The sequence below is a fragment of the Nothobranchius furzeri genome, chromosome 11 (genome assembly GCF_043380555.1).
Source record: "Nothobranchius furzeri strain GRZ-AD chromosome 11, NfurGRZ-RIMD1, whole genome shotgun sequence".
NCBI classification, from domain to species: Eukaryota; Metazoa; Chordata; class Actinopteri; order Cyprinodontiformes; family Nothobranchiidae; genus Nothobranchius; species Nothobranchius furzeri.
Window position 1 is genome coordinate 55,593,456 of NC_091751.1, and position 133,204 is coordinate 55,726,659.

The window sequence follows — 133,204 nt, forward strand, 5'->3', positions numbered from 1 at the left end:
AAGGTGTTGCCTGGAGGACTGAGAGAGTGCCACAGAAGAAGAAGAAGAAGAAGAAGAAGAAGAAGAAGAAGAAGAAGAAGAAGAAGAAGAAGAAGAAGAAGAAGAAGAAGAAGAAGAAGAAGAAGAAGTCATTTCTGTAGCGCCTCTCAAGATAAAAATCACGAGGCGCTTCACAAAAACAAAAAATGTAAAAATATAAAAAATAATTTAGAAAATGTTTAAAAATATGTTTTAAATGAGCAAAAATAGGCAATTGTGATAAAAAGATGTTAAGAAAGAGAGAGAGTGAATAGGAAAGAGGGAAATCAGTGGATCCTGAGGAAGGTGGAATAGGTGGGGAGAGCAGAATAAAGAGAGAGTGGTGAAGAAGGTCATACAAAAGCCGGCTTGAACAAGTGAGTCTTCAGCTGCTTTTTAAAGGAGACCACTGAGTCCACTGATCTCAGGCTCAGGGAGAGAGAGTTCCAGAGTCTGGGGGCCACAGCAGCAAATGATCTGTCACCTTTGGTCTTTAGCCTGGTGCTGCACAACCAGTAGGCTTTGATCACTGGACCTCAGGGAGGTCCTGAGGCAATGATCGGCAGTGTGCCTATCAATGAACGCACTCGCACATGCACACGAGAACACACAAACAGCCGATTCGCTGCTCAGGAGAAGAACAGACACAGAAACTGACTGCAGGAAGGAGGATTTCCTGTTCAAATGGGAGGAGGATGTTTTTCTTAAGGAGGTGAGCGGCTCCGAGCGCCAACCTGTCATAACAGCAGGTGAGTGGTTGAGCCAGGTGGAAGTGCAGCGAGACTCAGCAGGAGTCCAATGCAGTGCATCCATTGCTGTTTAGGGCTGAAATATGAAATTTAAAGTAAATTGCACTTAACTGCCAAAATAATGATTACACATGTGTACAGCACTGTCAGACACTCAACAGGTTATCAGCAAAAAAAAAGTTAATTTAGGTGTTACTCGTTCCGATTTTGCAGACATGTCCCTGCTTGTGCAGGCATTTCTGGGCTTTTTGCCTAGAGAACAGCTGGAAAGGCATTCATTCCTACCAGAGACAACTGCAAATGTATTGATTAAAACTGTAATGAGGTCAGGTTGAAACATATGTAATTAACTCTATCTGACAATGTTACTTGATCTTTTATATTTACAGCCTATATAGTTGCTTTTATTTTGTGAACATAACAAAAGTGTATCCCTGCAACACATGATCACACATCCACCCGTTTACTTCACCTGCTTGTTCTTGTTCAAGGTCATGTGGAGTAAGTGAGGGATTGGGTTCACTCAAGAGGGGACACCCAGCTGGGAGTTGAACCTGAGACCTTTTTGTTCTAAGATCATGTCTCAAAAAAAAAGTTACTGGGGGTAAGAAAAAGAAAAGTTATTTTACCTCCTGTGACTCAAGAGTGTGACAAGCAGATTGTAACTGCTCCACCAAAACAAAACAAAATAAAAATCAATGGTAGATACAGCAGAGGATACTTTTTTCCTCCACTTTTTGGTGCTACATGGTTGGTAATGTTGTAATACTGCCACCTGCTGGATAAAAAGTACATTACAGTATTTATCAAATGGGTTATGATTTACCTATCTTTTTAAGAATAATAGTTTAACAAGAAAATAGTAAATTAAGAGACTGAATCAATGCAAACTCTAAGTACTGTATATGCTACCTTTTATTTCTATCTTTGGAGGCTAAATTAAACATTTCACTGCAAAAATTGATCATTTCAGTCAGTTTTTTTGCAGCTAACTTTGATTTCCAACACTTAGGAATGCTGGGCAGCCCATCACAAAGCAAGATGTTTCCTGGGATGCAGATTTATTTACAAAAATTATACTCAAACTGTGGAGTGAGAACTTAAAAGAGGACGGACAAAAGGTATTAAAACTAAAACTGACGTGAGGAACGAGTGATCAGCACAGACTCGTCTCTTGCTAACCTTGGTGCTACAACTGAGGACACCACCAAAGACTCAAAAGTCATCTGAGGAACATTTGTAAATGACAGTGGCCTGTTTGTAGAGGAAATGCTGCCTCGTGGATTGATTTCTTTTTCTGGTAGAGGTGACCTTTGGAACATGTTGGATAAATTTGAACTCTGGCAAAAGGATCAAGGAAGTGCTTGAATTTATAGTTTCTGAAACTGAAGGACAAACGGTTTCCCAAGGATCAAAAAATCTGTGAACATAAAATATTGTGCAAAAGTTTTAAACCACCTCCAGTTTCTGATCGTTTTGTTTCCAGTTTGAGTTTGGCCACGACAGCATGCTACTTAAAGGTGTGGATCACTGAAAAAACAATTTTTAAATCTTATTTCTGCTTATAATCTGTTACTGTGAGTTTTTTGTGTAGGATTAGAAAAGCCTGCTGTCTGTCATGGACTCACCTATCTTGACTCACGATAAGGAGGGCTGATGTTGGTGTATCATCCAGTACACAGCAGAGAATGTCTCGGCTAATAGAAGCTAACTGTTAGCATTAGCGACTCTACCACACAGCAGAACTCCTCCAGGTTTGTGTTATTTGTGGAGATAAAACATCAACGTTGTAAGTCAGTGGTAGAGTTGCATTGCTGTTACCCAATCCGAGGCAAGATGTCCACATATCAGGAAATAAGACCCCAAATCCTGTCATCTGAAGCTCAGCATTGATGTGGCTTACTTCTGCCCAATCCCAATACTTCCACCCTTGCACCCTTCAATTGCACATTCCAGTCCAGGGGGGCGAGTGTGTGAACTCCTTAGGTGCAGAAGTTGACAACACCCCTTTTGCACCCTTGGGCACACTTTGCCCAAGTCCTCATGGATGTGAAATTGGGCACACATCACTCCTACTCTAATGTCTCTGCACTGGTTACCCGTTAAATTTAGAGTTCATTTTAGAATCGTGACTATAACTTTCAGGGCTCTACATGGTCAGGCACCTCCCTATATTACTGAACCGTTAAAGCCTTATGCTCCAACCCGAGCCCTCAGGTCCACACGCCAGAACCTTCTAGAAATTCCAAAGACCAGATATAAAAGTTGAGGCCATCGCTCCTTCCAGACTGTTGCACCCCAGCTTTGGAATCTTCCTATATCCTTAAGCCGGGTGTACACTGTGCGACTTTTTCACTTTTTTGAGCCGATTTTCCAGTCGTGCGAGAAGCCACGACACCGGGGCGAGTTTTGCGCCGAGCGGTCGTGTAGTGTACAGGGGGTTACGAGAGGCGATTAACACCACGTGACCAGCTGCCGATCAGCAGTCGTGAGGTCGCAGGGACTTCTGGTGTGTTTAATATTTCGCTCGTCCCTCGTGAGGGTATCGCACTGTTGAAGCGGCGCTGCGAGCAGCTGCGAGCAGCTACGATCCAAAAAGTATCAGAACCGCTCACGGCGCATGCGCGCGCAATCCTGCATCAACGCCGGCCGGTCGCTCGCTATTTCCCTAATAACACACGCTGTTCGTTTTTGTTTCTACACGTTTTTTTTACTCACAAAGATTGTCAAGAAAGCGTGTTTGTCGTGTTCATGTCAAATTAAACTGATCACAAAACACAGATTCACTTTCTTTATTTCGTTTTCCTCATCCAACCCCCATAAATCCCTGTGTGTCCTCCTGCAGCACTCCCGAAGGACAACAGGCAAGACAAAAAAGTCTGACGTGTTGAGTAAAAACTGCTATTTTTAGCACATTTTTAGGGCCGACGTGTTGCTACCAGACGTACAGTGTGAGCAGTCAGGTCGCATCCGAGAACTGGGTCGTGCAGTGTGAGCACACGACTCGTGAGATCTGCCCTGCGAGGAAGTCGTACAGTTTGAGCTGAAGCTGAACGCTGCGAGTGAAAAAGTCGCACAGTGTACGCCCAGCTTTACGCAGCACTGACAGTCTGGACACTTTTAAAAAACAGCTGAAGACCTTTTTATTTGAAGCTGCTTTTACCTAAATCTTTAATTTTCTTGATTTTAACTCAAATTTGTAATCATCGTTCATTTGTTTTGTGGTATTTTATCATTTTATGACTTTGTTTTCTGATTTTAATTTATTTCAGTTTTATGATTATTATGACTTTATGACTTCATGGTTTTATTTTGCTATATGTGAAGCACTTTGCGATTTTCTGTCTGTACTGAGTGCAATATAAATAAAATTGACTTACTTACTTAAAGGATATTACCCAAAATGCATTGGAAATTTTGAGAAGAAGGCAGAACAATGGCAATGCATCGATGCAGACTTGAGTGAAGTGCGGATGAAGGGTGCAAAAGAGGCGTTATCAACTTCCGCACTTGAGAATCGGGACACCCTATGCACTCGCACCCATTCGGTAGGGATCGCACGATTGAGGGGTGCAAGTGTGGAAGTGCGAGTATTGGGATTGGGCCTTCTAGTTCTGGAAAATGGTGCACCCGTGTTTTTCTTCCCCAGAGTGCAACTTAAAAGGCTTTCATTCCTGCTAGAGATCACTGGAAATGTATGTCATTAAACAAGTGTTCAACACCTTTAAAATGTAATAGAAGTGGAGGGCAAAAGAAGAGCCAGATCTAAAAAGACAGACTAGCAGATGAAAAAGTCTAAAAGTCTAATCATTAAGGAACAGCGAAGAATATCAAGCAAGATGTGCGTCAGCCTTCAGCTAATCATGTCAACATCCCAGCTCTCTCCTGTTGTTGTTGCTGACGTTTATGTTGTTTAAATTGTGTCTTGTTTGGTATTTTTAGTAGATTCAACAAAAGAGAGAGGAGAAAAAAGTTTACCGACTGCCAGCAGGTACAATTGTTTTGCTGGTTTGTCTCTTGAGGTTTGGAGCCTTTATTATACCTGGATGATTTATAGACCAATGGCTTGAAAAATAAATGCATGTCCTCTGAAAACAGGGTAGAACAAATGAGAGAAGAAGCTTTCAGAATCCAGGAAGGATAAACGTGATGAAGTCTTAGGAAGTCATGCGGACACGTTCATAAAATCTGACTAGGTGTGATAAATTGTAATTATTAAATTAAAATTTATGTTTTTACAATGTGAAAGGAAACAGTCTGAGTTCCTTATTCTCATTAGTGTCTCTAATAAACCCCAAAATCACTAACTTCATCATCAGCTCTACTTGTTTGAAGATTTTCAGAAAACTTGAGGACATCACAATCAAAAACTCCAAAACTTCATTAGCTGGAGAAGCTCTCAGTCTACGCAAAATGCTGTAAAAGTTGTTTGAAGAATAATAATAAAGATTGACAGTGTTATTAAAACCTCACAGAGGAAAAGAAAGCACATAACTAACCCTAACTGTTGATGGATTGTTATTTATAGCTGGAAAGGAAGCACGCTGACCTCTCGACCGCAGGCTCCAACTTTCTCTCTGAAACTATCAGCACAAACGTATTTGATCTGAGATATTAGAGCCGGCTGATGCGTTTACTGACTGAAGTCAGTCTTCTGAGACTTTCTTACTCAACACATGCAACATTTAGGCCTATTCCACAAGTAGCCGGGTTTTTTTTTAACGAATATCCGCCCCTCCAAAAACATGCATCCACACCACCTTGTTTTAAAAAAAACTCTGTCCACACGTACCCGGATAAATAAGTTGTTAAGGACATGCCAGACCTGTAGGCGGCAGTACTTCCCCCGTTCTTAACCTCGTCCTTCGTCTGTGGTCTTCCGCAAGGAGCAGTAATTCTGCTTGAAAAACAAACAAGCAAAAAGCGCTTGGACAATTGATAAAGCGAGCGCAGCTCTGAGGGCATCCATGATGCCGGCTAGTGTAAACACAGGTCGCACACGTGATGTCAGCATTTTCTTGTAGCAGAAATTGACGTTGTGGACCTTAAAACTCCGGTTTTGTCTGTCCACACGCAGACACCCAAAACGGAGAAAACACAGATCTTCACTTTGGCCTGAGTTTTTAAAAAGATCCGTTTTCGTGTGAACAAACTCCGTTTTCGTGTGGATGACAGGCCAAAACGTAGAAAAATATCTACGTTTTGGCAGATCCCCGGCTACGTGTGGACAGGGCCTTAATGAAACACTCACTGCCTTAAAGAGAATACTGAGATTTTGTAATATATAAATATATATATATTGCCCTGTTTTGCTTCAGCCTAACACAGCCCGCTATCTTTACACACCATGCAAATAAGGGGAAAAAATAGAAAGCATGGGTTAATTAACTGTCTCAGATCAGGGCATGTCCCTCTAGTAACCCTTAGAAAATAATTCTTTTTTACATGCTTGCAGACCCTTGTTGCTCTGTCTCCTGCTTTCCGTTGGTAAGGTTTATAATTAATGAAGCCTAGCAGAGGTGAAGAGGACAGGTGCAGCTTTATGGATTTATACGGCTGGCTGGAATTCTCTAGTGTCATAATTCAAAACTCGGCGTGATTACAAGATAAACTGATATGGTTACTATGTGGTGAATTGTATTTTGTTCCGCTGCGAGGATCAGCAAGGTTTCCACGTTGACAGCTGTCTTGCTTAATGATCAGATCAAACACGGTGCTCTGATCAGAAGTTTAAATAAGCCTCCAAATAAATGACCCCAAAGCGTTAGACTGCAAGATAAGCCTCATCAGACAGACAGACACAGACTAACAGCTCTCTTTCATTTGCCGTCAAATATAAAAGCCAGTTTTTATTGCCTTTTTTAAAATAATTGCCAATTAAGTGAGGACAGGATTTAAAAAAATGATTGAAGTCTCAAAAAAAAAAACCATTAAATTCAGATTTTCGAGGACACGCTTTCCTGCTAAATGAACCATCATAAACACCTGAGATTCTTTAAGATTTTACATGCTTTGTAGTTTTTAAACTAAACAAACATTGCACTAGTCGAAACTATGGACATTATTCTAACTTGAGACCATTTACTTCTGCAGCAGCTTTAGAAAACATCATTTCAGTTGTAAAGTTGAGATCTGATCAAACGTGTGCTCTTCCCATATCTTTGAAAATCTGGTATCTTTTAGATAACCTTATATTATCTCTGTTGTTAAGATCATAATCCTTGCTTTTGCACTGAAAGTCTCACAATGCTTCAGATTTTTAGATGTTTCAGGTTTTGAATCTAGTGAAGCCCGCATTTGAGCTTTCTAATAAAGACCTGTGTCTTGGTTTAAAGGTATTCATACTTGTTGTGGGTCACCCTTTTTATTGGCGCATGCGATCAAAGCTTCAGAAATGTCACAATAAATGGTGATTCCTGACAACGATCTTTTCTTATCATTGTTTCAACCCTTGTTCTCAAAGTGCTAGAGGCTATCCGATAGGCATATACCAAATATCCTCGTGCAAATCTATCTAAGCTGCTCCTTTTCTTACAAACATTGTCCAATCACAATGTACACGTGCTTTCGCGTACCTACTTACAAATAAGGAGCGCACATGTTACACCTAGACTTACGTTTATGCTTATCTTAAAAGCAATGGTGCACTTAGTGCTTACTGGAAAGGAAAACATGACGTAAATCATGCAGTAGTTTTAGCTTTGACAGGTCATACAATAAAACTCTGATTTATTTGTTTGTTTTCTGAAGGAAAAAGAGAAGCTTTTTTTCTTGTTTTCCATCATGCAAACTTTATTTTTAAAACTTGTCAGCTTACAGAAATAAAGCCTACTGTATTTTAAGCTTTTTTTTTATTTTATTCTATTCTATATATCGTTTTAATTTTAGTTGTGGAGATTGAGCACCCTGAATATTTTTGCTGCTTCCCTGATTTAAAACAGCTGATTTGAATGAATGCTCAGCAGAAGCCTGATGACAAGAAGCTTATATATATCAGGTGAGCTGCAGGTGTGAAATCAAAATCCTACAGAGCAGCCATCTGTCTCAGTAGGGGTAAGTACTTCTCCCACCAAAAAGTCACTATGACCCCAGAGATTATGCTCATGTTTGACCTGTACCAAATTTACATGAAGCTGCTTGTTGGAGACAAAAAAATGTCCTATCAGACTTTTGACAGCTACCTCTTTTCAGACTAAATTTATTAACAATGTTAAATCGGTTCTTGTTTAGATGCTAATTAAATTGTATTCTGTTTAAGAAAAGAGGTAGTTTCGAAGCCTTTTTTTGTTTAGGTTTTATGAGTTTACTTCGGTTCAATGCTTTATGACCCAGCAATCCTTAACTCTGACCTCATCCGTCACCGTTCTCTGAAACAGTTGGCTGTGCGTTTGGACTCTAAGAGCTTTGTCATGCCGGGTCCAGCCCTTTGCGTTTGTTAGTCACTGTCTTTTCTCCAGCTCCTGAGGTGTTTACCTGCTTGTGTGGACATATATGTGCTAAAGCTCATGTTCACAGGACAGGGTTGCTTGGCTGAAATGTTGCAATAATTTTCTTCTGCAGTGTGGTTTTGTGACTGATGCTTCTCCTCATCGTGCACTTTAACGAGTGTAGGAGCAGCTGAAAAGCTGCCATTGAAGGATCAGCCATGCTTGGGTGCATCCAGGCAGAGTTGTTGGTGACTTTGGCTCTGGTCATTCTGGCCCACACTGGAATTAAATGCAGGTAAATTTTAATTAAGCTGATTTTCATGTCACAGTTAATTTTGATCAAAAAAATGTTTATATGGTTTATTTATAATTATGTGGCTCTTTAAATTCACTGGTATTGTTTCATTTCAGAGCTGAAGGTGACTTACTATCAATTACTTTACCAGCATGGAGTGGCACATCAGGTAGAGTATTCAGTTACTAAACAAAACTGAGTGAAAATGACACACGAGACAACATTTGATTAATCCCTTTCCTCCTCTAGCCCATGTTGTGCAGTGTTTCTCTAACAAACATGAGACTTGTGACTGGACAAGCAGCCAAAGAACAGGTATTAAACATGTTTTAATGAATTTCTGTTAAGCTCTAAATCATTGAAATGTCTCATTGGGCTGTGATTCTGTCAGGAGTACCCTGATTGTGAACGGCTTTTGTTAATTTTAGGTGGTGCAAAACAATATTTGACATCATTTACATCCACCTTAAGGATGAGATCAGACTTTCTAGGAGTGGGTAATTATGTTTGAGCATGCAATTGTGTTTTTCCTTCCTCTTCTCAGCTCTAGGGGATGTAAAACTTGACACTCTGGAGAGCCATCCATTGGAATTTGTGGGTGAGGCCTGTTTGGAGTTCTGGTATCTGGCCCCGGTTGCATCGCGTGGCTCTGAGCTTCGTGCTCTACTCAAAAGCAGCACTGGTCTTGTGGAAATCTGGACATCCCCTGCACTCCCCCGAAATTCATGGAAACAATCATTTATATCCTTGACTATCTCTGACCCAGGCTCACAGGTAAAACAAGCATAGTATAAAAATATTGAATGCACTTGATGTATAAAAATGTTTAACTTTTATTGCCAGATTGTTTTTGAAGCTGTCCAAACAGTGTCCCTAGACTGGACTACACTGAGATGGGTTGGTGTAAAAGGAGGCCCATGTGGTGAGTTTGTCTTGTCACGCTACCCAGGGATTTTTGATAAATACATGAATGTTTAATTTGTCTGTGATCCAGTAAAATGTAATAAATTCACTCATGCATATGAAGTGAAACTTGTTTCTCTCTCTCAGGAAACCCGTGTGACTCTGCCACTGACTTGTGGACAGACTCCTCCACACGCTGCCTCTGTTCTGCTGGCCAGCTCTCTTGCTTTCCTTCTCCGTGCCCTACAAAGCAAACATGTGGTCCTCAAAGGGGAGACTCGAATGGAGTTGCAACCTCTGGGGTTTGCACTGTACACAATCACATTCACTACACCACCTTTGATGGAGTAATGTTTGGCTTCATGTCGCCCTGCTCTTACGTGTTGGCCAAGACTTGCTCACCCACTGAAGTCCTGCCCAGGTTTACTGTAGAGGTGATCAACAAGCAGAAAGAAAATGCAGATCTACCAACTATTCAACAAGTGGTTGTGGAGCTGGGGAATGTGAGACTGTCCATTCTTAAAAGCCAGTCAGACTTTATTGTGGTGAGTTGAGGTTGTGTGGGTGTGTGTGTGGTTATCAGATAATAGAGATCCCTAACTTTAATATCTCTGAGCCTGTAAAGTCAGATTTGGGTTCTTGAATAAACAATTTTCTAAATGTTATTTTATTCCAAAGATTGATGCTTACTGGTTCTCTAAAGGGTGTCTCCTGAAACAGTTAGATTCTGACTTGAATAAGAATCACAAGTATCTATTTTTCTTACATTTCAGGTTAATGGTGTCTCGAGGAAGCTTCCACTTAACCTTGACCATGGCACTATCAACGTTCGAAGCAACACTGAAGCTGTAGTACTGGAAACTAGCTTTGGTCTGTCTGTTTCATACAACCATGCCGGAAATGTTCATGTCACTGTGCCACGTCAGTATTCCGACAGAGTCTGTGGATTGTGTGGAAACTTTAACTTCCTGAGAGGAGATGAGTTCACAAAGTCCGATGGTACAACTGCTGAAGATACTTCAGCTTTTGCTGAAAGTTGGAAGACTGTGGATACTGCTTCCTGTGAAATCCTTCTGGTGCCTCAGCTGTGTGACCCATTGCTGGAGGCTAACTATGGCAGTGAGCTGTATTGTGGACGCTTACATTCTGGTTCTGGGCCCTTTCCTAGTTGTCTATCAGTTATTGAGGCAGAGAGCTACTTTAGAGCTTGTGTCTCAGGAATGTGTTCTGGTGATCAAGCAGTTCTTTGTGAGACCTTTAAAGCTTATGAAGATGTCTGCAGACGGGCAGGAGTTGTTGTAGACATGTGGAGGAACTCGACAGTCTGTCGTAAGTCACTATGTTGTTTGAACTATTGGAAGTTGTGACCATCTTTGTGTGTAACACTTTGTTTTGCACTCTAGCCCTTCAGTGCAACGAGAACAGCCACTATAAATCATGTGCTGAAGGCTGTCCTGAAGTGTGCTCCATTCTAGACCTACCCAGTCCCTGTGGAAGCTGTGAAGAAAGATGCGAGTGTGATTCTGGCTTTAAGCTCAGTGGGGACAACTGTGTCTCAAAAGAACACTGCGGATGCTGGCATAAAGAAAAGCACTATGCGGTAAGTGAATACAATGCAGGATGGAGGAAAACATATTTCTGAATGCCAACATCAAACTTCTTTCTTTCTCTGCAGCACGATGAAACATTTGTGGAGGGAAACTGTGTGCAGCAGTGCCACTGCATGGGTAATGCTGTGCAGTGCACTGCAATGCAGTGTGGAGATGATGAAATTTGTAAAGATAAGGATGGTGTCAAAGGCTGTTTCCCTTTAAAACCTGCCACCTGCAGTGTTTATGGAGATCCCCATTATATCACCTTTGACAACTCTGTCTATGACTTTCAAGGAGGTTGCAGTTACACACTAACCACTACCTGTGGTGAACAGAGCTCTATCCAGTTCACTGTAACTGGATTCAACATGCATCCTACCACTCGATCTTTCACCAGGTCCAAGCTTCAGGCTGTCTCTCTACAGGTGGCTGACCTGCACCTCACTCTGAATCAGACCAGGGATGTCTATGTAAGTTATACACAAGGTACTTGAAAGTGTATTTTCTCATGTCAATAATAGTTAGAGATTTCATGAATTGGCAATCCATTATTGGTTATGACTAAAATATTATGAAGCCTGATTTATACTTCTGTCTGCATCGGTATGGAGACACTCAATGCCATTGTGCATCGGCACAAGGGCTCTGACAGGCTCGCAGAGGGTGACTGAGACATGCCCAACTTTTTAACTGTGGAAAGTGATGGACTGCAAGCTTGTGATTAGTCGGAATGCGGCTTTCTTTAAATTTGTCACCAGCATCACCATTGCCCCCTCAAAACATAAAGCTATTTAGCAGCAGACATGGAACATTGTCTTGTAGAAAAGGTCCAAAAGTATTAACGTTCATTTACCTGTGACAGAAAGAAATATAAGACACACAACAAGCACGTGGGTAGAGGTGGCGATTGTATGACGAGGTGGAGGTGGATTGGGAACAAATTTGTCTGCATTAAATGCTCTCAAATGCATAAACGTAATGGTAAATACACTATCTTGGACTGGATACGTGACTTTAATGGTGGCAGGACACCCCGGAAAAGCGCTATGCCCTCTGTTGTCCTGGCGGAGTCACTTTGCAACACTGCCAAGCTAACGAATATGTCTGGAGGGACAACGTCTTCATCAGTGCGTGTACGCGACATAGAACCTGAGCTGATGGTATAAATCAGACTTAAGTTGATTGCAGTTATTTTGAAACTTGCAACAAATTCTGACCTTACACTTTTTTAGTTGTCAAAGGCCATCTGGCTTACCATGAAAATCTGAAATGTTTGAATTTTTTTTTTTAGGTAGAAGATGGCCTGGTCAGACTCCCTTATTCAACAAATGGTACATTTGGCACAATGTGGATCTACAAGAGAAGAAATTCTGTTGTTTTGAAGACTACTTTTGGATTGAAAATGGAAATAGATGGACACAACAGATTGTTCCTGCAGGTAGATGAGAGCTATAAATATGAGCTCTGTGGACTGTGCGGCACCTACTCTGAATATCAGGGAGATGACTTTTTAATGCCAAATGGTCTAATTGCTGCTGAGGCATTTGAGTTTGCTGACAGCTGGAGAGTGAACAACAATTATGTGTGAGTTACTTGTTTTACTCTTAATTCCAATTCTGTGCAGATTTTGGTACAATGTTATCAAAGCTGTTAAAGTTTTTAGAATTTGAATATTAGTTGGAAAAGCTAAAAAGCATGTTATACATTCAGTTGCACCAGTTCAGTCAGAATGTTACTATTGACATGAGAATGGTCCGTAGGGATGGGTACCGAATTCGGTACTTTTTAAGGTACCGACAGAGTTCCATAGTACCGACCGAGCACCGATTCACGTCATTTGAAACGGTGCCTCGTTTCAGTACTCGTCCTTCATAACGAAAACTTGCCAAGACGGTTGCGCATGCGCAAGAGCGTTATGCAGTCGTTCGCTGCGAGTTGTAAACAGGGCAGCATGGTAGAAAGAACACACGCTCAAGATTGGGTCCACTTCACTAATGTGATGGGTAACTGGGTGATGAAACCAGCGACAATGATCTAAGTGAGACATCCTCATCTTAATCTGCGCCCGTAGGTAAATAAAATGTTCAAAATAACGTTACCTTGATATGTTAGCTTTCGTTTTGCTAATGGTGCGTTCGCTTTCTCCTCGGAACTCCGAATTTCCGACTAGAAGAAAATGAACGCGCTCTAAAGTTTGGCTTCACTTTACTAAATGCGACGGGTGATTGGGTGAAGATGAAACCAGTGACAATGATCCAAGTGTGAGGCATCATCGTTTTAATCTGCTCTGGTAGTTAAATAAACTGTTAAAGATAACGTTAGCTTGATATGTTAGCTTCCATTGCCACCGTTATCGGCTAATGGTGCACTTGCTTTCTCCTCCGAAATTCTAACTTCCCAGTAGGAAAAATCAAATGAAAAGACTGCAAACGGAATGAAGATACACAGTAAATTTAGTTCACAGTAAAGATGTTTGCTTCAGTTAAATTATCAGCTTATAAAACTACAAGGACGATGTTAAAATACAAACAGTTGTATGTTATTTGTGATATTTATCAAATATTGTTATATATTGAGAAAAATATATATTTAATTATAAAAGATAATTAAAATAATATACACTCAAAAGTATCAAATTGGTACCGTTAAGTACCGATTCCAAGGTACTGGGAATTGGTACAGAATCTATTCAAATGTCAAAGGTACCCATCCCTAATGGTCAGTTTCATGATTTCTGCTACTTATTCTCATATAAAGTAGGACTGCAGTAGAAAGAATAAGCTAATGTCTCCAAAGGAAACTAAAACAAAATCAAAGTCTAGCCTGTCTTTGTAAAGTGAGTACATAGAAGACCAATTTTAATTTGAGGTCTAGAGCAAGGGGGATTCAAGTCCTGGCCTGGAGGGATGGTATCCAGCATGTTTTAGATTTAACTCTGTTAACACACCCGATTTCCATCAGCAGGTAATTAACAGGCTTCCGTAGAGCCTGATGAGCTGCTAGACGGGTGATTCAATGACTGACTCAAGTGTTTGATACCGGCCATCCGGGCCTGTAATTGAATGCCCCTGGTCTAGAGAAATGAAAGCCAATTTGGAAGCTTGAATCAAAATAATTTTTTATAACAGTCATGTTTGGGTAAATCTTACTGAAAGGCAATGTGACATCTTTTAGCCCTCTTTTCCACAGGTGCATTGCCCATCCCAGTAAACCCAGAGAATGTGTTGGTGAGGAGAATTATGAGGCTGACAGGGAATGTTCAGTAGTTCTGGGAGATGCTTTCCAGGCCTGCCATGAACACATTCACCCAACAATCTACCTGTCAAGCTGTGTATATGACTACTGTGACACAAGTGGTGACAGAAGCACACTTTGTGAATCAATTAAGTCATATGTGGCTGCATGCCAGGTTGTAGGAGTGGAGCTTTCCAACTGGTGGATTGGTACAGCTTGTGGTGAGTATTTAACCAGTGTAAGCACATTTGAAATGTAGAAGGGAAAACCCCGTGCAACTGCGCATCTGATGCACACTGCCAAGTGAATTGGAAAAGTTTTTTTTTTTTTTTTTTTTTTTTGCAAGCTAGTCAGTAATTACTTGAACCTTTCAAAAATGGTAAATTATTTTTATTTCCCTCCATCTTTGAAATGCAGCTGACTCTTTAACCACGGGAGCTCCAACAACCCCCCATCCAGATCAGACTTGTAAGGATATGTTTGATGGTATTTTGTTGCTAATATGTACTTAATGGTTCATGCCATTTTTGTCTTTGTACTCTTAGTGTGTCCACTCGACTGCAATTTTGACATGAATATTTGTGGATGGGAGCAACTAATTCAGGATAGTTTTGATTGGACAAGACATTCAGGGCCCACCTCATCAAATCTGACTGGACCAAACAATGACCACACCACTGGAGGTAATCTTTATTTTAATATTCACATTTCCGTTCTATTTCTAAATGACTTAATACTTTCTTCTCTAGAGGGATTTTACATGTACATTGAGGGAGATGGCGTTACCCATGGAGACTCTGCTCGCTTGATGAGCTCGGTGTGCCATTTTGGTGGTGCACTGTGCTTGAACTTCTGGTACTACATGCATGGTTCAGCCACAAGCATGGCTCTCAATATTTACCTGCTTAAGAATAATAGAGCAACAAAACTATGGTCTGTAAGAAATAACCAAGGACCAGAATGGCGTTTGGCCAGTGTTGATGTCATGGTCTTCAGTCCATTTCAAGTGAGATGAAAATATGATCAACCATCACTGCATTGTTATTTAAATGTTAATGATTGAAATTATCATTTCCCAGATCATAGTAGAGGGCATAAGAGGCTCTGATGCTCTATCAGATATTGCCATCGATGACATTTCCATCAGTTTAGGCTCTTGTTCAGGTGAGGCTCTTATTTAGTGGGCAGTGTAGTCATTTGTATACTGTACATCTATGTTTAAAGTTAACTGAATCCTTAATTCAAATTTGTGCCAATTCAGAATTTCTTAAAGAAAAAACCAGCCAGGCTGCAGCTATACGTCCATTGGCCATTGCAGAAGTGCAATCTTCACAGCAAAGTAAGTAAATTAGTCTTTCAGAAGTTCAAATGCAAACTAAAGTGATTAAAGAAAAGTGGTTATGGCTAGATGTTATTTTTTTTTTAGAAAAATGCACAAGTGCCCTAATTGCTTTAACACAATGCATTCTTTAGTGTGCAGTCTTGACTGTAGCTTCAACAACAATCTGTGTACCTGGAGTCAGATGACTACTGATGCTTTTGACTGGACCAGAAGCAGTGGTTCTACCACTACACTGGCTTGTCCTGTTGACCACTCTGGTAGCAATACACTATAGAATTTATATAAGATGATGGATTATATTTTAACTGTTGTTTCCTTCTCTTTCAAGGGGATTACATTCATGTTGAGGCCAGTAGTGTCACATGGGGTGGTACAGCTCGCCTAATCAGCTCAGAATGTTCAAATACTGGTCCTCAATGTTTGCAGTTCTGGTACCATATGTATAGCTCCAGTAATACAGTAGGCCTATACATTTACCTGCTTCAGAACAATGTGGCTGATGCCATTTGGTGGAAAAGCAACAACCAAGGCATTTTATGGCGCTTGGCCCAAGTCAACTTTAACACGGCACAAAATTTTCAGGTGAGTGATCCTCGATGGTGTCTGGCCATATTTGACAAACTGAACCAACTTATGAGATATTTTCCATTAAGGTAATAATTGAAGGACACAAAGGTTCCAATGACCAGTCAGATGTTGCGATTGATGAAGTAAAGCTCTATTCTGGACCTTGCTCAGGTAAGAACCATGAATAAGAAAAAATTCCAATATGAAGTTTACAGTTTACAATTTTTCTACCAAGTTCTTATCTATTGCAGGTCTAAGTGAAGTTATTGAACCACATAAAACTCAAATAGATGTAAGGAAAACTGTTTCGCCAAGTGTCCAAGCACCTACAGTGGTTCCTGAGCCTCCTGTGCTGACAGTTGTCACTGGAACACCAATTCTACCCATACTCAGTACCACCACTGTGGCTCCGGTGGTCCACCCCGTGCTCAGCGAATCCACGGCAGTCTTTGTGATCCACCCCGGTATAGCAATGACTCATAAGTACTCAAGTACCTGTTAAATTTGCGATACCCCTAGTGAATAGCTTTACTTTGGACTCTTCAGGATGCCAACTTGGCTGTGATTTTGATACTGACTTTTGTCAATGGAGTCAGCTGCTCACTGATGTGTTTGACTGGAAGAGGCATAGTGGTCCCAGTCGCACAACTGGTCCTTCAGATTACGCAACAGGAAGTAATTCAGCTGCACAATCGTCTTGTACTTATTTCAATTCACTTAGGCTCAATGGTCATGATTATAACTTTGTTTGGTCTCCAAAACCCTCTAGGAGGTCATTACCTATACATTGAAGCAAACAAAACAACAATGGGGGACACTGCTCGTCTCATCAGCTCGCGATGTTCAAATACTGGCCCACAATGTCTGCAGTTCTGGTACCATATATATGGTTCAGCAAACACTATGGGCTTACACGTTTACCTGCTCCAGAACGGTGTGACCAATGCTATATGGTGGATGAGAAACAACCAAGGGAATCAGTGGCACCTGGCTCAAATAGATTTCAATACAACACAAGACTTTCAGGTGCGTAATTGTTGATGTAAACAGAAGTTTGCCATTTCTGATATTTCAGACTTAAAGGAATTTCTATTCAGGTAATAATAGAAGGACACAAAGGCTCAAATGAAGAGTCGGATGTTTCAATTGATGATGTAAAGCTTGACTCTGGACATTGTTCAGGTGAGAATCGTGTTCCAAAATGTATCCAATATAGTGTAACAGTTCCTAATCAAAGTACTAACTGGTTGCAGGTTTAATTGGAGGTACTGAACCACATCCAGCCCCAGTTCTCAATGCCACGACGAGGGCCCCAGTTCTCAATGCCACGACGAGGGCCCCAGTTCTCAATGCCACGACGAGGGCCCCAGTTCTCAATGCCACGACGAGGGCCCCAGTTCTCAATGCCACGACGAGGGCCCCAGTTCTCAATGCCACGACGAGGGCCCCAGTTCTCAATGCCACGACGCGGGCCCCAGTTCTCAATGCCACGACGCGGGCCCCAGCTCTCAATGCCACGACGCGGGCCCCAGCTCTCAATGCCACGACGCGGGCCCCAGCTCTCAATGCCACGACGCGGGCCCCAGCTCTCAATGCCACGACGCGGGCCCCAGCGCTCAATGCCACGACGCGGGCCCCAGCGCTCAATGCCACGACGCGGGCCCCAGCGCTCAATGCCACGACGCGGGCCCCAGCGCTCAATGCCACGACGCGGGCCCCAGCGCTCAATGCCACGACGCGGGCCCCAGCGCTCAATGCCACGACGCGGGCCCCAGCGCTCAATGCCACGACGCGGGCCCCAGCGCTCAATGCCACGACGCGGGCCCCAGCGCTCAATGCCACGACGCGGGCCCCAGCGCACTCCCCAGGTATTATTTTGACTCATGGATTGCTCTTACCTTGTTTGATGCTGCCCCAAGTGATTTAATTTTTTCTCAAACTCAAGGATGCCAACTTGACTGTGATTTTGACATTGGCTTTTGTCAATGGAGCCAACTGCTCACTGATGTATTTGACTGGACGAGGCATAGTGGACCCACTTCTACCCCTCAGACTGGTCCCCCTCTGGATCATACATCAGGAGGTAATAGTTAGGAAATTTATAATTTTCTTGTACAGAATTCATTTAAGCTCACCTGTTTTGATGATGATGATGATAATAATATTAATATTAATAATAATAATAATGCATTTAATTTAAAGGTGCCTTTCAAAACCCAAGGTCACCTCTCAAAACATGATAAAACTTGCACAAAAATAAGAATAGGATAATTATAGTATAATAACTTTGTCCCCCTCCCTTCCCCAAGGAGGTCACTACCTTTACATTGAAGCTGAAAAAGCAACACTTGGGGACACAGCTCGTCTCATCAGCTCAAGATGTTCAAATACTGGTCCTCAATGTCTACAGTTCTGGTACCATATGTATGGTTCAGCAAATACTATGGGTCTTCACGTTTACCTGCTTCAGAACAGTGAGTCTAAAGCCATTTGGTGGAAGAGTAACAACCAAGGAAATCAGTGGCACTTGGCTCAAGTAGGCTTTAACACAACACAAGATTTTCAGGTAAGTAATGCACAAAGTGGCTCGCTATTAAGATTCTTCAAACTTACAGACATTTTATTTAAAGCTAATAGTTGAAGGACGCAGAGGTTCGAATGAGCAGTCGGATGTTGCAATTGACGACATAAAGCTTCATTCTGGACTATGCTCAGGTGAGAAACTATTCACATTTTGTGCATTTACAGTTTTATAAGTGCTTAATTGTTGCAGGTCAAAGTGGCGTTACTGCACAACCAACTCAAACGGATCAAAGGACAACCGTTTCTTCAAGTTACCAGGCACCTACCACAGTTGTCCCTGGACCCCCTTTGCTCCATGTTACAAATAAAACTCCTAATTCCCCTGTGCTGCAAGTTTCAAAAGGAACCTCAGCGGCGCCGGTGGTGAGCGCCTCCACGGCGGCGACGGTCCAGCCAGGTATATTACTGACTCATTACAAGCACTTCGGTTCCCATTAAATTGCACTGCCTGTGGTTTTGATTTCTTGTTTGAACTTTGTCTAGAATGCCAACTTGATTGTGATTTTGACACTGACTTTTGTCAGTGGAGTCAACTCTTCACTGATGCGTTTGACTGGGAAAGACATAGTGGGCCTGCTCAAATTCTAAGTGGCCCCACTTCAGATCACACAACAGGAGGTGATTCAAACAATTTAATTTCATTTATACTACCCAGTATCTGTCCTATTGGTCTTAACTTGACCTGTTTTTTTTTCTTCCCCCACTGAAAGGAGGTCACTACCTTTACATTGATGCTAAAAAAGCAACACTTGGAGGCACTGCTCGTCTCATAAGTTCCAAATGTTCCAGCTCTGGGCCACAATGTCTTCAGTTCTGGTACCATATGTATGGCTCTGCTGACACAATGGGTCTTCATGTGTACCTTCTTCAGGACAAAGCAATGTCAATATGGAGAAAAAAGAATGACCAAGGAAACATGTGGCATTTTGCTCAAATTCACTTGATAACAACTGCAGCATTCCAGGTGAGCAGTTTGAATTTTTTTTTTGTCCTTTCCAATGTTTTTTTAAAAGGACAGAATAGTCTCGAGTGACCTGAAGAATGGAATGTCATGTGAGATTAATCAAAACACCTATGGCATATTTTAGGTCATTGTTGAAGGACGACTAGGTTCGACTGAATTGTCTAACATTGCGATAGATGACATTATACTTCACGAAGGATTCTGTGAAGGTATGTTTCTTGAATCAGTTTTTAGTTATACTTCCAACATCTTAACAATAATTCCATTTTACAGACTCTGTCGAACCATCAACTACCAGTCCAGTTAAGTTGAGTCCTGTAATTAATTCAATACAGTCTCAAATAAGTGGTTCTCAACCTGGATCGTCTTCAACCACTGCTAAACCAGAGTTGACAACACTAGCTCTAACCAATTCAACACCTAGGCCAAATCTCTCAACGGCTAACCCTACAACTCTGCAACCAGGAGCACTTGATACAAGTAAGCTGGATTCTTAATCATAAAGGGGATGTAGAACTATTCTGCAGAGACTGTCTTATTGAATTCTTGAGATAATTGACTAAACATTTGCCTCTTAGCACCCTCTTGTGCAGAGAATAGCCATTACACCACCTGCATTCCTAAATGCAGCCCAACATGTGCCTTCATGCATGGCCCACCAAACTGCAATGTCAACAAAACTTGCACTGCAGGTTGTGCATGTAATGATGGCTCTGTACAAAAAGGGAAGTATTGTGTGCCTATACAAGAGTGTGGCTGTGTGGACCGGAATGGCTTCAAACATAATGTGAGTGGTCAAAATGGACAATGACTTAAAATCATTAAGTACTTGCATTGTTTACATGTAATTTTTGACTTCTTCCAGTTCAATGAAGTGTGGTACACCAATCACTGCAGTCAGAAATGTGAGTGTAATGGTGATCGCGGCCGTGGGGCAGTTAACTGTCATGATGAGGGGTGTGGTGATGACGAAGTCTGTCTGCAAAGTGAAATGGGCCAGTATTACTGCGCATCTACAGGTACTGTAACAACCCAAGTACATGATCAAAATCTAAATTTTATGTCTTAATTAAAACCTCCTCCCACAGACTTCAGCGAGTGCACAATCGAGGGGGACCCAGAGTACAAAACGTTTGATAAAATGAAGCATGACTTTAAAGGGATGCACTTGTATGTGCTGGTCAGGACCAAAAACCTGCCAAGTAACCTTCCTGAAATCTACATAGAGGGTACCAATGCATGTGAGGAACAAAGCGGCCAATCCAATGAAGAGGATGACGGCAGTCAGTCTGAAATGGAACGATTTCAGGAGCTTAAAGTCACAGTGTACAATCTTACGGTGGTGCTCAAGCAGAAACACAAGGTGTTTGTAAGTATTGAAACTTTTAGAACCTGTTTATACCTTGGTGTGAATCTATTTAAAGGGATACTATGCAACTTTTTCATATTTTAAATCATTTTCTTGAACCAGCATGTGCTAAAATGACCCTTTATAGGGTTAATGAAATATTACTCAGACCCCACCGCTCCAAGTTGCCAGAATATTGCGCTAGCAACTTAAGTTACCGGGCCGCTCCCCAATGATGGGAGGAGCTATGGAGTGGAGCTGACATTGTGAAGCTGGGGTCTGCTTCATGCATGTTAACTGCATGTTACAAATGGTGAACAAAGTTCATTTGATTTTTCTGATTGAACGCTCTTTGAGAAACTGATGAAAGCTGGAGACTTTTCTGCAGTTAGATTAAGGTGTTAAAAGACAACCTCACAGCAAGGAGAAGTGTAACATTTGGTTTAGTGGATTTATAACTGACACTAAAACATGCTAAAATAAAGAAAAATGCATATAGTATCCCTTTAACTTGAGACGTTCATGAATTTTTCAGCTGATTGCACTGCCTACTACTTCTCTTCCTCCAGGTGGATGGACAACAAATTAAAATTCCAGTCTCTCCAGCTCCTGGCCTTAACATCCATGAGCATTCCTCTCGTATCTACCTGAGAACTGACTTTGGTTTTTCTGTGGAGTTCAGTTCAGACTGCAAAGCCGGTAAGTGCTTTGGACAAAATATCAAAATGAGTACAGTTTCATCTTAATGTAGCGATGTGGATTAGTTACATTTATTAAAAGATCAATAAGATTTAATGTTCCATATAAATATGAATCATCAATCTGGTCTTTTAATATTTGGTTTAAACTATTCAGGGAACACAATTCATATTAAGACAAAGCAAAGTCTAGTTTATAAGGATGTAGCTATGCTACAAACGTCTAGCTTACATTCCATTTCATTATCTGTTATCTTGTGCAACCATTTCACCCATAATTTGTAATTTATAATTTAGAAATATAGAATTAGATTAATTTTTATAAACTATATCCTTGACTCTATCTTAACATGAAGTGTGTTCCCTGAATAATAAAACAACCTAAGGTAATATTAAATCTAATATTAAAAGACTAGATTGATATTTATATGGAATATCACATCTTATTGATCATTTGATAAATGTAGCTAATCCACATCGTTAAGCATCAACTTTTCTGTGTTCTTGCAGAGATCATTCTACCGCATTTCTACAAGAGAAGGGTGGAGGGCTTGTGCGGAAACTTTGATGGCCGAAAAATAAATGACAATGTGAAACCAGATGGCACTACGGCGAAAAGCATTCAAGAGTTGGGGGAAAGCTGGAGAGTTTAATGTGATGCGTTTTAGAATCGTTACAAAATAGTTTTCATTTAGTCTATTTGAATTATTGTTCACATGAAGCACTACACGTTTATCTGGACTAACAAATTAACCTGAAGGGCAGGGGTGGTTGGGTGCTGCTTTTATGCCTTGCTTGTGCAACTGCAAGATTGCCAGATTTATGTTTTCATCGTACAAGTCTCTGGAAAGCCTTGTCAGTAATTTGTTTTGATGCATTCAGATGTTGTGAAACCTTTGTACTGTATTTATTTGAAAATCATACTAAAGTCTTTAAATTGAATTGGTATCCCTTGAGTATTTTTGTAAACTGCATGCAATAAATGGTGTAAATTATTTTAATGTTTTGAAACCTGCTGGCTTTTTTCAGGTGAAATTTTGAATAAAATAAAATAAACTCAAAAGGCCTGAAACTTTTTTGAGCCACTTGGCTAACCCTGAGCCCACTTTCTCGTGTTGCTCATCATTCTAAACCAGCCTTGTACTTGGTAACTGTTGCAGTACTGCATTCAATAAAGTCAAATCATCTTTCAGACTTCTGCAGAATATGTAACAGATTAATTTAATTTGTCATTGATCAAGTGAATAAAAATTAATTGAAAATGGAACAGGTTTGCCTGTCAGGTGTCAGAAATGCGGATGTTTTATGATGTAATAAGTGACCAAAGGTGGTTTCAAAACCAGTAGAACTGGAAAGTTGAAAGATCTTAGAGGAAAAGCTGTCCTAGGACCTGAGCATTGACACTTAGTTGCTCAACAGCCGTAACCATGGGTTTCTTTGTGCGTTACCTTTTGATTATAATAGGGATACTGCATTCCTGTGAGGGTGAGTAAAATATACATCTCTAACATGATTCTTTTGGTCAAATTTAAAATTTTCTCATAAAATAACAGCTATTTCAATGATCAATGCAAATTATGATTTAAGGAATGATTTCAAGGCATCGGGAAGGGGATATGAGCAGTGTACATCATTATGTAGATCAATCTTTATATTTTCTAATGCAACAAATATATAAACACAATGAAATGTACGTGACATCCTGCTGGTAAAACCCGATTCCATTTGTAGCGTCACGAAATGGCCTGGTTTTAAGACTCAGGGCAGATCCACAGCCTGGGTCACCTTGCCCTGGCCACTGCTCCAATCTCCGATAGTCCTTCACAGGAGACTTAAAGTCCGCTACCACTCCTTCAATCTGCAGCTGTCTTCTTATCTGACTGCTATTCCATCCACAGCAAGGCGAGGGCATTTCAAGATTTAAAAGAATCATTTAATCTCTTTACTACTAATCATCAAGGTTAATTATAACTGTGTTTAATTACTGAAATGAATTATTATTCTTTGGTTAATTATTTATGATAATCAGTTATGTTAATGACAAGTAATCATGTGCACTTATACACAGAAACACAGGTCACAGTAACTAAGTTAAAGGTAACTTGCGCTCACATGGTCTTTTCCCATAACACCAGAACTTTTTATCTTCAGGAGGGCGTGTTTCTGAGGGTTTGTTAAACTTTCCTTCTACATGTCAAAACCTGATTCGTTAGAAATGATAATAGCCATCTTTTAAAACTGAACTCTCGTCATTTGCGAATGAGTTCTAGAGAAGTTGGGACGGCCGCCCAACGCTCTTTAACCAACAAAGCAATTTCTGTCATGCTGGCAGAAATTGCTCCGACACAACCAAACGACACCTGCAGAACAGCCTGATGCTTCGAGATTCCTTAAGAATCTGCAGACGCAACCCAATTCCACCTGAAATTCACATGCATACATGTATATATATACACACACATACACATACACATATATATATACACATACATATATGTATACATATATACACACATACACATACACATATATATACACATACATATTTGTATACATATATATATATATATATATATATATATATATATATATATATATATATATATATATATACACACACATGTATACATATATATATATGCATGTGAATTTCATTCGTCAATTAGTTTGATCTTCTTAGGGATTAAAACATAAGCTGACAGCAACAGCCTTTAATTCCTAGATATGTGGTTTATTAACCCTACACATTTGACATGCGATCCCGGATGAAACTTTATGAATTACTCAGTTGTACTTCATACTTTAAAGTTTGGGGATAGAGAAAGGATTTATTTTAAGAGACATCACATGATAGTGAGATTAAATTAACTACATAGAGGCCAAGATGCAACACAGTTCCTGTTCCTAATTACATGAAACTGACTAATTGTCATGTCCGAACAGCTCTCATTTCAATATTCCGTCATGAATAAGCTTGGTTATGTTTTGTGTTTGAAATGACTAAGTCATAACTTTATGAGCCATTTTTCACTGTTTTACCAGTAAATAAATGTCATTTCCCTGAATACCAGTGAGTTAAGGATTTTGTCATTTAGGTCAAACAATATCAGCAGATGCATCAACAGGTAATTTCCACAATGTAACTATTGTAATGCCTGTTAGTTATTGCAACATATTGATGAGCTGCATTTAACTTTAGCACTGTTTCCTCAAGTTAACGTTTTATTTCAATTGTTTCAAGCAGTGGCGGATCCATAATTTTTTTCTGCAGGTGCTATGAAGGAGCAAGTCTTTTTAAATCTCGTTTAAAGACCCACTTTTACACTTTGGCTTTTAGACAGTGACTCGTTTTAGTGTTTTATTGTGTCATTGTTTTAATGTGCTCTTATTATTCATGTTTTCTCTGCTTTTAATTGAGATTTTTATCCTTTGTTTTAGCTCCTTGTAATGGGTGTGTTTTGTTTTAGCCTGTGCAGCACTTTGGGCAGCTCCCATGCTGCATTTTAAATGTGCTATATAAATGCTATGCTATGTTATGCTATGCTTTATTGAGGGTGCTATGAAGGAAGTGGTCATGCGTACATATACTGTTCTCTAAAACTTGAACTTGAAATTGCTTAGTTAAACAGGTAAAATGAAACCAACCACATAAACACGTCGTTCTGTTTCCATTATCTGCTATATAAACATATCTAATTTATTGAAACAAAATGGGCATTTAATACACAATGATTGTTTAATTTTTTAATGATGATAAATAAAATCTAGATAAGACAAAGTTACATTTCAAGACTTGAGTTGAAACACCAGTTGCATTCACGCTTCAGGGGATTTCTTTAACACGAACACATTACTTCCTGCTTCAAGCGATCTACTGCATCATCTTTATCTGTTATCAGTGTTCTGTTACTGCTTGTTCTAGCATTCTTAACCCTTTAATGTTCTCACTATAGTTTATTTTTACAGGTATTTTTTGCACTTCTAATCATTTGGTGCTCTTGTGGGAGCAGATTTTCAGAGACGTTCAGCACACGATCCACAAAGAGTGTGAATGAACGTCCATTTGGAGCTGTACAAAATCTGTACCGCAAAGAGGCTTGAGTCAGCACGACCATTAGCAGGACCTTTTTTTATTTTTATTTATTTTATTTTTTTTAGTATTTCCATAACAAATCAGAGAGAAAACTTGTTCTTGAAATAATTTTTTTTCTGGAAACTTTAGATATGCATTCAATTTTTTTTCTTAGAATCTAAAAATTCACTGTTTATTTTATTATTTGCAAAGTTCTAGCTCAAGAACCAGATTCAACTACTAATACAGGCAATATCGTCATCCCAACTACATAACTTCTACTTTCTGTGTCTGTTAATTTATTGAAACTGACTGAATTAATTTACTAATTTCTGTCAAGCAATACTGATTATGGTTACACATCTAAACCTAGTTTAAGACAAATTGAGCTTTAATAAATGAAACACACAATCACTTTCAAGTATTTTTTCAAAGGTTGACATAAAATTCTAAACTTTGAGAAGTTCAAACCTAAAATACAACTTCAAAGTGTATCTCAACATGAGCTCAATTTCGTTTCTGATCCCCATATGTTTTATTTTTCACAAAAGCCTCTAAAAGCTGATGGTTTGAAGCTTTATTAGGATTATTGAATATTTTCTGTTGTTGTTGTTTGAAAGACAGCTTTGTCGTGACAGACTGAAAAGCAACATTCCTTAGTTACACTGTACTTCAGAGGAATTTTTTGTCACTTTTCCAAAACTCAGAAATGAAGTTTATCTTGTGATATTTTTCTTCTTCCTGAATGCCATTGAGTTGATGTGCTATTGTACTATGGCGACTGTGCTAAATGCCAGTTGTACTTACTACTAGTGCAGCATAGCTCAGGAGGTAGAGCGGGTTGTCCAGTAATCAGAGGGTTGCAGGATCCCCTGCAGGGAATTTTGCTGTTGTGTCTTTGAGCGAGACATTTCACCCTCCTACCAGTCAACCCCATGAATGCGTTTGGCCTTTGGGAAGACGCCTGAGTGCCAAGAGAAAACCCACACTGGCATAAGAAGAACATGCAATCTTTGTGCAGAAAGGCTGCTAAACAATTACTGAAAAATCTTCTCTTTTGTATTCCAACAGTTTTAAAAATTACAGCTACATCATGACAAACATGATGTAGCTGTAATCATATACAGAATCACATACATGTGATACAGAACAATACGTTCTGTATCACAGATCGTACTTCTTCATCCCTAAAACCAATAAAAATGCTGACAGAATCTTCATCTCATCTGTTCCTATTTTAACAGCAACTACTGAACCTCCCGTGATTCCTTTGCCTATGACTACCACACAGACCACCAGCGATGCCACATCACCTTCTGGTGGTTTTCAAATACCAGACTCAACGTCTGAAGGTTGGTCATGTTCAGTGTTGGGAGTAACGCGGTACAAAAGTAATTAATTACTGTAATGCATTGCTTTTTGCTATAATGTGGTAATGTAAGGCATTACAGGGAAAGAAAATGGTAATATTTACTCGGTACAATTGTCAGTAACGCGGTAATTACAATGCATTTTTAAACCCAGAATCAAGCTGTGTTTCTTAAAAATTCAATCTGCGGGAAACCCGAAAAAAGTTCCAGTATCTGCATATATTACGTCATTTATGGACTCAGCTTGCAGGCAGAGAGGACGCAGTGGTAACGGCTCAACTACTCCAGCTGCATCCTGCATGCGGCCGCTATAACATTCACAAAATCGCTCCACTAAAACAAAATAATTCACCTGCGATCGTTCATATCAGCGCATGTTCTCTGGTATTCTGTACTTTTCTGACATGCTTTGCCTCAGCTGAGTTAATCTGGGCTCCGGTGATTTCAACTCATTGCTGCTGGAGCGCCGCACATGTGAAGATCCCTTTGGCTGATTAGTTGGAAAGTGGGAAATCTAGGAAACGGGTTTTCTGGAAGACGGAGAACACATGCAGCATGCAGGAAGGTTAGAGAGAGAAAGGGCAGGAAATTATTCAAATAAAATCAAGAAAACAAAACAAAGTGCTTGAAAAGAAAAAATGTAGGTAGATTTATCCCCAATACTCATTTTTACCAGTGAAAAGCAATAATATATAAGCATTTAATATTTATACATGTGATAGAATCAGATCACCCCAGAAGTCAGTCCCACATCCAGGGCCGTATCAAGGCATTTGGGGACCAAGGTAAATATAGGCTTGGAGCCCCCACCACCTCACTCGCCGCTCAATCTAAGATGGCAGCGTGCTGAGAGTACAGTTTGTTGTTGCATTTATTACATAAACAATTCTTCTAAAGAACAGTTTTAACAGCAATCCTAGCTCAGACACCACATCACCTTCCACCGGATGTGTCATGAGTTCACCAGGCATCAGATTACCAAACTCATACTGAAGTTGTTTTCTTGAAAGTAACAGAGTAATGCAAAAGTAGTGTAATGCCTTACATTTTAAAATCAGTAATATTGTAATGTAATGAATTACTTTAAAATGACAGTAACAAGTAATAAATAATGCATTACAGTTTTGAAGTAACTTGCCCAACACTGGTCATGTTAATGTTAAAACTAACAAAGTGAGTCAGAAGAAAACTGGTGCTTTAGCACGGCTCTTCCTTACTGTGTACTACCGCTCCAACAATGACCAATGCAGCAACTGGGTCAAATACCGGTTGCACTTACAACCAGAGCGGCAGTAGTTTAGAAGGTAGAGTGGGTTATCCAGGTATCACAGGGTTGCAGGATCAATCCCACCTCCCTGAAGGGAATCCTGCTGTTGTGTCTTTGAGGGAGACATTTTACCCTCCTTACAGTCAACCTTACATGAATGCTTTTGGCCAATTGGAGGAAGCCTGAAAACCCAGAGAGAACCCACACTGGCATAGGGAGAGCATGCAACCTTTGTGCAGAAAGGCTGCAGCCAATATTCAAATATGTGACCTTCTAGCTGAAAGACCTTAGTGCTACCAACTGAGCCAACATGCAGCCCCAGTAACAAAATTAACAAATTAACATAAGTGGAAGAGTTGGCTAAACAGTTACTGAAAAAAATCTTATTTTTTTATATTCTAGCAGTTTTAGAAATTATAGCTACATCATGACAAACATTATTACATTTTAAAATCGTTAGCTGACTCTGTTATAACCAAAATCTTGTACTCTTCCAACGTCAGACACCAGCTCACGTACGTTCTGTATCACAGATCGTACTTCTTCATCCCTAAAACCAATAAAAATGCTGACAGAATCTTCATCTCATCTGTTCCTATTTTAACAGCAACTACTGAACCTCCCGTGATTCCTTTGCCTATGACTACCACACAGACCACCAGCGATGGCACATCACCTTCTGGTGGCTTTCAACTATCAAACTCAACATCTGAAGGTTGGTCATGTTAATGTTAAAACTAAAACTCATGTTTTAGCGTGGCTCTTCCTTACTGTGTACTACCACTCCAACAATGGCCAGCGCAAAGACTACCCATTCACCAGGTAGCAGCGACATTCGACTGCATCGTTCTACCTGTAATTTACAGTGACAGAGGATATCAGAGAAAATCATCTACTTCTATTCTACCCACTCTGCTTTCATTTCTTGTAACCCTCCCAAACCCATGTTTGCCTTCAGATAGTTCTAAATATGCCTCTGAAGTATGACGACATACTTACACATCTATCAGAATATTTTTCTAACTTGTGTGTGTGTGTGTGTGTGTGTGTGTGTGTGTGTGTGTGTGTGTGTGTGTGTGTGTGTGTGTGTGTGTGTGTGTGTGTGTGTGTGTGTGTGTGTGTGTGTAACTATGTAATGTTAATAATAGTTACTAATGTAACTATTGCACTTTCTATTTCCAGTAGTTACTGCAACATATTGATCAGCTGCATTCATTGTTAGCACTGTTTCCTCATGTTATCCTTTCTTTAACTGTGTATTCCCATTGTTAAATTTTTTTCCTTAAAGATTTAAAATACAAAGATCCCTTGTGATTTTTTTAGTTAATATTTATACAACTTAGTTCTACAGGTAACACTCTTTTCCCTGTTCCCATCAACTGCATCCATGTTCACCAGTGTGTTTCAGATTATTACATGTCTAAATGCATCTAGGAACAAACTGGGCATTTACATCATAATGATTTTCATTTAAAAATAACAAAAACTACAATCTAAATAAAGCTCTGTTAAATAAAAATGATAGAAAACAACTTCAGATGAACCACTTTTGTTATTTTTCTGATCTCTGCATGCATAATTAAAAAAAACTCGTGGCTTTGACTTTGACACTAACTGGCCATGACAGTTTGAAAACCAGCTTTCCCTTGATATTCTGAAGAACAGCATTCCTGGTTATGTTGTACAAAACTGTTCAGAGTTGCAGATCCACCCCTTTTAATTTTCCCATGACTTGATTTGAAACACCAGTTGCATTTACGCCTCAAGCAGGGGATTTCTTCAACACAAACACATTACTTCCTGCTTCAAGCAATCTACTGCAACACATTTATCAGCTGTTTCTGTTATCAGCCTTCTGTGTCTACATAACATTCTTAACCCTGAAATGTACTCAGCTTATTTTTACAGGTATGTCTTTAAATGAAAAATGTCAAACTTCCAATCATTTGGTGCTCTTGTGGGAGCACCAAATAACCGCTTTTCTTTCAGACCGCACAGATTATTGTTACATTTAAACCAAGTTTAAAACAAATTAAGCTTTAATAAAATGAAACACAAGATCACTTTCAATCTTTTTTTCCAACGGCTGACATAAAATTCTAAACTTGTGAAGTTTAAACCTAAAATACAACTTCAAAATGTATCTCAACATGAGCTCAAAGTTGCTTCTGATCCCTATATGTGGTATATTTCACAAAAACCTCTAAAAGCTGATGGTTTGAAGCGTCATTAGGATTATTGGATATATTCTGTTGTTGTTTGAAAGCCAGCTTTGTCGTGACAGACAGAACAGCAACATTCCTTAGTTAAGCTGTACTTCAGATCAACGGGGTTTGTTGGGACTTTTTCAAAATTTAGCAATGAAGATTTTTTTTGTCATATTTTCCTCTTCCTGAATGCCATAGAGTTGATGAATAGCACTTTGGCAACTGAATCAAATACCAGTTGCACTTACTAGAGCTGCAGTAGCTCAGGAGGTAGAGTACGTTGTCCAGTGAATGAAGGGTTGCAGGATCAATCACCATTCCCTGTAGGGAATCCTGTCGTCGAGTCCTTGGACAAGATACTTCACCCTCCTTGCTTGCTGGTGGTGGTCAGAGTGACTGGTGACCTCTGTGTACAGCAGCCTTATCCAAGCTGTGGCTACGGTGTAGCTCATCACCATCAGAGTGTGAATGTTTGTGTGAAGTGCTTTGAAGTCCTCTGACTCAGAAAGGTGCTATACAAGCACAGGTCATTTATCACTACTCCAGCTGGCACTTCCTATTTCCATTTAATGTAATCGTTTTAAATCTTCCTCTGGAGTCAAATAGTTCTTACATTTCTCAAATCCATTCACTCACACCAAATATGAATGTGGCTCAGGAGGTAGGAGTTCTCTAACTGGTGGATTACTGGTTCAAACTCCCCTCCATCCATCTCAATCACTGTGTCCTTGAGCAAGACCCTTGAACTGATCAGGTGGTGGTAGTCATTGCATCCTGCGGCAGCTTCACTTCTGCCAGTGTGCCCATGGGCAGTTGTAGCTACGCTGTAGTTTAACACTTTCAGCATGTGACAAGGTGAATCAGTAGGGACCGACTGATTGTATTGTGAAGTGATTTGGAGTCCTTGGACTTGATAAAACATGAACAAATACAGACCATTGACTATTTATTTTCAGGAAAAATATATGATTACAGTCAACATGTCATTCTCAGTCATCCAGGTCACCATCCTCATTATCAACTTTGTTTATTAAGCACTTTCCATTTGTCAGGAGACAAGCCAAAGTACAGTACACGTATAAAAGAATTAAAATATTTCTGACCCATGGAAGGACCGACAAAGTATACATGAGTCTGATGGTCTAAATCCCACTGTTGCTTTATGCACAGAGCTACAGAGCTTTTTCCTCAACAAGATCCTTGGTATTAGGCTTAGCCTCCAGCCTCAAATACACACTATCCATGTGGAACCGCCGGATCCACCTGCCTTCTCAGACTTTGCTCCAGTTCAGCTTGCTGACTTGATGAAACTGATTAGCTCCATGAAGCCAGCTGGCTCTTCGGTGGACTGCCTCCCAGCTAAATTGGTACGTGACTCGGTGTCTGCGCTGAGCCCGGCACTCATGAACATTTTTAACATTAGCCTCAGCACTGGAGTGTTCCCTAAGGTTTTTAAAGATGCGGTTGTTCAGCCGATATTGAAAAAACCTGGTTTGGATCCCTCCACTTATGAGAACTTTCGCCCGATATCGAAAGTCCCGTTTCTCTCGAAGGTCCTTGAGAAAATTGTGCATGGCCAGATCTCTGCCCATATGAATAGCAACTCGTTGCTGGATGTATTTCAGTCAGCTTTTAGACCAAACCATAGCACAGAGTCTGCTTTGATTAGGGTGCTAAATGACATTCTGGTGGCATCTGACTCTGGGTCTAGGGTACTGCTGCTCCAGCTGGACCTTTCAGCGGCTTTTGATACGGTCGATCACCAAATTTTACTGAATCGGCTTGGGTCTTGGGTTGGGGTGACGGGGGTGGCGCTTAAATGGTTCCGCTCCTACCTATCAAACCGTACCATCTCTGTACAGATTGGTGACTGTGCATCCTCCAGTCTTCCACTGCCTTGGGGGGTGCCGCAAGGTTCCGTTCTTGGGCCATTGCTGTTTTCAATCTACCTTCTGCCTCTGGGCAATATCCTGAATCAGCATGGCCTGAGCTACCACATCTACGCAGATGACTGTCAGCTATACGTGGAAATGGACGAGAAAAATGCGGGCTCGAAATTGGCTGCATGTATGGATGACGTGAAGGGCTGGCTGGCATCCAACTTCTTAAAACTGAATGAAAAGAAGTCTGAGTTTATTGTTTTTGACCCCCGCAACCACCATGGCTCTCACCCTGTTTGTGACCTTTTAACCCTTAACCCCAAACAGTGTGTGACGAGTCTCGGGGTCAAGCTGGATGCTGGACTCACAATGGCCCCACAGATAAACTCTGTAGTGAGGTCGTGTTTTTATCAGCTTCGCCGCCTTACTCACCTCAGACGAATCCTGAAACGGAGGCATTTGGAGTCAGTCATTCATGCATTCATTACCTCTCGCCTGGACTATGCAAACGCCCTCCTCGTTGGTGTTCCGGACTCTGCCCTGAATCGGCTGCAGGTTGTTCAGAATGCTGCTGCCAGGTTCTTGACGGGTACACACCGACGTAGCCACATTACACCTGTCCTGGCACATCTTCACTGGCTCCCTGTCATTTTCAGAGTGCAGTTTAAGTTACTGACTTTTGTTTTTAAAGCGCTCAGTGACCTGGCACCTTCCTACCTCTCTGCCCTTCTCACTCCATATGTGCCCACTCGCTCGTTGAGGTCGGCTGACCTATTGCTGCTGCACACGCCGCGGATGAGGCTCAAATCGCGGGGTGAACGAGCATTTGTCCATGCTGCCCCAAAGCTATGGAACTCATTGCCCATTGGAGTTCGGCAGGCTCCATCTCTGGCGGTTTTTAAATCTCGTTTAAAGACCCACTTTTATACTTTGGCTTTTAGACAGTGACTCGTTTTAGTGTTTTATTGTGTCATTGTTTTAATGTGTTCTTATTATTCATGTTTTCTCTGCTTTTAATTGAGATTTTATCCTTAGTTTTAGCTCCTTGTAATGGGTGTGTTTTGTTTTAGCCTGTGCAGCACTTTGGGCAGCTCCCATGCTGCATTTTAAATGTGCTATATAAATAAACTATGCTATGCTATGCTATGCTATGCTATGCTATGAAAACAAATAAAACCGGGGGATAAAAGCAAAAGGTGCAAAATATGGCTAACTCACATGCTGGCGGAGCACCACAGTAGAATAGTGAGTCTTCATCTGACTCTTAAAAACTGGCAGTGAGGTCACGGTAATCCAAAGAGGTTTGGATGAAGGCAACTTGGCTTCTTTGGTTTCTTGTAGACATTTTGCTTCTCATGGGAGCTTTGTCAATTTGGACTGAAATTTGGGAGGGTCAAGCTCGTAAACTGTAGCTGTCTATTATTTCTTGATGAGCTGAAACTACATGTGAATACCCCTTCTCCCTCCCCCCTCTGGAGTCATTGGGGTTGTTAGGCTCTATTGTGTGGGGATGGTTGTTGAAATTAGATGCAGGATGGTGTGATAACTGTTTAGGTTTTTCCCATTTGACATAGACAGGTTCCTTGACTCCTCTCTCACACCATCTAGCTACTCTGTCCAGAATGTGTACTTTGTCATCTTCAAAAGTGTGTCCCTTGTCCTTTAGGTGTAAGTAGATTCCAGAGACTTGACCTAAAAATGTGGCTCTCCTTTGTTGTGCCATGTGCTTGTGTTTGGTTTCCCCTGCGTACAAGTCTGGACAGTCTTCATTGCAATGGATGGCGTAAACGACACCACAAGGCTTCTGTTGGGGTGTTTTGTCTTTTTGGATAAACCAATTTCTGTCTGAGGGTGTTGTTGGGTTTAAGGTTTACCGGGATGCTGTGTTGGGAGAAGATTCTTCTTCTCTGAGAACCCTGTTACGTATGGGATGATGGTGCTTTGCGCCTTTTAGCTACAGTTTATAAGCTTTACTATCCCATATTCCAGTCAGAATTAACTAAACTCCTTGGATGAGAAGCAAAATGTCTTCAAGAAACCCAAAATGTCCAGTTGTCTTCATTCTAAACCCTTTGGATTACCAGTCAACCTTACATGAATGCTTTTGGCCAATGGGAGGAAGTCTGAGAACCCAGAGAAAACCCACTCTGGCATAGGGAGAACATGCCAACTCTGTGTAGAATGGCCTGAGCCAATATTCAAACATGTGACCTTCTAGCTGCGAGACCATAGTGCTACCAACTGAGCCAACATACAGCCCCAGTAACAAAATTAACAAATTAACATTAGTAGCACAGTCAGCTAAACAGTTACTAATAAATATTTTAGTCTAAAACTCATTTCTAACTTGTTGCAGCTACAAGCATCATAAGGTTTTAAATCATTAGCTGACTCTGTGATAAACAAAATCTTTATTTGTTAAATGAGTAAAATGTCAGACACTAGCTCAAGTTCTATATATGTCAAATTGTACTTCATCTCAATAAAATACTGGTAGACTCTTCCTCTCATCTGTTCTTTTTTAACAGAAATCCCTACATCTCCTATGATTCCTTCCAACACAACGACACATTCTGATAATATATAAATATATATATATATATATATATATATATATATATATATATATATATATATATATATATATATATATATATATATATATATAACAAACTCAACATCTGGAGGTTGGTCATGTTAATGTTAAAACAAAGTAAGTCAGAAAAAGCTCATTTTTGGCACGGCTCCCCTTTACTGTGTACTACAGCTCCAGCACTGGGCAACACAACAGCTCCTATTTCACCAGGTAACAACGGCATACACTCTGCTTCCTTCTACCTGTAATTTACACTGACAGATGATATCATCTACTGTACTTCTATTCTACCCACTCTGCTTCCATTTCTTGTAACCCACCCAAACCCATGTTTGCCCTCAGACAGTTCTTTTAAAACCCTCTGAAATATACGAGGGCTTTTCTATTGAGATTTTTATAATATTTCTTTTTGTCTGTCTGTCTTTCTTAGTCCCAAGCTGTGCTCTTCCATTTCCAATGTGTTGCCCTGGACGCAATGATGCCTGTCGCAGAGTCTCGTGCTACTGTGACCAATATTGCTTGCAAAACAACGACTGCTGTTCTGACTATGTGTCAACCTGCAGTGAGAATAAATATGGAATATACAAACTGATAATAGCTCCATACTGCCGCACAGATAGAGAGCACCCACAAATATTTTCTATCTTTATGTTCTTAATCAGCAGCCACCATCACTTCTGCACCCACCGTGACTCTCCCTGAGGGATCGACATGGCAATCAGACAACACCACCACTTCTTCTACAGGTTGGTTTTTGTCAAGTAAACGTTTTTCATGATTATGCAAAGCTGGAATTATTAACAATAAAGGTATATCAATAACCATTTCAAAAGTACATGACATACAGCTACATCATGACAAGCATTATTATATTTAAAAGTCATTAGCTGACTCTGTTATAACCAATACCTTGTATTTTTAAATGAGTAAAACGTCAGACACCAGCTCACATAAGTTTTGTATCACGGATCGTACTTCTTCATCCCTAAAACCAATAAAAGTACTGACATGTCCTTCCTCACATCTGCTCCTTTTTTAAGCAAGTACCACACGAACCACCAGCGATGCCACACCACCTTCTGGTGGCTTTCGTATATCAAACTCAACATCTGAAGGTTGGTCATGTTAATGTTAAAACTAACAAAATGAGTCAGAAGAAAACTCATGGTTTAGCATGGCTCCTCTTTACTGTGTACTACAGCTCCAAGAATGACCAGCGCTGCAACCACCTACTCACCAGGTAACTGTAACCGATAACTTGTATTTTTTAAATGAGTAAAAGGTCGGTGGTCAGCTCTAAGTTCTGTATGTCAGATCGTACTTTGTCATCTCAATAAAGTACTAGCATATTATTCCTCTCATCTTCATGTACATCTTCATCTCTGCAGCTTTCAATACAAAAAACACCTACACCTCCCACATCCCATGGTATTCCAGTGATACACCCCCACTTATTCTACTGTTTTTTTTTGTCATGTAAACATTTTCCATGATTGTGCAAATCTGAAATTATTTACAAAAAAGGTTTATCACTAACCATTTTAAAAGTACATGACCAGGTTAGCAAGACCTCAAAAACCCTGTTTTCATATTAACAATATCTGAACGTTGCATTTAATGGTGGATCCATATTTACCATATGCTACAGCACATCATGAATGATAAAAGCAAAAGCAATGAGGATGTTTTCATTTAATCTGTACTGAATCTAATTCTGGGTTTCACACTTTTAACACTTTATAAAAAAAATGATTTACCTACACAGATCTACAAGAAAATGTTCCTTAATGCTTCATCACACACTGTGATTCCTGTTTGTCTTTTCTTTTTTTAACTCAGAGACAAAAAAACGTCTGATTTGTGTGTACTGGTGCAGACATGTGTATCACTGATCAAGATGTACAGTGTGACATCTCTGCTTGCTTCCATTGCTTGAAACCCCAGAAGGTGTATCTTAAATCCCAGAGCAATGCATGCATACTTGCATTATATTTCACTTTTAAAGGTGTTTAATCCCTTTCCACTAACTTGCTGGGTTTAAACACAGGCTTTGCACTTTTCCGTTTGATCAACATTTTGACATTTGTAATAAATGGCAGGGTGGAGATGAAAGCAGCTTAGGATGTGTGTAGGTGGGTGGCAAATGAGCAACAACTTTAGTTTTCCACAAGTACTTGTTTAAAATTTTTGAAAAATAGAATGCCAGATTCACAGCGAATTATTAAATAATACTCTAGTCCACAAACATAAAGAAGTAAAATGGTGACCTACTGATCACAAGAGAAGTGGCGCCATCATGTGGCGACGCACTCCGTCACATCAACAGCAGCGACAATGACACATTCCCAGTATTGACAAAGCTCATCAACCACTTTCAGCTCAGAAAAAAATTATTTGTGGTGTGTGATTTTCGAGAGATATCATATCAAAGAGTTTTTGTTTTTTGTTTTTTTTCTGTTTCAGATACCCGACCTGTAAGAGTTTTCTTAAATGCTCATATTTTATCAAGTTATAATGAGGATGAAGTTTTTAAGGCTTTTTCTGATGTAAGTACACATTTTCAAAACATGCATTTCACAGTCTTCATCTCAAAGTGTTTGAGTTAATAATACATGTATTTCTATTTTCTCACAGTATGTATCCCGGGTGCTCCAGCAGAGCTGCAGAGGCTGCACCGTGTCACTCGGGCTCATCCGTACCCCTTAACAAGTGCCTACTCTCAGCCACAGACTGCACCAGCTGTGGTGCGTCAAGCTGCAAAACAATCTGTCAAATCTAAACTTTAAATCATCACTTGGTGAAGACACAAAAATTGTATCAGTCAAGTGGTCTTTGTAGTTTGGCTTTTTGTAAAACCTGTAATGCAAATCAGAGTCGCCAGTCACAAACCTTCTAGCTAGTTTTACGTCCTCTGAAAAATGGCAAATAAAACATGTTTTATATTGAGATGAAGCACAAGCCATTAAAATACAGTTTATTGGTAGGTGTTGAGTAAACAAATGTACAGGGTTCAGTAAAAATGTGTCTAACTGTGTTGTTTTCTTTTAGTTTTTCATTATCTCTGTTTCTTTTGTGGGTACTGGTAAAAATATTTTATTTTTGTGTTAATGTTTTCAAATCCTCAGTTTTACATATTTGATTTTGTTCTGTATTTTTCAGCTTCCTGTGATCAAGTTGCTTTCTTTATGGTTTTTGGTTAAGTTGCCGAGCAAAATCCATTTGCTTCGGCAAATGAAGGTCTAGATTCCAGGCTAGAAAATGCATGAAGCCAAAAACTGCTTTGGGTGTGTTTATTCATGAGGACATAACAATAAAACATGATCAAAAGCTCCAAAAGTTGATTTTTGCATGATAAAGTCCCTTTCACATAAAAATGTTCACCATCCTCCCCACTTAAAACAATCTGCTGCAGCATGTTGATCATTGATCAGCTCCACTCTATTGTTCTAACATTCTCAACACTTATGTATACTGAGTTATACATTTTTAATGCGAAGGTCAGCAAATCAGAGTCCACAGCAAAGGATTTTGCCTTAGAAACTGGAGCTGACATGCATTGCAGTCTGCTTCCAGCATGTTTCATGCATGTTTTAGATCATGAAAACAACTGAATTGTTTAATCTGGTTATGAATCACCTCTGTGGACACTAAGGAAGGCTGGGGAGATATTTCAGCTTTTAGATTAAGGTGCAAGAAAATAATTCACGGCATTTTTGCGTTTGATTTCTACTAAACTGACACCAGGGGGGTGCTATAAGCAAGTCAAAACTGCCCAGTCTCCCATCAAAGAAGCTATCTGGATTGTGTATTTTATCTGATGGCACCATCTAGTGGCTGGCAAGTGTGTAACATTAAGACGTTTTCACTTCCGTGTTCATGGCCTAAGCAATGCCTCTCATATAAGTGCACTCCTCTAACTGACAAAACAGAGCTAAAACACATTAGTTATTGTGCTCATGCTATGTTGTTTATTCATATATTTATATTTTAAAAGCTTCATTCGAATTTGAATTTATTCATAAATTCGTATTTTAAAAGCTTCATTATCCATGAGGAATGTTGCCAACTCTTCATCAAAAGCGATATGTCCTTAACCTCTTGAACCCTAGGCCATTTTTCTGAGATTTTCTTGAAAAAGACGTGCCCAAAGTGAATTGAGTATATCTCATAAACTACAAAGTTTATTTGAGCTGCTTTGGTGTCAAAATAAAGGTAAGACTCTAAAGTTTACTCTAAAATTCTAAAAAGCAATACTTATGTCACTGATTGAGAGTAACAGGATCTGGAACACAGCATAAATGAGAAAAAAAGCTGTTCCACCTAAAATAAAATTCGTATTTATGATGTTAACAGTCCTTCTAAAATACCTAGCCTAAAACATCTAGAAATCCACAGAATAGAGTGTGAACATTTTCTTACCCAAAACTAATAAAAAATAAAGGAAGTATAGAAAAGTTAGAGAGGTTTAGTTGATAGAAATACAGGCGGACCTCATATGGGCCATTCCCATCTGTACCGGGTCGGCCCGGGCCGGGTAGCGTAGGTTGTTTACATATCTGGGTGGCCTGGTATTTTTCCGGGCCAACCAAGGCTCATTCTCAGCCCTCTTCTCGAGGGGGTCTGCTTCAGGCCGACCAGGGCCAACACACCCACTGCTGACAGCAAATTCACACCTTCCATTAGAGCAAGCCTCTGATTGGTGGGTAGAATCAGCCCACATGGGCTTAAGACAAGGATGTGTGGAATCAACCGGGCCAGGCTGGGGCCGACTGGAGCTACCCGGCCCGGGCCGACCCGGTACAGATGGGAATGGCCCAATATTGGACCAATTTGGGCACCTTTTGGCACAGTTTGTGCCACTGGGAAATTATCAGTTTTTTTTTTCTTAGATTCTTTTTTCCCTCATTTTTATCTTATCTTAGAATGTCTTTCCATCTAAAAAAAATATGTTTTTGAGGGTTTTTGGGAAAAATCCACCCAACATTTATTTATCCATTCAAAATAAGGGAAAATCCTACAGATGAATTAATTTGACTCCTAATGGAGCAAATTTATTAACAACAAAATGGAAAATAGAATTTCACAACAAGGAAACCAAGAAAACTGAACAATTATCATACGTAAAAAATCAGGTTGGCCATGAAAATGTAAAAATCACTCACTGTCAGAGCTGCACAAACACATTTGAGGTAACATACATATAGTTATTTGTCTACATAATCTTCTCTACATAAGCATTTTAGCTTATTTTCTCTTAGCTTATTTAAAAAAGATAAGGAGTACCACTTCACTACAATTATGTCCCAAAATTAAATAGATGAGATAACCAGAATGACTAATGGAAGTGTATTGTAAAAAGCTGGAGAGTTAGCATTTTAAGAATCTGTTGGGGTGAGATTCCTCTTTACCCTCCGGTAAATTCCTCTCTCGCTCCACTCCCGGTTCTTTTGAGGTCTACACCTTAAGCCCCAAATAATACGTGCACACGCAATATCTGCGTTGGCCTGAGATGAGTCATATACGAGCAGTTATCTGCTAATGTGTTCTGACCCCTGAGTCTGCTCCTCAGCTTTTTATTTTCAAAGTTACACAAGCGCACACACATCAGAAAGAGTGGTCCTGTCGGTGAATTCAAACATCAAATGTCGTTCTTTACACAAAGATGGGTGTTCCTGCTGTGAGTTCACAGTCTAAAGCCCATTTCAGCTTCATCTGCCCAACGACAGCCAATACATTTCTAATAACAGAACTTCTCTTTTACCCAGCAACAGGTCAGTTTTCACCAAATAAAGACACGTCCTCTAATCTGCATTGGGACATTTTAGTTGCGTTATATCTATCTTCTGCTTGTCATTTACATGTACTTCACTTTCCTGTTATTTATTATGAACTTTAACTTTATCACAAGTGCTGCTCAAGTCAGGCTGGAACTGTGGCAACCAGCGTCCGGCACCCTTGCTGTCTGGAGAGCTATTCCGGCTGTACTACAACATTTGTATAAAGTATCACAAGTCGCATTTCCTGTAAAGCAAATAACACAGTAAGCAATAAAATCATTTGATGATTATATTAAATAAAACGTGAAAATCGCCCACAGCAAAACACAACACACCAGCAATTACAGTTTTACTTTAACCCAGGCCAGCACTGGAAGCTACCGTTCTTCTATCTGCTCCACTGAAAACCAGCACAGCTTCAGCAGCCTATGGAGGTTAGTAACTGAGATTGTTTTAGATTTGCTCTCAATGTCCAAATGATTGTTCATCCACCAGTCATGAACATGATCATCTGCTACTGGCCCAGCGGCCATGTTAGGATTGGCGTGCAAGACTATCTGACACAGTGATCAGTTTGGACATCAGCACATGATCAGGCTCTTCTCAGATCAGGTTTGTTGGCGCACAATAGAAAGAAAAGCTACTACTTAGCATGTTAGAGAACCTCAATTGTGTTTGTGTGTCCCTGTGTAACCCCGTGATGGACTCACAGACATGCTCTGTTTAAACTCAGGCTTTCAATCATCTACTCATAATCAGATTTTAGATTCATTTGTGTTTTGACAATCAAACTAATAAAAACTCAGAAACTACACCCAACTTATTTTTTCAGATACCCAATATGTAAAGGTTTTCCCAAATACCCACATTTGACTTAGTTATAAAACCAACAATGACATTTTTTTGTCATTGATGTAAGCACAAATTTTTAATTTATACATCCCACAAAATCAGTGTCTGCCTGCAGTGGAAAGTGCTTTGGAGTCGACTAACATGCATCCCAAGTTAGCTGAATACTGCAGAGGGGTGTCACTCAGGCTCATAAAGAAATGCCATCGGTTTTATGAAGTTGTAGTTTCAGCTTTGACAAGGCATATAGTATGATGTTTTTTAAAAGATTTTATTTCAAGAAAGATGCTTTATAGCGTGCCACAGTTTATGTTTCTTTTTATTATGTAAACTACTTGTGTCAGCTTAGAGAAACAAAGCCTGTTGTACTTTAGTCTTTTTATTTATTTTTATTTTTTACTTTTAACCTTAGTCATGGGGACTTTGTACCCCGCGTGTTTGAATTATTTCCCTGATTTGAAACACCTGATTCAAATGAATGCTCAACAGAAGCCTGACGACAAGCTTATTTATACCAGGCACCATTGTTGGAAAACCATATCCTACAGAGTGGTCATCTGTTTTTGTAGGGGTAAGAAGTAGTTTGTGCCCTCTTTAAATAATAAGCAACATTAGAGGCTTGGATACGTTTTTGGTTGGCTATATTGGTAAAACATTTTGATTTGGGTTGTTGATGAGAATAAAGCTATTGGTATGTTTACAGCTTCCTTAGTTTAGGCCCTATCTTTCTCTGATGGCTTTCTTTTGCATGGCAGTTCATTTATTTACTTTACTCATCTTTCCCCATTTACTGAAACTGTCAGCTGTGTGTTTGGGCCTTAAGAGCATTCTCATGCTAAGTTTAGCCCTTTGAAGTTGCTAGTCAGTGTGGAAATGTGTGGAAATGAATGCCTAAAAGCTTACATTCATAGAAAATGTTAAGTTGTAATATTTGTCTTTTATAGTTCTGTTTTGTGGCTGGTACTTCTCATCATTGCACAACTTTTTGAGCGATCAGCCATCTTGAAGGATCAGCCATGCTTGGATCCATCCATGCAGAGCTGTTGATCACAGTGGCTCTGGTTTTCCTGGCTCACTTGGGGACTAAATGCAGGCAAGTTTAAATTAGCTGTTTTTCAAGTATGGTCATGTTTTTGTATTTTTCATATATTTTGGTAATGTTATGTTTTTGGAATATTGACTTTATATTGTATTTTTCCCCAGAGCTGCAGGTGACATATCAAGTACTCTACATGAATGGAGTGGAAAGTCAGGTACAACTGGGCATGGTGTACAGTATTCAGTTACTACAAGAACTGGGTGTAAATTAAAATACGAATTTGATCTTTATTTCTCATCTCCCCCTCACCCCCTTCTAGCCTATGTTGTGCAGTGTTTCTCAAACCAACAAATGACTTGTGATTGGACAAGCAGCCAAAGAACGGGTAAAAAAAATTTACAGTAAAGATGCATTGCCATTTATTCAAAGCCTTGGATCAATGATGTGACCTTTAGTCCACACCTTGGCTGTAACTGTCATTTACTGAACTTAAATGTACATTAAGGACAACCTGACTTGGTAGTATGCAACTATAGATTTGCGCTTGTTAGTACCGATTGTGTTGACTTCATATCTTCCAGTTCTGGGGGGTGTAATTAACACTTTGGAGAGTCATCCATTGGACTTAAAGGGCGAGTACTGTCTGGAATTCTGGTATCTGATACCAGTTGCATCTCAGGGTTCTGAGCTCCGTGCTCTAATCAAAAGCAGCACTGGTTTTGTAGAAATCTGGACATCCCCTGCCCTTCCAAGAGATGCATGGAAACAAGTGTCAGTATCCCTGACTGCCTCTGAACCAGGCATTCAGGTAAACGTGCATCCATTCAGATACTGAATACTCCGGACTCATGTGGATTAATAACTATACTTGTCTTATCAGATTGTGTTTGAAGCTGTTCCACCAATGTTTCTAGACTGGACTACAATGAGACAGATGACTGTCAGAAGCGGTTTATGTGGTGAGTCTGGGTTGCAAGTTAAAACACATTGTGCACATGATTTATTTGTTGGCAGCTTCTAAAGTTATGAACTTTATTCTCCCCCCAGTAAATGCAGTTGAGGTCTTAACAACACCAACTCCAAAAATTCAACAACCAGATCAGACATGCAAGTACATATTTGATGCCAATTCCATGAATGTATTATAAGTTAATCCCTTGTGTCTTTGTGCCCTTTAGTGTGTCCACTTAACTGTGATTTTGATGTTAACATTTGTGGATGGGAGCAGCTAATTGAGAACAATTTTGATTGGACAAGACATTCTGGACCCACTAATCCAAATCTAGCGGGACTAAATAATGACCACACCACTGGAGGTAGTGTTTGTAGTATTCTAGTCTTGTTGTTTCATTTCCATTCTAATTTGACGTTCTTCTCTAGCTGGTTTTTACATGCATATTGAGGGTGATGGCATTACCCATGGAGACTCTGCTCGATTGAGGAGTTCAGTGTGCCATTATAATGGTCCCCTCTGCTTGCATTTCTGGTACTACGTGTACAGTTCAACTTCAAGTGTAGCTCTAAGTAGCTACCTGCTTCAGAATGATAGAGCAATGAAGCTTTGGTCTGTGACAAACAACCAGGGATCCGAATGGCATTTGGCTAATGTTGATGTCAAAGTCTCAAGTCCATTTCAAGTAAGAGGAAAAATATGAACTACCAGAAGTGTTCCATGTTGGACAAAGTGAAATGTTTTATCTTTGTTTCCCAGATAATCATTGAGGGAATAAAAGGCTCTGATGCCCTCTCTGACATTGCTGTAGATGACATATCAATCACTTTAGGCTCATGTTCAGGTGAGTCCTGTATAATAAAAAATATATCAGTTAACTAAAATGAGTGAACAAGTGCCAATTACAATTTTTCTATTAAAGAAGATGCCAACCAAGCTGCAAATAGTTATCCATTAACTACTGCAGAAGTGCACTATTCACACTCAAGTAAGTTTGAATGTTAGAAGTACAAACTCATCTTTCTATGAGAGCTAGAAATTTCAAATAATGAAAACTGTATTTTAACACTATGCATTCTTTAGTTTGCAGTCTTGACTGTAGCTTTACCAACGATCTATGTACCTGGAGTCAAATGACCACAGATGCTTTTGAATGGACAAGAAGCAATGGTTCATCAACAGCACTGGCTTTTCCTGCTGACACTGGTAGGAATACTAAAATAATTTAACTACATTTACAGTAAGTTAAATTAACTGTAACTTTCTTTAAAGGAGATGATCATTTTCTCCATATTGAGTCCATTAGTGCAACATGGGGTGATGCGGCTCGTCTAATAAGCTCGGAGTGTTCAGATACTGGCACTCACTGTCTTCAGTTTTGGTACAACATGCATGGTTCAGCAAGCACTGTGGGCCTATACATTTACCTACTTCAGAATGGTGCCGCTGATCTTGTTTGGAAAAGCAACATCCAAGACAATATGTGGCACTTGACTCAAGTGGACTTGGACACCACACAAGTGTTTAAGGTAAATCCTTGATTTACACCATCTACTAAAATCAGAACATGTCTGACACCCCTACTACCAAACCTTTACCCACACCCTCACTAACTGCCTTACTTGTATTACTAGATTTAGTTTCTCTCCCAACAATGTAACAAATCTGTCCAAACTGAGGAATTGTTGTCCCTTGCCAAAAGATGTTAGAATACCTATAAGACTGGCATTAGCTCAAAGCATTTCCTGCGTAAGCCACGACAAAGATTAAATTCCAACTGTATTCACATAAAATCAAAAGGCTATGAAGGTGTATCTGCTGTCTTGTAACTTATTCTAGAAACCTTGCCTCTGCCGTTTCTTGTCATGTTGAAATGTTCGGTTTATTTTATCCCCCAAAAGTACATGACCAACTGAAAGGCAACGATGTGAATAAAGTGACTATTTAAAAAGAACACCAACTTACCAAGTGTCTCCATAAAGGTAATGATCGAGGGACTCAAAGGTTCTGATGAGCAGTCTGATGTTGCAATTGATGAAGTAAAGCTCAAGTCTGGACCATGCTCGGGTGAGAATAAGAACCTTGTGGGAAAACTGTCATTTACTATAAACATTTAAAACTTTTTCTATTATAGGTTTAAGTGAACATACTGAAAACACGGCGACAACAATTCTCCCAACAGTGGAACGACCAACAGCTCCAGAAGTAACCCCAGTGTCTACCACCTCCATGGTCTCCCCCATTGCCCACGTAACAAATAAAATTCCAGAGCCCCCTGTGCTCCAAGCTGTTACTGAGAAACCGTTAATAACTGTGCCAAACAGCACCACAACAGTCCCAGTGGTCCATCCCATTTTCAACACAACTGTGGAATCTCTGAACAAAACTGACGGTGCAATAGAAATTAAAAAGAAGCTTAGTAACTGTTAAAAAAATTTTTTTTAATTTCCCCCCTTTAACTCTTTCTAGGATGCAATCTGGACTGTGATTTTGACACCAACTTGTGTCAGTGGAGTCAGCTGCTCACTGATGTGTTTGATTGGAAGAGGCATAGTGGACCCACTTCTACTTCTAAAACTGGTCCAACTTCAGATCACACAACAGGAGGTAGTTATGACTTGGTCTTTAATGCTCTTTGATGTATTGTAGCCTCATCTGTCTTAATCAAAACTTTTGTTCCACACCTTTTTTTTTTTTTTCCAAGGAGGCCATTACCTTTACATTGAATCCCAGAATACCACACTGGGTGACACTGCTCGTCTCATCAGCTCAGAATGTTCAATTGCTGGCCCTCATTGTCTGCAGTTCTGGTACCATATGTATGGTTCAGCAAATACTATGGGCCTACATGTTTACCTGCTCCAGAACAGTGTTGCCAATACCATTTGGCGGAAAAGGAACAACCAAGGTGATCTTTGGCGTTTGGCTCAAGTAGACTTAAACACACCACAACAATTTCAGGTGAGTAATGTTTGGTGTAAATTGTGGAATGTCTAAAAAAAAATGGCTTGCTAACTCTGAGCAAACTTCTATTAAGTTGATCATTGAAGGACGAAGAGGTTCTAATGAGCAGTCGGATGTGGCCATTGATGATGTGAAGCTTTATTCTAGAAGTTGCTCAGGTGAGAAAGGTGTAAATTTGACAAATATAAATCTTGTGTCAATCTATAAAACAATTTGATATTGTTTTAGGTCCAGGTGGACATTTGTCACCACATCCAACTCGACCTGATTTAATGACATCAGCTCCCCTGACTGTATCTACCACAATGGTCCCCAAAACCCCTTTGATCCCTGTAACAAATAAAGCACCAGAGCCCACTGTGCTCAAAGTTGTAACTGAAACAATGATGCCTGTGCTCAACGCCACCACGCAGGCGCCTCCGGCGGTCCAGCCTGTGCTCAACGCCACCACGCAGGCGCCTCCGGCGGTCCAGCCTGTGCTCAACGCCACCACGCAGGCGCCTCCGGCGGTCCAGCCTGTGCTCAACGCCACCACGCAGGCGCCTCCGGCGGTCCAGCCTGTGCTCAACGCCACCACGCAGGCGCCTCCGGCGGTCCAGCCTGTGCTCAACGCCACCACGCAGGCGCCTCCGGCGGTCCAGCCTGTGCTCAACGCCACCACGCAGGCGCCTCCGGCGGTCCAGCCTGTGCTCAACGCCACCACGCAGGCGCCTCCGGCGGTCCAGCCTGTGCTCAACGCCACCACGCAGGCGCCTCCGGCGGTCCAGCCTGTGCTCAACGCCACCACGCAGGCGCCTCCGGCGGTCCAGCCTGTGCTCAACGCCACCACGCAGGCGCCTCCGGCGGTCCAGCCTGTGCTCAACGCCACCACGCAGGCGCCTCCGGCGGTCCAGCCTGTGCTCAACGCCACCACGCAGGCGCCTCCGGCGGTCCAGCCTGTGCTCAACGCCACCACGCAGGCGCCTCCGGCGGTCCAGCCTGTGCTCAACGCCACCACGCAGGCGCCTCCGGCGGTCCAGCCTGTGCTCAACGCCACCACGCAGGCGCCTCCGGCGGTCCAGCCTGTGCTCAACGCCACCACGCAGGCGCCTCCGGCGGTCCAGCCTGTGCTCAACGCCACCACGCAGGCGCCTCCGGCGGTCCAGCCTGTGCTCAACGCCACCACAATGTTGCCAGTTCAAAACTATGGTAAAAAAGAATTTAAAAAGCAGTATTTTGGCAATTTAACATTTTTTTTTCCTACCCAACACTTGCTAGGATGCAATCTGGACTGTGATTTTGACACCAACTTCTGTCAGTGGAGTCAGCTGCTCACTGTGTTTGATTGGAAGAGGCATAGTGGGCCCATTTCTACAACTGGTCCAACTTCAGATCACACAACAGGAGGTATTTATGACTATTTAATGCTCCTTGATGTATTGTAGCACTCATCTGTCTTAACACTTTTGTTCCACACGCCTTTTTTTCAAGGAGGCCATTACCTTTACATTGAATCCCAGAATACCACACTGGGTGACACTGCTCGTCTCATCAGCTCAGAATGTTCAATTACTGGCCCTCATTGTCTGCAGTTCTGGTACTATATGTATGGTTCAGCAAATACTATGGGCCTACATGTTTACCTGCTCCACAACGGTGTTGCAAATGCCATTTGGGAAAAAGGGAGCAACCAAGGCAATCTTTGGCTTTTGGCTCAAGTAGACTTAAACACACCACAACAATTTCAGGTGAGTAATGTTTGGTGTAAATTGTGGAATGTCTAAAAACAAATGGCTTGCTAACTCTTAGAAAACTTCTATTTAGTTGATCATCGAAGGACGAAGAGGTTCTAATGAGCAGTCGGATGTGGCCATTGATGATGTGAAGCTTTATTCTAGAAGTTGCTCAGGTGAGAAAGGTGCAAGTTTGACCAAAATATAAATCTTGTGTCAATCTATAAAACACTTTGATATTGTTTTAGGTCCAAATGGAAATTTGTCATCACATCCAACGCGACCTGATTTAATGACATCAGCTCCCCTGACTGTATCAACCACAGTGGTCCCCAAAACCCCTTTGCTCCCTGTAACAAATAAAGCACCAGAGCCCACTGTGCTCAAAGTTGTAACTGAAACACTGATGCCTGTGCTCAACGCCACCACGCAGGCGCCTCCGGCGGTCCAGCCTGTGCTCAACGCCACCACGCAGGCGCCTCCGGCGGTCCAGCCTGTGCTCAACGCCACAACGCAGGCGCCTCCGGCGGTCCAGCCTGTGCTCAACGCCACCACGCAGGCGCCTCCGGCGGTCCAGCCTGTGCTCAACGCCACCACGCAGGCGCCGGAAAGCTATGGTGCAGTAGATTTAAAAAAAAAAATGGCCTTTTTTTTTTCTTGAACTGTTAATGTTTTTTCCTGTAACTCTTTCTAGGATGCAATCTGGACTGTGATTTTGACACAAACTTGTGTCAGTGGAGTCAGCTGCTCACTGATGTGTTTGATTGGAAGAGGCGTAGTGGACCCACTACTTCTAAAACTGGTCCAACTTCAGATCACGCAACAGGAGGTAGTTAGGACTTGGTCTTTAATGCTCCTTGATGTATTGCCTCATCTGTCTTAATCAAAACTTTTGTTCCACACCTTTTTTTTTTTTCCAAGGAGGCCATTACCTTTACATTGAATCACAGAATACCACACTGGGTAACACTGCTCGTCTCATCAGCTCAGAATGTTCAATTACTGGCCCTCATTGTCTGCAGTTCTGGTACCATATGTATGGTTCAGCAAATACTATGGGCCTACAAGTTTACCTGCTCCAGAACAGTGTTGCCAATACCATTTGGCGGAAAAGGAACAACCAAGGTGATCTTTGGCGTTTGGCTCATGTAGACTTAAACATGAGAGGGCAATTTCAAGTGAGTGATCCTTAATGCAAAATGTGGAATTTCTAAATTTTGGCTAGCCACTAACTTGTAGCAACCTTCTCTTAAGTTAATCATTGAAGGACGAAGAGGTTCCAGTGAGCAGTCGGATGTGGCCATTGATGACTTGAAGCTTTCTATTGGAAGTTGCTCAGGTAAGAAGTCATCAAAATTTTATCAAATAGGAAGTTTGTTTGAATATCAAGTACACTTTATTTTATATTTTTTTTAGGTCAAAATTTTGCACCAAGTCCAACTCAACCTGAGCTACCAACCTCCGCTTCCCTGACTGTGCTAGTACCTACAACAGTGGACGCTAAACCCCCTATGCTCACTGAGGCAAATGAGGCACCAAAGCCCACTGCACTCCAAGTTGTAACAGAAACTCCATGGATAACTGTGGGCACCACCACCACTCAGGTGCCGGTGGGCCACCCGGGGCTCAATGCCTCCACGGCGACTCCAGCGGGCCACCCGGGGCTCAATGCCTCCACGGCGACTCCAGCGGGCCACCCGGGGCTCAATGCCTCCACGGCGACTCCAGCGGGCCACCCGGGGCTCAATGCCTCCACGGCGACTCCAGCGGGCCACCCGGGGCTCAATGCCTCCACGGCGACTCCAGCGGGCCACCCGGGGCTCAATGCCTCCACGGCGACTCCAGCGGGCCACCCGGGGCTCAATGCCTCCACGGCGACTCCAGCGGGCCACCCGGGGCTCAATGCCTCCACGGCGACTCCAGCGGGCCACCCGGGGCTCAATGCCTCCACGGCGACTCCAGCGGGCCACCCGGGGCTCAATGCCTCCACGGCGACTCCAGCGGGCCACCCGGGGCTCAATGCCTCCACGGCGACTCCAGCGGGCCACCCGGGGCTCAATGCCTCCACGGCGACTCCAGCGGGCCACCCGGGGCTCAATGCCTCCACGGCGACTCCAGCGGGCCACCCGGGGCTCAATGCCTCCACGGCGACTCCAGCGGGCCACCCGGGGCTCAATGCCTCCACGGCGACTCCAGCGGGCCACCCGGGGCTCAATGCCTCCACGGCGACTCCAGCGGGCCACCCGGGGCTCAATGCCTCCACGGCGACTCCAGCGGGCCACCCGGGGCTCAATGCCTCCACGGCGACTCCATCAGAGCTTCCAGGTATGAAAAGCTTGATATGTTTGTAGTTGCAATGTTCTCTGGTTTATTTTTTTTTTCTTTAGGATGCCTACTTGACTGCAATTTTGACATAAACTTTTGTCAATGGAGTCAGCTGCTGAATGTATTTGACTGGGAAAGGTATACTGGATCTCCTACTAAAAACTTTAGTCCCCTTTCAGATCACAGAACAGAAGGTAATTCTGTTAAACAAATTTACCAAATGTTCCAATTTTATTCTGTTACGATAAACTGGTGTGGTGTTGCCCCCTCTCCCCCAGGTCATATCTACATTAAAACAAACAAAACGACAGTGGGTGAAACTTCTCGTCTCATCAGCACAAAGTGTTCAAATACTGGCCCTCAGTGTCTTCAATTTTTGTACCATATGCATGGCTCTTCTGACACAATGGGTCTCCAAGTATATCTTCTTCAGGACAGCAAAGCAATCACTGTGTGGGGGAAAACAAATGATCAAGGCAACATGTGGCACCAAGCTCAAGTAAACCTAGTAACAACTAAGACATTCCAGGTAGTGTGTTCTCAACTTGCCCTTGCAGGGCAACTTTTTTTTTTTACATGTACAGTTTTTCTAATAACTTGTAGAAATGTTTTACAGATCATTATTGAGGGACAAAGAGGTTCGCATGAACAGACTGAAATTGCCGTCGATGACATTTTCCTTCGTTATGGGTTCTGTGAAGGTAGGTCTTTTTTCAAAATTTGAAATGGTTTAATTTTCAAATGCTCAGTGTTAACACTGATTTTACAGACCTGCTTGAAATGACAACTAATGCTCCAGTTACCTTGAACTATCAACAACACTCTATATGGCCACAAATAAGTGGCTCTCTACCTCCAACCCCTCAAAGTAAAGTGACTAGGGGTCAGTGGGTTTTGACTGCAACTAAATTATCTCCAGAGGACATCTGGCCACAAATGACAAATCCATCTCAAACCAGTGCTAAACCAAAGGTTAAAGCACAATCTCAAAATCAAGCCTCAGCCTTTTTGACATCCAGACCACGTTTCTCAACTTTGCAACCAGCAACACTTAAAAGTAAGTTGATTCTGATACTTGGTAAAATGTGATGTAGACTGAACTATCATTGACTCCTTTAGAGTTCCTGAGATGAATACATTTTCCTTTCAGCACCATCTTGTGCAGAGAACAGCCATTTCACTACTTGCATTCCTGAATGCAGTCCAACTTGTGCCTACCTTCATGGCTCACCACACTGCAGTGGCAACATCTGCACTGCAGGATGTGTATGTAATGATGGCTTTGTACAAAAAGGGAAGTATTGTGTGCCTATACAAGAGTGTGGCTGTGTGGACAGTGATGGCTTCAAACATAATGTGAGTGAAGGGAGCATTCTGTACAACTGTGTTTAAATGTAGCTTTTTCTTTGGTAAGAATGTTTTCTCTTCCAGTTCAATGAAGTGTGGTACACCAATCACTGCAGTCAGAAATGTGAGTGTAATGGTGATCGTGGCAGTGGGGCTGTTAACTGTCATGATGAGGGATGTGATGACGACGAAGTTTGTCTGCAAAGTGAAATGGGCCAGTATTACTGCACATCTACAGGTACTGTAACAACCCAAGTACATGATCAAGATCTGAATGTTATGTCTTAATTAAAACTTCCTCCCACAGACTTCAGTGAGTGCACAATCGAGGGGGACCCAGAGTACAAAACGTTTGATAAAATGAAGCATGACTTTAAAGGGAAGCACTTGTATGTGCTGGTCAGGACCAAAAACCTGCCAAGTAACCTTCCAGAAATCTACATAGAGGGTACCAATGCATGTGGTGACAATGACCGTGAAACAATTAAGGGTGAAGGCAGCCAGTCCGGTGAAGAGGATGATGAAAGCAGTCAACATCAAATGGAACAATTTCAAGAGCTTAAAGTTAAAGTGTACAACCACACTGTGGCACTCAAGCCCAAACGCAAGGTGTTTGTAAGTATCAACTTTTGGGACATTTTTGTTGCAAGTCAATTCAACATGAGGTAATTTTATTAATCAAAATGTGTATTCTTCACTGGATTACTCTACCTCCAGGTGGATGGACAACAAATTAATATTCCAGTCTCTCCAGCTCCTGGCCTGAACATCAATGAGCAATCCTCTCGTATTTTCCTGAGAACTGACTTTGGTTTTGGTGTGGACTTAAGTTCACGCTGCAAAGCAGGTAATCATTGAATCAAACTAATCGGTAGGACACTCAGTCTGCTGAAGTAACTACCTTTTTGGTTTCCTTGCAGAAATCATTTTACCACATTTCTACAAGAGCAGGGTGGAGGGCTTGTGCGGAAACTTTGACGGCCGAAAAAGGAATGACAGAGTGAAGTCTGATGGAACTATGGCAAAGAGCATTGACGAATTTGGAGAAAGCTGGAGAGTTTGAATCGGAAATGGTGTCAATAAATGTTTTTAACATACATCCTATTGCCTCGCTTGTTTTACACGAAAGCCCCACTTACCGTAATTTCCGGACTATAGAGCGCATCTCATAAGCTGCACCAGCAAGTTTTCTACACACGCCACACTCTAATGCAAGCCGTGGCGCAGCACCCACATGCACGTCTCCGGCGCACAGCACATGTATGGCTATAACATAAGATAATTGGACAGAAAGACACTATATGGAGGTTTTTTAATTAAACAAAAGTAATTTTAAACACGGGTGAATGTGCCCGCAAGTTTAGAAAACGGCACTGATAGCATTCATATTTCTGGATAGTTGGAAAATAAAAACGGAACTGACACGTTATTACCAGTAATTTGCATGCATGTTTAGAAGAAAACAGTGCTGACACAGCATTAATAAGCTCTGGATAATTAGAAAATAAAAACTGCACACAACATGCCTGGTTACTAAATAAAACACACTTGCCTACCAGAAAAAGTCATTCGCTCTCATCTTGCGCACTAAAGCCATTAAAGTCCTCTTCAGTGTCTGAGTTGAACAGCCTCAGAACTGTCACATACCTTTTCCTGTGTCATTCTCGCTGTCCGTGTTGCTGTCATCATCCCCGGGTGAAGCTGACTTGAATGAGTTCTGCCCGCTGCCGTCTCCAGCACCGAACCATGGATTCATTCATGCCAAGCTTACGTGCGGCAGCACTGTTTCCCTCCTTTACTGCCAGATCAATGGCCTTCAACTTAAATGCAGCATCATATGAACTCATACTTGTAGTTACCATGTTGACGGGTTATGGATTTGAAATTATTCTTCGTGCCGGCTGCTTGAATGTGCTAAATTAAAATGAGCACTTTCTTTGATTTCCACTTTTGACTTTAATCTGTTTCACTTTCTGCTAAAGCGCCCCCTGGCAGGTGAAGGAAAATCTTCAGTAAAGCCGCACCTCATAAGCCACATGATTCAAAGTGTGAGGGGAAAAGTAGCGGCTTATAGTCCGAAAAATACGGTAGTCATTGTGCAACCTCAACCGAAAAGGGTCTTGTGAGCTTTACCTGAATATGCTGACTCTAAAACCCTAAAGTCTCTAAAGCCTTGTCTACCTAGTGTGCACCCTAAAGTTAATTAAAAAGCCACTCAACCTAAAATGTCGAAATAATCACTTTTTGGGTTTTTTTAAATTTCATGGGCATGTGCTGGTCAAAATTGAAATGACTGGGATAAACTACCAAATGATGAAACGTGTAGATTAGATTAATTTGTTACACAGACCAATATATTTCAACTGTATTTCCTAAATTTTGATTCACCAAAAATGAAAATCCCAAATTCAGTAATTTAGAATATTGTAAAAAGGTTCAATATTGAAGACCTCCTGGTGCAACATGCCTACTGACTGAAAACACCTGCAAAAGCCTTTAAATTAGTCTAATTCTGCAGGCCACATAATCATGGTTGAACACTGACTTGTCAGTTATCCAAAAGTTGACCAGTAACTCCTTGGACAAGGAGGGCAAGACACAGGCCATTGCTAAAGAGGCTTAGCCTAGTGAACTAGACCAAATTCTTGCTTTGCAAAGAATGGTCTAGGCATGCTCCATTGGAACCTCAGCAGCTCCTACCAGGACTCTGGCTAGCCAATCACAGCTCTCTAGAGGGAGTTCAAACACAAAGAGCTGTGATTGGTCCATAATGGTGGGCCAATCATAGTGCTCTATCTGCTTAGTGAACAAATCAGAGTTTTATCCGCTTTGTGGGCCAATCAGGGCACTCCATATGCCTGGTGGGTGGGATGATGCAACAGAGTGAAACAAGAGTATGTCACATTCATTGTCCAGTGGAATGCGGAGATCATTTGAAAGACAACAGTAGAACCCGTCCCACAACCGAGAGCCGTCAATGGAGCGTGGCCAGACTAAATAATACATTTATTTAGTCTGGCTTGCCAGGCTAAAAGAGGCTGGCTGTTCACAGAGCTCTGTTAAAGCACATCCTTAGAGGTGATGAGATGTGGTTGAGGATTGTGAAACAAAACTCATTCAAAAATGGGGAGATCACTAAAAGTGGACTGCAGCTGGAGTCTGTGCTTAAAGAACCAACACACAGACATATGCGAGACATGGGTTTCAGCTTCCTGTATCAAGCCACTCTTGAACAAGAGACAGCATCAGAAGCTTCTCATCTAGGCTAGACATAAATGGACTGCTGAGTGGTCCAAAGTTATGTTCTCTAAAAGTAAATGTTGCATTTCCTTTGGAAATCAAGGTCTAGAGGAAAGGCACATGTTCCACATTGCTTGAGGTCCAGTGTAAAGTTCCCACAGTCAGTGATGGTTTGGGGTGCCATGTCATTTGCTGGTGTTGGTCCATTTTGTCTTCTGAGGTCCGAGGTCAATGCTGCCGTCTACAAGGAAGTTTTAGAGCACTTCATGTTTCCTGCTGCTGACCTACTTTATTGAGATGCAGGCTTCATTTTCCAACAGGAATTGGCACCTGCACACAGTGCCAAAGCTACTAGTACCTGGTTCAAGGACTCGTAGAATATCTATGGGGTATTATGAAGTGGAAGATGCAGTACACTAGACCCAACATTTCAGAAGAGGTGAAGGCCACTATCAGAGCAACATAGGCTTTCATATCACCTGAGCAGTGCCACAGACTGATCCACTCCATGCCACTTTGCATTGCTACAGTAATCCAGGCTAAAGGAGCCCCAACTAAATGAGTGCTGTACATGTGTATACTTTTCATCTTCGTACTTTTCAATTGGTCAGCATTTCTAAAATTCCTTTTTTTGCATTTATCTTGAAGTTCTAATATTCTGATTGACAGAATTTGGGTTTTTTATTGGCTGTTTATAATCATCAAAATAAAAAAATAAAATGTTTAATTATATCCGTGTGTAATTAATGAATCTAATATACAAGTTTCAATTATTTAATGAAATTAAGGAAATTAATCTTATGATTTGTCATTTGTGATGATATTCTAATTTTATGGCCACCACCTATGGGTGTGACTAGGCTCCTTATGTATCACATAATCCTTCAAATCTGGTTCTGCTCAATCAAAACTTTGAAATGAGGTACGTTGTTTTAGTCTATCTTTGTATATGCTCATATTGAACAAAAAATAAATACAAATATGACAATTATATTTAGTAATTTTGCTTTTAACCCAGAACAACACTGGAAGTTGCTCTCCATCTATTCCAGCAAATGCCTTCATAGCTTTAGCAGCCAAAGCCTGTGGTAGTTGGCATCAGAGATTGACTGTGATTTGCTCTTTATGTCCAATTGATTGTTCATCCGGAAGACAGGAACATGAGCTCTGAAGAAGACAATGCTCAAAGCTCAGTGATCCTCTTCTGTTGGCACAGTGGCCAAATCAGGCTCGTAAAGCATAAATTGGAAAACACAATCTGACACAGTAGTCAGTTTGGGCATCAGCACACAATTGGCCTCATCTCAGATCTGTTATATCAGCAGAAAAGCTGAAAAAATGCTGTTGCTGCTGGGAGGCTTTTGGCTGTGCAGATCTGCCCAGTCTGAGACGGAATGGTCAGAGTCCAAGACTGGGTGGTTTTCCATCCATCTCTCTGCCAATGGTTAAGTTGCTGTGAGGCTATTTAACCCCCCCCCCCCCCCCCCCCCTTCTGTCTCTTTAAAAGGCTATTAATCTGACATTAGCTAAATCATTTTTACTGTTAAGCTAGATTGTTTAAAAAAGTTAAGTCAGAGTCACATGGTGCGGCAGTTGGTAGTTTGTCCTCTCCATGTGTGTCAAAGGGTGTTTGTCTCTATGTGACCCCTCGCAACCTGTCCATGAAGTCCCCCGCCTCTCGCCCAGTAACTGCTGGAGTTAGACACCAGCTGAGAAATAAGTGGCTGAGAAATAAGAGGTAGCTCGATTTTGCTTTTGTACTGCTTTGAGCTCTGTATCGTTTATTGCAGCCATTCTTCTTATGTATTTATTTTTGGTTTTTCACAAGCAAGTTGTTGTAATGCCACATTTCACCAGCAGATGACAGAATATTCACAATTTATTCAGTACAAGACTTTCCTTGCCCAAAAATGATCACTAACCTACTGTTGTCTGTTTTAGCATTTTGGGCAGGTGTGTAATGCTAATATGGTGAATATTAGTTATTAAAGCAACAAACAAAATATAATACATATCCAAGCATTTTAGCAGTGTTGAAATTTTATTATAACACATTTCCTAAAACAATAAAGATTAGATTGGTGAGATAGGATGTGCACTTCAAAGGAGGAGAAGGCAAAAATTTAATGAAGAGGGATGAAGCAGAAACAGGCCTGCATGGCCTCAGGGGCCGGCAGAAGCGGATAGTTCAAATTAGAGCTGCATTGTCCATCCAGACCAACCTTTGACCCCCAAGATTTAATTGTGCAAAAGGCGGTTATTGATGTGTTTTACATCTGTGACCGCCCAACCTTTACCTGTCTGTGCAGCCAACACACTGCTAATCTGAAGCATCCCCTGTCCCTCTCCACCTCTCTGTGAAAGTTCTAGCGTTGGGATGTATGGCACAAATAAGAAGCGTGTGTTCTCTCCAGAATCCTTTCCACAGCATCCCATCGTCCAATTGAAGTCAAATCTGCAGAGTCCAGGGTTCGTGTTTCGCCACAGCTTTGTAAACTTGGCTCATGTGGGGTCACCCGGAGGTTGACGCGGGCCTGTAGCTGTGCATCGACTCACCGGCAGATCGGTTACAATGTAATGGCAAAGGAATGTTGCTCGGCCCTGACTACTGGACTGGGCTTTGGCTCTAATTAGAACCAATTCTGGGCTGGGATGTCACTTTATTTTAGTGAGAAACGTGTCGGTGAAAAGTGACAGAAAATAGCTTGTTTATCATAATTTTCTCATTTCTATATTTTTTTATGATTTCTTGTTTCATAACTGAGACTAAATTTATGCACCGGGAAACAAACGGACAGGTTCAAACTCACACGTTTCCCAGCACGCACACCCACGGTGTCCATGATGTCTCCTTACTCGCTTTTTGCGGTTAGCCCTCACTCCCTGTGGTGTGTGTGTATGTTGAGGGCTCCAGTGTTATTGATCCTGATTAGGCCGCACGGGAGAAGATTCCGGCCTGCCATTGACCCACACTTTCCGCATGTTTCCATCTTTCTCTTAGATCACCAGAGGCAGCCGTCTCCTCCTGCCAGCCGAGGGGGGGAGTAGAAAAATAAAGTTACTGCATGATTTACAAAATTAATAGCAGGTCTTGCTTGACGTTTTTCTGGCTTGGTGACTGTCAAAACATTCTCCATTTGCATCCATACCACTCCTCCATTTTCCCTTCAGAAAGCTTGTGACTCACAGGCTGCTCTCCTCTTCAAAGTAAAACGTCTCTGCTGCCATGTGGCCTGTGTTGAATGTCTCTGTTGTGGAGCTCCCGGTGCCTGTGAACTCCTCAGGATCCTTTTTGCCTTCATCGCCGCCCATGAAGCACTTAAAAAGTGTCATGGCGAGGAACGAATAGAACAGCATTACAAAAAGTATGTAGAAGAAGGCGTTGTCATAGGTCTCCCTGGAGGTGGAGAAGGTGGAATTAGTGTTGGGGAGAGGACTCGCTGTGGTGTTGGAGACACTCCTGTTCCGGTCGACGCCCGTTTCCTCAAAAATGTGCCGGCACTGTTCGAGAAACGAAAGGACGGTCCGGTTCATGTTCTTTGGATTAAAGCCAGCGTCCGTCTTTGTAGATTATTGTTTTAATTAAAAGAGAAAAGGAATAAGAAATGCGTTAAAAGGAGCAGGCCGTTAAGAGGAAGGCGCTGTTCGCTTTAGGAAAGGCATGCAGTGAGTCACCCCCCTTCAAGAGACGTGATAAGGTAGTATTCAGAGATAGAGCCCACCTCTTTCCCATCCTGCTGCAGACAACATTTGTAAAATAAAATCACAAATTTAACAGAATTTCTGTTTTATCACAGAAATAAACAAATGAGCCATCCTCCCAAAATATCCTCATCCAAACAACTTTTATTTTCTCTCCATTGAAACTTTTATTGTATACACCCTCTTCTCTTCACTTGTTGTTCACGGGTTGAAAGCTGCTGAGACACTTGGATTGTTGTCAGCTCCGGTCAAGTAGTCTACTCATTTCAAAGAGTGCTAGGGGTCAGAGGTTAAGTTGTCTCCAGTGTGTTGCAGATTGACTGACACTTTGATTCAAAGCAACCCCTTTGGCTTTTTGCTCAGTGTATCTAATAACGTCAGCACTTGTAAAACGACTAAAATGTTAATGGAGAAGAAAGTTATGAAATGCAACTGTGGTATTGTTAGAAGCTTCAACTCAAATAACTGCTGTTAAACACACACAGACACACACTTTAGAGCTATACGGTGAACGACATGAACAGCTGCACACCTGATCCCTCAAACTCCAAAGGAAAGGGTGAAAAAACACAGCAGAGAATGATAAAAATGCACTTGTGATTTGTTTAACCTTCTGAGGACTCGACTCGGTGGGTGAACGGTGTTTTTGGTGTCTGTTTGACACTCAGAGCCCAGAGCCGTCTGAGCTGTGTGTGACTGATGTCCCAGTGTGTGTCTGAGGGTGGCTGTGCTGATATAATTTACAGCAGCTCTGCTTTAGTCATTAAGGGGTGTGAAGGAGCCACCGGGGAGCAGGAATTTGTCCGAAAGGAGTGTTTATGAAAGAGGATATATTTATGATTTAGTGTTCGGGAGGTGTGTGTGAGCATGCAAGCATGCGTGTGTGCGTGCATGCATGCATGTGTGTGTGTGGGAAGAAGTGAGAGAACCACAGGATACTGCTTCACTTTTTTTTCTAAATGTTATACATCAACCTAGAGAATAAAAAGCAAAAAGTTAAATGAAGTTATGAGTTTATTGGTCTTTTGCCTTCTTTGAACATAAAAACTGAAGATTGTTTTTATTCACAACTATTTTAGAAACTCCAAATAAAACTTTAGATATGGATTATTTTTCTTGTGTCAAATTTAAATTAAGCTGAGACTAATATTAAGCACAATTTTTTTCATACATAAAAATTCTGTTTTAAATAAGGACCATTTGATTTTAATAAAATGTAATATGTGTTTATGATAAAAGTATCAGGTTATGCGTGATGTACATTTTTTGTTTGTTTACACAGTTTCTATGTAGAAGAAAATATCACATTTACTACGATAAAAAATATTGTCATCAGCAACAAAAACTGTAAATATTGAGATGTTTGAAGAAGACTTTCTAAAACAGATTCTAAAATAAAAATAAAAACAACATTGTGAGGAAACTTGCATTTTATAAAACCATGAATTAAAAACTTTTATGATTTTTGTGTCTTTAAAGAGTTGGGTGAGAGAAAAATACATATTAGTTTTTTATAAAATTATATTGAATCTAAAAGAAGATTGTCAATATAATTAATAGCTTTTGCTTGTAATTTGTTGATTACCTTTACACACAACTGACACATGTAAATGTGAAGTATTTGACAAATATGTGACCTAGTAAAGCATGTTTTTATAAGTGTAGTTACACACCACTCCAAAATAAATATTTTTGCTCGTCTGTTTAGAAATAACTAAAATTTTTCCAACTTTTTCTTAAATTTTGTCATTTAATCAAATAAGCTCATCAGACAAAAACATTGTTTTCCCTGTTATAATAATCATAATGTCACAGTAATATCTTTAGACTTTTTTGTGGAAATTCCCAAATTTTTAAATTTTGAATTTATGAAGATTTTATAAATAACAAATGCAATTAGATGATAAATAACTAGCAATTATAACATGCAGACAATTTTTAAATATTATTTTTGCAGCAGTGATTAAAGATTGCTTTAATAATTGTCCACTTGACATGACAATTTAAAATAATGAAATTAAAAGCGACTGTTTCTTACAAATGAAACAAATTTAATATCAAATTCATTCAGTTTTTGAAAATGTTTATTATAAATAGTAATAGTGCTATTTTCTTTACACAGAACGTCTTATGACAAAATAATTTCACACCACTGTAAATAGAAAAGAACACAAAAAAGTGGAATAATGAAAATTGTGTAAGACTTATTTAAGCACAGGTGAGCACTCACGTGTGATGCATGAAGAATACAATCAAAGACAGCTAAATAAATAAAAAAGGGAAGTAAAATTTGCAAGTTAATGGTAACACCTAAATCAACATGTGAAGCAAAAAAAAAGTGAAGTGTCAAACAGAGTACTGAAATTTTTTACTTCGTTGTTTTATTGTATTTTTTATTTGGCTTAACTTGAAGACTGTTCACTAGTGAGTTCCCCTGATTGATCGATGAATACAACCCAAAATCAACAAGATTGATGAGATTTGATGAGATGTTTGATCCGTGGACATTTACAGCAGATGAGGTATGAATGTATTGCACTTTCTTTGGGTTGCAGTGAATTTGTCAATTCTGCTTGGCTTCAGTTCGTGTTTCCTCACCAGGTTTCCTGATGCAGATGCATTTTAGTCTCCATCTTCATAAAAGTCATATGCAGCCATCCCTCTGCTCAGGCGTTGTGATGAAGACAGTCTAAGAAAAGCATCGCTTTTGAGTGCATACGCTCTTGAAACAGCTTTCTGTGACCACAACAAGCCATGGAAGAGACAGTTCAGTTCCATTTATTAAAAAAAATCAAATATAAAGTTTTCTTTTTCTTCCTAAACCACAGGGGGAGATCTGTGATTGGTCCTGTGAGAGGGGCGTGACACACAGGTAGAGCTGCACCTACAGTCCTTAATTATCCCTCTCAAAGTTCATCATTGCCATAACCACACCTTCATCTAAATCGCCCCCTCTCTTTTCTTCTTCTTTTTCAGAAATGAAACACTACACCCTTTAACCTCCCCCAATGCCTGTCTTGCAGTCCTCAGGGCTGGGGAAGTTGGCAAAAGGCAGTGGGGTGGTTGTGGTGGTGGTTCTTTCCAGGGATGAATGACCATCCAAGTCTCTTGTGCTGGCCATGTCAAGGGCTTCATATAATGAAAGGCACCTGAGGAGGAGAGACAGGAAATTGAAGCCTTTGTGTGTAATTTATTCATTTTCTCGTTGCGGTGCATGCTCAAATAGCAAACAGCGTGAAATGAAAAATAAGTCACTGAGAAGAAGAAAAGCTAGAAACAGAGTTAAAAAGCGATACGATTAAAAACTGGTGGGATGGGTTATAAAGAATTTCCTAAAATGTGTTGATCTGGTAGAACTACCTTCATGCTGGTCTCTGGCACTGCTTCACTGATCAATAACAACTCTAAATCTGACCTCCAGTGGGACACATGGTTCTAATCCTGGCCTGCCAAGGGCTATAATCACCCCCCGCTAAAGAGCGCGCTTTACCACGCTTTTATACCTGTGTTCACATAGACCCATACACATTTCATCAAACCCCCAAAAGCTACATGTGGGTCTCTCCCAGGTCCGGCTAAATTAACGACATCAAGATGTTGCCGCGGACGGGCTGGTCAACATGTGGCGGTATACCTCAGATCGGCCTTCAACAGCGAACCCCTTCAGACCCACTCAGCGCTCTCCCTCCTGTCAAACACGCTTTGGGAAGTGGCTCTTTTTATTTAGGCATCTATCCTTGTTAAACGGGGGTTGTTACATGGTTAGGTGAGCTGTGCTGTAGTTGTGATGGGCAGGCTCATCACACGGGGTCACGGGAGGACCGTTAGTGAAAACGTGTGTGTTAGGATAAGAATTGGGCTACGTGGATGGTTCATTGATGGTAATGTAAACTGAGGTAACTTGGCCAATGAGCGCACCCCAACACAGATGTAATTTCAGTGCAGCGCACTATGATTTGAACAGCTTGCTCATCAGAGGGTCTTTGCAATTAACTTGGACTCTGGGTTGAAAAATCTAAACCTAATCAAAGAGCTAAATCATAGGTCAAAGACTAATATGGCCTCAGTCAGTGTGAATCTGTGTGGAAACTCTGTTTGAGGAAGCACCTACCATACCATTCCATTTTTATTTACGTAGCACATTTGAACAGCATGGGAGCTGTACACCAAATATACAACAAATTACAAGTCAAACCAAAGGCCAAGGCACAAAAATGAGTCTTTGGACGAGGTTTAAAACTGGGTAGAGATGGAGCCTGTCTGGCCAAAAGAGGAAGTGAATTCCAGAGTGACGGGGCAGCATATATAAAAGCTTGTTCCCGCTGAGATTTACATCTCATCTGCAGAGTGTAGAGCAGCAGCAGATCAGCAGACCTTAGCATACGCATTGGAACACAAGGGGCAAGCAGTACAGACAAGAAGGGAGGTGCCAGGCCATTGAGAACATTGTATGTGAAGATCGGGACCTTAAAACACACCCTAAAGGTCACCGGAAGCCAGTGAAGCTACGCCAGCATGGAGTAATGTGGCTACGGTGGTTAATGCTGATCAGGATCCTGGTAGCAGCATTCTGAATAACCGGTAGTCTATTTAAGGTGGATACGAGGGTCCCATCAAAAGTTAATTTGAGTAGTCTAAGCGAGATTGCAGCTGCTAAGAAGGTCATTGGCTGCAAATTATTAAATATGAGGATTGCCGTAAAGTCACTGACACTAATCAGTGACTTGATGCAATTTGCTGGGTTCCTTATATAGGAAACATTATTTCTGATTGGCTTAATGAACTGACCTGAATTGGAATGTTTATTACGTGAAGTGCCTTGAGACAACTCTTGTCGTGATTTGGCGCTATATAAATGAATTGAATTGAAAATTCCCCTCCACACAGGACCTGTACAACTCCAGGACAGAGGTGTGCAGGTCAGATAACAGCTGACCCGTGTCACCCACAGTCTTTTTGACTCACTCCCATCCGACAGGAGCTTCTGATCGACTCGGACCAGAACCTTTCTCCACAAGAACACTTTCTTCCCCTCTGCAGTTGGAGTCATGAATTACAATCCTAGGACTGCCCACTCCAGTTGCTTGACCCTGTGTTGTATTTGCACCTGAGCTGTTCCGCTCTGATCAGTACCTACACTGTCTTGTACATAGTAGCCATTTCTCTAATTACTGTCACTCTATTTCATTATGTTTATCATGATTATATTACTTGCCTATCTCTTATTTTTATCTTTCTTTTTGCACCAAGTGCCGCAGCTGTTTCCTAATGTTGTGATTTCTCACACATATGGCATAAAACCCTTCTGATTCTGATGTTATGCATGCATGAATAACAGATTCCATCTAAAGTAATGAATCCAAGTACCTTGCTCTGGCTGTATTGTCCATACTGGTAAGTGGGATGATGGTCAACCGCGTAGGCTGGCGATGTGTAGGATGGTGGGCAGTAGGACTGGGAACTTGGTAGGGCAGCCATGCTGGGCAGGCTTGGTAGAGCTTCCAGTCGCTGAGAGCCATGACAGCTAGCAGCCATGGCTCCATTGGGTTCAATGCCTCCAGTCAGGGGAGAGAGGGCAAAGTCACTCTGGGACTGATGTGGGACTGCGCTTGGGTTCAACAGACCCATAACCTTAAAGGAGCCAAAAAGAAGAGCGGATGATCATCATGCCTTACAATTGTCATATCCTACCAAACAGTTTTTAAATAGATAATGAACACATTCCTCTTCCCTTTTTGGTCAGAACAATTTTAATTTTAAACCAAGTTTTTCCGAATCTGGCTAAAATGACGGAAGTTTGCTTGAATTCAACGCACGTAAGCAAATAGGTGTGTATCATTCCACATCAGTGACTTGAATTTCTTTTCTTCAGTGTCTTTACTTTCTTCCGCCGACTGTTTTTTATCCTAAATCAGCATGTCCTCATAAAGCCAGGGTAAAGAGGTCAAAGGGTGTGTGGGAAGAAGGAGGAGGCTGGGTTGTGTGAGTGTATCTGAGCCATGCTATCGGGTGGTGCTGTGCCTCTAACAGTAGGTATATGCATGTGCACGTGTATGTGTAGCAGCTATGTTTTGTTCTGATGTCAGGACCGCGGGGGTATCGGTGATACATTATCAACAGCTGCGCGAGAGTTTGCGTGCGAAGCAGTCGTGAAAATGCCTCAAAAAGGCTGTTAAAGGGAGAACAAGAATTACAGCCTATGCTGAAGAAAACTGGAGTCGAGAACAAAAACCAAATAGCCTCGAACTAAAGAGATGAGGAGGACTGAGTAATTAATGAGAGGGACGTGAAAAAAGGCTTTCACAGCAGCCTGCAGACTGGTTGATGCACACAAATGGAGACTAACTCAGGTGAAGTCAAATCTTTCCATATGATTTGATCTCAGGCCCATTTTTCTGTCTTTTGCTCCAAGCCAGTTTATTTCTCTCAATAAATTTTGTTTTAGTGCTTTTACTTTGGCACAAAAAAATCATTCATTTAATAAATCATAACTTTTTTGTAACTTTGAGCATCTATCCAGCTACACAAGTCTTCACATGCAAGGCAGTTGTGTTTTATGCACATGTGCAAACGATAGTTTGTGCAAAATGTGTCACTGATCTCTGTGCTCGTGCACTTTCTCTCTGCATCTGAAACGGCAGCAGTCCCTGATACTGTGTCTGTTTTGAGGTTGTTCCGGAGATTAGGTCCCAGGGGGGTGCAAATCCTGGCTGCCTGCTTCCTTGGTGAGAAAGGATTGCTTTGGTATGCACCAGATCAGCACTGAGACGCCAGAGATGGAGATAGCCATTGGCTTGGCTGCAGCTCTCAACACAGAACTAACAGTATCGTTGATCTAAAGCAAATCTTATCCATAACAAGAGTCTGTGCTGCACCGATGTGACCATATCTGGAGTTAGCGGGATGTATATAGGGTAGAAAGTAGAAAGAACTAGCTTTTATAGACAAATTTGGAGTTGAGATAACTCGAGGAGCACCAATCTGACAAGGATTTTGGATAAAATCCACCAAGCTACAGCGATTGGACAAAACTGAAGCTGCTAACTTTTTCAAGTTCAAAAAGACATCTAACTATCAATGTCACCCAATTTAATCACTTCTCATTTCCTCTCACTTATTAAGTGAAAATCTGAAAATTAATTCCATCATCATATGAAATGGAGAAAACCTGCATTGCAATATACATTCAAACAGCTGCAATGAACACATGAATTAAAACAAATTAGCCAACAAAGTGACTCATTTGCATAAATTACACACTTTGTTAGGATGGGATGGATTACTTCATTTCAATCAATTAAGACACTGGAACACTCGGTGATTGCATTCCCAGACTGAGGAAACCTTCAAAGTCTGCCGTCCGATTTGCAAGATGAGATTTCCATTCTCAACAAGCTGACCACAAAGGTTAATGTTGAAACCATGCAGGAGGTCTCGCCACCTTTGGCCTGTTTATAGGAGTTTGTGACCCCTTGGTTGTGTGAACTCACACCATGACCTGTTACAGAAGGCTGCATGCCGTTTATGCTGCAGCTAAGTAATTATCTGAAGTTATGGGAGCAAAGTAGTCCATTTGTAGCTGGCCGTATTCCATTTTTAGCTTTTATGCTGTTTCTATTTAAATAGTAAACAGCTCGTATTTAAATAGCGCCTCCTAGAGTCCTATGGCCCTCTGATGCACTTTTCAACACAAACAGGGATTCACCCACGAGAAAACTCATTCACACGAAAAATAGGAAGAGAAACAAATTGCGCCACTAAACCAGAGCTAATACATCAGAAAAGTCAATCATTTCTACTTGAATGGTGCAATCTTCTGATTGGGCACCCTGGCAGACAAATATCTTCATGTTGTTCTCAGAATGAATTCATCCTCAGGCATTAACAAAAACAACCCAGCCTGCCGTTACGTTGTTGTATTTTTATTTTTATCTGTGCCTAACAGGAGTCTGAGATTCTCCCTCATGGGAATAAGTACCCAGCATGCATTGCAAGAAGGCCGGCCACCCTTTGTGGCGGTTCAAAGCTCATTTTACGCCTGTTAGTCCATCTTCTGGGCCGGTAGGGAGCCACTGATGGACACTGATGACTGTGTAATCGACCATAATTGTCTTTTCAGTTTTGATTTGTGTCATCATCTGACATCCACGCATCCTTCCTTGTGTCTGGTGCTTCCTGCCACTCCTGTGACTGACGCTGGCCACGTTTTAAATTCATCAAACTGTCTGTCAGAGTAAACAAAAATGAAAAGCTACCTCGTTCTGTATCCTAACAAGGTTTCATCAATGTCAAAACAATGACACCCCATGCTGCAGGTCATACAGGGAAGTGTGTGTGTTGTCATATATGCATATGGTGCATTTCATCCAGAACTGTTGGCCTTCTGTTTGCTAATTTGATTCATTTAGATTAGTGTGTGTCTTTTTTTACTTTACGTTTCTACTTCACGTGTAAGCATGAGGTACTCAGGCTGACCTGTGGTGAGAGGCTGTTGCTAATGCTGGGGTTAACAGCGCTGCCGTGTCCTGTTGGGGCCACAAAACTATCCGAGTATCCTGAGAAGTTGTGTCTTCCAGAAGAAAGGCAGTACGCCGAGCCATCCTGGGAGGCTGCGGATGAGCCGATCCCACTCTGGTGCACGGAGGTCGGGGGTAAAGGCTGCGGCCGGTGCACGGTACCAGGCTGTTCAGAGGCTGCCGAGAAGAAAAAGCCCCACTTAAGTCCAGCTTTGCTCATGCAACAAAACTGATGTTTTTTATATAAAAATGAACATTGCCTAATTCAATTTTTGATGTGTTTATTTACCTTGAGCTATAGAAGTAGGAGGGTAGGGGCTGTCCGACAGCTGATAGGGTTGCAGGCCAGGCATTGCTGATGGAGGAAACCCACCAGGTATGAGGTGGTTGAAAGCCATCAGCTGATTGGCACCTGCTTGTTTTCTCCAGCGGGCTCTCCTGTTGCTGAACCACACCTGAGAGAAGAGCACAGTTACGCATAAGAGGGATAACTTCACTCACAGAGTAATTGCATGCTCCTTTTTTATTTGCGGGTGTACTCTGTTCCAGGTCAGTGATATTGTGTGTAGTGGAGTCCTCTCTGTCCCGTAACAGGGGAGCTAAACTGATAGAGATCTTAACATCTGTGCAGTGCAGTGAAACCACATCTTTGTGCACTACCGCAAGTCACGGGATTCAGATAACGCCGGAGGGCCGTCATGGCTGTTAAAGGCTACATCTAGCAGCTATCTAAATTAAGCATCTATTTGCAGATCTTTACGGAGCACCTTCTGGCAGAATTTTGGCAAAAATAGAAGCTTTCTTTCCTACAAAGAGCTGCAATATTAGTTTTTCTTTGCAGCAAAAAAAAAAGGATCAGGGATGAGTGTCAGGGAGGAGGGGTTGGAGGGAAACACGTGTCTTAATGGCTGTAAGGAATGCGTGGCAATACCCCTGGATAATTTAACACCCACATGACACATATTTATGACAGAGTGACACATTGCTGTCCTGATTCAGTCTCCAACTTCTTGTGCATGAATGCCTGACCTGGACGCGAGCCTCTGTGAGTTTGGCCCTCTGAGCCAGCTCCTCTCGGGTGTAGATGTCGGGGTAGTGCGTGCGCTCGAAGGCCCTCTCCAGCTCCTCCAGCTGCTCCGCTGTGAAGGTGGTCCGGCTGCGGCGCTGCTTCCTCTTCAAAGGCAGGCCTGGCTCAGAGTCCACGTCCGAGCCCTCATCCGAGTGACTGGCTGGGGTTGCAAAACAAATACGCTCTTACTTGGTGGAAAGGATGAGATTTTGTAGTGATATTGTTTTTTATTATTTCACAATGCCCAGATCCAAGACAAGAGATTATGCAGAGCAAAGCCACTTCAGACTGTGTCCCCCTGTTCCTGTAAACTCCTCAGTGGATCCTGAGGGGATCAAAAGCCAGAGGCTGCTTGAACATGGATTAAAAAGGACTATTCCCCTCTGGGGCGTCTATTGCCTGGGACACCATGTCTCCCCTGGTCTTAGCCATGCTGTGTGTAACGCCGATAGCATCCTGTAGTGCAAGAAATGCAGCCTTTAACAAGTGCTTCCTAATCCGTCTGTTCAGTTTGGGATCTAATTCAGGAAAAGAGGAGTTCCAGTGATGGCTTGTTCGAGTTCCCCCGTTAGGTTACAGGCTGGCTAAGCAAACACCAACATGACAGCCTTCTGTTGCTTATTGCATTTACAAGCAGCCATCTCTGAGTGTGGACATTCACAAACATGCGTCTGGGCGGTGAGACTACATTAATGTGTCTCAAAACAGGGAGGGACGGAATCCACCCCAAAGGGACACTCGGAGAGGAGTTTGCTGCACCTTCTTGACACTTAAACTATGCAGCAAAACACTCCGAGTGAATTAATGAGAGGCTCAAAGCAGCGAGGCAGGTGTAGGCAGGAGAATACTTTCTCTTGCTCCCTCTTTCTCTCTCTCTCTCTCTTTCTGCTCTCAAGATTTAAAGCTTTAATTAAAAAAAGTGCCAAGTCAGACATAAAGAAAGAAGGGAGGGGGGGGGGGGGGGACACAGGGATCTCCCCTTGCCTCTGGAGCCGCTGGACGTGAGCAGGAAATGTTTGTGCTGGTTGCCAGTGTGTGTCTGACCAGGCATTACACACGGATTTGGCCTGTGGGAATGCTGCAGCTCAAAGAGCCGCTGGCAAACTGGATCCTGATGCTAAGACAAGAGCTTTATGACATTTGAAACTGGAGCTTCACGCTGGAAAAATGGACTCTCTGCAAACTGCTGGAAAAATGCTGATGCTTGCTGAATGAGTTTGGGTTTGTTTGTGCAAGACTGTGAGACCAATTGGAGCAAATTTTCGAGTTCAAGCCGAGCAAAATAAATAATGAGAATGTTTGCTTGGGATCGCTGAGTGAAACTTGCTTTTTATCTCACATCAGATACGGAAAAACACAAAAAAACTTTGAGAAAAATTAAAACATGGCTGCAAAGAAAAAGGTCCCTGGAAGTGTTTTCTTCTCTTCTGTTTTTATTATTAGTAACTCCACAGAAAACTCTCCATTACAAACAATTGCATAATGACAAATGACAGTGCTGCTTTTGTCATCACTTGGCTCACTCTTTGTCTTTTCCGCTCACAAAACTTTTGTTTTTTTGGAAGTGATGCGGCCAAGCCTTTGTATCTTAGCAGGGAAAAGCCTGTGGCAGGGCTCTATTGGACCGATTACCACGCTCCATCTGTAGGAGCCATCAGGGACGCCTGGGCTCGCATTCAGGGGCCTGTCACCTGCCCAGCAGGGGAGATGGGAGAGAAGGGAGGGACTGAGGGGTAGGATGGGGATGGGGGGACTGTAGAGGCAGTGGCTGAGTAGGGGAATGAGGAGTGGGAGGGAAAGGGGGCACAAAAGGGTCCAGAGAAGGGCCACTGGGGCTGTGGAGGGGCACAGCAGGGGAGCAGCCCTTCATCCCCTCCTTCCATGGCCTGAGGGCACAAAGCTGGGGGATGGGGGAGTGAAAGGGTTGACATGGAGAAGAGATGGAAAGCTGAAGGCACCTCAAGAGGATGCTGGGGGCGTGAGGGGTGCTGTGTCTCTGGACTCTATCGTCACTACATCGATGACGTTTTCAAACACATTTCTTGCGTCTTAGATTAATTCCAAAACGTTGATGCAGGAATGGGCTCGTTCCCACACATTCTCTACAACAAATGACAGAAAAGGATACTGGTCACACAAAGGGAGGTCTCAACCTCGTTACTTATACACCCAAATCAAGTTTTACGCTGCAGATAAAGCAACAAGGAGCTGAAAATGTCCAATAGCTGTTGACGGTGAGGCTGCAACTCAGACAAAATTCAGAAGGACAGATTAATATCCATCAAGCAGAAATGGAGCCTGGTGAATAATTTCATCTAACTGAGTTGAAACTAAGTGAAGATGAGCTTGTTTTGATAGTAGAACATTTTTTGGAGTGACTCAGAAATGTTGACACAAAGAGTAAAATTCAACAGGTGCATTCACCCATAAAATGAAAGGTGAAGTGCATCCACTACTCGCCAAATGAAAGGAAGCTGACAGGAAAGGAAGACAAACTCAAGCGGGTCACAAATGGGAACTTGGCGAATACCCAGCTCTGTTAGCTTCACCTGCAGCAGGAACCTCTGACGAGCTTCAGAAACGAGGGTAAAGTCTGCTCTTGTTTACCACTGCAACCCAGACTCTTCCTGGCAGGCATCCACCCCATCCAAGATGCTAACATGAAGAGGCATGCACATCCACCAAGCAACCATGAAGAGATTCATGCTTGATGACAACAAATGAAAACAGAATGCATGAAAGAGAATAAACTCCAAGCAAGAGGATTGAAAAGATGGAAATGGGATGAAGAGCTGCAGAAAGAAGGAGAATGAAAACGTGGGTGAGTTTATGGCCTTATCTTAGTAGGGGCTGGCTCGCCCGTCCTCCAAACCGTGTTAATAGGGAAGGTAATTGAGCTGGTGACATGTGTTTGCAACACGAAACAAAGGGCATAAGAGACAAATGAACTCACTATTTGCCCAGGGAAGTAGATCTGGCACCTTTCAGGCCACCGCTCAGCGAGCCTCTGAATAAAATCGCTGCATGCCACATATAGAGCCCGAGCGAGCAGATGCTCTGGGGAGGAAGAATGGTTAACTGACAGCTTATGGACTCAGCTGGGGTTAACAGTTTAGGAGGAAGAAAAAAAACAGGGTGTGAGTGGGCTGCTCACTTGACTTGCTAAAGAGCCCCCAGGAACCTGCAGCTGCCTGGGAAAGGAGGAGGAGGAGGAGGAGGAGGAGAAGGTGGTGGAGGAGGGGGGTGATGGATTTAAAAAAGAGCACGAGATGACGATGTGATGGACAACAAAAATGAGCAGGAGAGCGCAGGAGGTTGGCACTAAATGGACAAAGAAATGGCCGGCGATGTGAAGTTGAAAGATGTATCTGTCTACTGCTGGTGCAGCGACAAGAAGCCACAAACGGCCCTACGTGGCTTTTATCTTACCCAGTGTGTGATGGTTATTATTTAGTTCCACTGCGGTGGAGTTAGGTGACAGTTTCACGGTGGCATTTCCACCCTAGGAGCAGAGACAAAGTGGCTTCACAGAGCCCACGCGGGGCTGCAGCGAAAGGCCAGGCCGCTGCACGTTCCAGTCAAACAGAGACTAACTGGCAACGATGAAGACCCGCCTTCTTTAGGCGAGACGCATAAAAACAACAAAAATAAACTATCTGAGTCAAGTAACTACTACGAGGAGTGAAAATTCGCCAATTTCTTGGTGTGGCACATTTATATTAGTCAGTTGACATCATTTCCCAAACGTTGTGGTAACCTCCCTTTCCTGGGGCTCGATCGTTGTAACAGTTGAGTGACCCTAAGTTGGCCCCTGACCTTTCTGCCGCCACTGCACTGAAAACATCCTCACTACTGACCCGACTGCTACACTTCACAGCTTCTCAGTGAGCAGGGAGAGAAATCATCAACATTTGTCACATTTTTATTAATCAACATTGTTTAATTTCCTTTGATTTGCAGAATAAACACAGAAAAGAGCTTTGTATTATTTTTTTTAGTGATCAATCAAACAGTGAGGGAGTTGTGCTGGCATGTCCATAAAGTGCAATGTGCCGGACCAAACTGCTTCACAGAAAGTGAGGCTAAACAAAGTTAAGTGATTGACAACGCTGTCTGCCTTTACTCAATTAACCATCCCATTGTGCTCCTCTTTGCAAAGCCATCTTGCCCCAGACCCTTTTCTCCTCACACCTCTTTATCCTCCCCATCAACAGAGTTTTGCTTGGCTAATACTTCCAAGGAAATAGAGAGCTCCCTTTTTCCCTGCCGAGGCTCCTCTTCTTGACCTTCTATTGCTCACTGCCTCCCTTTCAGTCACTTCACAGAGTCTCTGGGGTTAGTAGGGGAGAATGTGGAGAGTACATCAGCGCAGAGGGGCCGGCTCGGGGCAGGACCCTGGCCCATTACTTCAAAGTTGGTCTGCATTCATTAATTGTCCTTTGAATTAATATTGGAGGATCACAATGAAGGTGCCAACAGAGAAAGAGGCTTTAATGAAGCATAGAGTCTGCATTCATTTGCAGATAAGTCAGTGTGGATTTTTTCCTTCTTTTTTAAGAGAATTGTCTGTCTGGCTGTCTGTCTGTCTATCTATCTATCTATCTATCTATCTATCTATCTATCTATCTATCTATCTATCTATCTATCATCTATCTATCTATCTATCTATCTATCTATCTATCATCTATCTATCTATCTATCTATCTATCATCTATCTATCTATCTATCTATCTATGTATCTATGTATCTATCTATCTATCTATCTATCTATCTATCATCTATCTATCTATCTATCTATCTATCTATTATCTATCTATCTATCTATCATCTATCTATCTATCTATCTATCTATCATCTATCTATCTATCATCTATCTATCTATCTATCTATCTATCTATCATCTAGCTATCTATCTATCTATCTATCTATCTATGTATCTATGTATCTATCTATCTATCTATCTATCTATCTATCATCTATCTATCTATCTATCTATCTATTATCTATCTATCTATCTATCATCTATCTATCTATCTATCTATCTATCATCTATCTATCTATCATCTATCTATCTATCTATCTATCTATCTATCTATCTATCATCTATCTATCATCTATCATCTATCTATCTAGCTATCTATCTATCTATCTATCTATCTATCTATCTATCTATCTATCTATCTATCTATCTATCTATCTATCTATCTATCTATCTATCTATCTATCTATCTATCTATCTATCTATCTATCTATCTATCTATCATCTATCTATCTATCTATCTATCTATCTATCTATCTATCATCTATCTATCTATCTATCTATCTATCTATCATCTATCTATCTATCTATCATCTATCTATCTATCTATCTATCTATCTATCTATCTATCTATCTATCTATCTATCTATCTATCATCTATCTATCTATCATCTATCTATCTATCTATCTATCTATCTATCTATCTATCTATCTATCATCTATCTATCTATCATCTATCTATCTATCTATCTATCTATCTATCATCTATCTATCTATCTATCTATCTATCATCTATCTATCTATCTATCTATCTATCTATCTATCTATCTATCTATCTATCTATCATCTATCTATCTATCTATCTATCTATCTATCTATCTATCTATCTATCTATCTATCTATCTATCTATCTATCATCTATCTATCTATCATCTATCTATCTATCTATCTATCTATCATCTATCTATCTATCTATCTATCTATCTATCTATCTATCTCTCTATCTATCTATCTATCTATCTATCATCTATCTATCTATCTATCTATCTATCTATCTATCTATCTATCTATCTATCTATCTATCATCTATCTATCTATCTATCTATCTATCTATCTATCTATCTATCTATCTATCTATCTATCTATCTATCTATCTATCTATCTATCTATCTATCATCTATCTATCTATCTATCTATCATCTATCTATCTATCTATCTATCTATCATCTATCTATCTATCTATCTATCTATCTATCTATCTATCATCTATCTATCTATCTATCTATCTATCTATCTATCTATCTATCTATCTATCTGAATTTTACTTTTTACATTTGGGTTGTTCATTTTCCATCCAGTCAGCAGAATAAACAAATACTCTAAGCTCCATTAATGCAGGAAAATTAGGAATGAGGCCCTCAGAGGAAAGTAAAACACGGCTGCAGCAGACATTTCTCCGGTTGCTTTTGGACCTTCTGCCTCATTCAAATCTCCAATCAAAAGTTTATTTTCTGAAAGAAAGGTAAAATATTCCTATTTGTAGCTCTGATTTGCTGTCAGGATGCTAAAATGTGCATGGAAGCAGCATATCTTGTCTCGTTTGGACATAAGTTACAAAAATTGACATGTGTTATCATCATCATTTCCCCCTTTGGAGCATACGTTCCACATTGTGCCTGCTTCAGAACAAATCCGATCACTCCACTCTCCTCTCTTTCACCAAAATCTCCTCCATTCTGAGTCCCAGGGAGCCAGTAACCCAGTTTATTTACACAAACAAAGTCCTACTCAGCTCCTTCAACAAAAAAGCAGCTAAATCTTTCATGTTTTGTCAGCACTTGATTCCTCCTGTCCCCCTGGCTATGTGCCTGCCTCCGGACAATGGGGGCAGGAGAATGGCAGCAGATTGTTGGAATGCACCTCAATGAAACCAATTATTACATGTTGACTGCGTTCACCATGGCAGAATTGAAAGAACTGGGCTCATTCACTCAGGCCCTGCAGGAACCCCTTTAAAGAAAAGTTATCCCTTTGACTGTTTGTATTTCTGAGCTTTCTTTTTTCCCTCCCCTCCTTTCTGCTTTTCACCCCCTCCTGCCATAAACAGATCCTGCAAGAGTGGCTGTCTGTCTTTCGTGACTTTGGTTACTTTAATTAGTTCAATGAGGCTAAAGGCTAAAGCGCTAACACTAATAAATGGAGGATGCTATCAATTAAATCTGTCCTGCTGAGGATGAGCACAAACTCCTGGCAACACAATAAAATGTGAGATATTTTCTTACCTCTTTTGCAAATCAGTTTATTAGGGTTTAAAATGCTTTTAAACAGAAATAATGCAGCAAATATTCTCTTCCTGCATCGATCCAAATGTTGCTGTCCAGTATTTATCCCACAAGCCTTTGGCTTTCCTTTTTCCCAGACAAATAAATCTAAATGAGTCAGCTTTGATCTCAACACTTAAGGAAGGCCAACAATGGAGGTAGAGGAGAAAGGGGCAGAGAGCAACAGGCCTCTCCCCACCACAACAATGGCCTCTGCAAACACCTACTTAATCAATATTTGGCCAGAAGACACTCTTTCAGTCCCCAAATCAGCCTTTTCACATTTTAATGAAGCCTCATAAAAGAACAAAAACAACAACTACTTTCAGGAGAGAGACACAAGAATAAAACGGTGCTGTTCTGTTTATCAGTGGAGGAAATTCTCTTTTATTATCTGTCTTTTTACAATTTTGAGTAAAATATCTGCTTTAAAACTGATTGGAGAATCTATTTATTGGGATCTATATCATGCAATAAGCGAGTTTATTTATTTATGTTTTTTTACTTGGTTGGTTGCTTTATTTGGGTGCAGAATAATCTGCATTATGTGTTTTAGTGAGCCAGTGGACGTGGACCGTCCCGCGCGGGACGTCTGCGCCCAGGGCGAAAGGGAAAATTTCAGACAAATGGTCTGAGATGAAAGTGGAGAAAAATAAAAGGTTTTGGGTTTAATCTAGTGAGGAGGAGAGTTTCCCTGAGTTTAGCCGCTGAAGGATCGCTGCGCAAAGACAAAACGCTAACGGAGACGGGGTTGGATTAAATCTGATGCAGCTTCTTCTGCGTTTTGGAACGTTTCTTTCTTTTCTTTTTTTTACAAAGTTAAGAATAAAATATTTAAACTGGTCATACGAAAGGGTTAAAATAAACCTACAGACATGTTTACGCACAAAGAAACGCACGAGACCTTTAATGATTTACCTCTCATCAGCCCAACAGGTCATAAATCAACAAGTGTTTTTTCTAATGGTTTGGTTTCTTTCTCCATAATTTTTGGCCTAAATTGAAATAAAAACTCTTAATTGTGAGATAAATGCCGATTCGAGCCAGGTCGCGTTGGACCCGTTGGTGTCCCTGAATAATTCATCGCTCATTGCGGGTTCATAATGTCTTCTCTCGCTCTTTTGTCAGCACAGTTTTTCTCCCCCTTTCTTTCCTCATTTTGAAAAGCACTGGCATCTTTTTGTACACCACTGAGCCGCTCACTGGAGTTTGGCTTTTGTGCGCGTCAAACTGAGGTGTGAGACTGAATGGACTCTGCACGCTTTGTTCCCTGAAGTTCATCCTCAAGTGTCCGATTAAGTGCAAAAAAAAAAGTTTCTCAGGCTTGAAACTTGGACAAATGTTTGGTTTTGAAAAAGAGCTCTATATGCACAACATTATAACTTTGGGAGATTTTCACGCTTGCGTAAAACTTAAACGGTTTCAACTGATTTTTTTTCTATTAAATGATGTTAGTATTCAAAATTTTTAAGGTAATTATAAGTTATTTTTATGCAAACTGGCGACAAAAACAATAATTCGAACTTTATTTATGTTCATCGTGAATGTCACACAGTAAAGTTGAAAAGCAGCCACAAACCAAGAAATAAAATTCGATAAAATGTCACAATAACCTCGGTTTTATATTTTAGCTCGTTATATCAACTCACATCTGTCTCCCAGGATGCCATCGATGCTGTGTTTAGTCCGTGGTTCGTTCTCCTCAATCGTCCTCCTGACCACCTCATCTTCCTCCTCCTCCTCCTCACCAACTCCGCCGAATTTAGAGCGCATGATGCGGCTGATGGCGCTCACTGAGAGGGAGGTAAAGAAAAAGTTGGATAAATATGATAAAGCTTTCACACCTCACCAACTGAGCAGCGGAATTTAATCACAATGTCAAATATGGCTGTACCCTTTTTGACTATAATGAAGTGTTTAATTATCTTGGTTCACCTGAAGGGACGTTATTCCTGTCGCAGATCCCATCTTTCAGGAGTTTGTCTCTGATTTCCCAGCTGAACATTCCAGGGTTTTCCCTCTTGTACTCCTCGATTCTCTTGTCCACTTCTGGAGATGCGGTTTGCTTTGGTAAAAGAAAGAAAAATCCACCTTACATAACAAAATATGTGGCTTGTGTGGAAGAAAACATCAAATTTTCTAAGTATTTTCTGAATCCAGAGGAACACACGTTTCATTAAATAATGTATCGTTTCATTGTATGTCGTGTATGTTTCTGTTTCACGAGTGTTAACGAAAAACTCTGGTTTCAAACAAAATGTCTCATTTTTATAGGAAGATGAAAACAAATTAAAGTGGAGCACTTTTCTGTGCGTTTAAACGACATTGACGTCATAAATTCAAACAATTAATTTGAAGATTTGTTTATAAAATTTATAAAAAATCTACATAAAAAATGTTTTATTTTTTGGAGATTACTTGAAATAAAAGACCGCAGATTTTCTTCCTCACCTTGGGCTTGCTGCCTCCGATGGCTCCGGGCCTGATGGAGCCTGTTTCCTGGTACCTGCAGAGGATTTTGGAGACGCAGCCGTGGGACACTCGCAGCTGACGAGAGATAACGCACGGCCGGATGCCGTGATGGGCCATCTCCACGATTTTATGGCGGATGTGGTTGGGGAGAGGTCTGCCGTTGATGAAGACTCCACCGAGTTGGTTAACCCGACCCTGTCCTAACGGTGTGGAAACTAAACAGCAAGCCACTGTTATTTAACAAAAACCTTTAGAAATCATTTAGAAAATCACCCTTAAAAATGCTCTAAATCTGTGGTTCAATGAAAACAAAGCTCTAAAAAGAAAATAGAATATATTTTTAGATCTCACAAGTTCAGATTTACAAAATTTTTTTTAAATAAGTTGAATCTTCAGATGGAAAAATCAAATTTTGTTAAATAAAATCAACAAATTGTGACATTAAACGTAAAGTTCTAACCGATCAATTAAAATTATGTGATTTTAATGTATTAAAGCAATTATTGTATTGATAACTGTAGAATTGCAGACTTTAGTTTAATAAGATATTAAATTTGCTGCAGAATCTTTTTAAAAGAATGATTTAGGAACTGCGGTTTATCCTTCCTGAAGATCATTCAAAGTTTGCTCACCTTCCAGTGAGTATCCTCCTCGTGGGTAGTTCTGGTGAGGAGCTGGCCTCATCATCCTCGGTAACCCTCCTGCAAGCGCTGTCATGATTCCTGACTTTCTGTCAGGAAAGACGTAAAATGAATCTTCCACCAGGTGTTGCTTTCAAGTCCAAAATGAACCCTTTGTCAGTTTCGTTTTGTTCGACTTCTGCTACAGTTCGCTATCCAGCCTCCTTCCCTGTGCGTAACAGGTCGTCTCTTGAAGAAAAAAAAAAACTGTGTCCGGGCTTAAGTGGAGCAGCTGAGTGATCTCCAGAGATGCTTCTCGGATGGAAAACAGTTAAAATGTGCAGGTTTGTGACAGAAGTCCGGGGATGATTAGGAAGATGCTCTGGGAGGATGGTTGGAAGTCAAAGATTTTATCCCCGCACACTGTCCCCTTGGACTCAGAGCTCTGCGCAGTGATTGGTTGGAGATCCGGACGTCTGGAGGCAGGAGGGGCTGCGCGATTGGACAGAAGGAGCAGAGATCTGTTTGGACTGACCTCAAGAGGTCAGCCTGTGCGTAAAAAGTTAGAAAGCATAAATTCACGCAGGTGATTTTATCCTCACCAGGTGAGGCGAAAGATCAAATCAGCGTCTCTAGGGTCAGAGCAACAGGAAAAACTCGGACATGTACTTCTACACAGTTACGCAGTTAATATTGTATTCATTAAATCATCTGAAACAAACAATACAATTAATTGAACATGCGGACTAATCGCTTCAGTCGTGTTTCTTAAAGTTTGTTTTATTCGACTAAATTTGTCTGTAATTTTAAAAAGTGTTTATTAAAGGAATTAATTTTTTAATGGATGCGTCCATTTAAACAACATATAATGTTTAATACGTTCTTACATGCTTAATAAATAAATGCTGACAGAAAGTTTAAGTTGTGCGCACAAAAATGATGCGTTTTTATTGCGTAAAACTAAACAATTGTCCTATTTTGGGCGCAGTTGGCAGAAATTGTGCGTCCAGTAGCATTGTTTAATTACAGTGATGTTGGAGATGAGGAGATGATCTATTCTTCTTACTGAGTTCCTCCGGATTCCTCAGGGGGAAAAAAGCTCCGCGTGGTCTATCAACAGTTGCGCTGATTTAACAAAGGCTGCTGCGCGGACCCGTGGCTGAGTGGAACACATCCATGCAAATGTTGCGCTGCAGACAATGAAACACATGAGGGGATCACTTGACTTTTCTTAAGCTTGTGGAGATGTGATAATTGTAATAATTAGGCGGGTTTAATGAACCAAAACATTTTTTTCAAGAACCGGTCTGAATATTCCCCTGGGGATTTTTTTTATTCTGAGAACATTTAAAAACTCATCTTCAACAGATGAAATATCCTTGCCTAAAAATGTACTCCTCCTTAAAACATATACAAGACAATTTAAGTGCACTTGTTCATAGTTTGTTGTAATGTTCTCTGTTTTGTGTTCTGAACGTTTGCTCCCAAGAACTCATAGGGGGAAAATAATGCTGTGGACACATAACATGTGGAAACATTATACCCCTATAAAAGCAAGAATGGGGGCTGCGTAAAGTTATCATACTAAAGTTTGACTATCATGAAGAGGATATTGGATCTACCATGTCAAATCAATTACAGGGCCAAGCTGGGTCAGAAATGTGCTGTGGAGGTGGACAGAATGAGCGTAGAACAAAATGACCTGAAGAGAAACAGCGTTTAGAGGGAATGTGTGCAGAGCAGAGGCCACATTTCTGAATAAGTCAAATTAACAAAATACAAATGATTTTGCCAAGTTTTTCAATAAATGTTACGTTAGAAAATGCAGCCTCTGGGAAGTTTTGAACTTGGATTAGTTTTGATTACTAAACCAAACTATAGGGACGGTGGAAAAACTTTCGAGTTCAGATAAATCTACAAATCGGATCAGGTTTCAAATCCAAAACCAGAAATATCCACTGAAATAGGAGCTATTGGGGTTAAAATGCTGGTCCAGTGAGCCTCAACCACAACCATCAATCTAAAAACAATGTGCCCCCAGCAGGCTGTAACCCCAATTTGGAATTTTCATTGGCCTTATTTGGTCCGAGTACATGAAAATAGCCATTGTCTCTTAAACAGCATGGGCTTAACATTTATTGGCCATCGAATCCTGATGCTGTTGCCAGGAGAAATTATGAAAAAATAATAATAATCCAAATACATTAGAATATTATAGGCATCAATAAGGTTTTGATGATTGGCAAACCCTGTAAAATACTGCACTGAGTGTTTTAAGGTTAATAAGAAGCTATTAAAGTCCAGAGTACTTTATTACAACTGACTGTGCTAAAAACAGATTTTTTAACCAAAATAAAGGCACTTCTTGTTCAGTTCAGGGGCACAAAATGACAAGAACAACTGACACCACCTGATTTTAGTTTATTTTGGTTAGTTTTCAGTTAGTAGATACACATCACAAAAGTGAAACAGATTTAGAGGGAATATTTTCTATTTTTATTGTGACAAATCCGTCAAAGGAATGAGTGTGTTTTCTGGTGTGTTTGATCTTATCTGATAAAGGTGACCCACAACAGTTGAATGGGAGTTCAAACTGAGAGCAGTTATCATGACAAAAGCTTTGTAAGGTGAACTCAGGTAAAAAAAAAAGATTCAAATAGAAGAACAGAGGATTTGGCACGCAGGGCCATGGGGCATGCAGGGTGAAATTAATAGTTCCGCTCATCTATTTAGGAGACAAAAACCACCCAGATAACAGTTTATGGTCTCATGATGAACATGTCGTCAAGCCTTTACTGAGATTCTTATCTGTCTGGAATCACAGTCTCTTTGCTTCTAAGTGTAATTAATGTAAAGAGGGAAAAGTCATGTTACCTGATGTTGTGACAACAATGAGTTGGATGTCACCCCCCCACCCCCCCACCCACACACACACACACACACACACAACTCGACTCATACCCCTGTTACTCCAACACATTTAAACCATTTAAGAGAATCCCATTTGCCAGTGACACTTTCTGCCGGAATTTAGAGAAGAGCACAGAAAAGAAATGCAATCATGGTGGCGCAGTGGTTAGCACTGTTGCCTCGCAGCATGAAGGTTGCAGGTTCAAAACTGGGCTGCGGCCTTTCTGCGTGGAGTTGTGTGCTCTCCCCATGCATGCATGGGTTTCTTCCGGGTGCTCCGGTTTCCCCCACAGATCACAACATGCCCTATAAGTTATAAATTGTAAGTCGCTTTGGATAAAAGTGTCTGCTAAATAAATAAACATAATAATAACATTTGATTGTGTTTGCAGATTACGTTTTAAAATGTTGTTTTCAAATATCCCCACTTTTTGGTTCATTGATCTAAGAACAACAGAGTGTTAAACTAACCATAACAACATATGTAAGTAAACAGGAAAACACCTTCCGCATCCCCTGGTCAAGATTTGTTCAGAAGTTCATCAACAGTCCATGCTGAAGAAAAAAAATCTCTGTTAACATATTGTTGATCTTCTATCACACAGTGCGTGGGACCGTCTCCCTTTACTTTAGTGTTGTTTACATTTCTTGGATTTTTTTAAATTAATTTATTATTTTTGCTTCTCTTCTAAAATGCTGAAATCTGATTGCATTAAGTATACTTATTTACTTAATACTCTATAGGAACTATTTTTTCTCTTTATCTACTACAACCTGACTGGGAAAACTTCTAGGCTAAAAAACACTTAAAATAAAGGGATTAAAAATAAACATTACATTGCATAACATTAAAACCCTTATTGTCAAAAAATATAAAATGCAAACACGTTCCATTGTTTTCCCTTTGTATGTTGTTTTGGAGAAGTTCAACATTCAGGATAAAGTCCCATTAAAATAACAAAACCACAAGGTAACTATTTTAGCAAAGTGTTTAAAACACTCCTGTTCATTAATGGGAGTTCAAGTATGTACAGAAACTTGTAAAAAAAAAATAAGTTCAGAAAAATATTCATCCATCAAAATTATTATCAAGGTTAATACAACATAAACACAATCACTGTTGGTTTGATTCACTTAATGTTGATTAACTTGTCTGTCAGAGGTTCAGTCCAGTGATTCATTTTAAAAATGTTTGTTTTGATTCGTCGCCTCTTTAGTGACATCTGATATTAAACCTAAATATGATTTATTGAGGAATAACATTGATTCCTGAGAACTAAACACAGTTCAACATTCATCCATAACTTCAGCCACAAGAGGGTGCACAGTCTGAGCATGCCTATCTATCTATCTATCTATCTATCTATCTATCTATCTATCTATCTATCTATCTATCTATCTATCTATCTATCTATCTATCTATCTATCTATCTATCTATCTATCTATCTATCTATCTATCTATCTATCTATCTATCTATCTATCTATCATCTATCTATCTATCTATCTATCTATCTATCTATCTATCTATCTATCTATCTATCTGGCATTTTCTTAATTTGTATTTGCAATGAAAAGACAAAACGCACAAATCGATCCTATTTATTAAGTTTTTACAAAATCAAAGCAAAGAATTCGTTTTTTAGTGAGAACAAATGTGATGTTATTGCTATTTAATGTTCTGATTATTTTTCTCAAATAAACTAATAACAGTTCATTACAAAAACAAGAGTTAATTAGTAAATATGTGTATTTGTGTACTCAGAGTCAACAGATAAAGTAATCTGATCCTAGCTGTGTCACGCCACCACCCTAGGAGTTGAAGTTGGGCGGTGATCGGATCTGAAGGTGTCGCCTCTAATGTCCTGCTTGTCGCTGTCCACAGCTCGTGGTGCTGAAATTCAAAAGGACAGACCTGCCGCAGGTGTCACCCTCTCATTACACGGTTAAATGGGTCAGCTCATGCTCATGGCCCATGTGACGTGATCCAGGTGGCCGAGAGCAGATCGATCTGAAAGGGTTTTTTGATTTGAATTCCTAAGCCTCGGCTGTCTTTGTTATTCTGTCTGTTAGGCAACAGGTCTGAACGGAGCGGGTGGAGTCGGACTGCGACCCAGACTGACTAAATAAAAATGCTTCTGACTTCACAGCTTCTAGTGAGGTCAGGTTTGGGCATCAATTTAAATGTTGTGTCAGCTGCCTGAATCCCGTTTCCGTGAAACATGGCGGATTCGCTCAGCGAAGGAAGCGGTTCTGTATGGCAAGCCAGAACCGCCGAAATACGCCATTTTCCCAACCCGTCTAGTTAAGAGGTGGCGAAAAAAACGCCGTTTGATATGTCAAGACATAGTTCCGATAAATACGCGTGCAAAATCTGTCACAGCGACTTCGACCTGGAGCGCCGCATTCCCAAAGAGCTCGGCTGCTCCCACACATTCTGTCAGGAGTGCCTGGAAGTTCTGCGCTCCCGAGAAGTTGGAGGATGGAGAGTTGGCTGCCCGGTGTGTCGTCACCGAACTCCGGTACCGGAATACAAGGTCACAAACCTCCCCAATAACACCGCTCTAGCCGAACTGCTGCTAATTAAAGCGCAGCAGCAAAGAAACTTTACAAAAACAAACAGGTGGCGCAATCGGCTGCTTCCGTTACCTCCCAGCAGAGCTGTGAGAACTGCAAACAGATCGCGTTCACTACAGGCTGCGCGTGCGCCATGTTCTCCTTCCTCGCCATGGTGGTGCTTTTGTTTGTGGCCCTCATCTTTGTGCAAAACTTCAGTCACACAGCGTCCCCAGTTGGCGCAATCTGTCTGTTCACCGCCAGCGTCCTTGCCCCCTTTTCTCTCATTCTAACTTGGTTAATGTGCATGCTGGAGTATCGACCAGAAACTCCAGATCTGAGCTCCACCACATCTAACAGGATCTAGTGAGAACATCCAGCAACTATGGAAAACTGGCTAAACCTGGGGAGTTTATCAGGACAAGAGGAAAATAAGTGATCAGTGACACCATTCAGGATAATCATCTCATTTGAGCTGACAGTATCACAAAAATACTAATTCTACTGTTTACTATTTTAAAAATAGTGAATAAAAATGAGTAAAACACAAAGTTGAGGTGAGCATCTGAGGGTTCTGAGGACCAAAATCATCAAGTGAGTCGTCTTTACAGACAATCAAAATTAGATTTTTTTTATTTTTTTAAATGCAAAAATATATACATTCACATTCTTTCATTTGTACTTCTTAAAGCGACTATGTGTATTTTCAGTGGTGATAGGGGGGCAGTACATAACTAAATCATTGCAAGCAAGCAGTATTTTGTGTTTGAGTAAGACCTTACCCAACGGATGGCCATTAGGGTAAAAATCCCTAGCTCAAGTATAGATCACTCAACCTCCAGCTAAATGACAAGCACATCAGACTCCCTCTGTTCACTGGCAGTGAATGAAGAGGTAAATGTGTAAAACAGTGTTTATGAATACTGAAAGTTTTGTAACCGCTTGTTACAAATCAGTAAATGCATTTTGTCCTCACGCATTTCCATATAAGGAAACATTGGGTGTTTCTCAATGTCAGTGATGTCTTGGTAGGCCAGGAGGCTTGCTTACGAGGACATTGTCCTTCCTTGGTCAAAGAAAACGGTTAAATGGAACAGCCTTAAAATAAAGTTATATTTTATACATATAACTTTCAACATAGATGTATAACAAGTCTTACTTTTTTAATTGTGTATATATTGGTTAAATTAAATATGTAAGCAAGTTACTAAGTGCTAGCCACGGAAGCTGCAAATACTAAGCAACTAACCAACCATAGATAACTGCTTTGGATCTAAAAACATTTCAGATATCAGCCTGACAGCTACTATTAGTTTAATTATATTTAAACTGGAAATTTGCCCAAAAGAAGCTGTCAGCTCCTTCCTTCCTCCATCCTTTTGAAAATACCATACTGAATTCTGGGAAATTTTTCACCAAGATCAGGCTACAAGACAAGGCTAACAAACAGAGAACAGAAGCCTCGGTAGCACATGAACATTGGAACACGCCTTCCTGAGAACGTATCTCCTAGGCAACTGGGTCAGGACCAATGCATCTAGATGAGGTTCCTTGATATTGAGAAATACCATTGTGTCTAATATGGTAAATGGCCTTTATTTGATATAGCGCCTTCTAGAGTCCTGGAACCCCTCAAGGTGCTTTACAACACAATCAGTCATTCACCCATTCACACACGGGGACGAGCTACAATGTAGCCACAGCTGCCCTGGGGCGCACTGACAGGGGCGAGGCTGCCGAGCACTGGCGCCACCGGTCCCTCCGACCACCACCAGCAGGCAACGTGGGTTAAGTGTCTTGCCAAGGACACAACGAGCGGGGCTCGAACCTGCAACCTTCCGATTATGGGGCGAGCACTTAACTCCTGTGCCACCGTCGCCCCATATGGCATTGCCCAGAGACTGCACTCCCATGTATTTTAGACACGATTTTTATGGTTATATGTTACAAAGCTGGCAGTATTTTTCAACAACTCTGCATCTTTTTATTCTTTTTCATCAATGTTTCAATTGACATTTCCAAAGATTAATGGTAACAACTACACATTGTCTCTTTAAAATAGGTTCAAAATTATCATTAATGTTGCTAAAAATAAAACACAATGCAATAATTTTAGAAAGTGTTGATTTAAACCAACAGCCTGCTGGAGAGAGCATTGATGCTTTTACAAATGCAAGAGGGGAGGACGCACAAATAATTTTCAGTGCCAAAAATGGTAGAATCAAGAATGACTTCATGAGTAAATGACAATCCATCATAACAAGAACCTTTTCTAAATGTATTGAAATAGTTTTGCTGCAAATATTGGAGACATGTTTCATTTAAAAAAAATCTGTCAAAGCATAGTTGCAGCAACCTGCATCTCTGAGGCCTTACTCGATTTTAAGTGTCAATTGTGAGGCTTTAAAAATACATTTGTAGTAGAAATTGTAAAAAATAAAAAAAAGGCTTTTTCCTTTGTGAAGGTTGCAGACTCCTCTTTAAAGGAGATACAGTAGGTCTTGAAGCAGAATATCAACTCATATTACTTTCCTAAAATTAAAGAAAAGTACAAACAAAACTCAGACTGAATGCATCCTTGAACAACTTTAGTTGATCAAAATACTGAAGAAAAATTGTGGAAATTAATAATCAACATGTAAAGACATGTTGAAGACAGACATCATATAATGTTGTGAATCTCTGGAGCTGACGATCCACCAACTGAATAAGAATACTAATATTTGCTAATAGTAATTCTGTCAATACATAAAAGTTTTTTTGTGATTTTCCAAAAATGTTCAACTCTACAGCACATATTGGTCAGAATAAAAATAATAATAACCAATAAAATAAATAAACTATATGGTAACAAAGAATGCATTCCAGTGTAAAATTGCCATAGCCTGACTGTTTTGCAGGGGATTTGACTTTTTTGGCAAGCCAAAGTGACACAAAACATCTTATTATGTTTATGTTTATTATGTTTATTCATTTAGCAGACGCTTTTATCCAAAGCGACTTACAATTTATAACCTATAGGTCATGTTGTGATCTGTGGGGGAAACCGGAGTGCCCGGAGGAAATCCACGCATGCGTGGGGAGAACACACAACTCCACACAGAAAGGCTGCAGCCAAGTTTCGAACCTGCAACCTCCGTGCTGCGAGGCAACAGTGCTAACCACTGCGCCACCATGCAGCCCTTCACTAATCACTTGTAAAAGTAATTGTAAGTGAAGCACAGCTTTTTAAATTGTTTTACAGCTGTTGATTTTTTGTATTTTGTGTCAGTCAGATGTATTATTCTCTGTAGTTGAATCATTTCAGCGTGACCAGACCTGTTTAACTCATAACTGCCTCTGAGTGATTACACTGACTCCCTGTGGGGAATCAGGTCAGCGGGGATCCCACATAAGTGGGCCTGTGGGGCATTGGGGTTCACAAAATGAAGAATAACTTTGGGTGGGGGCCCAAATAATTAGTGCTGTAAAGTCAGAAAACAATGGAAGTGCAGATGACCTCCCATAGGGTCCTAAATCATCTCATCATTAAGTTTGCTTAAATCACTTTTTAAAATTGAGATTGTGTTGAAAACGCACAATTTCCCACTAAAACTATTTAATGTGGATGATAGCAATGATGTGGTGAAGTGCAGGCCTCAACGTATTACGGTCAAGATGATGTCTCTATCTCGGTCACAGCAGGAATTTATATCCACCCAGTGTTGCTTTAGGAGGCGACAGTGGTTTCTGGAGCTAAAATCCATCCCTTGTTGGTCCCTCAAAAGAATTCCTTCATTTGGTCAGTGACTAATGCCACTTAAATGCCACCATGACAAAAAGCCTGAGGGGAAAAAAAAGAAAAAGAAACGAAGGGGTGCAATATAGGCAACACTGTGTCTGGGGCCAAGGGCCTCATGTCGTGGGGACTGTAGGGCTTAAAGTTAAAGATTACTTTGAAATCTGCATCCCTACCATCAAACTCACCCTGCTTACTCCCACCCTTCCTCCTCCCTGCAGCCATCTCTTCCACTCGCAAAAAAGAAAAAGCTGTCTCCACAGAAAAGGGGATGAGTTGAGAGCAGATCCTCTTTGATGACAGAGAAGCAACCTTTTGTTCTCTTTAATCCCCACAAAACTGCCCCAGTCCCCCTCCACACCCTCCCTTTTATTTCTTCTCCCTGCAAGTCCAACAGGATGTTAAATGACTCAAGGAGTTAGGAAAGTGTTTACCTACCTGGTCTGTGAATGAAAAACAACTTGAAAACACACGTATGTTTTATGTTTTAGTGATGTAATTATAAATAATGCAATAGGTACAATGAAAATCTGTTATATAGTGCCTGTTATGCAAGGTGACAGCTATCCTGCAACCCTGAAAAGCATAAAGCAGAAATAAAAACAAGAGAATGAAACTTCTCTACAAAGTTGATTGGTTGATGTAGGTTAATCCTATGAGGGCTTTTGCCACCGTACGTCAAAACTCAGAAAGAGATACTCGCAGGATCCATTTCCTCTCTTCCTGCAACTGGCCTTAAGTAGGAGCAAAGTGTGCCTTTGTGTCATTATCAGATTTGACACGTATTTTGCAGAGAAGAAGATGAAAGTGCTCCTTTTACTTGTAACATCTGCCCTCTGATGGTTAGCATCCCATTGTGACCTCAAAGATATTACCCTGAGGAAAGCAATTATCACCCCTCCATACACACTTCAGCTGGTCACGTGATCTCATGCACAACATGTCTAAGCTTGGGTGTGTGTGCGTGTAGTAAAAAGCTTTTAACGTGTGTGTTTGAGCATATATTTCTGGAAAAACATATGGCCTAAAAACGCATGCAAAACCTCCAGAGACAAGTGGTGTGAACCCAATGTTTGGGGTTAAAGGGTCAAACAGAGCTTCACTCTGTCACTTAGATTGTGCTGCCCAAAGATGTCAAAGAAAACATTATTTCTTTGTCATGAAACAAATATGGACAAAAACAAGAATTTACATCAAAACTAATGACAATGCAGTCCACAGCATTGCAAATGATCGCCATCTGGTGTACAAAATTAAGAGTGCAGGACATTTTTTGATTGGCCAGTATCTTCAGAATTAGCTTTTGTGGTTTCATTTTTCAAATGTGATGGTGAATGATACAATCTCCAGCTCCTTTAAAAGTTTACCTGTTTAATGTCCACAACAAAAAAAAAAGCTGTGAAAAAATGTTTTGTTCATTGATTTGGGGTCAATAAGCAATAAGCAAGGCAACAAAAATGTAAACAAAATTATAGTAATAGAAAGGGAATGATCATATAATATAATTTGATTATGTTTAACTATTCATTGGATCATTTAGGTTTTTTTATTTTGTTTTGTTTCAATTAAGTCTGGTGCATGCTTCAATAAAACAATGGAACTAAACCAAGAGCATCTTTCTTGAAAAGAAGACCCAAACTACAGTTAAAGTCCGTGCTGCATTGATTATGAACGGCAGCGGTGTGACTAATGCATGCATCAGTGCTAAATTCTTTACCAGGGGTGGTGTCTATCACATGTTTCAAATATAAAGGCAAACGTGTATTTCTTGGTTCATTTTAAATGAATGTACAGAAGATGTTTAAAGGCAAACATCTTCCATTTGCTTTAAAATACTGTGCTCAAAAACTTAATGCTTTATATTTTAATGGCAGTAGTGAATAAATCTTTGTAGTTTTACAGTCAAATGATAAGTTTTATCTTTTTGTTTAATTACAAAATGCTCTATGTTTACTATTCTTCCTTAGAGTTATAGAAGTGGTTGCAGCTCCTTCTTCAACATTTAAATCTTTTTTGTAATCGTCCTGCAACACTTAAAGACATAACACTGCTTGATGAGAAATAAACAAGGTCTGATAATGATGCAACATAGAAAATCACTTACTATGCTAAAGAATAAAAATTTGGTGTAATTGGTTTTCATTTCCGGAAATATTATTGTGTTTATTAGGGAGCTACTCCATCACACAACATGATTTTTAACTGCTTTTCAATAAGAAATTAATGCATTATTTTATTTTAAATGAACACCTTAAAGAAAATGGATTGTCTGGTTGTTGCAGGAATATTTGCAAAGGTAGAGGTTGAACATTTTGCATGATGGTGCTGATAATCACCCATGTTTCACAAAAAAATGAGGGATCTTTTGATTGTCTGTCAGCTCTCATGAAACACAAGAGCCTTTACACATTGCTAGGTTTCCATTGTCTCCAAATAAATTAGGCTTAGACTGCAGTCTTTTAGGTAACTATATTCTTAATAAAACAAGCAAAAAATTCAAATAATGATAACATAAAAAAAGCTAAGAGACGCTAAATGATTGCAGAATGAAACCATTGTTTTTGTGAAGCGCTTTGTGATTTTTACCTTAAGAGGCACTACATAAAAGATAATTTTCTTTCTTTATTCTTTATAATTATAGCCAATCAAAAATCATTGCAGTCCCATTTATGCATGTTCAATTCAATCCAGCTTATTTATATAGCGCCAAATCCCGACAAGAGTCTCATGGCACATCACAAAGTTTTGCTTTATCAAGATCCTCATTAGCTTATGCCTAAATGCAGATGCTAGTCTTCCTGGGGTGTCATACATTTTCATACAATTGTTTACATAAGATAATACCCGCACACACACACACACACACACACACACACACACACACACACACACATCCCTAATTCACATGATCCCAGTAGCTCAAGATGAAATCACATATCTAGAATAAAATTACATATATAAACTAATATCGGGAAAGGAGTTAATCACACCAATCAAGATTGAAAATAAAATATAACAGAATGGTGACACCATGTCCATTGTTTTGTATCATAGTGCATTGATATCCAGTATTCAACCTCAAACCCATATACCCAATCCTTCGTTACAGAGTTCATAGTCACTGTACAATTGAAGATCTGTCTTAGCAACTTTGCCTCTTGATTGCAATCGAGAATCACAAAGGATAGTCCATCAACGCCACAGGCTAGTCACTTGCCAGTGTATGAATCTTACTGCAACTTGCAGTCTGACTCTGGAATAGTTTTTACCAACATCCATGTCCCTTTAAGAAGCTATATAACCTCGAGTCATACGACAACTTGACTTAGAGTAATACAAGTGACAGCCTCATCTAGTTGACAAATTTTTTTTGCACTTACAGACATTTATCGTCCATTTATTGTTATCAAGGTAAACTCCTCAAAAGTGATATTGATTTTAGACCGTATCATCCAGCCCTATTTGTACAGTCTATTCTAATTGATATTATTGTACAATGTCTGTTTTGCAATGGCTACACAGTCCAATATAATCTCAAAATTCCAATATTCTATATATTTCCATAATGCAATATTCTTTACTACAGTTTAATGTTATTATTTATTTATTTATTTATGTTTTTAACGTGTTTCCTATTTTGTTTTAATGTACTGAGCCCTGTGCTCATAATTTTGTTCAATGACGCATCTGCACTGACAAGTGTCATTAAAATTGCTTTGACGGATTTGCAGTTTTGTGTTCAGTGATTTATAAAAATACATAAGGTTTTTTGTAGACTATGCAAAAGGTTCAAATGTCCTTCAGTGTTTGTTCTTTCTTTCTTTCTTTCTTTCTTTCTTTCTTTCTTAGTTTACTTAAATACATTTAGATGTCTTGAATAGTTTGGCAACATCACACATACACATGGCCAACGCGTCATTGTAGTGACCGGTAGTAACCCCACTGACGCTCCCGCTGCCTCTAGCACGCGCCACCTCTGATGCGCCAATCACAGACGCAGAAACATTGTGACGTGTTTCCAGCAGCTTCCGGGCTGGCATCAGTGCCCCGGTAATTCACAGATTTACGTTTTTTTATTCGTTTTATTACATACGCACAGTTGTGATTATTAACGAAACTCCAGTCTTGATGGTTTGTGTAAATATTGTACCAGAGCTGTGATTAGAAGGATAAATAAACCGGAGCCCTTCCCGCAGCGACACAGGCGTAGCGGCTGAGAAAAGAGGTGAGAATGTGTTGCGGTATGGACGCGTTGCAGATGTTGAGAAGAGATGGTTGTTTTAGCCACCGGTTTGCTAAACGGTGCGTGTGTCACGTCGCTTTTCCTATGACATACATTTTTATATAGCGTTTTGTGTGTGCGCCCCCTTTTGATTAACGGAATAATAGTGTGGGAGTAAACATGTTTCTTTGTACAAATCTCCCAAACTGTTAATGGTGGATGCTTTGCTAAGCTGCTGGAGTGTCTTTGAGAGCAGTCCGCTAGCTAGCGAATCTTGATGTGTCTCGTGGAAGAAAAAGTGGTCACGAGGACGAAATGCCCCAATTAGTGGATTTAATTTTTAAAAACTCTCCAATATCTAAAATGTCGTTACGGTTATTGAAGATTAATCGTATCTATCAGCGACGTTTACAAGGTAACGTAAGAAACGCGTATATATACTACTATGTACCTACATAGTACTTAGCAGAACAAGCTAATTCCACAAAAGGTATTTATTATTAAAATGAATGAAAACAGGAAGTAAAAATGTAAAAGGTTGTTAGATTTAAATAATAATCAGGTTTGTTTTGTTTGTCTTGATCCTGTATTACATAATAAATATAAACATAAACTTTTACTATAAAAGTCACAAACTATAGTAGACATAGTCTTATTTATGAAAGGATCAATTATATTAGGATACATAGAATTGTACAAAATATTATTGGCCTTTTACTATTCGTGCATATGAAAAGTTCCTTTTGAAAATATATCCATGTGCAACAAATAATCATAATATATATTTATATAATAAATAATATAATAATTACGGTGGTTATTCTCTGTTCATAAAAATTGGTTTAAATAATAACAGTTAAACTAACTTCCTAACAACTGAGTCAATTGGTTCTGATCTCAGAATAAATTTAGTGTCTAAACTTCATTCATCTTTGGGTAAAGAAGAAGCCGTTACACAATAAGCATGTGGCTTATTTGGCCGCTTTGAGGCATTGCAAACTGGTAGGATCAGTTTTACTATGAAGGTAGATAGTTGATCATAAATCAGTGTCTCTAAGCCTGTGAGTCACTAACTGTGTGTCAAGTGTTGAATGCATTGTTTTTCCCTTCTTTGTCTCTAAAACCTGGAAAAGGTGTGCCCGTTTGCCGTACTGGCTTAAACCTGTAATGCCAGTGTTTAAGCTAGGCTAGTGTGGGATTTCAGCATCTTGGCTGTACCTGAAACCTTACTGTTGGATTTTCTCATCTAGTCAAACTGACAGTTGGTTGTGAACTACAAGCTGCAGCAGAACAAGTGAGACACGTTTGTCCTGTATGGCATTGTGTCATTGGGTTCAAATAAGAAAGAAAATGCTAATTATGGCTCTGGGTTGGAACTTTCTAAGCCTTCATTGGGATTTTTCAATGGGTGCCTGGGAAATGAAATAGCTTCAGCACCACTTTTTTCACATTCTATAATTTCTTTTGTTTTGATTTTAAAGTGATCGAGATCTGTTGGTGGTGGTCAGAGGGACCGGTGGTGCCAGTGCTTGGCAGTCTCACTTCCGTCTTACTTTAAGGCAACTCTGGCTACATTGTAGTTTACCGCCACCAGCGTGTAAATAGATGAAAGACTGTTTGTGCTGTAAAGTGCCTTGGGGGGTTGTAGAACTCCAGAAGTCACTATATCAAAAACAGGCCATTTTACATCATCTTGGAGTGCAGTGTAGTCTGATATCTCTTTGGGAGCTAAAATACAATTTAATGCTTGTCAGAAGCTGTTGTTTTTGTTATTTATATATTGGACTAACGTAATGTTCTGCTCTCTATGCTGTCTTCTTATAAAGCAGTGGTTCCCTAACTTTTCAGCTTCAGTCCCGCAAAATAGCAACGGTCAAGAAATGCAACCCCAGAGATGTCTTAGAAAGCTAAATTATTCAGGGCATAAAAAAAACTTCAGCTCGTACTCAGTTACATCCTTTATGACCATTTAATTGAGTTTTTGTAAAAGAAAGAAATAAAAAAGAGACACGGAGCGATTGTTTTTAATTGTATCTTGATTTCTGGAAATCATCTCAAGATGCCCTGTGTAGTCCAACTTTAGGAGCCACTGCCATAAAGCGTAGCTCATCTCAGGTCACTGGTATTTGATTATCCAGCTGTCTCTCCACCAGTGCATGTTTTTTTTTCTCTCCATAGTTTTGAACATACGGTAAAAAGCAGCCGACTCCCTCAGCTTATACTGCTTCTTCACTGTACTGTCCCATCAGCAGGCCTGGATTCACTAACCTCAGTCCCGACCTTGTGACCCCTCCCAAGAATGAATAACTGCTCACACAGAGGTCACAGGGCCACGCTGTTGCTTGTGCCGTTCTTAAGCATGCACTACAAATAGCCAAGCTCTCAGGGAGATGACCTGTGGTGATCTGAACGCTTCTGTAGCAAAGCCAAACAACTCAAAGCATTAACAGCCTGCTGGTTAAAACCACTTAGAGCAGTTACTGCATGTGATATAATGTTGTTGCTGAAGGTGCACGGTAAATGTTTGACTGCAGAAACCCTGAGAGTTTTTTTTAAGAAAGAAAGAAAACAATCTGTTGTATAGTGCCTCTCAAGATAAAAATCATGAGGAGCTCCAAAGGGAATCAGTGCCTGTTTCAGCAGTTTAATATCTTTTTCCTTGATTATAAGAACATTTTAGCTCTATTTCTTTTACTAATCTCATTCTGAATTGTTTCCAGCGCACACAATAGTTACTTTATATTGCACAGAAAGCAGGAGTCTAATGAGAAAAAGTGCTGACTGAGTGAGAACCGATCTAAGAATAGTCTTCATTCACAGGGATGCAGCTACTTATATTTACTGCAGTGTTCCACGACGTGCTGATTCATTTCTGATGCAGTTCCTATAGAGTCTCATGTTGATTCTCATGTTTTACAGGTTGCTTCGCCTCCCAAAGACATCCTCCCCCTCCAAACGAGCACCGTAGGCAGCAGATTAGCGAGCGGCTCGGGCCGTCGTTGACTTCATCCTTGAAGATGAAGTTGAAGGAGGATATAAACCCGCTGCTCCTGCAGGTTTTCCGCTCCGTAGTCTGGGTCTACTCCATCATCACCTTCATACCGTGGTACTTCTTCTCTGGGGCTGGCACCAATTTGGAACGAGCCCGCCGGATAAAGGCGCGCTCGATCAGCGGACACCCAGCGGGGCCGTACCGAGCCACTAATTGCCAGGAGAAGTTGGTAATATGGGTGAACCCTGGAGTGGATACACTGGACAAAATGTTTGAGTTCGCTGCTAGGAGGTTTCCAAAGAGGGACTGTCTGGGCACCAGGGAGGTACTTAGTGAGGAGGATGAACCCCAACCAAATGGAAAAGTGTTTAAAAAGGTAAACAGCTGCTTTTTTACTATCTTGTTTTTATCCAGTGTGAATGACAACAGAGGTCCTGTAGATGGCAGTAACTGACTGCATAGGAGTGATAACATGATGTGATGAGTCATTGACTCACTTCCTTTTTCCACAGTCCTATGCTTCACTTCTGATTGTTCATTTTAATACAGAAATGTGAACGTGCTCTCATTATGAATGCTAACTAAAGCTGTTCCTGAAGGCTACATAGTCCAGTAACATCCGTGTTCCTTTTAGCTATGTGTGTATAATCCAGATTACTGTAATGATCTGCCTAGGTGATTCTTGGGAAGTATAACTGGCTCTCATATGAGGAAGCCTACCACGCAGCCAAGTGTTTCGGCAGTGGTCTGGCTGCCCTCAACCAGAAGCCTTTCTGTAACATCGCCATCATCTGTGAGACCCGAGCGGAGTGGGTCGTGGCAGCACAAGCCTGCTTCATGTACAATTTCCCACGTAAGTGTTCACGGAACAGATTTGGAGGTTTGTGTATTCAAAAGTAAAACTAACCACCTGAACTGTAACTGAACAGTTGTAACGCTGTACGCCACTCTTGGACCTAAGGCCGTAGCTCATGGCCTGAATGAGACCGAAGTCACACACATCATCACAAGCAAAGACCTGCTTCAGGGCCGCCTTAAGGTACTCCATTGCTGTTTTGGTTTGTTTTATGAATGTTTGCTATTCTTTGTTCTGTCTGTCTCTTGATCACATCTACCTCTCCATCCCAGGCAATCCTGTGCGAAGTCCCAAGGCTTCAGTTCATCATCGTTGTGGACAACAAGCCCATAAACCGGTCCGACATTCCCAAAGGCATCACGATCCACAGCATGGACGCTGTGAAGGAGATGGGGTGCAGGCCTGATAATCGTGAGTATTTTTTGCATCCTGATTAAAGTGGTTTCTAATTTAGCCAGGAACATTGGAGTACACTGATTCAGGCTTAAATCGAAGCCAACATCCTGGTGTGTAATTAGAGTGATGGGCAGTGCGTGACACAGTCAGCCAATCACCACTTACCAAACAAGCTGTGGCCTCGATGACAGCGACCCAAGTTTTTATGGAAAAATAAGATGAATACAGATCATGACGGAGCTCAGGAGTGACTTCAGCCAGGTTTGAGAGGAAAAGGATGATTTTCTAGATGATTGCAGCGGGTAAAACATATGAAGCATAATTATTAAAGAGCTGATCAAGCATCTTAGATTAAAATCACAAATTATTTCATAAATTTCATTATTGCAGCCAATTAAATGATCATTTTTACTCAGTTAATTTAGTTGCATACATTTTAAATAGATTCACAGAGCAAATCGTTTTTTGTCTGAATAAACTGCTGAACAGGCGTGCGATTTTAAAGCTTCTATGATTTTCACAAGGTGTTTTTTTTTTGTTTGTTTTGTTTTGTTTTTTGGGGAAATGCTGTAAAGGGTGAAAAATAACTAAAACTCTTGAGTTTACCTAACAAGATCTATATCTGCTCTGTAAAAAAGAAATGTACTTTAAAAAAATGTAAATTCTTTCATTAGACATAGATAAAAAATATTTACATTTTCTTTGTGTTTGTTTACAAGTAATGAACTTACTGTCTTTGCCCTGCAGTTGCAGTCGAGCGCAGACAACCAGCGCCCTCGGACATCGCCGTCATCATGTACACCAGCGGCTCCACAGGCATTCCCAAGGGTGTCATGATCTCTCATGGTAACATCATTGCCGCCATTGCAGGCATGGCTGAGCGAATCCCAAACCTCAAGTACGCAGATATCAGTTTCACTGCTCTGACACTTCCTGTCTGACTGCTGTTCTGCTCCCACAATCCACATTGTGTCTAACCGTTTATTAGTCCCCTCTGGATGTGAAAGAAGTTCACTTTTTTTATGTGCCGGCAGTGAGACAGACACCTACATCGGCTACCTACCACTAGCTCATGTTTTGGAGCTCAGTGCTGAACTGGTTTGCATCTCTCATGGATGTCGCATCGGTTATTCCTCACCTCAGACCCTTGCTGATCAGGTCAGTGTGTGAGCTGATTTTTTGATTATTCTCTTAATTTTAATGTATAATTCATTTAGAAATTGCTCAGTTACTCACTTCAACTTTGATTTCCTTTTGACAGTCTTCTAAGATCAAGAAGGGCAGCAAAGGCGATACCAGTGTGCTGAAACCTACTCTAATGGCTTCTGTACCAGTGAGTTAAAGCTGTTCCTCTAACTTTATTAGTAATGGAGCCTTTTAAAGCAACACTCAACAAATTTGCCTTTTTTTCCTCCTATTGGCTGAAAGCGGAAATACAAGTGTTGTAAAAAATCCTGCCACAACCTGCTGAAGCTAGCGCTAACAACGAGCTAACGCTAAATCGCACCAACTTAGCCTAAATGAGCCACAAGGTAAAAGTAGTGTACCTACTCAATATACAAAACAATTTTGTGTGTTTTCTGACCAGCAGAGGGCGACAGAATGCCATCCCATGTGAATTTGCTCAAGTTTCTGACTCAAGAACCACTGAAACCAGTTTGAAAGCATTAGCTTAAAGTGTTAAAAACTGGCTTAGTGTTGCTTTAACTACACCAAAATCCAATCTTAGTATTAAAACCGATTACAGTCATGTTCAGTGTTGACTCTTGCTTTCACCTGCTGTTTCTGTAGGAGATCATGGACCGAATCTACAAAAATGTAATGACCAAAGTGGAGGAGATGAGCAAGCTCCAGAAAACACTTTTTGTGTTGGCTTACAACTACAAGATTGAGCAGATTTCCAAAGGCTACAGTACTCCTCTCTGTGACAGGTACCTCACACCTGCCTGCACACACACATCCTGTCACATTGTTTCTGGACCTTTTTTAACTTAACGGCGGTTTAACAAATACACTTGAGATATCAGAAAATATGCATTTTGTTAATTTGAACGACAACTATTAATATCTGCTTTGAAGATTCCAGTTTACTAATATATGATCATTTGGCTTGCTGTATGGTCTCTCTTTCAGTCTGGTTTTCAAACGAGTGCGGGCTCTCCTGGGAGGTAACATGCGGGTGCTGCTTTCTGGCGGAGCGCCGCTGTCGGCTGCAACGCAACGCTTCATGAACGTCTGCATGTGTTGCCCCGTGGGGCAGGGCTACGGCCTGACGGAGACTTGTGGAGCTGGCACCATCAGCGAGTGTAAGTGAGGAGACAAAAAATTGTGTCAGGATTATTTGTTTCTGTTTAAAGAATGATATTAGGAGTTGGATAATTCTGAAAATGCTTCGGTTGTGTTCTCCTAAATGAACCAAGTGAAGTTTTGCTGTAATTTTCAGTTTGGGACTACAGCACAGGACGGGTCGGTGCTCCGTTGGTTTGCTCTGAGATCATGCTGAAGGACTGGGAGGAGGGTAAGTGGTGTGGTAGCAAATGAGTCTTCACCAAAACCATGAATAAAAATAAGTTACCCGCTCCCTCAGGTGGTTACTACAGCACAGACACACCAAACCCTCGTGGAGAAATTCTGATTGGTGGACCCAATGTAACGATGGGTTACTACAAAAGTAACGGCAAGAACCACGAAGACTTTTTTGTGGACGCGAACGGCCAGAGGTGGTTCTGCACTGGAGACATCGGAGAATTCCACCCAGATGGATGCCTCAAGATTATTGGTAGGGATCATCTAAACGTGTGTGTGTGTGTGTGTGTGTGTGTGTGTGTGTGTGTGTGTGTGCGTGTGTGAGCAGGCTATAAATGGTTTCTCATCAGTGTGTGTGTTCTGCTCCTGCAGACCGTAAGAAAGACCTGGTGAAGCTGCAGGCAGGCGAGTACGTCTCTCTGGGAAAAGTGGAAGCTGTTCTGAAGAACTGCTCTCTTGTAGACAACATCTGTGCCTATGCCAACAGGTAAAACTCTGCTCTTTTTCTCTTTTTGGGCTTATTTGTTTTGTTCTAGAAAGAATTTTACTATGATCTTCCATCTCTGTTTAGCGACCAGTCCTATGTGATCAGCTTTGTGGTGCCCAACCACAAACAACTAATGGCACTGGCGGAGAAGATGCAGATCAAGGGCTCGTGGGAAGAAATCTGCAACAATCTCCAGATAGAGACAGAGGCGCTCCGTGTCATCACAGAGGCTGCAATTTCAGGTTGAAACAGTTAGACCTGTTTGGTGTGATGGCATCTCACTCTTCTGGGGGTCTGACTGTCATTCTGCTCTCCTCACACCAGGCAAACTGGAGCGATTCGAGATTCCCAGGAAGATCCGTCTGAGTGCAGAAGCATGGACACCAGAGACGGGGCTGGTCACCGACGCATTCAAACTCAAACGCAAGGAACTCAAGACACACTATCAGGAAGACATTGAGAGGATGTACGGGGGCAAATAACACACACACACATGCACACACACGCTCCAAATAACACAAATACACCTGAACACTTAACCAGGACTGTTTTATGTTGTGATACAGATAACACACATTATTTCAGACACACAAAGATACTTCCATCTCCTCCTCCGCTTCTCTGTAAGCTCCTCAGTTACCAGCTTTGATCAAAGAAGGGAGCAGAAACAGTCTGGAATCAAGTTTTAATTCATTCTGTTAAGATCCAGAGGCAGAAAGGACCTCCACAGCAGAAAACTGAGCCAGCGACGCAGTGTCCACTTTGATGCATTTAGCCCTTTGGGTTGCCATGACTACCGACGTGGCACATGAAGTTTGCATGATTCAAAGTGGGAGGAATGTTAGGATAAACCAAACGTCAGTGCAGCATCTCTGCTTCCCTCCCAGCTCTTTGGAACATTCCACCTTAACAGCTCGGCCGTGGTGCACATATCTGTCAGGGAACGGTGGGTAACGTGAGCCTCTCGGCTCTGAAAAGCTCCCAGGTTGGAAATTGTGCAGGGATCTCTGTGATTTTCCTTTTTTTCTATTTTTACGTGCATTTTCAGGTTTTCCTTTGATTCGTCAGCAGCTGAAATCTTTTCTGCTTGATGATTCAGCGTCGCAAAGCCATGAGAGATTTAGCATTTTAAACGTGTTTTCTTACTGTTACTCTTTATTCCATAGAGGTTTCTTTTCTTGTGGATGCCTATTTTGTATTTCCTGTTTTTATTGTACTGTTGAGCTGTGTTTACATCTTTTTTTTTTTTTTTACAGTCGTGTGTTCCCTTTTGTACTCTAGTGAGCCAAAGTTAGCTCATTCGAGTTGCATGTTTACTTAGTCTTCATTTTCTGGGGTCAAAGATGAGCGACGAAAAGGCTTTGCTACCAATTGTGTGTTGTTTATCGACACACACAAGCCCTGCCACACCTGTCCTGTGTTCCTGCTGTCATGACCAATGCACCACATGGATGTTTCCAAGGGAACTTATTCAAATGTAGGAGAAAAGGTTAGAATAGTTAGGATAACTAACCATAGATTTAGTTGCTGTTACGTTGCTGTTATGAATATGAAATATAAAGTGAATGTGCAATATTTATATTCAGATTTTAAGTAAACAGGAAACTAAAGCACAAAGACAACAGCCCTTCTTTGTGGTGTATTTATCAGCTTTTACTCTTAAGTGACCAATGATAGAGCTATAGAAATCATCATAAAGACAAATTGATGGTAGAAACACTGGCAGTGAAGCTTAGAAGTAGCCTCTTGTACGGTGCAGAAAATGGAAATTAAAATTGAATTTGTAGGAAATGCACGTGGAAAGGTGTGGAAATGTACCAAAGCACCTAAATGTGAGTAAAAATCACTCCGTTTGAGCAACAGAAGCAATTATTTATGAACACACTCCAGGTTTGAGCACATAGGATACATGTGGGAGTAATGTTTCTATGAATTAAGACTGAATTGTGTGTATGATAACTGTATGTATATAAAATACTGTATCATAGGATTCTGTAAGCTGCCATTCATTCATTTGAAGTGTAAAGCATCTTTTGAATAGGCGATTCATCACAGCATCAGATGCTCTTCCTTTAGTATTTATGTAGGAACGGACTGGAGATTGTTTGGTCATCAGTGCACTTCTTGTAAAAAGTTGATTTTTTTTACGGTACTCTAAACACAGCGATGATAAAGGTACAGTTAGGTCTTCTAACGCTCGTCACATTTCTACTTCCTTTAGCTTGTTGAATAAAACCATTAAAGCAGGAACTCATCCCATTCTTCCTGTTATACATTCCAGTTCAACGTCATTTGCTTGCTGCTTACTTCTCTGCCTGGATAGAGGCGGCTTGTTGCCTTCTGACAAATATAAGATTTCTTCAGGGGTCTTGAGAATGTGAAGCATTCTGTAGATATCACACACACGGGAGAGAAAGCAGAAGGTGGTAAACAAACGTCTGTTTTCATTTGTAAAAAAAAAGGATTTTTGAGGTTGATTATCAAATCTGAATGGAAACTACTAACTGTACATCTGTAAAGCCTCTTAATGTATTTAATAAACTTTGTTTTCAATCATTTTTTGAGGGTCACCTCTTTGATTCTGTGTGGTCACGTGTTCCTGGAAGCCGAGCTTTAACTGCAAGTGTGTCCTTTAATTATTTGTAATCTGGCCTCGGAAGAGATGCTGTGGAAATAAACAAGTTTTTATTGGTGGTTTTCTTATGTTTTGGGAGTTTATATAAATGTGTGTGTGTGTGTGTTGAACACCTGAGTGATCTTTGAGGCTCAACGCGATGATTGGAATCATCCTGAAACCATAGTTTCCATAGAAACCAAGGCCAGAGCGTATGAGTGAATGTGGTTTGTGAGAGGCTGCAGTGCTGCGACGCAAACAGAACAAGCAGCTTCTGGCGTCAAAGTGAATGAAGAGCTAGTAAACAAAAGACCCTTCTGTTTTTCTTCTTTCATTCTTTACATTTGAAGGTTTGCTTTCAGATGGATCACCGGCCTGTGTCATCAGCTCGTTTATGAAAGACGGAGGCTGATAAACGTGCACATTCATTCTCGTTTTATAAAAACAAAAAATAGTGAAATTTTGTATTCAAGCTGAAAGTAGGTGATTAAACATCTCCAGGTAACTAGAATTAAGCTCACTATAGTTTCATTTCTACTTTTGATCAGTTTCATGTTTTCTGTCTGCATTTTATTTATTTTAAACGAGGAAATAAAACGCATCCACTCATCATTTCCTCCCTCCCTCCATCCATCCATCCATCCATCCAGTCCTTTGGGGTGTGCGTGTGAGGCACTGCCATATTGCTTTCTTTATTAGCCCACACGGACATACACATACACCACACAACGAGAGAGGAGTGAATCTACCACAATGAAAACAACACCACCACCAAGCAACATGAAGGTCATCTTCCATATTGTTTGAATGGAGTGTGTGTGGGTCTGTGTGTGTGTGTGCGTGCGTGCATCAGTGCATTGTGTTTGTCTCCTCTTTGTTCAATGGTCCTCCATCTTTTTTCCTCCTGCTGCTTCCTTTGGCTCCAGCGTCTGGTCTATATGACTCAGATAAAACTTTTTATCTGTACGTTCTGAGTGAGCCAGAACCAAAGTGCTGTTTATCCAACGATGAGCGAAGCCGAACCTGGATCGCTTTATACCTCTAGAGAGGTGGTGGGTGGCGTCTGGAGAGGAAGCGAGAGAAATTAGAGGCTGGAGCGTGGTGGTGGAGCAAAGGATGGGGTTGGAGATGTGTAGGTAGCAAGAAGAAGCAACCTAATAGGAGGTTTGGAAAGAGGGAATATGAATTAAGAAGATGGAAAATTCCTTTAATCCTCCCAAATAGCCCGATGTTTCTTTTTACTTCTTCAGGGAAGATGTAGAAATGCAAAATCACATTTGAATTTTATCCTAATTGAAAAAAATTAAATAGATAGACGGACTTTTAAATGTAAAAGTGCATCTCTTCATTGTAGGATTTAATCCAGCTTCCATGAGGCCGCAGTTACTGATAATGGAAAAAAAATGAATATGAACATAATTTCATTTTCAAGTCTCTAAAGTAAACACATTGCTCATTGATCTCTTTCTGTACAGAAACTGATTGACCTGTGGGATGTTTGTGACTTTCTTTGCACAGGGAGAGGTGGCGGGCACCTTGGACAGGTCACCAGTCCATCACAGGGCCACACAGAGACAACCAGTCACACACTCACTCACACAAACCAGAGTACTCAAAGAAAACCCACTTGTTCATCGAGGGAACGTGCTAACTCTAATCGGAAATGCCGCAACTATATATATATATATATATATGTGTGTGTGTGTGTGTGTGTGTGTGTAAAATTCTTCGTACTTTCTACTTTACAGAATATTTTTTAGGTTGTTTCTCTTAGCAAAGTTCTGAACAGTTTTTGATATAGTTTTTTCTTTTTTTAACTTTGAAGCTATCAAAATCTGGTTTAAGGAAGGCCCTGGCGTGGGTTTGTCATGATACAAAGGCCAAATTATAAAATGTGTGAGGTCTGGTAATTAGCCTGAGCAGAGGGAAGAAGCAGAGAGTGAGGGATGGGAGGGGGAGGAGGAGAGCCACAGAGGGATCGGCAACTGATACGTCGGCGATGACTCACCGATGCTGGGTATTTATAGCATCAGTTAGGGATGAGAGGAGGGAGGAGAAGGGGAGGAAGTGAAGTGTGGGGGAGGAGGAGCGAGAGGTCATGGCGTTTTGGAGGCGTCCAGGATGGTGATGTCGCCCAGCAGCAGATATAGAGATGGACAGAGAGACAGCGGAGATGAAAGAGTCAGGGAAGGGAAAAGAGAAGGAGTGGTGGGAGGGATGAAGCAGAAAACAAGAAGGGGGAGACAAAAGAAGGGAGTGGCATGGGGTCGAAGAATGAGACGGACAGACGGGAGGCAGAAATAGAATGTTTATTTTAAATGACCTGAAATCGTGTTTGACTCAATGCATGGGCGACAGCCTGAAAATGTGATGTGTGAAAGGTTGGAATAATTAAAACATGTCTGTTATAATATCACACACACTCACACTCACACATGCACGCTGACCCGCTCACATTAAAACACACACACACGCCTCTGTGCAGCCTCTCATTGAGACACTGCAGAGGAGGACAGGAAAAGGTGGCACATTTTAATAAACTCAAATCTCCCCACTGCTGCCAAGAACACTGTGCATTTGGACAAAGACAGAAGACGTCCACATGCACTACCAATTAGGGAGGTAAACAAACCATTTGGAGGTTTATTTTAGTAATAGTGTGCACGATATTAACAAGTGAGACTAAACTTTCAGACTTATTTTTTATTTCTAATTCGTTTCAGCTTCTTTTGACTCCGTTTTTCTGGTTTATCTTCTTTCTTTCTCCGTCGGCCGTCTTTATTGACAGGACTCCTTCATCAATAAACACCCCCTGCCTTGGCCTTTAGTGACGTCAGCCAGTGCGTCAAACCGCATCTCTTAACACAGACGCTGTTATGATCTGTGCATGTGTGCTCCTGCACACGTCGGAGAACAAAGCCGCACACGTGAACAGACTCAAAGAGTATCACTTTGAGAAGGAGCGATGATTAAGAACATTGATTTTCATTAATACGGGCAAGCGGGGTGTGAAAGGAAATATAGAGGATGAAGAGATATTTGGAGGCTAAAGACGAGCTCAAAAGTAGAGGTCTGGTTGGTGATTGAGAAAAAATAAAACTGGAGACAGGAGGTGAGCAAAATGTTGCCATCACAAGTAAATATGCAAATATTTCATAACAAAATTATAAATTAAAGGAAAGAAATCAAAGCAAACATAATGTTCTAAAGCATCCCTTTGGAACAGATGAAGTGATGACGGAGAAAAAATCACAAAGGTCTGGCAGATCACAAATAATCCAGCTGCACGTTTGTGTAAAGTTCACCTGGACACACACGTGTGTGTTGTGCATGACCAGCATCACATCTACTCTTGTTGGAGCTCTAACAATCTCAACATGAGAAGAGTCTGAGCAAAAACCTCATGGATTCTGGTGGAAACCAGTGGACTATCAAAGAAACAGCTGCTGCAGTGAGTCATGAGTTTACCGTCAACTAGCCTCCACTGCTTCTGACAGGAAACCAAGCAGCACCCTCCTTTTTATCACTTCTAATATTGAGATTGATTATAAAATATAATATCAGTTTGGTTTTTGTAAAATGTTTTTATTCACTGCTCTCGAATTATGTCAGAGTTGCAGAAGTAACGGTGACATCCCTGTCTCCAGCTTCTCCAAGTTGTTCCCAGGCCACATAAGATTTTTAATCCCTCCTGGAGGTTCTGGATTTTCACCTGGATCTTCTTCCAGTGGCGTGTGCTCTTCAGACGGGAGCAAACAGGAGGCATCCTAAACAGATGCTTCAACAATCCAGTCTTCTTGAGTACCTCCTAGATGAGTGAATCTCAACTAGTGGCCTGCGGGCCACATCCAGCCCGCCAGACCTTTCCACCTGGCATCCAGACCCCTTGGGCCCTACCCAGCTAACAAAAATTTGTTGTAAGAACGTTATGGGAATGTTTATTTTGAATGTTGTAAAAACGTAGAAATGTCCAGTTTTTTTAATGTTACTGGAACGGTTGTGTTAACGTTACAAAAACATTGCTGGAATGTTTGCTTAAAGTTGTTTGAATGTTATTTTACGGTTAGCATGACATTAACAGAACGTTATGGGAATGTTTACTTTAAATGTTGTAAAAACGTAGAAATGTCCAGTTTTTTTAACGTTACTGGAATGGTGTGTTAACGTTACAAAAACATTGCTGGAATGTTTGCTTAAAGTTGTTTGAATGTTATTTTACGGTTAGCATGACGTTAACAGAACGTTATGGGAATGTTTATTTTGAATGTTGTAAAAACGTAGAAATGTCCAGTTTTTTTAATGTTACTGGAACGGTGTGTTAACGTTACAAAAACATTGCTGGAATGTTTGCTTAAAGTTGTTTGAATGTTATTTTACGGTTAGCATGACATTAACAGAACGTTATGGGAATGTTTACTTTAAATGTTGTAAAAACGTAGAAATGTCCAGTTTTTTTAACGTTACTGGAATGGTGTGTTAACGTTACAAAAACATTGCTGGAATGTTTGCTTAAAGTTGTTTGAATGTTATTTTACGGTTAGCATGACATTAACAGAACGTTTACTTTGAATGTTGTAAAAACGTAGAAATGTCCAGTTTTTTTAACGTTACTGGAATGGTGTGTTAACGTTACAAAAACATTGCTGGAATGTTTGCTTAAAGTTGTTTGAATGTTATTTTACGGTTAGCATGACGTTAACAGAACGTTATGGGAATGTTTACTTTGAATGTTTTAAAAACGTAGAAATGTCCAGTTTTTTTAACGTTACTGGAAGGTGTGTTAACGTTACAAAAACATTGCTGGAATGTTTGCTTAAAGTTGTTTGAATGTTATTTTACGGTTAGCATGACGTTAACAGAACGTTATGGGAATGTTTACTTTGAATGTTTTAAAAACGTAGAAATGTCCAGTTTTTTTAACGTTACTGGAATGGTGTGTTAACGTTACAAAAACATTGCTGGAATGTTTGCTTAAAGTTGTTTGAACGTTATTTTACGGTTAGCATGATGTTAACAGAACGTTATGGGAATGTTTACTTTGAATGTTGTAAAAACGTAGAAATGTCCAGTTTTTTTAATGTTACTGGAATGGTGTGTTAACGTTACAAAAACATTGCTGGAATGTTTGCTTAAAGTTGTTTGGATGTTATTTTACGGTTAGCATGATGTTAACAGAACGTTATGGGAATGTTTACTTTGAATGTTGTAAAAACATAGAAATGTCCAGTTTTTTTAACGTTACTGGAATGGTGTGTTAACGATACAAAAACATTGCTGGAATGTTTGCTTAAAGTTGTTTGAATGTTATTTTACGGTTAGCGTGATGTTAACAGAACATTAGCATAACATTACTGGAACGGTTACTGAAACGTTATTTTATTATTAGCATAACGTTCCCGGAATATTTTCATAACATGGCTGCAATACTGCTACAATGTTACCGGAACATTTTGTTAATGTTTGGAAAAACATTGTTGCAGCATTAGCAAAACATTGCTAAAACGTTAGCCTGACATTACCAGAACGTTATCTAAAGGCTAGAAAAATGTTTCTGCAACGTTATCTTAAGGTTAGCAAAACATTGCTGGAATATCAGCATAATGTTTCTGGAACGTTATCTTAAGGTTAGCATAACATTGCTGGAACATTGGCATAATGTTTCTGGAATGTTAGGGTTAGGGTTAGCAAAACATTGCTGGAACATCAGCATAATGTATCTGGAACGTTATCTTAAGGTTAGCAAAACATTGCTGGAACATCAGCATAATGTTTCTGGAACGTTATCTTAAGGTTAGCAAAACATTGCTGGAACATCGGCATAATGTATCTGGAACGTTATCTTAAGGTTAGCAAAACATTGCTGGAACATCGGCATAATGTATCTGGAACATTATCTTAAGGTTAGCAAAACAACGCTGGAACATCAGTATTGTCACGATCTGGGGATGTTTAGGACCCAAATATGCTGAAACCCAGGATGACACGAGGCTGGGGAAGATGTAAAGTGAAATCCTTTATTTTAGGAGTAACCAAAAAACAAAAGTAATCCAAAAGGCTGGGAGCCAACAGTCCAAAAATCCAGATAGAGATCTGGAGATCCAAAAATACAAGAGGCACGAGAAGACTAGATCCAAGCACTAGAGGCACGAGAAGAACTTGACAGAATTACAACAAACAACAATGGACCGACAAGACACAGAGACAAGACAGGGCTTAAATACACTGGGGCATAATGGGAGGCAGATGAGCTGCAGGTGTGTGGAGTGTGGGGGGAGGACCAGGTGAAAGCAATGACTAATCAGGGAAGAAACTAACATGACCTAAGAGTGAACCTAAAAACACAAAAGCAACCATATAACTAAAATTCTAAAGGGAAGGAGAACTACAAAAACCGGTGGGACAAAACATATTAAAGAGACTAATAAAAATGAAAAGCTGAAACTATAAACACTGCAGAGGGATGACTGGAGAAGACTAAAGGAACACAGGAGACACATAAATGAGATGCAAAGGACATATGAGGGCGATATGAAACACAAAAGGAGAACCTGGAGTGGGAATTGGAGGGGCTGGGGAACAAAGGGACACAGAACATGACAAGTATAATGTATCTGGAACGTTATCTTAAGGTTAGCAAAACAACGCTTGAACATCAGCATAATGATTCTGGAACGTTATCTTAAGGTTAGCAAAACAATAATGGAACAGAAGATTAATGTTTCTGAAACGTTATCTTAAGGTTAATATTACTTTGCAGTAACATTAGTATAACATTGCAAAAACTTTAGTTTCTGAAACCCTTACGAAAAAGAAGTATACTTTAAGTATCTAATTTCAAGTATACTTAAGTGTACATAAGTTTATTTGCATACTTGTTCTTAAAGTTTACTTAGAATTATACTCCTTGGGTCTAAATTGGGCCACTAAAAGTATACTTGAAGTATACTTCAAAGTAATAATTTAAGTTTATTTGTAGTGTACTTCTGATATAATTGAGTACACTTTTCTCTTTGAAAGTATACTTAAAGTAACATCACAAGTGTACTTGGAGTGTACTTCTGATATAATTAAGTATACTTTTGTCCTTGAAAGTATACTTAAAGTAACAATATAAGTTTACTTTTCATACAATTGAGTATACTTTTCTTCTTGAATGTATACTTAAAATATACTTTAAGTAATAATATAAGTTTACTTATAGAGTACTTCAGATATAATTGAGTATACTTTTCTCCTTCAAAGTATACTTAAAAGTAACAGTATAAGTTTACTTCTAATAAAATTGAGTACTTTTGCCCTTGAAAGTATACTTAAAAATAAACTTTAACATTATACGTTTACTTGCAGTGTACTTTTGAAATAATTGAGTATACTTTTCTCTTTGAATGTATACTTAAAATTATACTTAAAGTAATAATATATGTTTACTTGTAGTGTACTTCTTATATAATTGAGTATACTTACAGTTTTGAAAGTACACTTTACAGTAAACTTGACGTAATATTCTTTTAGTAAATTTTAGTATCTCTATTTTCTCTATAAACACATACTGCAAGTAACATTTAACATCTATTTGCTTACTACCAATACATTTAATTTCCACTATTTACTGATACTTCGTCTTTATGCAGAGAAAAAAGTTAATAAAGTAGCTAAGTAATTTTGTTTAAATGTATTAAACAGAGAGAATTAGAACAGAACAAAAACAGACCTGTTTACCAGGATTAATCAAAGATGAGAACGCAAACTGTTCTGAACATGTTTAACGCGTTAATTCTGTCCATTTTGAAAGACTTTTTAAAAATGCCTTTAAAAAAATCAGTCCATTTTATGGATCCACTTGCTTGGTTGTTGATGCCTTTTTGAAGTTTTCATTGTTGCATTTCTTTCGTATTATTTTTCTTTTATCTTGAACGCGCAGAGAGGGAAACTTCAACTGAGCATGCCCTGTGAACACACAAAGCAAAAAAATGAACACTTGGCACTGCCCCATCACTTTCATTTTTTAAATAGCAATTAATAAACATTCGATACATTACAATTTCCTTTGATTTCATTTTAAATAAATATTTAGAGTGCCCAGGTAGCACATAAAGAATGCAATTTAACGGTTTTCTTAAACAGGGTATATACAGCAATCCTTAAGTAAAATTTAATACTTTTTAATACTTTTTTTACTACCTTCAGAATTTTTTTAAAACCATCACAACACTAAATTGCAAGTGTTAATCAGCGACCTATTTACACATATTTTAACATATATAACATACAAAAAGAATAGACTTAGAGACTCACTGATGTTGACAACGTATTGCACATATTTATTTTACTTAGAAAATAAGCCAGGCACTTCTGTTCAGCGGTTCAGACAGTCGACCACGAGGCCTGAAATGATGCACAACGACCACTGAATATGACGTCATCATTATGTGACCGGATATGCTAAAGCAGGGCTGCTCGATTATGGCAAAAACAATAATCACAATTATTGTGACTGAAATTGAGATCTCGATTATTTAAGACGATTTTTCAAATTATGTAGATTTTTATTTTTTTATTTTTATTCAGTCATAAAACTGCTCAGGGCACAATCAGGGCAAAAGAACTCCTGATTCCCAGTATAAAAAGACCAATATACTTATAGCTCATAGTTTGACCCAAGGGCTGTAGACATTGGTTTAACTCATTTAAGTCTAACCAGTACAGACCCAAATACCAATATCTTGCAAATACTGACAGCAAGAATTATACAGTGGCATTTATAAATACATGCAAATTGCTGTTCACTAAATGTTGCATAGCATTTATTGAGTCGTGTCAAGGTGCTGTAGGAGAGTGCACTAGCACCGTGTCCTCAGAGAGATTAGTTATTATTTATCAGCGTGAGGAACTTATTTCTACCTTATTTATAAACTATTTATTTACAAGTCCATCAGTTAATGTAATAAATGTCCCAACCACAGCTGCACCCCCACCCCCAACCCGGTCTCACAGCAATCAGGGGCAAGCTGCACGTGTGTTTAGCACGCCGCACGCGCACATTTAGCCGTTTTTATCGGCTCAGGAGTCCGCAGGTGCGGGTGTGTGTCACTCACTCTGGTTAATCCAACAGGGAGCCGGCTCCGAGAGCCGTTTCTTTAGCGACCGACACATCACTACATCATTCCCTTTCCTAATGTCCTGAAGAATGGTCCGGAGTGCAGGCGGAGTGTTTAGCTAACCTGCAGGAAATGTCGACAACAGTTATCCAGAAAGTAGCTAAGGGTTACCAGAGATGTTTCTGAGGTGTTCACTAGGTACTTTTAAGATTTAAAAAGTCAAGAAGGGGGTCTGAGAAGCTGCTAGAAATAGCGTCAAAGTCGCTAAGTTAACTTGGCAACACTGGGAGGAGTGCTTCATTTGCAACTCAAGGCAGCGCAAGTGGGAGGAGCAAATAATCGGCTTGCTTTGTTTTTATAATCGTTCAACACATTTCATTCGGAATATATTTCTATGACGATGTTCAGAATACGACATCTGATAGTCTGAAAAAATAATACCTAATTTGGAAAAAATAATACCTCTGAGACCAAATTTAACACTTTTAATGGCCTTAAATTTGACTATTTTTATTTATCACTTTTTAATACTTTTTAAAACCCCGCGGACACCCTGTTAAAATAGGAACGTTTAACCTGTGCGGCCAGAGCGCTCTCCTTCCTTCTGCTCTGCATAAACCTGAGCTGATCACCTACTTGTGCGTATTAATCACATGTCTATAGGGGACAAGATATAGCCATGATGTTCACTTTTACCTCAGACCGACTTATTGCTGTTTTATGGTGTGGCTGAATCTGCGATCCGCTGCCACGCGGACTGGAATAACAAATGCTGCAGGTTCGGAGTCACTGGCTGGAGCGGACCCGACTCATCCCAGAAGCTAATATCTTAATTTGACCTTGAATGAAAAATAACCTCTTAAAAGTTTTTATCACGGTGGAGGCAGCGTTCATTTCTGCCTTCAGTCTGACGGCGCGCTGGAGTTAAAGCAGCGTGCGTGCTTATTGAATCTGTGTGCACGTGTGTGTGTGTGCGCGTGTGCAGCACAGCCGCTCAAATCACCGCGTCTCGCGCTATTTAAACCAATGTTGTAAAATGACTTCTGCCCAGCCCAGATGTGCTCACTTGTGCACCCGTGAGCCGTGGTTCAGCCGGAACGCGTCTGACCTCTGACAGACGCACTCTGAACTTCAGATCTTCAGCGCGCTGTTAATAGCCTGAATGGGAATCATTTCTTGTTATTTAGTTACATCCACAATGTTCTGTGTGTGAGGTTTACAACGTCAGAACACCTGCATGAGACAGGTGTTAATTACAATCTGCCAGAATGACTCGCCACCTTCAGATTCCTCCAACACCGTTAAAAATGATCAAATACGGAACATATCGGTGTGCGCAGGCCAGAGTGCTGAAGCTCGGCGCATTGTTATTATGAAGCTAGGGCACATGTGGAGGACACGCGCGCGCGCAAAAATATACTTGTTTTCAATTACATTTATTGTGCCCACTTACTTTTTCTTTGGCCCACCCACAAATGAGTTTCTACGCTAATGGTGACATATGACAGACTTCTCTGAGCTCCGCAGCCATTACACTTTTCACCTTGCGCACCCCCTAGCGGCAGCTCGCGCACACTTTGGGAATCCCTGGTTTAAAGCAACATCAGGATGCACATCAATTCAACATTAACAAAATATGAATTACACTAACCACTATCAAGTAAGTCAGTGAGTACTTTATGCCATTTGGCATAAAACCAGTCGAGTATTGAATCGGATTAGCCTATTAGCATTAGATTCTAATGGGCTAATCCGATTCAATTATTCATGCTAAACTAAAGACTAATTGGGATGCTGCCCCCGCGACCCGGACCCGGATAAGCGGAGGAAGACGAAGACGAAGAAACTAAAGACACAAATGGAGTTGCCAGACTCAGAACGGCTGGACGAACAGAGAAAAGGTAAAACTCAACTGTTCCTCCCACTGTCTTTATGGGTGACCCCGCGAGGAAAGTTGACCATTGAGCAGGGTTGATGGTTTATCCCTTGAGGTCCACGTGACAGGGGTGAGGTGGTGCTCACTCCTCACCTCTGCCATATAGACCCAAGGGATGAACCATCAACCCTGCTCAATGGTCAACTTTCCTCGCGGGGTCCTACCCATTAGGACAGTGGGAGGGTTAACTCAAGGAGTGGAAAATGAACATATTTGCCCAAATGGTGGTGTGTTACTTTAACATCAACAATTAAAGAGCAGACAAATAGAAAATTACATTGTGGATGTGGACAATGCTCTAACAGAGTGAGCCATCTGAATCCACCACTCTTTAAGATTTTGAGTTACACATGTAACATCAGGTCATTTTTGACTCTGCAGCTTGGGTGACAGTTTAGACCAAGTAAGATTTTCTGCGTGGACTCAAATGTGTTGGTCAGTCCCTTCGGATAATCTAGATGTAAGGCATAGATGAGGCCGAACATTACCAGGAAGGCATCAGGAAGCCTGGAGAGGTTGACAATCACATCACCCTCTAGGACAGGGATTCCCAAAGTGGGGTGCACGAGCTGCCGCTAGGGGGTGCGCGAGGTGAAAAGTGTAATGGCTGCGGAGCTCAGAGAAGTCTGTCATATGTCACTATTAGCGTAAACTCATTTGTGGGTGGGCCAAAGAAAACGTAAGTGGCCACAATAAATATAATTGAAAACAAGTATATTTTTGCGCGCGCGCGCGTGTCCTCCACATGTGTTCTAGCTTCATAATAACAATGTGCCGAGCTTCAGCACTCTGGCCTGCGCACACCGATATGTTCCGTATTTGATCATTTTTAACGATGTTGGAGGAATCTGAAGGTGGTGAGTCATTCTGGCAGATTGTAATTAACACCTGTCTCATGCAGGTGTTCTGACATTGTAAACCTCACACACAGAACATTGTGGATGTAATTAAATAAATAAGAAATGATTCCCATTCAGGCTATTAACAGCGTGCCGGAGATCTGAAGTTCAGAGTGCGTCTGTCAGAGGTCAGACGCGTGCCAGCTGAACCACGGCTCACGGGTGCACAAGCGAGCACATCTGGGCTGGGCAGAAGTCATTTTACAACATTGGTTTAAATAACGCCGATAACGACGCGAGGTGACTGGAGCGCCTCATGGAGCTGTGCCGCGCGCACACACACACACACGCAGATTCAATAAGAGCGCACGCTGCGCAAACTCCGGCGCCCCAGAAATGAGCGCTGCCTCCTCTGTGATAAAAACTTTTAAGAGGTTTTAAAACATTTTTCATTCCAGGTCAAATTAAGATATTAGCTTCTATTTTGGGATGACGTATTAAAGTCGGGTCCGCTCCAGCAGTGACTCCGAACCTGACTACAACCCCTGTTGCAGCATTTGTTGTTCCAGTCAGCGTGGCAGCGGATCGCAGATTCAGCCACACCATAAAACAGCAATAAGTCGGTCTGAGGTAAAAGTGAACATCATGGCTATATCTTTTCCCCTATAGACATTTGATTACGCACAAGTAGGTGATCAGCTCAGGTTTACGCAGAACAGAAGGAAGGAGAGCGCTCTGGCCGCACAGGTTAAACGTTCCTACTTTAAGAAAACCGTTAAATTGCATTGTTGATGTGCTACCTGGACACTCTAAATATTTATTTAAAATTAAATCAAAGGAAATCATAATGGTATCGAATGTTTATTAATTACTATTTAAAAAATGAAAGTGATGGGGGAAAAGGTCGATCATTATTTTTAACCCTGTCTGTTTAGCTTGACGTCTGATATATATATATATATATATATATATATATATATATATATATATATATATATATATATATATATAGCCATGCCCTGATGTGGTGGCTGGGGGGTGCGTCGACATGGTCGGGACATAGAAGGGGGTGCGTGGCTAAATAAGTTTGGGAACCACTGCTCTAGGATAAGAGATTCTCACTGGGTCGTACGTAACTGGACTCTCGGCATCATCGGTGATGGTTGTCAGGAGGACAACTGCTGCATCCCTGAGGTCCGGCTCATTGGTATCATCCTTACAAAAATGAAAGGGAGATCATACACTAATCATATTTGAACTGAAACTCTGACTGTGGCCATTTTTATTTCAGTAGATTGTCATGTAAATAACAATAAATGCAGTCTGATAGACTCCTGTTTATGGCTGGGCAACATGTCAAAGATTTATCGTTATCCAAGTTCTTGTCTCTCATCCAGATAATTTTTCCCATGTCAATAAATTTGATAATAAAAAAATGAAAAGATGTGTAAGTTGGCCACATTTATGTCCGTTTAAGAAGCTGTAGCACCTTGAGTCATGTAAAATTTTAGTCAATGTAATACATGAGACAGCCCCATCTAGTGGACAAATATTGTTGCTACGCATTCCTGTAGTTATCGTCAACTTATCGTTATCGAGGTGAGATCTTCAATATATGGTGATATTGATTTTAGGCCATATCGCCCAGCCCTACTCCCGTTCAATCTGTTGCTTTGTGCTCTCATTTACGAATAAAGTGAGATGGCTCCAGTGTGTGCCAGTGTTATGCTAATGAAAGCTACTTGAATTCTTTGCAGTGATTGTTGATTTTTCTCAGTGCCTTAAAGCCTGCCACACATGAGTGCCATCTGCTGAGCAAACGGTCTCGAATGACCGCTTGGTCAGCAGATACCTCGCCATGTGCGCCAGATTTTCACTGAGTTTTCCACCTCACGAGACCCTGAGGTGAATATCTGACCAGTTAAGATATTTTCCGCCTCACAGGGGTAAAAACTCGCCGTGTGCGCATTACCGAGCTGCTGGTTGAGCTGAAATATTCTAGTGGCCAACCAAAGCACGTTCTCCGCTCACATGACCCCAAGATGGCAGCCCCCTGTCTGCATGTCAGAAAAGAAACAAAACAGAGACAGAGCTGGAAACGGAGGAAATGCCTATCCTTTTTTTGTTGACGAAATGTCGCCGCCACCGGCATTTCAAGGTTAGGAAAATATGGGTATGGTAGCTGGAAAGATGGACCAGGCAAGGAGTTTATGCCAATTTACTCCGAGACACACCTGGAAGACCCAGAATCCTTCCGAAAGGGTAATGGAAACAGTGGGCCCATCGATCCGCAAGGTACCGTTTTGTTTATTTTTCAGACACGCAGACAGGGTAAGGGGCTGCATCTGAATACATCTTGGGGTCATGTGAGTGGAAAACGTGCTTTGGTTGGCCACTAGAATATTTCAGCTCAACCAGCAGCTCAGTAGTGCGCACACAGCGAGTTTTTACCCCTGTGAGGCTCAAAATATCTAACTGGTCAGATATTCACCTCAGCGTCTCGAGAGGCAGAAAACTCAGTGAAAATCAGGCGCACATGGCGAGGTATCTGCTGAGCAAACAGTCATTCGAGGCCGTTTGCTCAGCTGATTGCTCTCGTGTGTGGCAGGCTTAAACATCTTGCCAAAGGTTTGTAGTTGAAACAATGGCACATTTTCCAAAATGTTCATGTGCGTTGTCCTTGTGGTGTCTTTATGCATAAATAAATAGAATGATTTGTTCAAATTTACAATACTGGGACTTACCACACATGTCCTCAAAAATCCAGAGGTTTCCTCACGCAGATAGACAGGAAGGGCATGGAGAACAGTGGTACGCCTTGTGTGGACATCATGTAATTCCTAAGAAGATTAAGAGTGTAAATACTGTCAAGTTTACTAATCAAACTTAATGCCAAATTGCTCTGACCAATTTTCCAAGACAGTGATATCTGCATCTAAATCCAATGATAAACTGCTGAATTCAAAAGTTAATTTGAAGTGTTTAACATTACATAATACGGAGGGGTATTAGGGCCACTGAAGAAAAAATTCTGAAAATAAATAAAATTAATAAAGTCAGAATTCTGACATTTATCTCAGTATTCAATTGTTTCCTTCAGTGGCCCTAATACTGCCTTATTGCCTAAGAGTATTAGTCACTGAAGAAGAAAAAAAGAATTGAGAAAAAGACTCAGACATTTTCAAAATTCTGGGATTTAAGTCAGAATTCTGACTTTTTTCATAAACCTAAAACAAAACAAACAAAAAACTATTTAGGAATTTTTTGTTAAAAAAACCCAAATCAAAACAAACAAAAAAATAAAAGCCTGAATTTTAAGATTTAAGTCAGAATTCTGATCCCCCCTCATAATCTTCCCCAATTTCCTTTTTTTTTTGTTTTAGGTACCAGTCAGAACTCTGAGATTAAACTCAGATTTATGACTTATTTTCTCAGAATTCTATTTTTTTTTTCTTCAGTGGCTCCAATACTCATAGCATAAAGACATTACCTGTAAATTGTATATTCACCTGTGCATCATGGGCTTTGACAATGTCAGCCAAAGCATTTGCAGTCTTTCCAGTTTTGGAAGCTTTCTGTATGAATAAGGCCATCAAATGAGGAGTGTGGTGATTTAGCTGCGCATAAAAGGTGTTAGGACGGTTCTGGTTTGTGATTCGTTGAAACTCTGCATACACCTGCATTAATGAAAGAACAGTACAATAAAAACAATTATTAATTTATGATGAATGAAATACAGCAACGCTACACGCAATGTGAAATAGCATGGTCAAAGATAAAACCAGATGAAAGAGCTGATCCTCATTACCTCAGCTGGCATATGAAGAGCAGGCCAGAGGTCCATCAGCTCTTTCACAGGAGGGCAGGACATGACTCGTCTGTCGTCTCAAGGCAAATGTTGTCTGCATCATCCGGCTAATAACACATATGTTTCTCTCAGTCTTCTTTACTTCCTCAACAACAGCCTGCCTCATACAGCCCAGACTAGAGGGGTCTTCTCCTTGAGGAAAGTTAGGCAGGAAGTTCTGCACGCTTGGATGTTTGAATGGGAAGGTTCATTCTCTGGGTTTCTTTGGCTTCTTTTCCCAGCATTTACGGAGACCTCCTGACATCCAGCTCTTCTCTTCTTAGTCCTGTAATTTTCCTTTTTGAACTTGATGCTGTTTTTCCATCCATTCCAACCACTGTCAGATCCTGCTTCTTTTAAACATGATGTTTGCTCACAAGACCATTGCTATTTCTTTGTCACTAGGGTAAGCCTTGAACCTACTGTATATATGGTAGATGCCAGATTCTTGACAACTGAAGTCTTTCATTCTTTTCAAATTCAGTATTCACATCTCTACGTGTCAGCTCAATGTCAAATGGAAATTTGGGAATCTGAAAAGGACCTGGGGGCCATCTGCTTAGACGCTCTGGGGATGACACATCTGAAAAGGTATCAGTTGATGCAACAGAACGGGAATCCTGTGTAAGGGAAATATGAACAAAGGATTTTTGTGGTAACTCCTCTATGTCAACAAGGCAAGTGAGCCTTCCATCAAAGTCTGGATCTTCGTATTTCAAATTGAAATCACAGTCAAGTTCCAGTTTTTCTTTTAAAATCTTAATCAGTTCATCAAAAGAGGCCGGACAGGAGTCAAGTTTTAATTTAATTACACGGTCAGATTCGACAGCACGTAGGATCATGTTTCGTGGGGCTTCAGCCGCCATCACTGTAATAAAGAAATGAAGAGATATTTAAGTCAAAAGCACCTTAATACAGAAAACATAGGGCTTTCATAAGTTTTTTGAATGTTAACAATCATGAATAACAGCCTCTGTGCCAAAGCGACAGTTTTAAAAGACAAATCTGTATACATATATACATACATACATATATAGTCATGTTATTTAGAATGTGCCATCAAAAATACAGATTGTGAGAATTACTCACCAGTGTTCTTACTTCTGTCTCACTTGTATGAACCTCTTGGGGGTCAACAGCAGCATGCCATCAATCTTGTGTGCAGAGAGTGGGGTTGGATCATTGAAGTCTGACTTTAGATTCATAGACAGGCTTCCCAATGTGGCTGACAGCTCATAGGAACGCAGATACTCTACATTTACACATCTACACCAGGAAGCATAATCAGTAGAGAAAAAAAACTTTGGAAATCACAAGGTAGATCTGTGTTAGTCAGCAAAATTTAGGCAGTCCTCCACTATATATGAAGCTATGTGAGGAGATTCAAGTGTAATTTGACTTATCCACACAAAGCTAAAAACATAACATTTAAAGAAAAGAATCTGGAGCAACAGCGTACAGTAAGGACAAAATTACAACACTAAAATACTGTGAAATTAATAGAAACAGCGTTCTGCGGTTCAAGATATGTGCAACTGAGCACTAGTTAATTTGATGATAAAAACATTAACAAAATTTCGATGTAGATGTGTGTATTAAATAAAACTTTTCACAAAAACTGACAAACTCCCGCCAGCGAACTGAACTTCCTGTTTTTTTTTTTTGTCCTCAGAACATCACGTTTTAAAAAAACTATGGAGGAGACAAAAATGGAGGGAAGGAGGGAACATATAGCATCGAGATCAGCACTGCTTCGTCTCTTGCGGTCACAATCCTCTTCTACGGTTAAAAAAGCAGGCTGCTTGCAAAGCTATGGCACAGGTGCTACGGGGAAAATAGTTTACAACACAGACTGATTTTTCATCGCTGTACAAGAGATCACTGCTCATTTACTTTTAATAAATGGACGTTTAAGTTTGACTTGGTGGCGCTGAGCTCCCGCTTTCATTTTTTTCTCAGAACGTCACGTTTAAAAAAAATACAATGGAGGGGACAAAAATGGAGGGAATAAGTCTCTAGAAGTCTAATAAAAAGTATCTAAAGTAATGCTAACCTTCAATAATGAGAAAGCGCTGCTCGTTTCATTTAATAAACGGACTTTAGTCGCACACAACGTTAATAACACAGCTAACTTACACGATGACTTAGCATATTAGCTTGCTACGTGGCCAACATTACTCACCATGTCCGTCTTAAAAACATTTAAGCAACTTTTATGGTGGCTACTTACATTTAGCTCAGTGGTGCAGAAGCATCGACTGTCAAGTGCAGAACAGAAGCGTGACATCCGACAGTTAATGCACCTCCGACCCTGCTCTTCTTGTCGGTCTGCCCAGAAGCTTCGAGAGCCGACTGAGCAAATGCTACAAAATAAAAGCACTTCCTGTGCGTGTAATTTCACAATAATTCGTAATTTCATGCTTAATATGTTATTTAGGACAGCCAGACAGAGTACTTTCTTCATCCCTATGAAAATTATTTTTACAGAAGTCCAGTACCACTCAATACTCACACTTAATTGACTAGTTATTTCGAAATAAGGCAAAGATTCAAGCAAGGATAAACTTAATATGGAGGAATATGTTAAACAGAAAGGACATGTCAAAAAAAAGGACTGATTTCAAAATATATAAAGCTTTACAACAGGATTTGACTGTTAAGAATACAGATATTAAAGAAAAATGGGAACTGGAAGTGAACATAATGATGACAGATGAGGAATGGGAGGAATTCTTGAAGCAGGCCATAAACTAACTAATAGTCTGTCTTGGAGGGAATTTGAATGGAAGGTGAAGGCGCATATTTTAAAACTCCACTTATCATGTCACGTATGTGAGAATGCTGTTTGTAGATTACAGCTCAGCATTCAACACCATTGTTCCCTTTAAGCTGGACAGGAAACTGTCTGGACTGAGCAGCTCCCTCTGCAGCTGGATCCTTAACTTTCTGTCTGACAGACGCCAGGTGGTCAGACTAGGCGGCACCACCTCATCCCCCGTCACACTGAACACTGGTGCTCCGCAGGGGTGTGTGCTGAGCCTTCTCCTGTACTCACTCTACACCTACGACTGCACGGCCACGAGAAACTCCAACATCATTGTGAAGTATGCGGACGACACCACAGTGGTAGGTCTCATCACCAACAACGATGAGACGGCCTACAGGGAGGAGATCAGCGCCCTGACCCACTGGTGTCAGGACAACCGTCTCACCCTCAACGTCACAAAGACAAAGGAGTTGATAATGGACTTCCGGGAGGAGCAGAGGAATACACACCCCCATCATCATCAACGGCGACGCTGTGGAGAGGGTGAGCAGCTTCCGTTTCCTTGGAGTTCATCTGGCTGAGGATCTTACGTGGTCAGTGCACACGGAAAATACGGTGAAGAGTGCACAGCAGCGCCTCTTCTTTCTCAGGAGACTGAAAAGATTTGGCATGAGCCGCCGCATCCTCAGGACCTTCTATTGCTGTGCCATTGAGAGCATCCTCACTGGATGTATCTCCACCTGGTATGGCAACAGCACCGCTTACAACCGCAAAGCTCTCCAGAGAGTAGTGCGGTGTGCAGAAAGGATTATTGGAGGTGAGCTTCCCTCCCTCCAGGACATCTACAGGAAGCGGTGCCTGAGGAAAGCGGGGAGGATCATCAAGGACTCAAGTCACCCCAGCCATAAACTGTTCAGACTACTTCTATCAGGAAGGAGGTTCTGCAGCATCCGGTCCAGAACCAGCAGACTGAGAGACAGTTTTTTCCATCAGGCCATCAGACTGCTGAACACTTCGCAGACACCTCACCCTCACTACTGAAACTCCCACATTACACACTCCATACTGTACATTAATGCCACTGTTTTGCACATACCAGCCTCTGTACGTTTTATATCTCTTATCTTATTGTTTACTTTATTCATTTGTAAAACACGTATATACACACTATACACACACTCACACGCACACACGTAGAACAATATATTAAAAAAATAATAATAATATACTTGCATAAACATTTAGTAATGTATATACATTACAACTTATACATATTATTACTTAGATTAGCCATTTTTATATTTTACTTGTTTTTACATTACTGTATTTTTGCATAACTCTGTTGCTGTGGAGCTCGCACACAAGAAATTCACTCGCATGTACTGTACCAGTGTACCTGCACATGTGACGTGACAAAAAAAGTGATTTGATTTAAATAGTAACGTTTCAAATTTATGTTGGAGAAAATGCGGGCTAGTGGGAGACTTTTCACATATACTTTTGTTCTGCCCTAAATTCATACCATTCTGGGAAGGTGTTAGGGAGAAATTGAAAGAACCTGGAAGGTGAAATTACAATTTAAGTTAAAATGGTTTGTACTGGGAATGCTATACAAAAATTCTTACACACATAATGGAGACATACGTAATCAGAATTCTGCTTATGACTGCCAAGAAGTGTATTAAGGTTTTATGGCTGGACACAGAACCCCCAAGGGTGGCACAATGGAGAGACAGAGTTAGACAGGTCTACAAAATGGAACAAATTAATGCAAGACTATGACTGGGACTAGTGAAATTAGAAAAAATGTGGGAACCAATAAAACAAATGTTAGAAAGATAGTACTCTCATGTGAAAATTATTATTATAAATTTTTTAATGTATTTTTGTCTTTTGGGTGAGTTATTTAGCTAGATCAAAGTAAAATGTAGAATGTATTAGAAAGCAGATAAGATGAATACAGAGAAAGCTTGTCAGAACTACAGTGGGGCAAAAAAGTATTTAGTCAACCACCGATTGTGCAAGTTCTCCCACTTAACATGATGACAGAGGTCAGTAATTTACATCATAGGTACACTTCAACTGTGAGAGACAGAATGTGGAAAAAAATCCATGAATTCACATGGCAGGATTTTTAAAGAATTTATTTGTAAATCAGGGTTGAAAATAAGTATTTGGTCAGTAACAAAAATTCAACTCAATACTTTGTAACATAACCTTTGTTGGCAATAACAGAGGTCAAACGATTACTATTGGTCTTTACTAGGTTTGCACACACAGTAGCTGGTATTTTGGCCCATTCCTCCATGCAGATCTTCTCGAGAGCAGTGATGTTTTGGGGCTGTCGCCGAGCAACACGGACTTTCAAATCCCTCCACAGATTTTCTAAGGGGTTGAGGTCTGAAGACTGGCTAGGCCACTCCAGGACTTTCAAATGCTTCTTACGGAGCCACTCCTTTGTTGCCCGGGCGGTGTGTTTGGGATCATTGTCGTGTTGGAAGACCCAGCCACGTTTCATCTTCAAAGCTCTCACTGATGGAAGGAGGTTTTGGCTCAGAATCTCACGATACATGGCCCCATTCATTCTGCCCTTAACAAAGATCAGTCGTCCTGTCCCCTTAGCAGAAAAACAGCCCCAAAGCATGATGTTCCCACCCCCATGCTTCACAGTAGGTATGGTGTTCTTGGGATGCAACTCAGTATTCTTCTTCCTCCAAACACAACGAGTTGAGTTTGTACCAAAAAGTTCTACTTTGGTTTCATCTGACCACATGACATTCTCCCAATCCTCTGCTGTATCATCCATGTGCTCTCTGGCAAACTTCAGACGGGCCTGGACATGCACTGGCTTCAGCAGCGGAACACGTCTGGCACTGCAGGATTTGATTCCCTGCCGTTGTAGTGTGTTACTGATGGTGACCTTTGTTACTGTGGTCCCAGCTCTCTGCAGGTCATTCACCAGGTCCCCCCGTGTGGTTCTGGGATTCTTGCTCACCGTTCTCATGATCATTTTGACCCCACGGGATGAGATCTTGCGTGGAGCCCCAGATCGAGGGAGATTATCAGTGGTCTTGTATGTCTTCCATTTTCTGATAATTGCTCCTACAGTTGATTTTTTCACACCAAGCTGCTTGCCTATTGTAGATTCACTCTTCCCAGTCTGGTGCAGGTCTACAATTCTTTTCCTGGTGCCCTTCGAAAGCTCTTTGGTCTTGGCCATGGTGGAGTTTGGAGTCTGACTGTTTGAGGCTGTGGACAGGTGTCTTTTATACAGATAATGAGTTCAAACTGGTGCCATTAATACAGGTAATGAGTGGAGGACAGAAAAGCTTCTTAAAGAAGACATTACAGGTCTGTGAGAGCCAGAGATTTTCCTTGTTTGAAGTGACCAAATACTTATTTTCCACCCTGATTTACAAATAGATTCTTTAAAAATCCAGCCACGTGAATCCATGGATTTTTTTTCACATTCTGTCTCTCACAGTTTAAGTGTACCTATGATGTAAATTACTGACCTCTGTCATCATTTTAAGTGGGATAACTTGCACAATCGGTGGCTGACTAAATACTTTTTTGCCCCACTGTATATGTACTGATTGGTGATTTGGTTAAGTTGTAGAGATCTTATGGCCACAAGGAAATTCGAACTTTGTTCAGGGAAACACTGCCCTGGAGAGGGGAAGAAAAAACTCAAATGCATCTCCATGTAAATGTTGTCGTTCTAATTCAAAAATAAAAAGTTCCAAATATATATATATATATATATATATATATATATATATATATATATATATATATATATATATACATATATATATATATATATACATATATATATATATATATACATATATATATATATATATACATATATATATATATATTATATATATATATATAACATATATATATTATATATAAAACATATTATAATATATTATATAAATATAACAACACTAAGAGAACTTTAATCAATCATAAATAACGTTGTTACCATGTTCCGAGAATGTGGTTCTAAAAATGTTCTCTAACAACGTTATGAGAACTTTCATCAATCATGAATAACGTTGTACAGACATTATAAGAACGTGGTTCTAAGAATGTTTTCTAACAACACTAAGAGAACTTTCATCAATCATAAATAACGTTGTGACCATGTTCCGAGAATGTGGTTCTAAAAATGTTCTATAACAACGTTATGAGAACTTTCATCAATCATGAATAACATTGTACAGACATTATAAGAACGTGGTCCTAAGAATGTTTTCCAACAACACTAAGAGAACTTTAATTAATCATAAATAACGTTGTTACCATGTTTCGAGAATGTGGTTCTAAAAATGTTCTCTATCAACATTATTAGAACTTTCATTAATCATGAATAACGTTGTAAAGACATTATAAGAACGTGGTTCTAAAAATGTTTTCTAACAACACTAAGAGAACTTTCATCAGTCATAAATAACGTTGTTACCAGGTTCCGAGAAAGGGGTTCTAAAAATGTTCTCTAACAACGTTATGACAACTTTCATCAATCATGAATAACGTTGTACAGACATTATAAGAATGTGGTTCTAAGAATGTTTTCTAAAAACACGAAGAGAACTTTAATCAATCATAAATAACGTTGTTACCATGTTCCGAGAATCTGGTTCTAAATATGTTCTCTAACAACGTTATGAGAACTTTCATCAATCATGAATAACGTTGTAAACACATTATAAGAACATGGTTCTAAGAATGTTTTCTAGCAACACTAAGAGAACTTTCATCAGTCATAAATAACGTTGTTACCATGTTCCGAGAAAGGGGTTCTTAAAATGTTCTCTAACAACGTTATGAGAACTTTCATCAATCATGAATAAAGTTTTACAGACATTATAAGAACGTGGTTCTAAGAATGTTTTCTAACAACACTAAGAGAACTTTAATCTATCATAAATAATGTTGTTACCATGTTCCGAGAATGTGGTTCTAAAAATGTTGTCTATCAACATTATTAGAACTTTTGTCAATCATGAATAACGTTGTAAATACTTTATAAGAACGTGGTTCTAAGAATGTTTTCTAACAACACTTAGAGAACTTTCATCAATCATAAATAACGTTGTGACCATGTTCCGAGAATCTGGTTCTAAAAATGTTCTCTAACAACGTTATGAGAACTTTCATCAATCATGAATAATGTTGTAAAGACATTATAAGAAAATGGTTCTAAGAATGTTTTCTAGCAACACTAAGAGAACTTTCATCAGTCATAAATAACGTTGTTACCATGTTCCGAGAAAGGGGTTCTTAAAATGTTCTCTAACAACGTTATGAGAACTTTCATTAATCATGAATAACGTTTTACAGACATTATAAGAACGTGGTTCTAAGAATGTTTTCTAACAACACTTAGAGAAATTTCATCAATCATAAATAACGTTGTGACCGTGTTCCGAGAATCTGGTTCTAAAAATGTTCTCTAACAACGTTATGAGAACTTTCATCAATCATGAATAACGTTGTACAGACATTGTAAGAACGTGGTTCTAAGAATGTTTTCTAACAACACTAAGAGAACTTTAATCAATCATAAATAACGTTGTTACCATGTTCCGAGAATGTGGTTCTAAAAATGTTCTCTATCAACATTATTAGGACTTTCGTCAATCATGAATAATGTTGTAAATACATAATAAGAACGTGGTTCTAAGAATGTTTTCTAACAACACTAAGAGAACTTTCATCAATCATAAATAACGTTGTTACCATGTTCCGAGAATCTGGTTCTAAAAATATTCTCTATCAACATTATTAGAACTTTCGTCAATCATGAATAACGTTGTAAAGACATTATAAGAACGTGGTTCTAAGAATGTTTTCTAACAACACTAAGAGAACTTTAATCAATCATAAATAACATTTTACCATGTTCCGAGAATCTGGTTCTAAAAATGTTCTATAACAACGTTATGAGAACTTTCATCAATCATGAATAACATTGTACAGACATTATAAGAACGTGGTCCTAAGAATGTTTTCCAACAACACTAAGAGAACTTTAATTAATCATAAATAACGTTGTTACCATGTTTCGAGAATGTGGTTCTAAAAATGTTCTCTATCAACATTATTAGAACTTTCATTAATCATGAATAACGTTGTAAAGACATTATAAGAACGTGGTTCTAAAAATGTTTTCTAACAACACTAAGAGAACTTTCATCAGTCATAAATAACGTTGTTACCAGGTTCCGAGAAAGGGGTTCTAAAAATGTTCTCTAACAACGTTATGACAACTTTCATCAATCATGAATAACGTTGTACAGACATTATAAGAATGTGGTTCTAAGAATGTTTTCTAACAACACGAAGAGAACTTTAATCAATCTTAAATAACGTTGTTACCATGTTCCGAGAATCTGGTTCTAAATATGTTCTCTAACAACGTTATGAGAACTTTCATCAATCATGAATAATGTTGTAAAGACATTATAAGAAAATGGTTCTAAGAATGTTTTCTAGCAACACTAAGAGAACTTTCATCAGTCATAAATAACGTTGTTACCATGTTCCGAGAAAGGGGTTCTTAAAATGTTCTCTAACAACGTTATGAGAACTTTCATTAATCATGAATAACGTTTTACAGACATTATAAGAACGTGGTTCTAAGAATGTTTTCTAACAACACTTAGAGAAATTTCATCAATCATAAATAACGTTGTGACCGTGTTCCGAGAATCTGGTTCTAAAAATGTTCTCTAACAACGTTATGAGAACTTTCATCAATCATGAATAACGTTGTACAGACATTGTAAGAACGTGGTTCTAAGAATGTTTTCTAACAACACTAAGAGAACTTTAATCAATCATAAATAACGTTGTTACCATGTTCCGAGAATGTGGTTCTAAAAATGTTCTCTATCAACATTATTAGGACTTTCGTCAATCATGAATAATGTTGTAAATACATAATAAGAACGTGGTTCTAAGAATGTTTTCTAACAACACTAAGAGAACTTGCATCAATCATAAATAACGTTGTTACCATGTTCCGAGAATCTGGTTCTAAAAATATTCTCTATCAACATTATTAGAACTTTCGTCAATCATGAATAACGTTGTAAAGACATTATAAGAACGTGGTTCTAAGAATGTTTTCTAACAACACTAAGAGAACTTTAATCAATCATAAATAACATTTTACCATGTTCCGAGAATCTGGTTCTAAAAATGTTCTATAACAACGTTATGAGAACTTTCATCAATCATGAATAACATTGTACAGACATTATAAGAACGTGGTCCTAAGAATGTTTTCCAACAACACTAAGAGAACTTTAATTAATCATAAATAACGTTGTTACCATGTTTCGAGAATGTGGTTCTAAAAATGTTCTCTATCAACATTATTAGAACTTTCATTAATCATGAATAACGTTGTAAAGACATTATAAGAACGTGGTTCTAAAAATGTTTTCTAACAACACTAAGAGAACTTTCATCAGTCATAAATAACGTTGTTACCAGGTTCCGAGAAAGGGGTTCTAAAAATGTTCTCTAACAACGTTATGACAACTTTCATCAATCATGAATAACGTTGTACAGACATTATAAGAATGTGGTTCTAAGAATGTTTTCTAACAACACGAAGAGAACTTTAATCAATCTTAAATAACGTTGTTACCATGTTCCGAGAATCTGGTTCTAAATATGTTCTCTAACAACGTTATGAGAACTTTCATCAATCATGAATAACGTTGTAAACACATTATAAGAACATGGTTCTAAGAATGTTTTCTAGCAACACTAAGAGAACTTTCATCAGTCATAAATAACGTTGTTACCATGTTCCGAGAAAGGGGTTCTTAAAATGTTCTCTTACAACGTTATGAGAACTTTCATCAATCATGAATAAAGTTTTACAGACATTATAAGAACGTGGTTCTAAGAATGTTTTCTAACAACACTAAGAGAACTTTAATCTATCATAAATAACGTTGTTACCATGTTCCGAGAATGTGGTTCTAAAAATGTTGTCTATCAACATTATTAGAACTTTTGTCAATCATGAATAACGTTGTAAATACATTATAAGAACGTGGTTCTAAGAATGTTTTCTAACAACACTTAGAGAACTTTCATCAATCATAAATGACGTTGTGACCATGTTCCGAGAATCTGGTTCTAAAAATGTTCTCTAACAACGTTATGAGAACTTTCATCAATCATGAATAAAGTTGTAAAGACATTATAAGAACATGGTTCTAAGAATGTTTTCTAGCAACACTAAGAGAACTTTCATCAGTCATAAATAACGTTGTTACCATGTTCCGAGAAAGGGGTTCTTAAAATGTTCTCTAACAACGTTATGAGAACTTTCATCAATCATGAATAACGTTTTACAGACATTATAAGAACGTGGTTCTAAGAATGTTTTCTAACAACACTTAGAGAACTTTCATCAATCATAAATAACGTTGTGACCGTGTTCCGAGAATCTGGTTCTAAAAATGTTCTCTAACAACGTTATGAGAACTTTCATCAATCATGAATAACGTTGTACAGACATTATAAGAACGTGGTTCTAAGAATGTTTTCTAACCACACTAAGAGAACTTTAATCTATCATAAATAACGTTGTTATCATGTTCCGAAAATGTGGTTCTAAAAATGTTCTCTATCAACATTATTAGAACTTTCGTCAATCATGAATAACGTTGTACAGACATTATAAGAACGTGGTTCTAAGAATGTTTTCTAACAACACTAAGAGAACTTTAATCAATCATAAATAACGTTGTTACCATGTTCCGAGAATGTGGTTCTAAAAATGTTCTCTATCAACATTATTAGGACTTTCGTCAATCATGAATAATGTTGTAAATACATAATAAGAACGTGGTTCTAAGAATGTTTTCTAACAACACTAAGAGAACTTTCATCAATCATAAATAACGTTGTTACCATGTTCCGAGAATCTGGTTCTAAAAATGTTCTCTAACAACGTTATGAGAACTTTCATCAATCATGAATAACGTTGTACAGACATTATAAGAATGTGGTTCTAAGAATGTTTTCTAACAACACTAAGAGAACTTTAATCAATCATAAATAACGTTTTTACCATCTTCCGAGAATGTGGTTCTAAAAATGTTCTCTATCAACATTATTAGAACTTTCGTCAATCATGAATAACGTTGTAAAGACATTATAAGAACGTGGTTCTAAGAATGTTTTCTAACAACACTAAGAGAACTTGCATCAATCATAAATAATGTTGTTACCATGTTCCGAGAATCTGGTTCTAAAAATGTTCTCTATCAACATTATTAGAACTTTCGTCAATCATGAATAACGTTGTAAAGACATTATAAGAACGTGGTTCTAAGAATGTTTTCTAACAACACTAAGAGAACTTTAATCAGTCATAAATAACGTTGTTACCATGTTCCGAGAATGTGGTTCTAAAAATGTTCTCTATCAACATTATGAGAACTTTCATCAATCATGAATAACGTTGTACAGACATTATAAGAACGTGGTTCTAAGAATGTTTTCTAACAACACTAAGAGAACTTTCATCAATCATAAATAACGTTGTTACCATGTTCCGAGAATGTGGTTCTAAAATTGTTCTCTAACAACGTAATGACAACTTCCATCAATCATGAATAACGTTGTACAGACATTATAAGAACGTGGTTCTAAGAATGTTTTCTAACAACACTAAGAGAACTTTCATCAATCATAAATAACGTTGTTACCATGTTCCGAGAATGTGGTTCTAAAATTGTTCTCTAACAACGTAATGACAACTTCCATCAATCATGAATAACGTTGTAAAGACATTATAAGAATGTGGTTCTGAAAATGTTTTCCAGCAACATTGTGAGAACTTTCATCTATCACAGATAATGTTGTGAAATCGTTCCGAGTATAAGGTTCTATGAATGTTTTCAAACAACATAATGAGAACTTTCATCAGTCATGAATAACGTTGTTAAGACGTTCCAATAATGTGGTTCAAAGAATGTTTTCTAACAAACATTGTTAGAACTTTCATCAACCATAAATAACGTTGTAAAGACGTTACAAGAACATGGTTCTAGGAATGTTTTCTTTCAGCATTTTGAGAACTTTGATCAATCACAAAAACATTATATACACGTTCAGAGAACATTGTTATAAAAACGTTTCCTATCACCGTTATGAGAACTTTCATCATGCAGAAATAATGTTGTTACAACGTTCTTATAACAATCTTCTAAGAACATTTTCTATCAACGTTACAGCAACATTAATAACGTTCAAAGAACATTTTGAAAACATTACTTTAGCAACGTTATGTACTAACATTAAAAAAACTTTTAAAGAATGTTAGCGAAAGTTATGGGAACGTTCCCTGTTAGCTGGGTAACTGGGAGACGTTGACGTTTAGCAGCAAATTGTTTATGTTCTCCAACCACAATCAAAACAGTTTAGATGGAAAACAAAGCCATTTTCAATAAATTAAGATGCGATAATAATTGAGCTTTGTTTTAGAAAAGCATCTGGCCTGCATGGTGTCTGCTGGGAAAATCTCTGGCCCTTGAACACATTTTGTTGAAGATCCCTGCACTAGGTGGTGCAGCCCCTCAGCTTATTTCTAAAGCTGAGCATTTCCACCCCACTGAGGACACGCGTTTCACCCACGTGAATCTGGGATTCCCTTCCACCAGTGATCACAATTTCATCATCAAAAGGGTGACGACTGGAACAAACACAGGACAGTGAATCGAGAGGATTTCCTGATAGCTGGGCTCAACCTTCACATCAGACTGGAGCAAAAACTTCATCTTAGGCCTAGTCCACACGTAGCCGGGTTTTTTTTAAACGAACGAAAAAAAAAAACGAATATCCGCCCCTCCAAAAACTTGCATCCACACCACCTCATTAAAAAAAAAACTCTGTCCACACATACCCAGATAAATACGTTAAGGACATGCCAGACCTGTAGGCGGCAGTACTTCCCCCGTTCTTAACCTCGTCCTTCGTCTGTGGTCTTCCGCAAGGAGCAGTAATTCTGCTTGCAAAAACAAACAAGCAAAAAGCGCTTGGACAATTGATAAAGTGAGCGCAGCTCTGAGGGCATCCATGCTGTCGGCTAGTGTAAACACAGGTCGCACACGTGATGTCAGCATTTTTTTGTCGCGGAAAGTGACGTTGCGGACCTTAAAACTCTGGTTTTGTCTGTCCACACGCAGACACCCAAAACAGAGAAAACGCAGATCTTCACTTTGGCCGGAGTTTTTTAAAAGATCCGTTTTCGTGTGAAAAAACTCCGTTTTCGTGTGGATGACAGGCCAAAACGTAGAAAAATATCTACGTTTTGGCAGATCCCCGGCTACGTGTGGACAGGGCCTAAGTTTAAAACTGAACTGTTGGCTCGCTCCATCCAGTCATCATTTGTTGACCAAACACTGAGATCCGAATATTCATTGACTTTACTCCGAGTCCATGGAATATTTTCTAAATTACAGTCAAAAATGCAGTTGTTTGCTTATTTACAAATGCATTTGCATGATGCGATATTCAATTTAAAATTTATTTATTGCACTTTAGATGTGTCACTGAAAAGTTTGTGCAGGAAATTTTAGCATAGAGTCAACAAAGGTTGTAAAATAACTTGAATAATCAGGTTTTTACTGTTATTGCACCAAATTAATGTCTGTAGAGCGAGCTCTTGGTTACAAAACAAAAGAAAATGGAAGGAAGAGTCTGATCTGAGGGAGGAAGTTGGAGGGATGGGGAGAAACAAAAGTATGGTTAGTAATAGGAGATCCCAAATATGTGGAACAAATCTTCTTAAAAGCCTAAACTACAAATTTGATTCCCAGAAATAGAAACGATATCCCCTACAGTTAATGCAGCATAAAAGATCGGATCCAACTATGTTTTATTTTGTAGGAACGCATAGCAACATTTTAGATCTAGACAGTAAAAGGTGTGAGTGATGATTTTAAAATGTATTCTAAACTCACACATATGTATAAGAGTGTGTGTGTGCATGTGTGCGGGCGTGCGTGTGTGTGTGTGTGTGTGTGTGTGTGTGTGTGTGTGTGTGTGTGTGTGCGTGTGCATGTGTGTGTGTGTGTGTGTGTGTGTGTGTGTGTGTGTGTGTGTGTGTGTGTGTGTGTGTGTGTGTGTGTGTGTGTGTGTGTGTGTGTGTGTGTGTAGAAAGATCACTCTAAAAATCTAATATTTTATGAAGTGCTGAATGAAAACATTGATAATTATTTAATACTGGTTGTCATTGAGTGACCTTGTATTTAAATATCATAACCATTTTCTTTTAAATGTGTATAAAATACAGCAGCTGGCACCATGGCAACAATTTCATCCTCAATCCTCTTCCTCCTAGAGTTTTGTTGATAGCGTCGAGAGTGAACCAGCCAGGATTCCTGGAGGTTTTGATTTCCTCTCAGCCAAGTAATGTTTCCCACCAGGAAAATCATCTCTTCTTCTTTGTTTGTTGTTATGAAAACATAAACAAGATAACTAGACCTTGAAGAAGGATTCTGCTGCTGGTACATGGATTTCAGTACACGTGATGGTAAATAGCCTGAATTTGTATAACA

General features: G+C 40.2%; 6 protein-coding genes across 15 annotated transcripts; 5 read left to right on the top strand and 1 right to left on the bottom strand.

The window, feature by feature from the left end:
* Window positions 1-7,279: 7,279 nt before the first annotated feature.
* On the top strand, window positions 7,280-22,662 carry LOC107384021 (MAM and LDL-receptor class A domain-containing protein 1). 4 transcript variants are annotated; one of them, XM_070556106.1, is made up of 38 exons: window positions 7,280-7,820; window positions 8,328-8,489; window positions 8,606-8,658; window positions 8,739-8,804; window positions 9,034-9,263; window positions 9,333-9,411; window positions 9,540-9,937; window positions 10,166-10,721; window positions 10,796-10,992; window positions 11,068-11,454; window positions 12,276-12,568; window positions 14,174-14,439; window positions 14,636-14,686; window positions 14,764-14,901; window positions 14,968-15,224; window positions 15,298-15,382; window positions 15,480-15,557; window positions 15,692-15,817; window positions 15,889-16,142; window positions 16,214-16,298; window positions 16,379-16,591; window positions 16,674-16,802; window positions 16,897-17,153; window positions 17,225-17,309; window positions 17,381-17,995; window positions 18,073-18,210; window positions 18,437-18,693; window positions 18,758-18,842; window positions 18,901-19,107; window positions 19,194-19,328; window positions 19,421-19,674; window positions 19,799-19,883; window positions 19,948-20,154; window positions 20,253-20,461; window positions 20,540-20,693; window positions 20,763-21,043; window positions 21,592-21,721; window positions 22,231-22,662. In XM_070556106.1, exons 2-38 carry the CDS (start codon window positions 8,413-8,415, stop codon window positions 22,371-22,373), a joined length of 7,260 nt encoding a protein of 2,419 aa, XP_070412207.1. In that variant the 5' UTR covers window positions 7,280-7,820; window positions 8,328-8,412; the 3' UTR covers window positions 22,374-22,662. The 4 variants fall into 4 exon arrangements, with proteins under 4 accessions (XP_070412207.1, XP_070412208.1, XP_070412206.1 ...); XM_070556107.1 differs by having other exon boundaries at window positions 8,379-8,489; XM_070556105.1 differs by lacking the exon at window positions 7,280-7,820 and having other exon boundaries at window positions 8,145-8,489.
* A 149-nt stretch (window positions 22,663-22,811) lies between these two features.
* Window positions 22,812-38,451, top strand: LOC107384023 (uncharacterized). 4 transcript variants are annotated; one of them, XM_070556111.1, is made up of 9 exons: window positions 22,812-23,205; window positions 27,037-27,144; window positions 29,037-29,144; window positions 35,543-35,674; window positions 35,775-35,858; window positions 36,153-36,227; window positions 36,314-36,352; window positions 37,576-37,658; window positions 37,747-38,451. In XM_070556111.1, the coding sequence occupies exons 1-9, from the start codon at window positions 23,148-23,150 to the stop codon at window positions 37,816-37,818; spliced, it is 759 nt and encodes a 252-aa protein (XP_070412212.1). In that variant the 5' UTR covers window positions 22,812-23,147; the 3' UTR covers window positions 37,819-38,451. The 4 variants fall into 4 exon arrangements, with proteins under 4 accessions (XP_070412212.1, XP_070412213.1, XP_015812503.3 ...); XM_070556112.1 differs by having other exon boundaries at window positions 35,778-35,858; XM_015957017.3 differs by lacking the exon at window positions 35,543-35,674.
* A 3,767-nt stretch (window positions 38,452-42,218) lies between these two features.
* On the top strand, window positions 42,219-53,176 carry LOC139073140 (MAM and LDL-receptor class A domain-containing protein 1-like). Of its 2 annotated transcripts, none has more exons than XM_070556109.1 (36): window positions 42,219-42,309; window positions 42,683-42,831; window positions 42,942-42,991; window positions 43,097-43,162; window positions 43,359-43,585; window positions 43,658-43,736; window positions 43,825-43,884; window positions 43,956-44,093; window positions 44,158-44,414; window positions 44,489-44,573; window positions 44,652-44,717; window positions 44,813-44,935; window positions 45,002-45,258; window positions 45,712-45,796; window positions 45,864-46,121; window positions 46,199-46,336; window positions 46,434-46,690; window positions 46,767-46,851; window positions 46,922-47,881; window positions 47,951-48,079; window positions 48,164-48,420; window positions 48,497-48,581; window positions 48,654-49,022; window positions 49,100-49,234; window positions 49,327-49,583; window positions 49,660-49,744; window positions 49,822-50,730; window positions 50,793-50,924; window positions 51,009-51,259; window positions 51,347-51,431; window positions 51,500-51,787; window positions 51,881-52,086; window positions 52,162-52,315; window positions 52,385-52,692; window positions 52,795-52,924; window positions 52,998-53,176. In XM_070556109.1, the coding sequence occupies exons 2-36, from the start codon at window positions 42,755-42,757 to the stop codon at window positions 53,138-53,140; spliced, it is 7,191 nt and encodes a 2,396-aa protein (XP_070412210.1). In that variant the 5' UTR covers window positions 42,219-42,309; window positions 42,683-42,754; the 3' UTR covers window positions 53,141-53,176. The 2 variants fall into 2 exon arrangements, with proteins under 2 accessions (XP_070412210.1, XP_070412211.1); XM_070556110.1 differs by having other exon boundaries at window positions 44,655-44,717.
* Window positions 53,177-61,081: 7,905 nt separating this feature from the next.
* Window positions 61,082-79,201, bottom strand: pax3a (paired box 3a). Its single transcript, XM_015957018.3, has 9 exons — window positions 78,789-79,201; window positions 78,136-78,371; window positions 77,620-77,749; window positions 77,334-77,477; window positions 68,565-68,764; window positions 67,825-67,990; window positions 67,495-67,712; window positions 64,387-64,650; window positions 61,082-62,168 (listed from the first exon to the last, which is right to left on the bottom strand). The coding sequence occupies exons 1-9, from the start codon at window positions 78,871-78,873 to the stop codon at window positions 62,151-62,153; spliced, it is 1,461 nt and encodes a 486-aa protein (XP_015812504.3). The 5' UTR covers window positions 78,874-79,201; the 3' UTR covers window positions 61,082-62,150.
* A 2,530-nt stretch (window positions 79,202-81,731) lies between these two features.
* LOC129164836 (RING finger protein 228-like) lies at window positions 81,732-84,608 on the top strand. Its single transcript, XM_070541886.1, has 2 exons — window positions 81,732-84,430; window positions 84,478-84,608. Exons 1-2 carry the CDS (start codon window positions 84,022-84,024, stop codon window positions 84,606-84,608), a joined length of 540 nt encoding a protein of 179 aa, XP_070397987.1. The 5' UTR covers window positions 81,732-84,021.
* A 7,393-nt stretch (window positions 84,609-92,001) lies between these two features.
* acsl3b (acyl-CoA synthetase long chain family member 3b) lies at window positions 92,002-100,112 on the top strand. Of its 3 annotated transcripts, none has more exons than XM_015957022.3 (15): window positions 92,002-92,069; window positions 95,161-95,609; window positions 95,909-96,086; window positions 96,163-96,272; window positions 96,362-96,500; window positions 97,233-97,383; window positions 97,520-97,643; window positions 97,747-97,818; window positions 98,277-98,416; window positions 98,619-98,791; window positions 98,929-99,003; window positions 99,073-99,264; window positions 99,384-99,498; window positions 99,583-99,740; window positions 99,823-100,112. In XM_015957022.3, exons 2-15 carry the CDS (start codon window positions 95,259-95,261, stop codon window positions 99,978-99,980), a joined length of 2,136 nt encoding a protein of 711 aa, XP_015812508.3. In that variant the 5' UTR covers window positions 92,002-92,069; window positions 95,161-95,258; the 3' UTR covers window positions 99,981-100,112. The 3 variants fall into 3 exon arrangements, with proteins under 3 accessions (XP_015812508.3, XP_015812507.3, XP_015812505.3); XM_015957021.3 differs by lacking the exon at window positions 92,002-92,069 and adding an exon at window positions 92,107-92,244; XM_015957019.3 differs by lacking the exon at window positions 92,002-92,069 and adding an exon at window positions 92,216-92,321.
* The last annotated feature ends 33,092 nt before the right edge of the window (window positions 100,113-133,204 follow it).

Bases quoted from the DNA above. Each gene is read 5' to 3' on its own strand.
- LOC107384021 (XM_070556106.1), top strand. From the start codon at position 8,413: ATGCTTGGGTGCATCCAGGCAGAGTTGTTGGTGACTTTGGCTCTGGTC. The intron at 16,592-16,673 runs GTATAGCAATGA...TGGACTCTTCAG, and splicing joins AGTCTTTGTGATCCACCCCG to GATGCCAACTTGGCTGTGAT. The intron at 16,803-16,896 runs GTAATTCAGCTG...AAAACCCTCTAG, and splicing joins TTCAGATTACGCAACAGGAA to GAGGTCATTACCTATACATT.
- LOC107384023 (XM_070556111.1), top strand. From the start codon at position 23,148: ATGGGTTTCTTTGTGCGTTACCTTTTGATTATAATAGGGATACTGCAT. The intron at 27,145-29,036 runs GTTGGTCATGTT...CTATTTTAACAG, and splicing joins ACCAGACTCAACGTCTGAAG to CAACTACTGAACCTCCCGTG. The intron at 36,353-37,575 runs GTAACTGTAACC...TTTCTGTTTCAG, and splicing joins TGCAACCACCTACTCACCAG to ATACCCGACCTGTAAGAGTT.
- LOC139073140 (XM_070556109.1), top strand. From the start codon at position 42,755: ATGCTTGGATCCATCCATGCAGAGCTGTTGATCACAGTGGCTCTGGTT. The intron at 52,087-52,161 runs GTGAGTGAAGGG...TTTCTCTTCCAG, and splicing joins GTGATGGCTTCAAACATAAT to TTCAATGAAGTGTGGTACAC. The intron at 52,693-52,794 runs GTAAGTATCAAC...CTCTACCTCCAG, and splicing joins AGCCCAAACGCAAGGTGTTT to GTGGATGGACAACAAATTAA.
- pax3a (XM_015957018.3), bottom strand. From the start codon at position 78,873: ATGACAGCGCTTGCAGGAGGGTTACCGAGGATGATGAGGCCAGCTCCT. The intron at 67,991-68,564 runs GTCAGGCATTCA...CTCTTCTCTCAG, and splicing joins TCACAGAGGCTCGCGTCCAG to GTGTGGTTCAGCAACAGGAG. The intron at 64,651-67,494 runs GTCAGCCTGAGT...GGCTCCTTTAAG, and splicing joins GCAACAGCCTCTCACCACAG to GTTATGGGTCTGTTGAACCC.
- LOC129164836 (XM_070541886.1), top strand. From the start codon at position 84,022: ATGTCAAGACATAGTTCCGATAAATACGCGTGCAAAATCTGTCACAGC. The intron at 84,431-84,477 runs TGTGGCCCTCAT...CAGCGTCCCCAG, and splicing joins GCCATGGTGGTGCTTTTGTT to TTGGCGCAATCTGTCTGTTC.
- acsl3b (XM_015957019.3), top strand. From the start codon at position 92,291: ATGGTTGTTTTAGCCACCGGTTTGCTAAACG. The intron at 92,322-95,160 runs GTGCGTGTGTCA...CATGTTTTACAG, and splicing joins AGCCACCGGTTTGCTAAACG to GTTGCTTCGCCTCCCAAAGA. The intron at 97,384-97,519 runs GTACGCAGATAT...ATGTGCCGGCAG, and splicing joins GAGCGAATCCCAAACCTCAA to TGAGACAGACACCTACATCG.